Source organism: Leiobunum rupestre, chromosome 9 (genome assembly GCF_980474605.1).
Source record: "Leiobunum rupestre chromosome 9, qqLeiRupe1.1.hap1, whole genome shotgun sequence".
Taxonomy (NCBI): Eukaryota; Metazoa; Arthropoda; class Arachnida; order Opiliones; family Sclerosomatidae; genus Leiobunum; species Leiobunum rupestre.
The window spans coordinates 6,255,702-6,399,880 of NC_143392.1; the positions used below are offsets into that span (position 1 = coordinate 6,255,702).

A 144,179-nucleotide genomic window follows, 5' to 3' on the forward strand; every position below is an offset into this window, starting at 1 on the left:
TCCACAAAAGAACTCACTCTGGCGAAAAACCATTTAATTGCGACCAGTGTAGGTACGCGTCTGCACGTAAGACTGATTTGATTGTCCACAAAAGAACTCACTCCGGCGAAAAACCATTTTCGTGCGACCAGTGTAGGTATGCGTCTGCACAGAAGAGTCGTTTGATTGCTCACAAAAGAACTCACTCTGGCGAAAAACCATTTCGTTGCGACCAGTGTAGGTACGCGTCTGCACGTAAGACTGATTTGATTGTCCACAAAAGAACTCACTCCGGCGAAAAACCATTTCAGTGTGAACAGTGTAGGTATGCGTCTGCTCGTAAGACTAATTTGATTGTCCACGAAAGAACTCACTCTGGCGAAAAACCATTTCATTGCGACCAGTGTAGGTACGCGTCTGCACGTAAGATTGATTTGATTGTCCACAAAAGAACTCACTCCGGCGAAAAACCATTTTCGTGCGACCAGTGTAGGTATGCGTCTGCACAGAAGAGTCGTTTGATTGCTCACAAAAGAACTCACTCTGGCGAAAAACCATTTCATTGCGACCAGTGTAGGTACGCGTCTGCACGTAAGACTGATTTGATTGCTCACAAAAGAACTCACTCCGGTGAAAAACCATTTACGTTCGACCAGTGTAGGTACGCGTCTGCACAGAAGGTTAATTTGATCAGCCACAAAAGTAGACACTCGAACGAGAAACCCCTTTGGATGTTCAAAGTGCCTATATCGGGCCAAACATAAGAACCTTGTACTTCGCCACGAAAAAGCACGTCACCCTGAAGGGGTAAGGGTCCACAAGTGCCCCAGTTGCAACTGGATCTTCGCTACCAGCAAAACCCTTGAAGGTCACCTTCGAAGTCATGGCACTTCTGGAAAACAAATTGTTACTTCGCACAGTCACCGGTATTGTTTGGTGCAACTGCGGCGTTTGACGAAGGAGCAGTTGGAATCTCTATCTGAAAAGCACCACCACATCCAGTTGGCGAACCTGTCACAGTCCCCACAACCATAAAGAGAGAAATGGTTTCCGGCTCTGAATGTTCCAACATCGAGGCCAGCAGTGTTAAACGAGAGCCTTTCTGTGACTTCATCGACCACTTTCCGATTTCGTCAGTCTTTAAGAGAGAAGAGTTGGAATGTCGCCCAGTTGGGGACAATAACTAGGGTGTCTTTACGAACCCATACACCCCGATCAAGGTAAAGGCTCCTCCCCATGAAGAAAACTTGTGAATTTTTTGGACGAAACCAACAAAAGCCACTATTCATTTTAATTTCCTGTTTTTATTTCTTTCCAATTAATTTACTTTTCAAAATATATTTCATAAACTTCAAAACAACTCATTTGATTGACGTATTCTTAGTGTTATTTTGCATTTGTAAACTCTTTCAGATATGGTTCTTAAATTGATGGATATTGTTTGGGTTTTTCATGTTCAGTGTCAGTTTAAAGTAGTCTCAATAAAGGTTTTTTCCTGTAGATTTGTTCTATTCAACGCGTTTACTTTCCAAGCCGGAGTTATTATGTAGTTACTCATCAGTAGCGGCGCCAGAATTTTTGGGGAGGTAGGCCAACCATTTGGAGGCCCCACCAAAATTATGGAGCCCCCCCCCCCCCCCCACCCCAATTTTTTCAAATCCGTCCACGGGGATTATTTAATTTTTTTGAAGCAAGTGGTGAAATCTTTGGGTAAAATGGGTACGTGACGAAAAAATTGAAGTTAATTATGAATTTATACATGACTAAAAACTGAGTGTGTGTTGATCCTTTTTTTTTGTACTGATAACACTTAACAAATGAGTGGCTATTTACTTATTTCTACCACTGAATTTCAGTCTATCAATTTACATTCATTCCTTCGGTACTTCGCATGTACATCCCTTACATCAGAAAAGTGACTAGTACCTTTGAAAGGAATAAAAACACCAGTGTCGTTAAGCAATTCACTCGCATTGAATATTGGAAAATTAATAAATAAATAAATTATTTCGCAAACAAATTACAGATTTTTTTTATATTAAATAATTTGGAAGCCCATATATTAAATTTGGGAGGCCCCTTAAGACGACTTTTGGAGGCTCCTACCAAAATTTCAAGTAGGCCCAGGCCTACCCCGGCCTATTGCTGGCGCCGCTACTGGGGATGCCTATTAAAAACTTCATTGTGTTGTGATGTTTGTAAGTTGAAAAAGATTTATTTTGAACGTCTAATGATGTTGACCGTTCCACAAATATTTCAGTACTATTGGGGTATTTTTTAAAACACGGTGGCATAAATTTGTCAACCAGAGCTCTGCTAGGAAAGGGAAACATTTCTCGTAGTTCTAGTTCCATAAGTTTTATCCATGCATTAAATATGTCTGAGAACGTCGATGGTGATATATCAAAGCGACCTGCAATGTCTTGGTTAAAAAGTCCAACTTTGAGACATATCAACAACGCAAAGAACTGTTCGAGAACAGATACCTTGAATGCACGCTTTCTTTTTGGGTCTTTACCTTCCTTTTTCTTTCCTCTCCAAAAATGCATTCTTTCAGCTTTTGGTTGTAAAAAACTAAATAACCACATAAAAACAGCGAAGGTGGGCTATCCCGTATAAAATCTCGTCGCCTCATCATTGTCTTTAATTTTATGGACACCCCAAGTCTTCTGTGCTATACGCTCCTCCAGGTCTTTCACTTTTGCCTTTAACACGCGATTTTCTACTTCCAAATCGAAATACTCATTTTGTGTACGTTGGGAATACGCTTGTTTACAATCAGAATGCTCCTTCGTTGATGTTGACAAACTAATATTTCCTGCAGCTGATGAAGTTAATGAAGGAAATTATCCTGAGCTGGTAATCAGAACCGTCCCTTAAGTAGGGCGAGTGGGGCAGTGGCCCAGAGCGCCAAAGGTTTAGGGGCGCAAAATTAAAGATTTTCATTTAAATTGGAAATTGAAAAATTAAAAATTTCTCCGAAGGTTCTGAGGGCGCCATTTGTTTTTTTTGCCCAGGGTGCCATTTGGGCTTGGTACGGCTGTGCTGGTAATGGCGAGGTAATAGGATCTGTTTCATCAATATTAGCCATTGTTTCCAACAATGAATTAGTGGCAGTCATTGATGTTTCTGAAAAGGTGTCTGTCGTAGATAAATAATAATCAGCTAGGCTAATACCCAAGGCACCACCTTAGGCCTAAGTCACCAAGCGACTTTTGAAGCCTTTAATTAAGGTGGCCGGGCAGGGCTGGACTAGCCATTAAACAAGATAAGCAGCTGCTTAGGGCAACAAGAGAATAGGGGGGAGCTACTAAAAGGCCAACTAGCCAACTAGCCAACTTGGCCAACTTGGCCCACTAAATAGCTAAGGTATGTGGGAACTTGGCCAACTTTGGAAACTTTGTTTCTACATGATTTTCACGCGACATTTAAATGTTTTTCATTATAAATTATATTTTATTATAATTTCATTTAAATTATCCATATTTCAAAAACATTTTTGTACCTCTTGGGGAAAAGACTACCTTCCAGTTGGCCTTTTAGTAGAGAAATGACCCACCCGAGGTTTACGTCTCTTTCGGACGTTATAGGAAAAAGCCAACCGAGTTAATACAACGATATTAAGATAATTAATTTAATACTAATTATATTTCACGCCGGTCAAATACGTTTTTAATTCTTTTTCGACAATTGAAGATATGGCCAACGCGGTGTTTACGAGTCTTTCCGACGTATCAGGAAAAAGCCAACGACGTCCATTCGCTGAAATGGTTTACAACAGAAACATCTCTGAGATCCGGTATAACTCGCGACGGAGGAAATAAGTTTAAAGTGTTGGACATAACTATCCTATATTATATAGTTATAAATTGCAATAAAAACGTATTTAGCACAATGTTTTAGTAAAATTATACGTTTAAATTAAATTAATATTATAAATATTGTTGATTCACATTGACTTTTATATAAGAAATGTTATTGATGAATATTGTTTTAGCCAACCGCGTTTTGACATTTCAAGAAATGGCCAACCCGGCGTTTACGTCTCTTTCGGACGTTTTAGGAAAAAGCCAACCGCGACATACCAAGTTAATATCGCGAAATTTAAGTAATTTTTTATTACTTAATATATTTCACGCCAGTGAGATACGTTTTTACTCCTTTTTGGACGTTTCAAGAAATAGCCAACCCGGCGTTAACGTCTCTTTCGGACGTTTTAGTAAAAAGCCAACCGCGCCATACCGAGTTAATATCGCGAAATTAAAGTAATTTTTTATTACTTATTATATTTCACGCCAGTCAGATACGTTTTTACTCCTTTTTGGACGTTTCAAGAAATGGCCAACCCGGCGTTAACGTCTCTTTCGGACGTTTTAGGAAAAAGCCAACCGCGACATACCAAGTTAATATCGCGAAATTAAAGTAATTTTTTATTACTTATTATATTTCACGCCAGTCAGATACGTTTTTACTCCTTTTTGGACGTTTCAAGAAATGGCCAACCCGGCGTTAACGTCTCTTTCGGACGTTTTAGGAAAAAGCCAACCGCGCTATACCCAGTTAATAACTTCAAAATCTGGTTAAGTTGTTTTTTGACGTTTCAAGAAATGGCCAACCCGGCGTTTACGTCTCTTTCGGACGTTTTAGCAAAAAGCCAACCGCGCTATACCGAGTTAATATCGCGAAATTAAAGTAATTTTTTATTACTTATTATATTTCACGACGATCAAATACGTTTTTAATCCTTTTTGGACGTTTCAAGAAATGGCCAACCAGATGTTTACGTCTCTTTCGGACGTTTAAGGAAAAAGCCAACCGCGCATTACCGAGTTAATATCACGAAATTAAGTTAATTAATTTAATACTAATTATATTTCACGCCGGTCTAATACGTTTTTAATTCTTTTTCGACATTTGAAGATATGGCCAACGCGGTGTTTACGAGTCTTTCCGACGTATTAGGAAAAAGCCAACGACGTCCATTCGCCGAAATGGTTTACAACAGAAACATCTCTGAGATACGGTAGAACTCGCGACGGAGGAAATAAGTTTAAAGTGTTGGACATAACTATCCTATATTATATAGTTATAAATTGCAATAAAAACGTATTTAGCACAATGTTTTAGTAAAATTATACATTTAATTTATAATTAATATTATAAATATTGTTGATTCACATTGAATTTTATATAAGAAATGTTATTGATGAATATTGTTTTAGCCAACCGCGTTTTGACATTTCAAGAAATGGCCAACCCGGCGTTTACGTCTCTTTCGGACGTTTTAGGAAAAAGCCAACCGCGCCATACCGAATTAATATCGCGAAATTAAAGTAATTTTTTATTACTTATTATATTTTACGACGGTCAAATACGTTTTTAATTTTTTTGGACGTTTCAAGAAATGGCCAACCCGGCGTTTACGTCTCTTTCGGACGTTTTAGGAAAAATCCAACCGCGCCATACCGAATAAATATCGCGAAATTAAAGTAATTTTTTATTACTTATTATATTTTACGCCGGTCAAATACGTTTTTAATTTTTTTGGACGTTTCAAGAAATGGCCAACCCGGCGTTTACGTCTCTTTCGGACGTTTTAGGAAAAAGCCAACCGCGCCATACCGAATTAATATCGCGAAATTAAAGTAATTTTTTATTACTTATTATATTTTACGCCGGTCAAATACGTTTTTAATTTTTTTGGACGTTTCAAGAAATGGCCAACCCGGCGTTTACGTCTCTTTCGGACGTTTTAGGAAAAAGGAAACCGCGCCATACCGAATTAATATCGCGAAATTAAAGTAATTTTTTATTACTTATTATATTTTACGCCGGTCAAATACGTTTTTAATTTTTTTGGACGTTTCAAGAGATGGCCAACCCGGTGTTAACGTCCCTTTCGGACGTTTTTGGAAAAAGCCAACCGCGCCATACCGAGTTAATATTACTTGCAAGTCCTTTTTCGACGATTCAAGAAACGTGTGTTTACGAATGTATAGGCCTTTGGACCTATTGCGAAAAAGCCAACCCGGCTTACCATGGTAGCATAAAAAACTTAATATCTAGTGGTAGGCCTTTACCTTGAAATTCATTATTGAAGTTCTTTTCGGTTGTTTTTTGAATTGGCTAGTATACCGTTTCCTAACGAATTAAACTTATTACAAGAAAGTTTTAATTCACTATCTAAAAGCGACATATAACCCAAAAGGTTTCCAGAATACGTTTTTGAAACCTGCTATCTTAAAACCTTTATCCAACGAGTTAGCCTTTTTGGAGCGATTCCTATGCCTTCTCTCCTTGTATTGTTGCTTGTATCTCCAAGCCACTAGACGGCCTAAAAATATGATACCATGGTCGTAATGATTCTTTTTACAGGCTCGAACGTACCATTGACACATAAAATCAAGTATCAACCTACTGGTTATGTATATATTGTACAGCTCTATTGTTTAATTAATATTAGCTATTTTTACGATTTACTGTTAATAAAATAAAGCAAAATACAAATCAACGAAAACTTTAATTCTTAAAAAAGGTTGCTTTATAATGTTGTAATATTTAAATAATTTTTTAAATACGTGTTTGAGCGGGAATTTCTACCTTTAATTATTGAGTTTAAATTATCTGCAGTTTATACCCTGAAATGGCGACGTGCTTCACGTGAAAAATTAGTTTTTATCCCTCAATAGCTCTTTTATTAATGGGAATATTACGTCTAGTCGATTTTAGTGCAATTGCTATCAATAATATAAATTCGCAAAAAATAAAAATAAATAATGATAAATGAACACGTTAAAAATATATGTTGCTAACACAAAAAATAAACTAGTGATTGATACCGAGGTATCAATAATGTAAGACGCAATTTGATACTTCAATAAAAAATTCAAACAATGTTTAGACTTCATAAGCGACCTGGTTCAAGCCATGCTTCCACGAAACCAGTTTCCAATTGTACGTTAATATATCTGCGATGCAGTAGATTACTAGCATCGTACGCCACCAAAAGCTAGTAGTTTCTCTACTTGGTCGATTTCAGCTTCCACTTAAAACTGGAAGCGTCGTATAGTTTGTAAATCACTTTAATGCTGCCAGGCTTCACCACAATCGAAAAAGGAAAGGTACAGTTGCCAATAACTAGAATCATTAGTCAACCGAAAGCTAGTTATTTTTCATCTTGGACGAATGTAGTTTCTGCTTGAAACGTAATATTGTACAGGTGTCGGTAACTAGAATCGAAGGCACCCGAAAGCTAGTTAAATGCGATAAGTAGTTGATCTTCACACTTTGAAGACGATCTCGTAGGCAGGAATCACTTTACAGCCGCGAGGCTTCGCTACAATCGAAGACTGCCGAAAGGTAGCGACGTGGTTGCGTTAACTAGAATCGAAGGCACCCGAAAGCTAGTTATTTCTTCTTGGACGATTTGCTTCATTTTGGCCCTTTATGACGTTGAGATGTTTGCATTTTTCGCAAATGAAGTATTTTTTGTTTTTTTTTTGCTGATTTACACATGTTACGTGATACCAGTGATGTTTCGCAACGCAAAGGACTTGTTTATCTTTTCTTTTTCCTTTACATTCATCCTGTAGTGTACATATTGTATAGTTAAGTTCTAAGTTTGCAAACCATTGGCTAGTTATGACTTCAGTGGCTTCTGCGGCGTGTTTAATTTCTTCAATATTTAATGCTTCGTACATTTGTATGACTTCGGTAGGGTTTATTACTTCTGTTCTAAAAAATGGTTTTCTTTGAGGGTGATCTCTAAGCGAAACGAAAAGCATCCATTTTCGTCCTTTTTCACTAGACATGACTTCGGTTTTTTTACCATTTAATATTGAATGCAAATAGTATGTATCATAAACGCCGCAGTCAATGCCATTCGGTTGTTTAGGGCAATCATTACTGGTAATACAGCGCCATTCTTTTAAATCGCATTTTAAATTTGCCAAGTCGTAAGCCATCCATGCCAAGGTTAAAAGCAACTTAAAGTGAATTTTTACATACTGGAACGTTTGGTTGAATCCGTCTAAAATGTAAACCGTTTTATTTTTAAAATGAATTATTCCCAATAACCATTGGTTTCCGGAGAACGGTTTTGGCCCCGGTAGTAACACCGCTACGATATCTTTATTGAGAGCTTCGTATGTCTGAAGACCTCTTCCAATAGTGGAAATACATTCCGGGGATTTAGTTTTATTTTCTAATGCATTATACAAATTGGAATATAAATTGGCGCTCACAAAATGAACGTGTTTAGACAATTTCTTTTCCGAAATCAAAATGTTCATACAATCTTCGATAATAAAATTACTTAGATAAGTATTTGGAACTCGGCTTTCGGTTCGTTCCCCAAATATTTTGAAGTGATGAGGTTCAATTTGTTTGTATGGAACATCATTAAATTCACAACCTACAGTATTAGTCAATGTACTTTTCTCCTCAGTTCTGAATTTGTTTTTGGTACTTAACCGACCACCGAAACGGAAGCTTTTAGATTTTTCGTTTGATGTAACTGTTTTGTGGGGTGGTTCTTGCACCTCGACGCCGGGGCATACCTGATCGATAAGCGCCACAATGTCTGCGATCTCCGCGTCTTGAGCTGTCAATTTTGGGTCTTCTAATGTTGCGACTTTTGCGTCTTTATCTGGCAAAAATGGGTCGACTAATTTTGGGTCTTCTAATGTTGCAACTTTTGCGTCTTGATCTGGCGGAAATGGGTCGACTAATTTTGCGACTTTCACGTCTCGATCTGGCGAATTTGTATTAGTTCCCTTACGTCGAAATTTACTTAAATGCTTTTGGCGAATAGCTGACTAGCTTATATTTCCAAAAACCACATTTTTACCTTGTTTCGGTGTCGATTGAAGAGCGTTTATCGAGTCGGGGGCGTCAGTGTACGTATAGTCATAATCGCCACGTTTTGGGGTTTTCCTTCCGGTTCGATGTTTGTTTTTTCGAAGTTCGGAAAGATGATACTCTGGAATCTTCAGTTTCGCTGGAGGCCGGTTGTCTAATAATATTTCCACGGCCTGAATGTGGTCACAATTTTGTCCACCATTACATCCGCACCAAGCGATAGACTTAGTCATCGTAACTGAGTAGGTATCAGATTTTTTAAACGGATTTCTAACGATGTAACACTGCGCGTCCGCCGAATAGAAAACATCTCCGTTATTGAAACAGATTGATGCTATAGCGCGGTCAGATAGCCTTTCATTTGGTTTGTCATTTTCTTCTTGCTCCAACATGCATTAAATTCTTAAGAGAAGTATATTTTGGACTGCCAACTTGTTGAGTTATAAGGTGAATTCATGCACGTTTTGTTTAAAAAGTGTAATGACTGCTCGCTCACGGTTGACAATTTCATTTATTGTTGTTTTGCATTTTGGCAATCGGTTTTACGGTAAAAACGTTTAATGTTTACGGTCAAACCGTTAATTTAAATGTCAGGTTACAGTTAACAAGTTGGCAAGCCAAAATATACCTCTCCTCGGAAGAATTGTCCCTAGTGGTATTAATTTATCGAGAAGACTCTTAAAGATATATCTCCGCAATTCAGAGTTATTTACTAAACGTCATCCCGGTTCAATCCCGCCCGGTATAAAATATTTATTTTAATTAAAACAATTGAGACGAAACAACCAAGTTTAGTGTATTCAGAATATTATAACTTAAGTGGTTACAACAGTGAGTTAGACGTACTAAACAACAACAAAAATAACCAATAGAAAAATATAAAAGAATTTTCAACCAAGAAACAAGTTAATCGAAATGCTTTGAAATCAAGAATAAATAAAATCAAATACCGAAAGTAGAATAAAATAATGTGAAAGGAAAAACGAAAAACACCTTACCGTTAGCAATACACGTCTTACAACGTGCAATAAATGACCGTAGACGGAATAGTTAGAGCTCTTTATAAATAAAAACAAACAAACAAATTTCAAGATTTTTTCCGTTAATTTGAAGGTCATAAGGAGCAAAATACTAATTTAACCGGTACGTTCATATAACAGTAAAATTTACGGTGAAATGCCGGTTCTGTTACGGTAATTTCTTAGTGTTAGCGTGTAAGGAAAGACTTGGGAGCCACGGGTCCTGGTAATTTGTACTGCCTTTCCCCTCTTACTTGGAGCCTGAATAATTCGGTGCTTCTAAATAAAACGTATTTAGATTATGTTTCACCACATTTCATTTATCAGCAGTAACTATCTTTCAAGCCATTTTAAAAAAAATGGTTTTACACTGTTTCCTAATTAGAAACGAAAGTCGTAGGCGTAGACCAGAGTTGACCAAATTTGTGATCTCAAAGATCACCATTTTGATGACCGAGATCGCCTTTTCCAAGGTCGAAATCACCATAACATTTTTTTTATCAAAATATTGTATTATTTTCGAGATAAACATTTTGAAGGTCGAGATCGCCATTTTGAAAAAGTCGAAAAATTTCCGGCAACAAACGATAAATTTTCGAAGCACAACAAAAGTCCAACGCATCTTTATAACTTTAGCGTAACAACTATATAAAAATAAAATATATATTACTTTCAGAGTTCCGGAGGGGTGGGGGAAAACTCCCCATAACAAAGTTTCGGAATATGGTTGGAAACTTTTAAGGGAAGATATTTCCAAAGTTTTATATTGGGATGCGGAAAAAGTAATCATATTTAAAATCCCTTAATTGCATTTCGTTTCCGAAACTATAATTCTAATTTATATTTCAGATGGAATAGTTCAAAACCAATATAAAAAATAAATATATACTTTTATCTTTAAAATAAAATTACATAATTTTAATGTTTGTTTACTTTAAAACTTCAGACTAATCGTTTCGATAAATTCGGTGGTGGCAGAATATGTGGTTCAGTAGGGGTAGAATGTAAGCTTTTGTATCCCTCCAAATTTTCCTCCCACAACCTTTATAGATCACATTTCATACTGTAATTTTCCAAATAAGTAATAATCATGAACCAATTTGGTTGGAAGAGGGAACACGGGACACCATAAGAGTTGGTTATTTGTGGTTAAGCAAAACTGGAAAACGACGTTTAGTTTCTAATTTTTTTTATAATTCTTAAAAAAACAAAATTCACTTTTCATCAAGTTGTCTTAGTGAATTAGGAATATTTCATCTTTTCCCCAGACCTTAGTATCGGTGTCCTATGACCAACAGTGGAAGCTGGCACCATCTGTGGTTTCTCCGCTCTTGATAAAGGGTCAGTCGCATTGTCGCAAACAGATGATGAAGTATAAAATTAGAGTTGTACAAGTCCGGGCCGGCCATAAGGGCGATCAGGTGAGCGCATGGTGCTCCCCAACAGTTCTTAATCGGTAATTTACCTAGGAAATTTACGCGGTAATTTAGCCTGGTAACTGTAATTTACAATTTTATCGGGTAAATTACGTAAATGGTATATTTACTGTTTACCAATTTCTTTTCTCTATCGTGCGAAAATAATAATAATAATAATAATAATAATAATAATAATAATAATAATAATCTTAAAAATTCCAAAATTAACGTTATTCGCGTTTTACATGGTTTAATTATATTTGGATGATCTAATTATAAAAGAAACGTCTCTTCTGCAACTGCATAGAATTTCGACATGTTTCAAGTACGAGCACTCCGGATGAAAAATTAATTTTTCCAAAGCCAAGCATCGGGCAAACTTTACATAGTACGTAGGGCAAGACTGCCGGGTACTAAATGTCATGTAATCGCAAAGATTGAATGTCGCTGACCTGGTCAATTTCAAGAGTGTGATCACATCACAAACGTCTCTAAGAACCGTAAGTGGTAATAGACGAATGTCAGCTAGTCGTTAACAGTACGAGACATATCCAGGTAAGTTCGCCCGCGGAGACTTCAGGTAAAATTGAACGAACGTCCGTTCAAGAAGTTCCAGAGAAGCAATGTCCTTCGAAGACGAAGTATGCCACGAGTATGCACGAAGTATGTCACAAATATCCATGAAGTATGTCACGACTATGCACGAAGTATGCAGTAGGTATGTCACGAAGTATGCAGTAGGTATGTCACGAAGTATGCAATAGGTATGCCACGAGTATGCACGAAGTACAAATATAAGGAAATCATTGTCAAATTCCCAAAATAATTTCGCGATATTAACTCGGTAATGCGCGGTTGGCTTTTTGCTAAAACGTCCGAAAGAGACGTAAACGCCGGGTTGTCCATTTCTTGAAACGTCAAAAAACAACTTAACCAGATTTTGAAGTTATTAACTGGGTATAGCGCGGTTGGCTTTTTCCTAAAACGTCCGAAAGAGACGTTAACGCCGGGTTGTCCATTTCTGGAAACGTCAAAAAACAACTTAACCAGATTTTGAAGTTATTAACTGGGTACAGCGCGGTTGGCTTTTTTCTAAAACGTCCGAAAGAGACGTTAACGCCGGGTTGGCCATTTCTTGAAACGTCCAAAAAGGAGTAAAAACGTATCTGACTGGCCTGAAATATAATAAGTAATAAAAAATTACTTTAATTTCGCGATATTAACTTGGTATGTCGCGGTTGGCTTTTTCCTAAAACGTCCGAAAGAGACGTAAACGCCGGGTTGGCCATTTCTTGAAATGTCAAAACGCGGTTGGCTAAAACAATATTCATCAATAACATTTCTTATATAAAATTCAATGTGAATCAACAATATTTATAATATTAATTATAATTTAAACGTATAATTTTACTAAAACATTGTGCTAAATACGTTTTTATTGCAATTTATAACTATATAATATAGGATAGTTATGTCCAACACTTTAAACTTATTTCCTCCGTCGCGAGTTCTACCGTATCTCAGAGATGTTTCTGTTGTAAATCATTTCGGCGAATGGACGTCGTTGGCTTTTTCCTAATACGTCGGAAAGACTCGTAAACACCGCGTTGGCCATATCTTCAATTGTCGAAAAAGAATTAAAAACGTATTTGACCGGCGTGAAATATAATTAGTATTAAATTAATTATCTTAATATCGTTGTATTAACTCGGTTGGCTTTTTCCTTAAACGTCCGAAAGAGACGTAAACCTCGGGTGGGTCATGTCTCTACTAAAAGGCCAACTGGAAGGTAGTCTTTTCCCCAAGAGGTACAAAAATGTTTTTGAAATATGGATAATTTAAATGAAATTATAATAAAATTTAATTTATAATGAAAAACATTTAAATGTCGCGTGAAAATCATGTAGAAACAAAGTTTCCAAAGTTGACCAAGTTCCCACATACCTTAGCTATTTAGTGGGCCAAGTTGGCCAAGTTGGCTAGTTGGCCTTTTAGTATTTGCCGAATAGGGGGCAACACAATACTTTCTATGAAACACAATTCCCAAACGTTATAGCAAGATGGGATAATTTCGCGACTGCTGATACTTGCTCAATATACAACTCTTCATCTCGTGTTTGCTGCAATTTATAATTGTAAAAGGTATGTCTTTAATTAATATTATTATATTTTATTTCATTGTAAAACATTTTCTTAAAATACTAGCCAGCTAATCTGAAGTGTAAAATAGTGTTCCATAAGGGTATTTACAAGTCGTAGAAAATGTAAAAACAGCATTTAGTCATACCGATCTTTATAAAGTAATTGTAGAAGACAATATCGATAGTACCTTTCCAAATTTAGATATTTGCTTTCGTATATTTTTAACATTGATGGTTACAAATTGCTCAACAGAGCGTTCATTTTCTAAGTTGAAATATATAAAAAATAACAACAGGTCGACTATGCAACAAGACAGACTGGATGCGTTATCTATACTTAGCATTGAAGCTGATGTTTTACGTAAAATTAATGTCGAAACTGTGATAAAAGAATTTGCAAACAGAAAATGTCGTAAAAGAGTTTTCAAATCCAACTGAATTTACTGAAGTTAAACTAGAAGTTTTTTTATTACAACTTTCTGCGGGGTGTACGGCAATTAATTAGTTCCTAGTTTTCTAATGTTCCTATATTCAAGTGTGATTTAGTCTTTTCGATAATTAAAATATAATTTTACTGTTTATTGTATTTATTTTTTCCATAGCGGTCCGAGGGCATAGTTGCACGGACTCGTGAGCCTCGCGAGCTCACGTGTTAATTTCCCATAGGAAGGGCTTGTCTCTGGCTCGCGGTACTATACTTTCTATGGATAGGGCTCACGAGTCCGTGAAACTATGCCCAGAGGGCAACAAAATGTTGGAAGTGCTTAGGGCAACAAAAGGGTTAATCCGCCCCTGTGGCCGGGTTACAATGCGTAGGAGGGTGGTGGCAAGCCCTGCATGCCACGCGTTCGAGCCAACAGCTCCCTACACTAGCTATTACCGTTAACCTCAACAAGTTTTTCTCTTGTACAGCTCTGTATAGCTGAATAGACTTGACTTCTGGTTAAAGGGGCTCCAAAGTTCGGTGGCAAAAAAAAATAAAATTGAGCATGCTTTTCACCCCCCCCCCCTCCAACCCCTCAGAGTCAACCGTAAATTTCGCCCTTTACTGACTTTACACACATTTTGCCACCGAACTTTGGAGCCCCTTTAATAACTTGGTATTTTTCGGAATATTTAAAGTAGCAATCCAATCCGGATCACTTTTCTCCCATCATGGATAACCCGACACAAAGTGTTTGCTACATACCCGGGAATCTACTGTGGCTTTGAAATTTACTCTGTTTATAATTTTAGCCCATAACCTAAGTCGGGCTTTAGGAATTCGGTGGAATTTTACGAGGGGCTAACCACTCTTAGAAAGTCTGTACACCGGATTACGCTTAGATTACCACTGCCAAAGGCAGGGACTTCAAAGATTACGCGTAATCCCATTAGTACAGTTAAAGGTACGGCTCTGTACACCGATTACGCGGAGTGATCAGCCCCTCGGAATTTTATATTTGGGTCTCTGCTTTTGCCTTTACACCAAACAAAACGACATCAAACCATTACTAAATTAAAAAAAACTACTTGTAAGTGTTACCCAGGTCACTCGTCCATAATTCCATTGATTTAACAGGGCAGAATAACAAATATGGCCGCCCGTATGATCCAAACATTAGGTCTGCGCAAGCGCTGAATTTCCCTCTTTTACCCTCCCAATTTTCCGTCGAAAGGGAGTATAGTCTTCCAGCAGATCTTATTGATTTGCTTACCAAAAAGCATTTCGTACTACAGTCAGAGGCGTAGCGAGGGGAGGGGAGGGCAGGCGGGGCATCCGCCCCGGGCGCCACTCAATAAGGGGCGCCAAAAACTGTTTGATGACCTTTTTGTCAACGGAAAACGTTGCATTTTGGGGATTTTTAATGCTAAAAGGGCGCCATTTAAGAGATTCGCCCAGGGCACCACAAAGTACCCTCGCTACACCACTGACATTTCATTTATATCCAGAAAAATTCGTAACTTAAACCCCTTTAGCACCCGAGATAGAAGCGTTTTACCATTTAATTGGCGATGAGTTGTCGAGATGCAGGGGTATCGTAAGACGTTTCTTTTGAAATCGCCAATAAATCTCATACTGACACGATCTCGGTACCAACTGGTTAAATTGCTCATAAAACCGAAACACTATTAATTTTGTAAAATATTTTTCACTATTTTATAGTAAGGTTCAGGGTACGTGTGTATAAAATTTACGAGCTATATGGCAATTCTGAACAATTAGAGTGTATTTAACTATAAGGTTAAGTTAATAAAAACCACTAATGGACTAAAAGTCCATAATAAAAAGGTGGCAATAAAGCTAAACCCTAACAAATATAAATTCATTATATGTATACATTTCGATTAATTAATCAATTAATCTTGAGGTGGCGGTTGATTAACTACATAATATCTCCTACTTTGAAAGTAAACCTTTATTGAGACAAGTTTAAACTTAAACTAAACATGAAAAACTTTAAGAATCTCCATCAATTTAAGAACAATATCTGAAAAAATTTACAAATGCGAAATGCGTCCATGAATACCTCCATCAAATGAATTGTTTTGAAGACAGTTTGTAAAATATACTTTCGAAATTAAATAAATCGGAAAGAATTAAAACCAAAATTGACGTGGTTGAAAGAAAGGCTGGTTCTTGCTCGTGACTGTTCGATGCGCCCATTTGGTTTCCAGATGGAACATAAACTCGAAGGTGACCTTGGAGGGTTTTATTGGTAGTGAAGTTCCGGCCGAAACAGGGGCGTTTGTGGGCCTTTTCCACTTGAGAGTGAAGTGCTCTTTTGTGGCGAATTAAATAACGCTTTGTTGCAGACGCGTACCCACAGTGGTCACAATGAAATGGCTTTTCGCCGGAGTGAGTTTTTCTGTGCTGAATCAAATCACCCTTCTTTGCAGACGCGTAGCTACACTGGTCACACTGAAATGGTTTATCACCCGAATAAGTTCTTTTGTGGGCAATCAAATCAGTCTTACGTACAGACGCGTACCTACACTGGTCGCATTGAAATGGTTTTTCGCCGGAGTGAGTTCTTTTGTGGGCAATCAAATCACCCTTCTTTGCAGACGCGTAGCTACACTGGTCACACTGAAATGGTTTATCACCCGAATAAGTTCTTTTGTGGGCAATCAAATCAGTCTTACGTACAGACGCGTACCTACACTGGTCGCATTGAAATGGTTTTTCGCCGGAGTGAGTTCTTTTGTGGGCAATCAAATCACCCTTCTTTGCAGACGCGTAGCTACACTGGTCACACTGAAATGGTTTATCACCCGAATAAGTTCTTTTGTGGGCAATCAAATCAGTCTTACGTACAGACGCGTACCTACACTGGTCACACTGAAATGGTTTTTCGCCGGAGTGAGTTCTTTTGTGGGCAATCAAATTTTTTTGAACTTTTAGTTTTTTTTTTCATATTTACTTATTATAAGAAATATTTAAATGCCATTGTGAGGGAGATAAATAAGATTTCGTTTAAGTTCGCTTTGAAAATATTTAAGCCTAGGCCTGACATAGGCCCAACTTTTAAAATAACAGGCAATGTCAATGGCAGTTTTGGGAGAAGCAGTGACTGAAGGTCCTTAGTATTAACCTTTGTATTTAAAGGTTATTTCACATTTAAAGTAGGTAATATTATATTTATTATTATGTTTGTAGAAACGTAGATAAACAAAAACCTTATGAAGATTAATTATATCCCAGAAAAAATACATTACACTAAAGAATGGCACGAATTGACGACAATCATTGAATTAAACAGCAGCAATCATACTGATAATTGTCTTATTTTTCAAAACTTTACCTTCTATTTAATAATATGCTTTTACTCTTAGAAGCTTAACCAAGATAAATGTCTCGCACTCTGCCTAAATTCAACATTCCACTGCTAAACAACATAAGAGATAGTACTCAACGAAGACCGATATTTACAATGTTAAATGAAGTGTTTAAAAAAAAACGGATATTGCAGTAATTATAGTCCTGGGTTGTTGTTCCACTAGGCTCACTAAACTTCCTGAAGTAACTTTTACCAAATCATCAATTTGAAAGCCCGCCGTTTGTTAACATTTCAAATTGCCCCGAGGCTTAAGAAAACCCGAACTTTATCGTCCATCGCAAATGTGTCAAAGAAGCATCGAGGAGCCATAACAACAAACAACGCAAATAGTTATCCAAAACGTTTGCATATAAGATAAAAATCTTTACAAGAAACGGTCTACCACGTTTAAAAACTACATTAAACTCGATTGACGTGGGCCAATAATCAAATGCTGGTTCTTAAGGTGACGTAATTTAAAATCGAATTATTATTTTCAGTAACTTAAACTAGATGGCGACGAGTCGTTGCGGTAATCACTCTTTGAATCGTGATTGGCTGATAATGACGAAACCTCCGAAAATGTAATTGGCCCATTTTGTATTTATACGGAATCATTCTATATTATAAGATTTCTATGGTTCAGCCGAAGTGATCTGAAACGCTGGGACGCGCAACGGTCACTGTTCAATGTTCACACGACGGCATCCAAACGTTTCGGGCGCGCTCGCATCGTTTTAGAGGGTAGGTGTGAACGCGGCTATTAAGGGTTGAATTTTTTTTTCTTCTGTTTCGGTACTTCGTAGTACCGGCGACATCTCCATACAAAGCGGTAAGGCGCCGAGTCATCTGGGTATAATTACATTTTTTATTCCATTTCACACAATCGATGCTCTTCGCCAAAAGATTTTATTTTGCAACCATTCGATCATTAGCAAAACTTTTAAATTAAATTAAAAAAATTAACACGTGACAAGGTCTACCAGACGCAAGACAAAGAAAAATTAGAAAGCTTCACCCAAAATCGGCAAAACCTAACCTAATCTACACTAACCAATTAAATTAAACAATTAAATCTTCATTTGTGGCAAAAACATACCCACGTGACAAGGTGTACCAGACGCAAGCCAAAAAAATAAAAAGGAATAAGGCCGCTGTAGTTTACTTCACCCAAATTTAATCTCAGGGCTTACAGGGTTTTGTAGTCAAAATCAGGGGCAATATCATTGCTAGCCAACTATTCCTCAAGCGTTTGTTTTGTTGGTAGACACTATACTGATTGAAGAGGAATATATTAGTCTATTCTTTTTTAATCATAAAATAATTGTCAGTAAAATGTTTAGCACATATAGCGTGTAGGTATTCTGTTGATTTATTTATTTATTAGTTGGTCCTCGAGTTTTAAAGCCACAAAATGGAACTGAAATTTTTCAGTAAAAATATTACGAACGCGTTGCCACGGGTATTTTTCCTTAGGAAATTTGAAAAAAGATAAAAGATAATTTCTTGTTTTCTCTGATCAAACTGGCCCTGGCATATTTAAAACTTCAATAAACTTGTCGAAATATTGAAAAAATAACGCAATTAATGTTTGCGTCGTCAAAAATGCTTTAATATCAATGAAATAAGCCGTTTCATTTTTGCGTAGTCAAAAACACATCTTCAAAACACGCGCGAGAAGTGCGGCAGTGCTGGTGGCGCCCTCTGTCAACGGGGATCTGTGATCACTCACGCACTTTTTTCTTTACTATACACTCTCTGCTAGTAGCGCCATCTAGTAGCATTTGGTGGTGGCGTGACATCTAGCGGAAAAGTATGGAGAGTTTTTAAATAAAATAATATTTTCGTCTGCTTGTTGTTGAAGGCGTTACTTGGCGGCTTATACGAATGTAAATATTATGAAAATGTTTTTTAGCTTTAGAAATAAGTAAAATAAGTAAATTTGAAACTTTTCAATTATAAAAAAATCTTGAAATCTTCCTTGATTTATATGGCAATGATATATTTTATCTTTTCGCAGTAATTTGAATGAAAATAATGGAAATAAAAATTAAGAATATAATAATATAAAAAAATATAAAAATTAAGAACAGATAAAATTAATTAAATGGCAATGATATATTTTATCATATAAAGGAATTTGGGAAATGTTTGAAGATGCAAAACACTAACACTTTCCAAAGATTCAAAGAGTGCCACAACAAGTTTTAAAATAACATCCATTACATGAAAATGACGAAAGTAATTTTATATTAAAGTTTCAAGATTAATTGCTTCTATCCATTTTTGACATGGACACACTTACATTTTTCCATGAATATATCTAGCTATGAATATACAATAGCAATAGCCTCTCTAACCTTCCGCTAAAATTTGGGTTGGGCTTATCTAGTCACGTGATCCATCACATCTGCTCCGACCGAGTGAGGAGCATGCCGTCATTTCCTTCAGTCTCCTGATTGGCTGAAAACGCTTCACTGGTCTCGAAAGTTGCCACCCAAATCAAATCGACATGATAGAAGGGCTATATCGTAGGGTTGGATATTCATAGCTAGATATATTCATGAGTTTTCATATTCCTTCCAGGTTTTGAGGATTGAAATTCTTGTGAAACCTGTAGTAACCAATGTGAGAACTGAAAAGTTTTTAACTGTTTTATAATAGCAAATTGTCTGCTTAGTAGACAATTCAGCAGCTTATGAAATTCTCTTGTTGGCTTCGCTCTATGTAAATTATAAAGGCAAATTTTAAATTTTCATTAAATTCATCGTTAAATTAAATCTTTCTGGTAAGTCATAGATAACTAGGGCAATTTCCAATTACTTTTATAATGTATTTATTTTATACATTTTAATTTTTGGTTATATTTTCTTTAAATATTTTTCAATAACTTGGATTTCTCTCTTAAAAATATTCCACCAAATCATTCAATGTTTTAAATTTCAGTTTCGTATTTGGAATGTATATTTTATCAATAACGCATAGAGGTACCTCTATGCATTCTTGATTTTATGTATGATATTTGAATTGATTTTGCAAAAAGTCGTATTTGCATACCCCATAGGCCTACTTATAATAATTATTTATAAAATATATTTTTTACAAAAACACTGGCAAAGCCTTTTTGGGGTGATTACTGAGTCATACACAAATTTACAAATTAAAGAAAATTGATAATAACCATTTTAAATATTCAATAAAATTAAAATAAATAAAATAAAATGTAACATAAAACTTTTTAAGAATCTTAATAACTTTGAGCAAGCCAATTATTAAAAGAAACTCCATTTCAGCTCGTCAACTATTTCATGTCCGAGCACTTGGTATTGGTAAGGAAAACAAATCCTTCAATGCCACCAAAGATAATTTAAACTCGTACCCTAGATTCGAATACTGAGAGCTTTCCCATTGACGGTTTTGTTACGAAGCGTTTACCCTTTTCCGGCACGTGACCTCAGAAAAATCGGGCTCCATCGGTTGTGGCACGGCCAAATTCGATCACGCGCTATATAGCGTGGCAGCGCGTGATCGAAGTTGGCCGTGGTTGCGGTAAGGCGCAAACCATGGAGCGAATTGTTTTGTGAGTTCCGGGTAAACGCTATCGGCAACGCGCGAGCTAGGAGTAGTAAAGGGGGGTTGTTTTTACTACTCCTAGGCGCGAGAGAGTGATTTCGAATTTAGGGTACGAGTTTAAATTATCTTTGATGCCACACATTCGGCAAATTTAATCTAGTAAGGCAGGCCAGACCTCCTGGTGTCTACAGTCATAAAGTCACCAATATCAAAGATCTGACGAACCTCACGAGGGTTAGTAAGTCGCAAACTGATAAGGGCCAAAGGTGAAGCGTCTCACGAGTCACGACGTCTGCAATATGGAATGTGTATTTAACCAAGATTAAAGGGCACATGACCAACTAGCAAACATTATTTCAAAAGGTTTGCCACTCTTCACAAAAAATAGATAATTTAAAAATGGGCCTAAAACGTCAGGGAAAATTCAGGGAAAAGTCAGGGAATTAAATTTTATCTTGACACTTCTTTAAGGTAATTTTACTCTAGATCTATAACCAATTCTATGATGATCATTTATTTCTTTGAAAGTTTGACCGATTTTTTCAACATTGCAATAACCTTTTTACTGAAATAGAAGTCCATTTACATTAAATCCTGATAAAAGTCAGGGAAAATCTATTAAAATGGTCAGGGAATTTGAATTAGAAAATTTTGTGGCAACCCTGTTCAACTTGATTTCACCATTTTCGGAGAATTTTCATAGAGTAAATTAACATTAGTTTGAAGTTTTTTTTTAAGAGAAACTTGTATCAATTTCGATTCTTGTACATAAGCCTACAATAATATATTTTTTAATTTTAGTATGATTTTATAAAAAAAAAAGAAGCCAAAATCATTAATTCAAAAATGATTACCACTGAATATTAAATTGATTTTTAAGTTGTTTTGGGGCTATTTCATAGCCTCATTTCTTTTGTGAATAGTTTTCATAGATAAAATATTAATATTTAAATTATAGTTTATTTGATTTTAAAATAAAAGAACATGTCACAAAAAATTTTATATTTATTAAATGGTATATAACATCACAAAATTTCTTGGTAGTAAAAACAAGTAGGAGTTACTATTTACAGAAATACAATGAAATTTGCACCAAATGTGTGATTTGCCTCTATAAAAAAGCACCCGTTTGATTAGCCAGATCTCCAAACTACGTGGTTATGTTTATCAGTCTCACACTCCTCGGAGTTATGTTACCACAGAACATTAAAAACATCTTGTTCTTGAAAATTAAGACGCAAGATGGGAAGTACATTAATTAACAACTCCTTAAAACATCTAGGAAAGACAAACAGCAAATTTCTCTAAATTTTATTCGGGACGGAGGTTTTTCTCCTCAACCAATTTTAACCACTGGCTTCGATTAGACAGGACACCGGTCAAAAGAGGAGTCAGCTTTTCTGATATTTTAGAGAAAGCCTAAAAAGAGTTTCAACGCAAAAATGTCAATAAAATAGATAAAGCAGTCAAAGTTATTTGCGAATACTTTTCATACTGACATCGTAAACTGGAACACAGATTGCATCTATAAACCGAACTTGCATTATCGGAAGTTCATCTTTCTTCTCACGATTCATCATATCCTAAAGAAGATTGTACGTGACAGAAATTAAATTACTGTTATTAATCGCCAATAAAAAATATTTTATTACTATTGGCTCAAGGTTCAATTCTTGCTTCTCTATATCACCTTGCTGAAAAAACTCACTCGCAACGAGTTCAGCGACAACCCGTTGAATTTCCCACGGTTTAGTAATAGCAGCTACATCACAGGCAGTCATTAGCATTGATCTAAATGTAAAAAAACCTCTAAAGGGCAAATACAAGGTAGAAAACATTCAAGTCTGTAATTTTACCTTAAAAGTTGCCGATGTTCTTCATTTTTCCAATTGAAATCTTCAGAATCAACAAGTTTAAAAAAATTACCCCTTCTCCTAAAATAAACTGCCAAGTCTGTCGCTAAGATGGCTTCTTCTAACAGATGAACAACTTTAGCAAATTCTTCGGTTGTTAAATGGCTTAGAATTTGGTTTCCCTATAGTGCGTGAAAACCATTAGAAAGCTTGCTTGGTAAAACCAACAATATAAATTACCTGACTATTGAGAATCATGATACTTTGGTCAAAATGATGATGTTCCATAGTGGAAGTTGAGTAAAGCTGAGCCAACGGAGAACAAGACCTGATGTGGGACACCCATTAGGACTCTGGTAATCAGGCCAAAAAAAATCACCGACACCTAAACAAGCACCGTCACACAACACCAATCAAAATTTTCAAACGTAGTTAAAAATCACAAAAGGGCTTGTACAATTTGATAAAAAAGAATTCAAGCTTTTCGACATGCTAGAGAGAATTTTGATTGGTGCAAACGGCCAAAGATAATATAGATCTTGTACCAAAGATTCGAAGAAAGAACTTGCAAATTGACAGTTTCGTAACCAAGCAATTACCCTAGGGCTGTGCGAGAAGTGGTTTTAGGCAATCAAGTCGGGTACCCTGTACTGAAATACTTTTCATCGAGTATCGAGTCTGGTAGTATTTTTGTTGAGTACTCGTTTAAGCTAAAATATCCTTATTCAAGTAGTCGAGTTGTTAAGAAAAACTTTCAGGAAATATTCTTTAATTATTGATAACGGTATACTTGATTATTCGTAGCTTTATTAAACTTGTTATAAGATAATTCATAGCAAATTAAGGATTTAAAACTAAATATTTCATAACCTAAGCCTAACGGCACCGAAACCGCCATACAAACTCAAGCAGAAGAAAAGCCGAAGTGTCAAAATGTTGTTGCGGCGGAGACACAAAATAGTAGAGTACCCGAGTACAATAGGAAAAATAATAACCCAACGAATTCAGCAAAGGCGGCTTATTCGAGTACCTGAATGTTAATTTTTGATACTCTATAATCAACGAGTATTGCATTTTTCTTAATCGAGTTACGAGTTCGCGTACCCGACCTAAAAAATTGTCTGCTACTCGATGATGATCAAGTACTCGCACCAGTGGCATAGACAAGGGGGGGGGTTTCTGTGTCACTTTGGCTGAACTAAATTTTAACCCCCTTCTTTCTTAAGTATTTTACATAGTTTAAACCCCTCCCTCAAAGCACAGCCCTAGATTACCCACTTCTGGAACAATAACTCCGAAAAATTGGGCTCCGTTGGTTGCTGTAATGTGTTATCTATAGCTGGTTACCATGGTAACTATGGAGCTAATTTTTACTGAGTTTGGGCAGGAAATGGGTAAACGCTTTTGACTATGAGCGAGGCAGCAACTTCGAATCTATGGTACAAGGTTTATATTATCTTTGATACGGCTGTGTTTTCCATAGATGTTACAAAAATATACTCACTTAATTTGGAAGGAGTTATTTGTGCCTCGATGGTCCAGGTCGTGGCAGAGACAAGCAACTAATAAGGCTAACGTTTCTAATTCACCCAAAACCCTCCACAACTGCGTATTCTTTAATAAAAAGTATTAATCAGACTTAATTGAAAATTGGATATTTAAAGAGCTTTATTCATACCGTAAGAATTCCAAACATCATTTGTCCAACATTAAATGCATGCCTCCAATTGTGGTAAGTAACATTGCGGTAATTTTTCCTAACACTATGCAACCACCGACATAATACCTAAATAAAACCAGTTATTAGAATAAGAGTTATCAACGTACTGCATAAATAAAAATAAGAAAAACGCCTACCAAATAGTCAATATGAAATCTTTCCACCAAATCTAAATCTAAAAACATTCGTATACAGGCTTTTAACATATCATCATCTTCTAAACTAAAATCATTAAACTTCAGATCGTGCAAATTGAGAGCTTGTGTAGAAGGAATCGTGAGTGCCTGCTTAGAAAGAAAAATTACCATTTATCAGATTCACTTCAACAAGGCAAACGTTTAAGATAAAATAATTACTCTCAGTCTCTCAGCGTCTTCTATTGGCGCAGCTGCGTGATACGACAATACTTCTAGCGTCACCCTCTGTTTAGCCATTGCTCGGACGGCTTTTTCGTACATTTGTGTGTTGTGAAGCCCCATACCACAAAAAATGGCAAAAGCCTAAGAAAAACCAAACAGGACAACGCACGTTACATAAGAAAAAACCAATAGTGTTGTCTTCTGATACGATTTTGAAACTTTGTAACGTCACAGCTGTAGTGTTAATAGTGGCTGCCATGACAGTTAGTTTTTTATCAATAGGCAAATTACAATGGTGACGTCGCAGGGTTTCAGACGACAACACTATATAATAATAAACAGTTTTTACCTCAAATAGGTTTTCATCATTTTTGTTGAAAGGGGTATGATTCATTTTATTAATTAGTTGACTAACTCCTATAATTTTCCTATCGGCATTCCTAATTGGCATGCAAAGAATACTGGAATGGTGAAAATTGCTTCCTTCATCTACCTGAAGAGAATAATTTAAATGAAGTTTGGTAAACTATGCGCAAAATTTACAGCTAACTAAGAAAAAATTAAGATACTCACACTTGGATCAAATCGATCATCTTCATAGGCATCCGTTATATTTACAGTCTTGAAATATATTTTAAATTTCTTGTAATTAAGGCAAAGGTTAATTTTCATATTATACGTACCTCTCCCGTAGTTGCTACATAACCGGTTATACCAATATTTATTGGAAACCTCCCTTCAAATGGACTAGATAAGCATAATTTTATTAATATATATCAAGCGTTTCATTAATTTTATTTAAAAAAATTAATGCTTTATAACTGTACCTCGTCCTCGAATTTGAATCTTCTTCCTCTTTATCATGAGCTTCCAAGTCAAATACTCTTGAAAATGTTCCCTTCAGAAGTGAAAACTTTAAATTAATCATTGAATAGAACCATGTCTATACATTATTATTATTATTATTATTATTATTATACAGGTCTAAAAATTATCATTACAAAATAATAAGTTATTTATATCGATTCCAGAAAATAATTATCGCACGCCTGCAAATTGGCGGTAAATTTGAATGTTGGGGGAACATAGACGTTAAATTTGAGAAATAATTTTTTTTTGATAAGGCTTTAAATGAGTTCGAACGATTGAAATAAAAAGTCTAACTTTTAAAAGTAAGAGTTTTAATCGGTTTTCAGCCAATTGAAAAATTATCGTAAGCAGAATTATCGAAAAATGACGGCCCAAAAATTAGTTAAAAATTATCGACGTATACGATAATTATCGTACGTCATTTAGAAATAATTCTATGACACTTTAAATAAGAATTTTATTAAAAAAAATAGGTTGAAAATTTTAAAATTATATTTTATTTGTTTTAAAATTCACAAAGCGTTGATTTGCATAAAATGCGGAATAAGCTAAAATCCACCATTGGCAATCCGTTTTGCGTCTAGTTCAGTAGCTAAACAAAAGACTAAATGAAAATGAGAAAACTCACCTTTGTCGACTCCGCAACCAGTAAAACCTGACATCTTTCACACTGAAGAAGAGACTGCGTGTGCGTCATGATTCGGTACACTACGTGTTCAATTGTGCTTTGCTCTTCAAACACCATTCGGGCCAAGTCCAAAAGAACCTAAATAAAAACAGAAATAACGTCAATATTGGCGATTGTAAATGTGAGGGCTGCAATTTCATTTCACAACAAGTCCTAATGGTTAAAACATGAAATTCGCTGTTTTAAAAGGGAAATTTCTAAACTTTGCACTAGCTGAAATAACATTCCAAGTACTAACAAAATAAACATTTGTAGAAGAGAGGGTGTCAGCCGATAATTTTCATAAATGAAAAGGATAAATTAAGATAAAACCAGTTGAATCTATTTTATTATTATTCAATTTTAATTGTCCTTTTATTGGGACGATCATTAGCTTAAGTATCATTCAGAAACTAGCGGTGTGATAAAATATTCTAGCCTTTTTTCTTTTGTAAAATAACGCAGAATGAACCTTCGTTAAAATGGGGTTTAATGTTATTACAAATCTTTCTTTTTGTCCAAGTACCGGATCTCGCCCTTAGGGATATATATAAAACAAGATGTCTTGACACCATAATTCATACCATCCCCCTTGATAGGTTAAGTAAATTTTGCGCGTCAAAGGAAAATCCAGACTTATCTCGATAAAATAATAAACGCTTCAAAAATATCAGCGTCAAAGCTCAATTTAGGGAGATACGGGGATTTGTACGATGTCACAAAGACATTTCTTAAATTTAAAAGATTTAACTAGAGACCTAAATAATATGGGCCAAGAGCCAACCAGAAAATATGATTTCCAATTAAATAAATTCACCTTGCTAACCAAAGGAAGCCAACTGCGATCCATACTCGAGTCAAACAAAGTCAGCTAGGTTCGACATTAACTTTGGTTTAATTTTTCAAAATGCAAAAACGGCGAGCATCTACGCAAAAAATCTCCATTAGGCCTAACACATTTTTTTAAGCGTCGATGCAAAAAAATCTCCGTTTGGCCTAACACATTTTTTTATGCATCTATGCAAAAATCTCCGTTAGGCCTAACACATTTTTTTGCGTCGATGCAAAAAAATCTCCGTTAAGCCTAACACATTTTTTAAGCGTGTGTTTTGAAAATTAGCCCTTACAATGACCATATAAAGAGTATCTTGCACGTCCAGGCTGGATGTATTAATTCTTTCTAACGAGTCGCTTAATTTTTATTGAAGCGTCTATTTAAAAACCAATATCTGGTTACCAATTTAAAAAATGGAGTAAAAATTTAAAATGGGCAATAGCCCAAATTCGTAATTTATTAGTAAGGGCGTAATATTTCCTATCGTTTGATCTATTATTGACCGTTCTAGACTTAACTAATGGAGAGTTATTTAGAATTCCGCGGCGGCGTCGGCATCGACTACACCATACGTGAAACTAATACGTACAAATCCCCTGGGGATTGGATGTAAAAAAACGTTCCTCCTCTCACTGTTTAAAAACCTGGACTGGAAAAAAAGAAAACTAGTTCATCACAATTTACTCTAGGCTGTATAATTAAACCTTATAATCCTACACCATTTAATTTGGCAAAGAATCCGTAATTCTTTTGAGCGAAATCTGTCACTCTACGCCGAGCGAAAAAAGGAATGATAGATGTCGCAACGAGTAGCCCCTATTATTTATTCAGGGCAAAAGCGAACTTTATAAAGTCATTGAATTTTTCGCTCTTTAAAGGGATTTAAACGCCGCTTATTATATTTTACTCTGTCCCTCTTTTTCGCGCTCAATGATAACGACGCCTAAAAATTTACCTTTTTTTTCATTCTACCTTAATTTTCGCCCCAACGACCAACTCAAAATGGGTAACACGTACTCTGGTTAAATAGCAAAATAATTGCGGTTCTTACATTTCATTTAAAAAAGCGCCCCTTCTTCCCAGAGAGCCCTCGCCGAAAATGCCCTTATCAGGCCATTGTTCAAAATGTTCTCCAAAAAGAGTAATTTTACTTTCTGACAGAATTAAAACACTATTTTTCTGTACGCTCTACGGTCTCTGCTTTCCAAACAATGGGATATAATGGGAATCAGAATAATAACTCTTATTAAAAGTTAGGTATTTATTTTATTTCTACTAGGGGAGCATGACTATGTTGACACGATGTTTGGCGTTGCTCCTAACACAATTTTTTGGCGTCGATGCAAAAAAGCTCCGTTAGGCCTAACACAATTTTTTTGCGTCGATGCAACAAATATCCGTTAGGCCTAACACAATTTTTTTGCGTCGATGCAATAAATATCCGTTAGGCCTAACACAAGTTTGCTATTTATTTATTTATTTCTACTAGGGGAGCATGACAATGTTGACACGATGTTTGGCGTTGCTCCTAACACAATTTTTTTTGCGTCAATGCCACTAATTTCCGTTAAGCCTAACACAAGTTTGAGATATATTTATTTATTTCTACTAGGGGAGCATGACAATTTTTACACGATTTTCAAATTTGGCGTTGCTCCTAACACAATTTTTTTGCGTCGATTCAAAAAATCTCCGTTAAGCCCAACATAAGTTTGGTATTTATTTATTTATTTCTACTAGGGGAGCATGACAATGTTGACATGGTTTTTGGCAGTAAGCCTGCACTCAAATCTTCAAATTTGTACAAGAAAAATAGCATTATATTTCTAAAAATATAAAATTATTGGATTTTATAGGACTATATGTCATTTCATTTACTAACTTATTTAGTTAAATAAATATTGGATTTTCACTTAAAAAATAGAAACTATTTAACCACTTTATCCCAAAAATATACTAGTAGCTAACTATGTTAACAATAACAACCGTATAGACTAGAATGACTTTGTATAGGAATTTATCCTAAAGCTAAATCTATCAATTTAACTGACAAGTGAGTGGCGTGATTTGAAATGGGCAAAATATCAAAATGGACAATAAAATAAAATATATTTTCGAATGAAATAATTACCTGATTCCTTTTGTTTTCCAATTGGGACCGTTCGTACAACTGAGCATTCCGTAGGCCGATGCCACAGAATTGAAGATACTGAGAAAATACCTGTGAAGTAGATTAGAATTACGTCAGTAGAGTTGAAGAAAATAATATTTACCGTAGTAAATCAGATTTGAATGGATTATTTAAACAATTTATGGCTCTTTTACTGACAAATTGTTTCATAAATTTCGTACAACGTTAATACAAACTAAAATTTTACTTATTCTTAAATTTAATTACTACTAGCAATTAAGCTTGATCTAAATTGGCATTTCTACAAAAACTACTGTTTTACATTTTAATAAATACATTGATTATACCAATGACCTTTTGAAAACAATTATTCCATCTAAATCATAAAATGTAAACAAAGATGGTTATAAATTACGGGAGGGTAGGGTTTAGAATCTCCGCAGTAAGATATTCTTAGATGCTTGAATTCTTTTTGCAAGTAGTACATTTAATTCAACAAGATTTAACTACACGAATATACACTTCAATAAAACCTCTCCAAGGAAATTGCCAAGAAGTAATATTTCAGAGAGTCAGGACCTGCAAGTTACTGTTTATATAGTGCTTGTCGAAATAATGGTAACTTTTCACTTGTACGGAATGCAATAAGTGTTTCATTTTAACCAGGTAGCTTTTTTTATGCAATAAGGCTTAGCAAAAACACGACGTTCTATTTGCAGGTGAAAAGTTTCCATTATTTCAACAAGCACTATATAAACAGAGACTTGCCGGTCCTGACTCACGGAAATATTACTTCTTGGCAATTTCCTTGAAGAGGTTTTATTGAAGCGTCTATTATCAGGGTTGCCACAAAATTTTCAGATTCAAATTCCCTGACTATTCCCTGTTTTCCCTGACCATTTTAACAGATTTTCCCTGACTTATTAAGGCCAAAAATTTTCTTTTATATTTTACTTTTATCAGAAGTTAATAAATTTAGATGAACTTATATTTCAGTAAAAAGGTTATTGCAATGTTGAAAAAATTAGCCAAACATTCAAGGAAATAAATGATAATCGTGGAATTTGTCATAGATCTAGAGTTAAATTACCTTCAAAAAGTGCCAAGATAAAATTGAATTCCCTGACTTTTCCCTGAATTTTTACCAATTCTTAAAATTCCCTGACATTTCCCTGACTTTTTAGGCCCATTTTTAAATTCCCTGACTTTTCCCTGATTTCCCTGTTTTCCCTGACGTGTGGCAACCCTGATTATGTTATACTTGCGCTATAGTTCGTGTAGTTAAATCTTATTTAATGTAATCCTACCCCCAAAACTGTAGGCCTTTGACAGATATTTGGATAGAATGTTCTACTGGTAGACCTTAATGTTTTAATGTGGCTCTTCGTCACAGTCTCTTACTTTTACAAGGCTATGAGCTCGCGCAAATCGCTCGTGCGAAGAATATACTAATAATAGGTGGTTTCTTTTCGCTTGTTCCGGGACTTCAGAATAGAGTAATAGCATTTTCCATTTGACTGCTCTCAAGCGCTCTAGATCGCTCTGATCAACATTTTATGTTCCATTTGCCGTTCTAGGGTGCTCCGAGGTCGCCCAAAACCGATCTGCCGATTTCGACAGATCAACGGGTCGAGATCGAGATCGGAGCAAATTTTTGCGTGTTCCTTTTAGATTTGGACCAAGACGCGAAAATTCAAATTACTAGAAGACGAAAAACAACAAAGCGTGGGGATATTTTAATGGGATGTTCTATTTGCGGTTTTACTCTACTCGATTGGGGCAAGATCTATGACGTCAGAGACAGATTCAGAGCGAATCTCGAGCAATCAAATAGAAAACGCTATAAGAAGAGCAAGGATATGATGTCATTTTAGTCCGATTCCGTGGTGGCGAATAGTTCGAATCGGAGTAAAAACGTTTTTCCAAAATAAATAAATGTTGGAGGCGTTTTCCTTATGAAGCTACATTTTGACCTCGAATTTGAAATTTTGCGCGCTCCTAGGCCGAAATAAAAACGTTTTTGTTTTTATGAAACCATTTTTTATACATAGAAATAGCTATACCCACAATTCCCAAGTGCAATTTATCGCGTCAAAAGCCAGGGATGGAAATTCGCTTTTATTTGACTCGATTTTCTTATCATTTTCATAAGGAAAATGTCCTCCGATTCTAAGCGCTAATTCGATAACTGCGGTTCATTTACTTCTGGTTTCACAGTTAGAGAGTGGGTGGATTGGATGCAAGATTAAAAATCGTTTCAATATAGTCATTATTCCTTAGTATAAATAAATTTATTCTTGAATTAGTAATTGGCCTTTCTATAACATTAACCTTCTTGTTTAGATGTATCGGGCGCGTCACTCGTGACGTTTCACTATGAAAGCCAATAGACGCTAGCATAAACTCTATTTACGTCTTATTCAACTTGTTAAAAAGTTCCACGCGCGTCTTGATATTTTAGCATAAATGGGCTCGAGCGATCTCGCGCGTGCTCCCTGAAATATAAAAAATGCGCGAGCCTTTCACGCTAAAATATGAAAGAGCGCGTGGAACATTTTAACAAGTTGAACAAGACACGAATTAAAATTCGACGAGTCGCCCTTTTTATAACCTTCAAAACTGAACTGAGCTTCTACGTATTTCGTGACGAAAGCGATACATTAAAACAAGTTCCGAGGGGCTAACCACTCTTAGAAAGACTGTACACCGGATTACGCTTAGATTAGCACTGCCAAAGGCAGGGACTTCAAAGATTACGCGTAGTCCCATTAGTACAGTCAAAGGTACGGCTCTGTACACCGATTACGCGGAGTGATCAGCCCCTCGACAAGTTCGGCAAGCGTTATGACTTTATAGAAAGGCTTATTAGGGTTAAAGAATATCAAAAGATGATAGTTTTAAGAAGTCACGGAGTGTACCTTTTCGTCGGTAAGATCGAAGGCTTCTCCTCTGTCCCCGTTTTTATTGATGACCTGCGCCACTCCCATGACCTCGCCTTCGATGTCGAAGATGGGCATGCACAGCATACTCTTGGTCGTGTAGCCGGTCTTGAGGTCCACGTCGGCGCTGAATCTACTGTCCTGCGGCCCGAAGGAAAAAGCTTGTCGTGAGAAAAGGAGACCAGTTTGACAAATTCATATTTGGTCCGTCGCGACAGGGTGCATTAGGTCCCGCAAATTGAGACACCGAAAGATGAGGGTTCAGTTTTTAATTAATGGAGACTGCTAATTTCGCGGTTAATTTTTTGTCTATTATCGCGGTTTCCGCGTTTTAATTAATACTCTAGATCAATAATTAAGTTGTCTAGTCTCGTGGATCTACTACGGTGACATTTCCCATGATTTATGGCCGTTTCATTAAATACCCCCCCGATTTAATAAATACAAAAGTTATGGTAATATTAACTCTATAATATAAATACCAGGTATAGGCGTGAAAATTAAATGTTAATATATACTCCGAGAAATATATTAATTTTTTAACGTATTTCAAGAAAAAAAACTCAGGTTAACCACCCCAAAAAAGTAACGAATATATATTTTTTAAAGACATCAAAAATGTTGAACAGTGCTCGATCATAAAGGTTACCATCTTTGTTTTTCTAAGCCTTAGGCTTTTTTTAATAAGACAACGACTCTTCCATTTTTCTCTTCTATCGCGGTAACTTATTTGCTAGAATAAATTAACAGGGGTATCTGGTTTCAATTCTTTATTTTTATCTTGTTTCTTACGTTACAAGATCTATCAACAATGTCTCGGAGATAATCCTTAGTTTTGAAAGAGGAAATAAAACTATCACAGACAGGAGCTCTGGTTTTTTTTCGTTGTATGTAAGTGACAGCTCCCCAAAAAAAAGGATGAAAAATAGCTCAGCGAAAAACTGAGGATCGACTGAAAGATACAGTCTTACGGAGAAGGAATTGAAATTGAACCCCACTGTTTCACTTTTTTCTTTTGGAAACTACTTTCCCAGGGGACTTCGCTTACCGACCAAATCCTATTAGAAAGTAATTGAAATCCCTTTTTTCCAATCATCTTAAGCGGATGAACGGGATATATTTATCGGGGGTTAGTATCAAATATGGCAGCTACACGGTAATTGAAAAATTGATTTTTAAAGAAAAACAAAAGATTTCGAAATAGATGCTCGGGAAGATAAAATTGTCCCATCAACTGATCTTGCGAGGATGGTTATAACGTCGGATGAATTGACAGTGGAAGCAGAAACGTTACCAATCTCCATTCCCATTCCCGACGAAACAATCTCCATTCCCATTCCCGACGAAACCATCTCCATTCCCATTCCCGACGAAACCATCTCCATTCCCATTCCCGACGAAACCATCTCCATTCCCATTCCCGACGAAACCATCTCCATTCCCATTCCCGACGAAACCATCTCCATTCCCATTCCCGACGAAACCATCTCCATTCCCATTCCCGACGAAACCATCTCCATTCCCATTCCCGACGAAACAATCTAAATTTCCATTCCCGACGAAACAATCTCCATTTCCATTCCCGACGAAACAATCTCCATTTCCATTCCCGACGAAACAATCTCCATTTCCATTCCCGACGAAACAATCTCCATTCCCATTCCCGATTAAATAATTTATGATCTCAATCTATTTGAAATACTTTTATCATTCCCGACCATTTCCGATTTCAAATATTGCGAAAATAAAAGATTAATCTGATTTACGCGGTTACCATTGTAAAAATCCGAGGGGTCGGACACTTGCAATTATTTTGTACGGGATTTCGGGATTTGGTAGCGATTTTGGCGATTTTATCATTACTTTTTGAAGTTATTTTGGGATTTCAATGTTAATTTACCATAGAGAGAGTTAAAAAATTTTGCTATTTTAGACAAAGTGTACGGGATTTTGGTAAATGTCCGTAAAAATCCGTTTCCAAGCAGATTCTCTTATTTCTAATAAATATGATTATTTTTAATCAAGGAATTCCAATGGCATCATTTGAAGGCCAATTCGAAAAAGCCAACATTTGGGAACAACTTTATTCGCAAAATTTTTAAGCTATATTTTAGTAAAGGTTTTCTATTTGCATCCGAAAATAAATTACCTGACAATTTCCTGATTTTAAGACTAATTTTCAAAATTCCATAAATTTTAGACCCATATTCCAATTTCCCTGTACTTTTAGACCCATATTCCAATTTCCCTGTACTTTTAGACCCATATTCAATTTCGCCGACGTTTAGACCCATATTCAATTTCGCCGACGTTTAGACCCATATTCAATTTCCCCGACGTTTAGACCCATATTCAATTTCCCCGACGTTTAGACCCATATTCAATTTCCCCGACGTTTAGACCCATATTCCAATTTCCCCGACTTTTAGACCCATATTCAATTTCCCCGACGTTTAGACCCATATTCCAATTTCCCCGACTTTTAGACCCATATTCCAATTTCCCCGACTTTTAGACCCATATTCAATTGCCCTATACTTTTAGACCCATATTCAATTGCCCTATACTTTTAGACCCATATTCAATTGCCCTGTACTTTTAGACCCATATTCCAATTTCCCGACGTTTAGACCCATATTCAATTTCCCCGACGTTTAGACCCATATTCAATTTCGCCGACGTTTAGACCCATATTCAATTTCGCCGACGTTTAGACCCATATTCAATTTCCCCGACGTTTAGACCCATATTCAATTTCCCCGACGTTTAGACTCATATTCCAATTTCCCGACGTTTAGACCCATATTCAATTTCCCTGTACTTTTAGACCCATATTCAATTGCCCTGACTTTTCTATGAATTCCATGTTTTCCAGGTACTGTGGCAACCCTGATAATGTGGGCTCATGTGAATTTTCCTTAAACGTTTAACAATTTCTCGATGACCCGTAAGTCATAACGTAGGAGAGTGGTTTTAATAATGCTTAACCAAATCTCTCCGTGGAATTTTCCAAGAGGCTAAACTAACTATCAACGAGGAAAAATAAATCATCAACCTACGCAACCCCAAAAGAGTAGATAATTTTCTCGATAATTTCTTAAAAATTGCGCCCCGATAAAGTCCATTAAAAATCCGAAATAATCATCAATATTAGATTAGCGACCATTATCCGGGTCTAATAAAACCATCAAGAAGCGTTCAATATTTATATGTTTCTCTCTTCAAAAGCGACCCTTTAAATTATTCGTCTCAGCCCAGGAAGCCAGTCAGGGCAAAATTCCCTTCTACGGTAGCGAAGAAGAGTCTTTTTTTGTCGATATGAAATATTGATTACAAAATTGGCCCTCTCACTAAGTCAGGTGTGTAAATTATAGAGTCATGTCGGGGAAAAAAACGCTCGGGACGAGTTATTTCGCGCGAAACCACGAATTTTAAATTAACAGTATAGATAATCTTCTTGGGGGGAACCATAGTTCGAAAGATTTAACGCGCGTAGGGCTAAATTTCCAATTTACGAACAAGAGCCTCGTAAGCATTAATCAAAACGGCGAAGAGAAATGAGTTGAGATTACAATCGCGCATAAAAAGGAGATTCTCCGGCAAAAAATATGGCCAAGAGCGAGCTAATCGACGTTGAAGAGCGCTAATGAAAAAATATTCCACTCAGGTACGAGAGATGGCAAAAGGTTCGTCTAAAGCTCTATTCACACGAGCGCGCATTTTCGAAGAACTTTGGACCCGAGATTTGGAGCTTTAAAAGGCCGCGGAATTGTTTGAATTGGGGGAAAATGGGCTTGAGAATGCCATCGCAAGCTACGAAAGGGGGCGGATCTATCTCAAATTCAGGCAGTTTTCACAAATGATTTCGTGCCCCTTTAACCGCCGAAAAAATATTACACGTAATTTTTAAAATAATCCTAATACTAATGTATTTTATATTAATATTATCATTTAATTATCCGGAAAATTTCCCGTATTTTAACGATTTTTTTTTCATTCCATGATTAGTCTAATATATTGTTTGCAAATTTAAATAAAGCGGCATTTTCGCCTAATTTTTTCAAATCTAAAAGTAAAACTAAACCTATAAACTAGTTTAAACTGATTAACAATGTAACACTATTAATGTTTTGTAGAATGTTTACTGACATTTTATATCAATAAAAAGTTAAAAACATTAAAAACCCTTAAGAAGTTTAATTTTTTATTTTTCCGAATTGCGAAAACATTTCTGAAAATTTTTCCGCATTTCATTTTTAAAAATTAACAACACTAATTTTAGGTAATCGAAAGGGTGCGTACGAAAAATAGATTAAGTTACCCTTCGAAAGCGTATAGGGAAACCTTTTTCAGAATAAAGCTAGGACTACAAGTTTGCGAGGAGTATCGTAACATTTCCATAATAAATTTCAATATTTGAAGCTAAGCCTCGGTTTCAAACTTGGCCCGAGCGTTTGCAGCCCGGGTTGTCCAACAACGCAGTGTCGTGCGAATAGGCCCTTCAGAAACGTTTCGAGGTATTCTTTCGCTTATTTTTAATAGTTCTCGGGCGTAAAAACGTCTTTCGGTGAATGGCTTTAATTTTTCATGCCTTGGTAATTATTACGAAGGGGGTCCCCCGATTTGGTTATGGGGTGTAAAAACGATTAACCTGGTATTTGCAGGGACGGCGCCAGGTGAGGTTGCGTTGGGGTGAGCCGGTGTGGGTTTAATAGTTGCGAATCGAACGCGCAGTCATAAACGTACACCCTTTTAAATAATTACAAGTCGAGCGCAATTTCCGAGCTATGCTTTGCACATACGAAGAGTTATCTCGGCGCACGTCCCAAGTAGGATCTTTCCCCGGCTGACGCCGACCTGACGCGCGCTCCGCATGAAACAAGTTGTCCCCTACCATGTTGATTAAAGGCCACAATCATTTTAAGAATGGTTCTTTCTATCTAGGAGCAACAAACACAAGGAGAACGCGGCTAGCCTTTAAACACGCTAACGCAGTGTTGGTACAAATTTCATTGGACGAGCCTTTACACTGCACGTTTTACGGGCAGGGGGGAAGACAATTTCAAAATTTTCCCCTTCCGACGGCAGCAGGCGCTAAAGCGTCTAACCAATGAAAATTGTACGCGAGAAAATCCACAACTTTTGACGGGTTGCGTTCTCCTTGTGTGGGGAGTTGTGTTTGTTGCTCCTAGTAACATGGCCCGCTCGTTTTAATGTAGCTCTCACGTCACTTAATTTAGCTATTTTCTAATGCTCGTTCAAATCGCGCGCGCTAAGATAATTCTACCTTGGATAAATAATTGTACCTGGATATATCACTCTAACGCGTGCATTTGCCAAGTGTTTGTTACGGGTTCAGCGGGTTCTGCCTTGTAGAAGGCTACGTGTTACGGGAGTTTCGGAAATTCTCCCCTAACTTCGCGGAAGCAGCGCTGCTGCCGCAAAATCTTTTCTGGTCAGATTTTTTCCAAGTGATATATCCAGGTAGGAACTACTATTATTAACATGTTATATTATTGACAAAAGGAGTAGTACGCCCTAACTAACGTAAGCATTCTTTATTCTAGAGTTGTTAATTTCCCGCCAATCGGAAAAATACAAAATTGAAACAAATTACTTTTTAAGGGTTTTTAACTTTTTATCGATATAAAATGTCTGTTACCAGTAAACATACTACAAAACATTAATAGTGTTACATTATTAATCAGTTTAAACTAGTCTAGAGGCTTAGTTTTACTTTTAGATTCGAAAAAATGAGGCGAAAATGCCGCTTTATTTAAAATTGCAAACAATATTAGACTAAACAAGGTGAGAAAACCTTAAAACCTTTTTGATTTTTTTCGGAAAAATACGGAAAATTTTCCGACTTACAACACTACTTTATTCTAAAAGAAGTTACCAATGCTACTGTTTGAGACTTCAATTTTTACCTCTCCGAGGGCACTATGTACCCTAGGAGGGGTTTTTAAATCACCGTGTTTGTAGGTGGGGTGTGTGTCTGTGGGTCTGTCTGTCTGTCTGTCTGTGAATGTGTACGCATTTTCGGGGCAAAGTGTAATCACCGCGTTCACAGTTTCTTGGAATTAGGGAAAGGTTTTGTCCAAAAGCGCCCTCTTTTGGTCAAGGGTGTAGTATTTTTTTTTTTTTTTCAAATTTCGGGTATCGGGTGCGATTCGAACCAGAGCCCTCCTGCACGACAGGCGGGCTTTCTACCACAGAATATCCGATACATGTTGGCTATTAAATTTACACTTTTAATTTTCTTACGCAATTAAAAAACGTTTTATAGAAATTTAAATTTGGTTTAATAACTTTAATAACCAATATTAGATTAAAAAATTCCCTGACTTTTCAGTCGGTAAACGTATTATCCGATATTTCCAGGTTTTCCAGGTCTCTATGAACCTCGTAAATTTACATAAACAATTAAAATTAAAAATTATAAAAATTATAAATTAAAATTATAAAAATTATAAATTAAAATTATAAAAATTATAAATTAAAATTATAAAAATTAAAACCTTTAGTAATGGATAGACAGCGAGAGCATAGCGTAAGTCATCCCAAAATTTTAATTTTGCCTGTTCTCCTATCACCTGCCACCATTACCAAAGTTTCAGATAGTGGTAGCAGGTAGCGGAAAATATTTCGTTTGCTGTCATCTCACTTTCTTTTTCCGGGACAGATGAATGGCTCAAATAACAGACGCGTGCAATTCCATACATTCAAAACTCATCTTCTCTCGAAGAGTCAACAAGTTGCCCAAGGGCCAAATATAGTTCGGTGCTGAAGTCGCCATCTACATTTTACTATTCATTTCTTATTTTTAATCTCATTATTACTTTTATTAATTTATAAATTAACTTAATTAATAATTTCATATCCATTTATTTAATTTCATATCCATTTATTTAATTTTAATTTCATGTCGATTTAATTAATTTTAATTAAATTAAATTAATACGAAATTGAAATTTCATATGAATATAATATAATTAGCTTTAATTTTAATTAACTTAAATTTCATATGAATATAATATAATTAGCTTTAATTTTAATAAACTTAAATTTAATTATCATTAGCTTTATTTTTAATTAAATTAAATTAATACGAAATTAACTTAAATTTTATCTGAATTTAATGTAATGAGCTTTAATTTCAAATTAATTTAATTTGCTTTAATTTCAAATTAATTTAATTTGCTTTAATTTAAAATTAATTTAATTTAATTTTGATATGCCTGGAACAGACACCGACGATACCCTGTGTATATTATCCATTTGGGCCAATTTGTAGAAACTTTTGTAAATGGTATCAACCAAAGCGAAATGTATAAAATGTTTCCCTTTATAGCGGCGGCGCTACCTACGATTTGGCGCACTAAAACCGGTGAATGCCTGGTCTCCCCCTCCCCCGGCCAAATCGAAGAAAAATATTTAGAAGTGTATCTTTGGAAAAGGAGATACTATTAAAATTTTGAAGAGAAAAAAAAACTAGATCTTCTCCCAAAATGATATCGTGAGAAAATTATACATTTTATTTTTTAAATATAATTTTTTCTGCAGGGGGGCGAAGCTGGTTGTGGCTAGCCCGAAAGGTTTACCAATGAGGTGCATTTCAACTAATTAAATGGGGGAAGATATTCTCGATATCCGAGAGATAAACTCGGTTTCAGGGGGACATTACTCGGGGATGAGCTATTAAAAAGAATTGCTGGCTATCGGTAGGGCGTAATTAAATTTGATTTGAATATAAATAGCACCCTTCCCTTATTCCACAAAAAGGTAGGAAAACGCAGTTTCTGAATTCCATCTAAATTAATTATTTTTTAGAGCTTTACTAAATCCAGTTATGATCCTCAAAGTTAGTCTATATGTTTATGAAAATAGTTACCAAAATTAACCAAAAAGTAACCAAAACGAAACTTTTTTATTCATTTGTTTTTGACATATTATAAATTAGATTACCTTTAGTGTTGTAAGTCGAAAACATTTTCCGTATTTTTCCGAAGAAAATAAAAAGTTTCCATTCCATGATTAGTCAAATATTTTTTAATTTTATATTTAAATTAAGCGGAATTTTCGCCTCATTTTTTCGAATCTAAAAGTAAAACTAAACCTCTAGACTAGTTTAAACTGATTAACAGTGTAACACTATTAATGTTTTGTAGCATGTTTACTGATATTAGATATTTTATATCGATAAAAAGTTTATGTTTCAATTTTTTTATTTTTCCGCATTTAATTTTTCCGGAAAATTAACAACACTATTATTATGTATTTTTTTAGTTTTCTAATTAAATTTCCAGATTTAAAGCATGGTTAACTTAATATATCAAAGTAGACCATATTTTTGAGTTAAAAAAAAAACATTTATTACAGAATATAATTGCCATTGAAATGGAAAAACTAAGAATTTTGTTTAGGCCAATTTCAAAATTTCCCGAATTTTAAAAACTAAATTTCCTTTAATAATTAGGCCTATTTCAAAATTTACCAAATTTTAAAAACTTAAAATTTCCAGATTTTTTATAACTTAAATTCCCTGAATAATTAGGCCTATTTTTAAATTTTCCGACTTTTTAAGAACTAAAATTCTCTGAATAATTAGGCCTTTTTATAAATTTCCAGAATTTTAAAAACTAAAATATACCGACTTTTTAAAAATTAAATTTCCCTTAATAATTAGGCCTATTTTAAAATTTCCCGAATTTTAAAAATAAAATTTACCGACTATTTAAAAACTTTAGTTCCCTTAATAATTGTACCTATTTAAAAAAAAATTCCCGACGTTTTACCAAATATAAAATTAATGAAATATTTAGGCCAATTTTCAAAACAGTCCGACTAGTCCATATCCTGTGGCAACCCTGCAGAATCGAAAATAATGAAAATGTATATTTTGGGTCGTCCCAACTTCCAAGAAGCGAGTGAAGCGACTATTTTGAGCGGAAGCCACGAGAGATTGAAATGAGACGCGGATACGCAATTTTCTATTTATAAATGATCCCAAAAGGTCAAAGGTCGTAAGATTGAGGCCTTTAAAACGCTTCCGCCGCCATCCCCGGGGACGCGCCGCTTAAAAATCGAATTCATCATTTCGGTCATTTCTGGCGGTTTCCTCCGATTTCATCATTTCGATCCCCTTCCGAGTCTTCCAAGCGTCCCCCTCGACAAGCCGTACTTCCCTCTTTATTGAAGTCTTTCAATGAAAAGAAATATTTTTTTGGGCCGGTGTTGGATTTTCGATCAGCCGAACTGGCTTTTGGGAGGCAAACAACTAGAAGCCGAGTTCACACTTTGCCTTGATATTGATTCAAATCAGGAATCCCAGGGTGACCACAGAATATTTTAAATTCCTTTAAAGGAATGGACGTTTCAATAAAAGATACTCGCTTTCTACTCCCCTCTCCAAATTCATCTGGGAAGGAGCTATTTCCGGTCGGTCGGTTAAACGGTTAGAATGGCTAGCCAAAAAGTCAGATTTAAGCCAATCAGAGACGCGTTTTTGCCCTCATGAGAATTTTGCGTCAGATAAGAAACGCGTCGGCTCACGTGTATAAGGAACATACCTACTAATGTTAATTTTCGATAATATATTTTAAGGTAAAATATATTAGGTTACTAAAACTAAGTATAAGAAGATAATATTATTATTATTATCATCCTCTTATGGTATAAATAATTAAAATTATATGTAATATTTTTATAATACCGGGCAATTTTAAAGCTTCTCATGGAGGCAGAGTTAATCCATTTCGTATAAAATTATCTTTCGGAAAAAGATGAAAACTAATTCCTTTCGAACTAAACGTATTACTTTTGTAGTACGGTATGCAACAAGTGTTTCCTTTTAACCAGGTAACTTTTTTTGGCATGTTAAGGCTTAGCAAAAAAACGATGTTACGTTCGAGAAAGTTTCCAGCTTTCTAATATTTCAACAAGCACTATATAAATAGTAACTTATGAGTCCTGGCTGTCGGAAATATTACTTCTTGGCAATTTCTGGGAAGATGTTTTATTTAAGCGCCTATTATAGGAAATTTATCAGTGAAGTATAGGAAAATATATAGGAAGAAAATTGGGGGGAAAGGAAAATATAGGAAGAAAATTGGGGGGGGGAGGAAGAAATAGGAGGAAATTAATTATACAATAAGAGAAAACGGTTGTCAAAATTATTTAAAGGGGGAATAACATTAAAAATTAAGTTGATAACCGATAGAAATAGTCAGAATATTTTAAATTCCTTTAATGGAATTATAGGAAATTTATCAGTGAAATATAGGAAAATATATAGAAAGAAAAATGGGGGGAAAGGAAAATATAGGAAGAAAATTAGGGAAAAAATAGGAAGAAATAGGAGAAAATTAGGGAAAAAATAGGAAGAAATAGGAAGAAAATTAGGGAAAAAATAGGAAGAAATAGGAGAAAATTAGGGAAAAAATAGGAAGAAATAGGAGAAAATTAGGGAAAAAATAGGAAGAAATAGGAGAAAATTAATTATACAATAAGATAAAACGGTTGTTTATAATAATATTCAAAATAAAGTTGATAACCGATAGAAATAGTCAGAATATTTTAAATTCCTTTAATGGAATTATAGGAAATTTATCAGTGAAATATAGGAAAATATATAGAAAGAAAAATGGGGGGAAAGGAAGAAATAGGAAGAAAATTAGGGAAAAAATAGGAAGAAATAGGAGAAAATTAGGGAAAAAATAGGAAGAAATAGGAGAAAATTAGGGAAAAAATAGGAAGAAATAGGAGAAAATTAGGGAAAAAATAGGAAGAAATAGGAGAAAATTAGGGAAAAAATAGGAAGAAATAGGAGAAAATTAGGGAAAAAATAGGAAGAAATAGGAGAAAATTAGGGAAAAAATAGGAAGAAATAGGAGAAAATTAGGGAAAAAATAGGAAGAAATAGGAGAAAATTAGGGAAAAAATAGGAAGAAATAGGAGAAAATTAGGGAAAAAATAGGAAGAAATAGGAGAAAATTAGGGAAAAAATAGGAAGAAATAGGAGAAAATTAGGGAAAAAATAGGAAGAAATAGGAGAAAATTAGGGAAAAAATAGGAAGAAATAGGAGAAAATTAGGGAAAAAATAGGAAGAAATAGGAGAAAATTAGGGAAAAAATAGGAAGAAATAGGAGAAAATTAGGGAAAAAATAGGAAGAAATAGGAAGAAAATTAGGGAAAAAATAGGAAGAAATAGGAGAAAATTAGGGAAAAAATAGGAAGAAATAGGAGAAAATTAGGGAAAAAATAGGAAGAAATAGGAGAAAATTAATTATACAATAAGATAAAACGGTTGTTTATAATAATATTCAAAATAAAGTTGATAACCGATAGAAATAGTCAGAATATTTTAAATTCCTTTAATGGAATTATAGGAAATTTATCAGTGAAATATAGGAAAATATATAGAAAGAAAAATGGGGGGAAAGGAAGAAATAGGAAGAAAATTAGGGAAAAAATAGGAAGAAATAGGAGAAAATTAGGGAAAAAATAGGAAGAAATAGGAGAAAATTAGGGAAAAAATAGGAAGAAATAGGAGAAAATTAGGGAAAAAATAGGAAGAAATAGGAGAAAATTAGGGAAAAAATAGGAAGAAATAGGAGAAAATTAGGGAAAAAATAGGAAGAAATAGGAGAAAATTAGGGAAAAAATAGGAAGAAATAGGAGAAAATTAGGGAAAAAATAGGAAGAAATAGGAGAAAATTAGGGAAAAAATAGGAAGAAATAGGAGAAAATTAGGGAAAAAATAGGAAGAAATAGGAGAAAATTAGGGAAAAAATAGGAAGAAATAGGAGAAAATTAGGGAAAAAATAGGAAGAAATAGGAGAAAATTAGGGAAAAAATAGGAAGAAATAGGAGAAAATTAGGGAAAAAATAGGAAGAAATAGGAGAAAATTAGGGAAAAAATAGGAAGAAATAGGAGAAAATTAGGGAAAAAATAGGAAGAAATAGGAGAAAATTAGGGAAAAAATAGGAAGAAATAGGAGAAAATTAGGGAAAAAATAGGAAGAAATAGGAGAAAATTAGGGAAAAAATAGGAAGAAATAGGAGAAAATTAGGGAAAAAATAGGAAGAAATAGGAAGAAAATTAGGGAAAAAATAGGAAGAAATAGGAGAAAATTAGGGAAAAAATAGGAAGAAATAGGAGAAAATTAGGGAAAAAATAGGAAGAAATAGGAGAAAATTAATTATACAATAAGATAAAACGGTTGTTTATAATAATATTCAAAATAAAGTTGATAACCGATAGAAATAGTCAGAATATTTTAAATTCCTTTAATGGAATTATAGGAAATTTATCAGTGAAATATAGGAAAATATATAGAAAGAAAAATGGGGGGAAAGGAAGAAATAGGAAGAAAATTAGGGAAAAAATAGGAAGAAATAGGAGAAAATTAGGGAAAAAATAGGAAGAAATAGGAGAAAATTAGGGAAAAAATAGGAAGAAATAGGAGAAAATTAGGGAAAAAATAGGAAGAAATAGGAGAAAATTAGGGAAAAAATAGGAAGAAATAGGAGAAAATTAGGGAAAAAATAGGAAGAAATAGGAGAAAATTAGGGAAAAAATAGGAAGAAATAGGAGAAAATTAGGGAAAAAATAGGAAGAAATAGGAGAAAATTAGGGAAAAAATAGGAAGAAATAGGAGAAAATTAGGGAAAAAATAGGAAGAAATAGGAGAAAATTAGGGAAAAAATAGGAAGAAATAGGAGAAAATTAGGGAAAAAATAGGAAGAAATAGGAGAAAATTAGGGAAAAAATAGGAAGAAATAGGAGAAAATTAGGGAAAAAATAGGAAGAAATAGGAGAAAATTAGGGAAAAAATAGGAAGAAATAGGAGAAAATTAGGGAAAAAATAGGAAGAAATAGGAGAAAATTAGGGAAAAAATAGGAAGAAATAGGAGAAAATTAGGGAAAAAATAGGAAGAAATAGGAGAAAATTAGGGAAAAAATAGGAAGAAATAGGAGAAAATTAGGGAAAAAATAGGAAGAAATAGGAAGAAAATTAGGGAAAAAATAGGAAGAAATAGGAGAAAATTAGGGAAAAAATAGGAAGAAATAGGAGAAAATTAGGGAAAAAATAGGAAGAAATAGGAGAAAATTAATTATACAATAAGATAAAACGGTTGTTTATAATAATATTCAAAATAAAGTTGATAACCGATAGAAATAGTCAGAATATTTTAAATTCCTTTAATGGAATTATAGGAAATTTATCAGTGAAATATAGGAAAATATATAGAAAGAAAAATGGGGGGAAAGGAAGAAATAGGAAGAAAATTAGGGAAAAAATAGGAAGAAATAGGAGAAAATTAGGGAAAAAATAGGAAGAAATAGGAGAAAATTAGGGAAAAAATAGGAAGAAATAGGAGAAAATTAGGGAAAAAATAGGAAGAAATAGGAGAAAATTAGGGAAAAAATAGGAAGAAATAGGAGAAAATTAGGGAAAAAATAGGAAGAAATAGGAGAAAATTAGGGAAAAAATAGGAAGAAATAGGAGAAAATTAGGGAAAAAATAGGAAGAAATAGGAGAAAATTAGGGAAAAAATAGGAAGAAATAGGAGAAAATTAGGGAAAAAATAGGAAGAAATAGGAGAAAATTAGGGAAAAAATAGGAAGAAATAGGAGAAAATTAGGGAAAAAATAGGAAGAAATAGGAAGAAAATTAGGGAAAAAATAGGAAGAAATAGGAGAAAATTAGGGAAAAAATAGGAAGAAATAGGAGAAAATTAGGGAAAAAATAGGAAGAAATAGGAGAAAATTAATTATACAATAAGATAAAACGGTTGTTTATAATAATATTCAAAATAAAGTTGATAACCGATAGAAATAGTCAGAATATTTTAAATTCCTTTAATGGAATTATAGGAAATTTATCAGTGAAATATAGGAAAATATATAGAAAGAAAAATGGGGGGAAAGGAAGAAATAGGAAGAAAATTAGGGAAAAAATAGGAAGAAATAGGAGAAAATTAGGGAAAAAATAGGAAGAAATAGGAGAAAATTAGGGAAAAAATAGGAAGAAATAGGAGAAAATTAGGGAAAAAATAGGAAGAAATAGGAGAAAATTAGGGAAAAAATAGGAAGAAATAGGAGAAAATTAGGGAAAAAATAGGAAGAAATAGGAGAAAATTAGGGAAAAAATAGGAAGAAATAGGAGAAAATTAGGGAAAAAATAGGAAGAAATAGGAGAAAATTAGGGAAAAAATAGGAAGAAATAGGAGAAAATTAGGGAAAAAATAGGAAGAAATAGGAGAAAATTAGGGAAAAAATAGGAAGAAATAGGAGAAAATTAGGGAAAAAATAGGAAGAAATAGGAAGAAAATTAGGGAAAAAATAGGAAGAAATAGGAGAAAATTAGGGAAAAAATAGGAAGAAATAGGAGAAAATTAGGGAAAAAATAGGAAGAAATAGGAGAAAATTAATTATACAATAAGATAAAACGGTTGTTTATAATAATATTCAAAATAAAGTTGATAACCGATAGAAATAATCGAAAACGATCGGCGAACAGTGTTGGAAATAAGCATCTTTAAAAACTAGGACAATATGAAGACTTCTAAGGGTAAAATATCAACTATTTTAATAGGCGAAACTATAAAGTAAATCTGGTCTTAACCAACTTGTTAAAATGGGAAAACAAAATCACGTGACTACCATTTCACAGCCAACTTCGATTCGGTAACTTGTGCTCATAGTTGGCCGTGCGATGGTGAAGAAATATTTATTCCTTTCAGATGCTTACACCTTTCTTTTACCAAATGTTTTAAATAATAATTAGATAATTTAGATGAATCGATTAAAATTTAAACCGCCATTAGCAAAATAAAATGAATTCGTATTTCTTAGGATAGATGGCGCTGCAGTTCTGCAAAAAGTCACGTGACTAACATCTTTTCAGCCCCCCCTGGACTTTATAGTTTCGCCTATTTATTCAGATGTTTGAGTTAAAATATAGGGTTTTATAAGAAATTTAATGAAATTATAGAAGCAAAAAGGAAAGACGTTAAATTATAAGGAAAAAATAGGAAATGTGATAACCCTGGAATGCATACCTCTACTTGGAATGCTTATCCTGCCCAGGCCCGTAGCCAGAAAAATTTCGTTAAGGATGCAGTAGCTTTTTGTGAGGTGGCACATTTTTTTCGTTACCTTATTTCGAAAATAAACATAAGTGGCGCCATGAAATATTTTTGGTATTCAACAAAAAAAACTTTATTTAGAAATAGTTACCTATAAAAAACGATCTAAACCTTAGACAAAGACAAGTGCTCCAAAAGGAACAATTCAACGAATAGAAGTTTAAAAAACTAATAAAGATGAAGGGGCAGAGAATATTCTTTGAGGGGGAATGGATTAAATTGAGGGGGCAGGTAGGGGTTAATAAAAATTTCATTTGAGGGGGCATCTGATCCTTCCGTATAGCGTATGGTAAGATCACTCTGACGGCTTTGGCCCCGCCTACGAGAGAAAAAATCCCCTCTGCGCACGCTCCCCTCTCACGTTGTTGTTTGTTCAGTTAACATAGTGACGTCAAAAAACCCGTCAGCCACATCGAGACGAAAATCTGCCGCGATAAGCATTCCAAGTAGAGGTATGGATTCCTGTTCAAATCGATTAAAAACGTTTCGAAGGAGTTGTGTGAACCGAACTAAATCGTTTGAAGCCGCGCTTTCTGCCGCTTACGTGTGAAGAACAATTGTCGATGGAAAATATCGACTAAAAGACAAAGATTTAACTGCCATAAGTCGATGGATTTTGGGAGACTGGTTTTCTTCAAATTTATCTTTTATCTGGTGGGTACTTTTGGTAATTTTTCATTACAGAGATGACGAATTTAAATGTGTGTGTGTAAAAATCGCTACCCGAGAGCGAGAGTCACTAAGTCGAGATACGTGACTTTTGAAAGAAATAATTCGATTTTTATTGAATTTTCTATTTTATATTTAACATCTTTTTCGTGCATTTTTAATTTAAGTTTACTCACATGGTCATAATTGATAACAAAAACCCGTTTATTTCAAACATGGGCCAAATAATGATAAATCTAGGACATGACTCTATGGGAAAAAAACGTCCAACAGCGCTAACACTCGATCACAAGGACTGAAGATGCCATGCTAGGCACGACGAAACTAGTCGGACTTTCATTGTAAATATCATAAATATTTTATTAAATATGCAAATATAACGAAGTCGTTTTTAATTTCATTAATCATCATATACTTCCCTAGAATCGTTAAAATTTATCAAAAAATGAGGGGCCAAATATGGCAGGATTTTCGAATTACAAGCGCCACTTATTTCCGAATTGCGACTCAGTCATCACTAGATGGCGTTCGGGAAACCGGAAACTTGCTTGATTTTGCCCCCAATTTTTTTTTCCTCCTTTTCCCCCTTACTAAAATGGCCGCCTGTGTCTTTTAGTGGACGGCCGATTTAGTACGCGTGAAGGTACCAGAGTCATGTCCTGGATTTATCATTATTTGGCCCATGTTTCAAATACGGGTTTTTAGACTCGCGATTTTGTACGTAAATGTCGTATGTTTACTCAAAAGTTCTTTTTCGATGAGAGACTGATTGGGGAGTATTTGAAAGGGTTCGAACTGGTATTGGGTAGGAAGCCACACCCTTCGAAAGATTCCCGACTCGCTACTGGTAGCTTGAGAAAATGGCTACGGAAATGACTCGACTTCGAAGATATTTCAATTGACGGAATCATCGAGGGGGTAGTCACTTGGAAATATTTGTCACACCTGATGTCTGATTTTCGTTAAATATTCGGTGATTACCAGTGATTTCTCAACAATTTTTCGTTGAATTCCCGTGATTACCTATGACACGGTTGCAACAATAATTTAATATTCAAATTCCCTGACTATTCCCTGTTTTTCTGACTTTTCAAACAAAAAATAGACAATTTTTATATTTATATTTTACTTTATCAGAAGTGTATAAATTAAAATCAAGTGTAAAAATCTAAATCAAGTGTAAAAATCTAAATCAAGTGTAAAAATCTAAATCAAGTGTAAAAATCTAAATCAAGTGTAAAAATCTAAATCAAGTGTAAAAATTAAAATCAAGTGTAAAAATTAAAATCAAGTGTAAAAATTAAAATCAAGTGTAAAAATTAAAATCAAGTGTAAAAATTAAAATCAAGTGTAAAAATTAAAATCAAGTGTAAAAATTAAAATCAAGTGTAAAAATTAAAATCAAGTGTAAAAATTAAAATCAAGTGTAAAAATTAAAATCAACTGTATAAATTGAAATCAAGTGTATAAATTGAAATCAACCTACATTTCAGTACAAAAGTATTATTGCAACGTTTAAAAAATTAGCAAAACTTTAAAGGAACATAGAATTTGTCAGATAACTATTACTTTCAAAAAGTGTGAAGATAAAATTGAATTCCCTGACTTTTTACAAATTCTTAAAATTCTTTGACCTTTCCCTGACTTTTTATGCCCATTTTAAATTCCCTGACTTTTCCCTGATTTATATACCCATATTAAAATTTCCTGACTTTTCCAGGAATTCCAGGTACCGTGGCAGCCCTATTAAGTGACTACCACTCGGGAATCATCACATTTGAAGAGAAAACGCTTCGGCGAAGAGGAAATGAAACTGACCTTGTAGCAGTCGCTGATGTTGACGGACTTTCCGAATTTGGCGACGTATCCGAGGATGCCAGTCCCCCAGGGAATGCGAATCTCTTCCTTCTCGACCATCTGCTCCATGGTGGAGTTGACGGAGACGTCGAAGAGCTGACTGACCAGGCAGCGGTTGGTGGCGCCCTTGTCCCCTTGAACGAGGAAGAGCGAACAGCGGTCGGCGTTCGTCAAAATGCTGACGTTCTGGAGGATTTTGTGACACAGACTCCGCACGTCCAAGTCGTTACAGATGTCCTTAACCAACTCGAAGATCAACTCGAGTTCGTTGAGGGCCTTCAGCTCCTGACGGCTCTTTCGCGTCGGCCGGAAGCCGGACGAGGCGGAAGACAGTCCTTCCGAGGGCAACAGGGGCAGCGACAAGAACGTCGGCGTCCCGTCCACCGTGGTCACGATGGGCCTCAGCAGCCCGCCGCGCTCGAACTCGTGGGCGGAGATCTTGCGCACGGGCGTCGTGGCGCCGGAGCCGGAGCCCGGGCTGGTCGGCGAGGACACGGACTCGCGCACGACGCTCTGAGGAACCGAGTGCGCCAACAGCCAGGAGTCCACCACTTGCCTCGGCGCTTTGCGGACGAAGTAGTCGTGGACGAAGTAAGGGTGGTCGTCCAGCCACGACTCAATCCGCTCGTACTCTTCGCGCTCGGCGGGGTCCGGCGCCTCCAGCAGTTGCACCCCGCCGCTGAACGTGCCGAAGCCCGCGTTGGGCTGGTGGCGCGCCAGTTCCCGCGACTCGGCGGCGTTGTCCATGTGGGCGGCCGCTTCAAAGATGGAAGAGCCTCCTCGGGGATGCCACCCCGGTTGCCACAAAGGTCGCCAGAGCACCGACGAGGAAGACCCCGATTCTCGCTGAGCTTCCAGCTTGGCGGCGCCTCCTCGACGGAAACCTACACGAACAACGTCTCATTATTGACACTTCGATAAACCTTTCTAGAAATTCCTAGCTAAAGAATATAAAGCCCCAGGAATGGAAGGATTGAAATTATGGGCCGCGTGTTTTGGCTGCGCTAGAAACTTCCGGCAACGGTTAACGCAACCCGGTCTCTCTTTAAAAACGAGAGGCGCAAAAGTTCCACTAGACGGAGCTACACCTTCCATTCCTGGGGCTTTATATTCTTTGGCAAAACAGGCCATCACTTTCGCAAAGACAACATAGCGCTACTTCAGTAAGACTTGCAAACTTATTTATCCTTTGTTTTTAAAAATTCTGCTTACGGTCATTCCTATTTGATTGGTTTTTTCTGAAGCGTCACTCATAAAGTCGATTTTAAAAATATAGCTAAGGTAGCCTTGAAGATAGTATATTTCAAAATATAGTAATTCATTTAATGAATTATTTACAAAATCAGTGATATATAGTTAATTAACTATTTATAATGGTTTGTATAAAACTATATAACCGTTAAATGAGTAGGATTTTGATCAAAAATCCACTATTTATCCAGACAACTAGGTTGGCAGGTTTGCCAGATAATCCTTTTTTGAGCTTCCCTGGTTCATGAAAAATCGGGCCCAACCTTCTGCCTCTCTAATCTCTATACACAAAATCAAATAACCACATAAGTAGTATTCTATAAAATACTACTTTTCTCTTTTACCCTTTATTCGGAAAAAAGTCCTCGATAATAAATAGCTGGTAATTATTTACCAAGAATGTATTTATTTACAGTTAGAGAAAATGAGAAAGGAGATGAGCGCCGGTCTTACCGCTCAAAACAGGGCGAAAGGAGATGAGCGCCGGTCTTACCGCTCAAAACAGGGCGAAAGGAGATGAGCGCCGGTCTTACCGCTCAAAACAGGGCGAAAGGAGATGAGCGCCGGTCTTACCGCTCAAAACAGGGCGAAAGGAGATGAGCGCCGGTCTTACCGCTCAAAACAGGGCGAAAGGAGATGAGCGCCGATCTTGCCGCTCAAAACAGGGCGAAAGGAGATGAGCGCCGATCTTGCCGCTCAAAACAGGGCGAAAGGAGATGAGCGCCGATCTTGCCGCTCAAAACAGGGCGAAAGGAGATGAGCGCCGATCTTGCCGCTCAAAACAGGGCGAAAGGAGATGAGCGCCGGTCTTACCGCTCAAAACAGGGCGAAAGGAGATGAGCGCCGGTCTTACCGCTCAAAACAGGGCGAAAGGAGATGAGCGCCGATCTTGCCGCTCAAAACAGGGCGAAAGGAGATGAGCGCCGGTCTTACCGCTCAAAACAGGGCGAAAGGAGATGAGCGCCGGTCTTACCGCTCAAAACAGGGCGAAAGGAGATGAGCGCCGGTCTTACCGCTCAAAACAGGGCGAAAGGAGATGAGCGCCGATCTTGCCGCTCAAAACAGGGCGAAAGGAGATGAGCGCCGATCTTACCGCTCAAAACAGGGCGAAAGGAGATGAGCGCCGATCTTACCGCTCAAAACAGGGCGAAAGGAGATGAGCGCCGATCTTACCGCTCAAAACAGGGCGAAAGGAGATGAGCGCCGATCTTACCGCTCAAAACAGGGCGAAAGGAGATGAGCGCCGATCTTACCGCTCAAAACAGGGCGAAAGGAGATGAGCGCCGATCTTACCGCTCAAAACAGGGCGAAAGGAGATGAGCGCCGATCTTACCGCTCAAAACAGGGCGAAAGGAGATGAGCGCCGATCTTACCGCTCAAAACAGGGCGAAAGGAGATGAGCGCCGATCTTACCGCTCAAAACAGGGCGAAAGGAGATGAGCGCCGATCTTACCGCTCAAAACAGGGCGAAAGGAGATGAGCGCCGATCTTACCGCTCAAAACAGGGCGAAAGGAGATGAGCGCCGATCTTACCGCTCAAAACAGGGCGAAAGGAGATGAGCGCCGATCTTACCGCTCAAAACAGGGCGAAAGGAGATGAGCGCCGATCTTACCGCTCAAAACAGGGCGAAAGGAGATGAGCGCCGATCTTACCGCTCAAAACAGGGCGAAAGGAGATGAGCGCCGATCTTACCGCTCAAAACAGGGCGAAAGGAGATGAGCTCCGATCTTACCGCTCAAAACAGGGCGAAAGGAGATGAGCGCCGATCTTACCGCTCAAAACAGGGCGAAAGGAGATGAGCGCCGATCTTACCGCTCAAAACAGGGCGAAAGGAGATGAGCGCCGATCTTACCGCTCAAAACAGGGCGAAAGGAGATGAGCGCCGATCTTACCGCTCAAAACAGGGCGAAAGGAGATGAGCGCCGATCTTACCGCTCAAAACAGGGCGAAAGGAGATGAGCGCCGATCTTACCGCTCAAAACAGGGCGAAAGGAGATGAGCGCCGATCTTACCGCTCAAAACAGGGCGAAAGGAGATGAGCGCCGATCTTACCGCTCAAAACAGGGCGAAAGGAGATGAGCGCCGATCTTACCGCTCAAAACAGGGCGAAAGGAGATGAGCGCCGATCTTACCGCTCAAAACAGGGCGAAAGGAGATGAGCGCCGATCTTACCGCTCAAAACAGGGCGAAAGGAGATGAGCGCCGATCTTACCGCTCAAAACAGGGCGAAAGGAGATGAGCGCCGATCTTACCGCTCAAAACAGGGCGAAAGGAGATGAGCGCCGATCTTACCGCTCAAAACAGGGCGAAAGGAGATGAGCGCCGATCTTACCGCTCAAAACAGGGCGAAAGGAGATGAGCGCCGATCTTACCGCTCAAAACAGGGCGAAAGGAGATGAGCGCCGATCTTACCGCTCAAAACAGGGCGAAAGGAGATGAGCGCCGATCTTACCGCTCAAAACAGGGCGAAAGGAGATGAGCGCCGATCTTACCGCTCAAAACAGGGCGAAAGGAGATGAGCGCCGATCTTACCGCTCAAAACAGGGCGAAAGGAGATGAGCGCCGATCTTACCGCTCAAAACAGGGCGAAAGGAGATGAGCGCCGATCTTACCGCTCAAAACAGGGCGAAAGGAGATGAGCGCCGATCTTACCGCTCAAAACAGGGCGAAAGGAGATGAGCGCCGATCTTACCGCTCAAAACAGGGCGAAAGGAGATGAGCGCCGATCTTACCGCTCAAAACAGGGCGAAAGGAGATGAGCGCCGATCTTACCGCTCAAAACAGGGCGAAAGGAGATGAGCGCCGATCAAATTCCCTGATTATTCCCTGTTTTCCCTGACCATTTTAAGAGATTTTCCCTGACTTTTTAAGGCCAAATTTTTATTTTATATTTTACTTTTATCAGAAGTTAATTTTAATGAACTTATATTTCAGTAAAAAGGTTATTGCAATGTTGAAAAAATTAGCCAAACTTTTAAGGAAATAAATGATAATCATAGAATTTGTCATAGATCTGGTCTAAAAAATAACCTTAAGAAAGTGCCAAGATAAAATTGATTCCCTGACTTTTCCCTGACTTTTTACAAATTCTAAAAATTCCCTGACATTTCCTTGACTTTTTAGGTCCATTCTTCAATTCCCTGACTTTTCCCTGATTTCCCTGACGTGTGGCAACCCTGTCAGAGTAAGAATCTAGCAAGTCGACCTACGTCAATTTGAAAGAATCCTTTAGAGTATTTTTACATTGGGCTGACTTTTATTTTATAGTTTTACTATTTCAATTATTAAAGGGTTGCCACAATATTTTCAGATTCAAATTCTCCGACTATTCCATATTTTGTTTTCCCGACCATTTTAAGGGATTTCCCAGATTTTTAAGGCCAAAACAATTCACTTCATATTTGACTTTTCTTAGAAGTTAATAAATTTAAGTTAATATATAACCAAAGATATTGCAACGTTATAAAATTAGCAAATTTTTCAAGGAACTAAATAAAAATAAAAGAATTTGTCATAGATCTAGAATAAAATTACCTTCAACAGTGTCAAGATGAAATTAAATTCCCCGACTTTTAACAAATTCTTAAAAATGCCTAACCTTTCCCTGGCCTTTTAAGTCCATTTTTAAATTCCCTGACTTTTCCCTGGCGTGAGGCAATCCTGTATTAGTGGTTTTTAGAAAAGCTATATTTTCGCTTTCGGGTAGCGTAATGTACAACTCCATTTCAGAAGTCAAGGAAATAAATTAACGAAATATTACCTCATTTTAACAAACAATTAAACATTGAAATTCGGCTCTTAAATTCGATAATTCTAAATTCATTCCCATTAAATCAAACCTATATATTATTAAATCGAACCTCTATATTATTAATATATGTAAAAAGTGAAGCGGCGAAGTTCAAACAACAACAAAAAAATTAAGATGATATACCGCGAGTTAAAAAATTGAGGTCAAAACAAAAAAAAGTCCAACGAATTTTTTTCTTTCCTCTTATAAAAAAAACCCTTCGAAAGGCTGACAAAAGGTAATTACTACTTTGGAAAAGCAAAAGAAATATTTAGGAGTCTCGGAGACACTCCCAACTCATTACAGCATCCCCGGGGCCAGTATCGTCTTCGCGGGTCGTGCGATATGCGAGGCGAAACCCTCGGCCTGATATATCGGGGTTAAATTCGCCGAGTTGAAATTAAACCCCGGGGTTTCCATGGCAACTGAGTACCGTGACAATTCGTCCGCGCTTAGCTTTAAACCGCGGACCACCAACGTCCGTTGAAGGACTCGTAATGTCCTATTGAGATTCTTCTCGGAGTCAGTTTCTGTAAGCTTTGAAGGTGCGTCGTAAATTAATATTTACTTATTCGTAATAATTCCTAAATTTATTATTATTATTTTAAGAGTTTTAGATGGCCTAAGGTGATGTCTATCTGATTTTTATTCCACAAGTTTAGATGAAATATTTTACTATTTATTATATTTGAAAGGCACCTTAAAATTTTACATCTGAGACGAATAAACTAAAGGATCCGACTCTAGAATAACGGCTATTTTCTTGTAGCGCCACAGTGCCCGATATTGGAAAGATTTCCACCCAAATATTGAACAAAAATTGGAATAACTAGTTTTTTCCCGGGAATTCTAGTTTTATTCCGGTTATTCTGCCCCCCCCCCCCGGGAATTCTAGTTTTTCCCCCGGGTAATTCTAGTTTTTCCCCCGGGTAATTCTAGTTTTTTTCCCGGGTTATTCTAGTTTTTTTCCCGGGTTATTCTAGTTTTTTTCCCGGGTTATTCTAGTTTTCCCCCCGGGTTATTCTAGTTTTTTCCCCCGGGTTATTCTAGTTTTTCCCCCCGGGTTATTCTAGTTTTTCCCCCCGGGTTATTCTAGTTTTTTTCCCCGGGTTATTCTAGTTTTTTTCCCCGGGTTATTCTAGTTTTTTTCCCCGGGTTATTCTAGTTTTTTTCCCCGGGTTATTCTAGTTTTTTTCCCCGGGTTATTCTAGTTTTTCCCCCCGGGTTATCCTAGTTTTTTCCCCCGGGTATTCTAGTTTTTTCCCCCGGGTATTCTAGTTTTTTTCCCCGGGTATTCTAGTTTTTTTCCCCGGGTATTCTAGTTTTTTTCGATTATTCTAGTCCCCCCCTCCCGGTTATTCCAGTTTTCCCAGATTCCCTCCTCCCGGTTATTATAATTTACCCTCGGTTATCCAGCATCGTAAAGTGACGAATATTAGAAAGAGTGCCGTTACGAGTCCCGTTGGGCTTAAGTGGTCCGAGAATTTAGCGTGTCAACCAGCTCGGCTCGTTGCCCTGCAAAATGACGGTGGACTCGAATCTGAGCGTAGTCACCAGTGACGCTTTAATTCGCTCGAGGGGCCTAATTCGCCGTAAACCGAGGAAGACAATGACGAAGGTTTTTCTCCTTTACTAACGAGGGAGTTAAATAAGAGCATTACTAATTAGCGGGCAACGCCAGTATTTTCAATTCGAGAAGGTGCCTCTTCTTTAGCCACGCCGGAGGGATTCTCTTTGTCTTACGCTCTAAAAATGGTTGAGGATAAATCGAGGGGCCACCCGATTCAATACGCCACATTTTGTGGTTGCCAAATATTTACTTCGATCTCTAAAAATTGCTTTTGATCTTTTGTGATTTTATGATTTCGAAAATAAGATTTAAATTTTAATATTTCTTCAAAAATTTACCGATATTTTAGTAAGATTTCTTTTGAGTCATTGATTTTATGAATTCCAAAAAAAAAGGTGGATTTTAGATTTCCATTAAGATTTCCTGATTTTTTTTGTCGAATTCAATATTTATATTTTCCGGATTAGCAAAGATTTTTCCGATTTCTAAAGATTTCTTTCGATTTCCAGAATTTAAAATTTCCCTTAAAGATTTCCGGAATTTTGGACAAAACCATAATTTCCAGGATTTTTTTATTGATAACCAAACATTTTCCCCATTTTTAAAGATTTATTTTGATTCTCAATGATTCTACAATTTCAAAAATTTTCATGGATTTTTAAGATTCCCCGATTTCTATGTTTTTGTTCTGTTTATTTTTTTTTTGTAAGATTATTGTCCTTAATTTCTTTAATTTCACGGATTTCTTAAGAATTAAAAATATTTTCGGGTTACCTTTTCAAATTCCCTGAGTTTTGGGAACCCTTTTCAAATTCCCTGACTTCACCAGGTTTTCAGGTCGTGTACGAACCCTGCCTGGGGAGTTATTTCACTTTCGGCTTATTAGCGACGGTTAAACTCTGACAATTCTTAAACGAGTAAAATGCGTGTTGACTTACGCAAACTCATTATAAAATTAATACATTCGGTCAATAAACGGTACCGCTATACGACGACGTGAAATTATCAGGGTACCGAGATAAATGTGAAGTAATTGCCAGGTTTATTGTAAACATTTTCAAAGGAACGAAAATATTAATATTCAGACCCTCATGGAGACTAATATATACCACCATTGCCTAAGTAGTATTCGTTACGAATTTCAACAATATGACAGCTATGGTTCTAAGGTAAGCTATACAACTATACTTGAAGGCGCAATTGTTTTAACAATTTCGTAATAAACTAATATTTTATATAACTTTAACCGATGACGCCCATTATTTCGGCCGATGACGCCCATTATTTCGGCCGATGACGCCCATTATTTCGGCCGATGACGCCCATTATTTCGGCCGATGACGCCCAATATTTCGGCCGATGACGCCCAATATTTCGGCCGATGACGCCCAATATTTCGGCCGATGACGCCCAATATTTCGGCCGATGACGCCCAATATTTCGGCCGATGACGCCCAATATTTCGGCCGATGACGCCCAATATTTCGGCCGATGACGCCCAATATTTCGGCCGATGACGCCCAATATTTCGGCCGATGACGCCCAATATTTCGGCCGATGACGCCCAATATTTCGGCCGATGACGCCCAATATTTCGGCCGATGACGCCCAATATTTCGGCCGATGACGCCCAATATTTCGGCCGATGACGCCCAATATTTCGGCCGATGACGCCCAATATTTCGGCCGATGACGCCCAATATTTCGGCCGATGACGCCCAATATTTCGGCCGATGACGCCCAATATTTCGGCCGATGACGCCCAATATTTCGGCCGATGACGCCCAATATTTCGGCCGATGACGCCCAATATTTCGGCCGATGACGCCCAATATTTCGGCCGATGACGCCCAATATTTCGGCCGATGACGCCCAATATTTCGGCCGATGACGCCCAATATTTCGGCCGATGACGCCCAATATTTCGGCCGATGACGCCCAATATTTCGGCCGATGACGCCCAATATTTCGGCCGATGACGCCCAATATTTCGGCCGATGACGCCCAATATTTCGGCCGATGACGCCCAATATTTCGGCCGATGACGCCCAATATTTCGGCCGATGACGCCCAATATTTCGGCCGATGACGCCCAATATTTCGGCCGATGACGCCCAATATTTCGGCCGATGACGCCCAATATTTCGGCCGATGACGCCCAATATTTCGGCCGATGACGCCCAATATTTCGGCCGATGACGCCCAATATTTCGGCCGATGACGCCCAATATTTCGGCCGATGACGCCCAAAGTATGAATAAATGCATATTCTTAAAAACATTCTACCGCATGCGCGATATATAAAGGATTCTCGTCGGCATGGCAACGTCGAATGGGCCCTCCCAGAACTCCCGCGTTGATTTCAGGGCGTTTTAAATAAAAGTGATGTCCTTTCTGTCTCAGTAGGCAATTTACAATTTCGGAGGCGCCAAGCTGCCGATCCAATAATCAAGAGATTGAACTCGGGCCATAAAACGCGTAAGGGGAACGCGCAAATTTCCCTACGATATCGATTTATATCAATATCGGTCTAACACCAGAAGTGTATCAATATCCATCTAGGACGTAATATATCGGCGGTAATAGTGGTCGATATGAACAAAGTTATCTATCATAACAGTAGTGTATAAGATAAAATCATTGCAAAAGACGGTTCAGCGCACTGTCATACCATTTTATTCTAATTTTAAATTAAAAAAAGTTTGCAAGAGCATATCCGAATATGTTTCTTTTCGTTTTACGTGATACATATTTTCGACCACAAATCGAATATCGTTGTTTTTTATTTGTTTACACTCTTAACCCCCTTTCTACAAAAAAGGTATGATCTAGCTTCAGAAGTCTTGTTTTTCAAGTTACCGCATATTTTTCCCCAATAAAGCTTAGTTTTCTCCCCCACTTCTTGGTCTCTTTACTTGTTCGCGTTTTTACTCCCCAAGTTACATAAAGGTCTACCAAACCCCCGAGTTTCAACAAAATCGGTGCGTTACACCCCGGGTCGTCTCCTTGTAAGTTTATATCATATACTTCTGTTAACACTCATCAGCCAATGTCTACTTAACATTGAAAAGAATTTGAGACGGAGCGCAAAAGCGTTTCCTTCAACGAGATTAACCTCCGTAATGTAGTTTTATAACTCTTCGCGGATCCATCAGGCAACAGCGGAGGTTGACGGTTTTGGACAATGGACTTCATTCTCTACTTGATGAGTGTGTGTATCTGCGGGACTACCCCCTTGTCCGAAACTGCCCCCTTGTCTGTCACGGCGGCGCGGGGAAGAGGAAATAAAATAAAAGAGGTTCCCACTTTTTTTGTTTCTTAAGCGAAGAAAGATTAGATCCAGTGGGGTCAAGGAGACGGCTCTAGGCTTTCACGAAAAACAGACAACATTTATTTATTCCGGGGAGACAGTCCTGTTGGCGGCGGTAGCTTCTCTGTCTTACAAAAAAAGGTTTATTATCTTGGTGGTATTACTTTTAGGGGGAGGGGGAGGTTGCAAATAATGTAAGTGGTCCCTTTGGCCCCACGATCCACTTGCATTCGCGAAAGTACGATTTAATGTTCCGATAATCCACATTTTTCCGTTATAAATTTACGAAAACTCGAGAGGCAGCTCACTTCCATTTTGGGTGCGTCTTAATCATAGTAAAATGATTAAATCAGGGTAATCAAGATTAAAAAATCTAATCACGATTTAAACGAGATTTAATCATTCTAATCATGATCTAATCTTTTTAATTAGGATTTAATCATTTTAATTAGGATTTAATCATTTTAATTAGGATTTAATCATTTTAATTAGGATTTAATCATTATAATCGGTCGAATCGAGAATTTATCATGAAAATCAAAACTAAAATAAGATTTAATCATTTTAACCAGATTTAATCATTTTAACCAGATTTAATCATTTTAACCAGATTTAATCATTTTAACCAGATTTAATAATTTTAAAAAGATTTAATCATTCTAATCATGATCTAATCATTTAAACCAGATTTAATCATTTAAACCAGATTTAATCATTTAAACCAGATTTAATCATTCAAACCAGATTTAATCATTCAAACCAGATTTAATCATTCAAACCAGATTTAATCATTCTAATCATGATCTAATCTTTTTAATTAGATTTAATCATTATAATCGGTCGATTCGAGAATTTATCATGAAAATCAAAACTAAAATACGATTTAATCATACTAATCACGATTTAGTTTTTTTAATCACGATTTAATCATTTTAATTACGATTTAATCATTTTAATCACGATTTTATCATTTTAAACAGATTTACTCATTTAATCATGATTAAATTAGATTTAAACATTCTAATCATGATTAAACGTGATTTAATCAACTTAATCGTGATTAACTTGAATTTAATAAAAATAATCACGATTAAATCGGATTTAATCTTTTGAGGGGTGCGTCGTTAATCAAGGAAGTGACATGCCCCTCGCGAGAACTACGAGTAACTAACTCTCCTGCAAAATTAAATAGCAACTTCACTATCACGGCCATATTGTACAGAGTTCGTACAAAATTTCCGGAATAAATTTCCCTGACTTTTCCAGGCCAATTTTCCCTAACCATTAAAGGGAATATAACCTCAGTTTTTTTTTGGTGTGGAACACCAACACTTCGACCATTTCCCGCTCCCTCCTATGGCTTTAGATATTTTTGGCGCGGGTTAGTTATTTCCCGCCTAAATTGTTAACATAAAAAAACCTTAAAAAAGACTTGAGGTTATATTCCCTTTAATGAATAATAAAATAATGTTTTGAGATCAAATATTTGTTATGTATTTAGATTAGTGTTGTAACTTGTAAGTCGGAAATTTTTCGGCGGGAAAACAGCATTTTCGCCTCATTTTTTCGAATCTAAAAGTGAAACTAAACCTCTAAACTAGCTTTAAACTAACACTATTAATGTTTTGTAGTATGTTTACTGATATTAGACATTTTATACCGATAAAAAGTTAACATTATAAACCTTTAAAAAGTAATTTATGTTTCAATTCAAATTCCCTGACTTTTTCAGGTTTCTCAGACCGTGTACGAACCCTGTTGTATAGCTATAAAGTTATTTTTTTAAATAATATATTAGCAGTTTCAATTCAGGGTATCTCAATTAAATTAATTTTTAATTAACATTTACATTTAATGAAGATTAAATTACATTTTGATTTACATTTCCGCTTGATTTCAATCATTAATGAATTTGTCAACCTTAAAAAATTAATAAAATTAAAAAATTAATTTAAAGTCCATAAAAATCAGATTTAAATAAAAAATCAATGAATATCAAAAAAATCAATAAAAATCCGATTTAAATAAGAAATCAATGAATATCAAAAAAATCAATAAAAATCCGATTTAAATAAAAAATCAATGAATATCAAAAAAATCAATAAAAATCCGATTTAAATAAGAAATCAATGAATATCAAAAAAATCAATAAAAATCCGATTTAAATCAAATAAAACAACAAGGCTGGTTTATAGTTATAGAAGTGAATATGATCCATCGATGGACTGTAATTCAATGAAATTTAAAAAACGCGAAAAGGTATTGCGTTTGAGATTTTTTAATTTAGGCTCAACTTTTTAATTCGGTTTGTTTAATCACACGCCTGATATCCTACACAGTACTTATGCGCTCCAATCAGGCAAAACAGGTCTACTGTTGAAAATTCTGGCTAATTTTCATCATTTTTATTTCGATTACGACTCGAAGGTAGTGTTCGGAATTGTTTATTCATTATCCACAAATATTCCCATTTATTTAAAAAAACGTTGGTAAAACGAATATCATTTTAACTTATTTAATTATGTTTTTTACGCAACCAAGCATTAATTTGAATAAAAGTTGTATTTATTTAAATAATGGTTTGTTTTATTTAAATAATGGTTTGTTTTATTTAAATAATGGTTTGTTTTATTTAAATAATGGTTTGTTTTATTTAAATAATGGTTTGTTTTATTTAAATAATAGGTTTATTCACCTTCGATTATTTAAACATTTTACAATTTTTATTCAACTAATGGTTATTTAAATAAATATTATTTAAATATAGCCGAGCTTATTTTATTCATGGATAAAAATTAATCGACTGCCGAACACTACTCGAAGGTCTATTGGTCCGTTATTCGTTTTGTAAACTTTCCAGATTTATCCTGGTTTTAACTTTTTTTCCCCGTTTACTGATGGTTTTTTCAACCTTTTCGTGTTTTTAAAATTTCATTTGTTTATAAGTAGGCTTCAAGATATAGCAAGTGAAGTACCATTTCATTGGGAATTTTCAAAATGGCCAAACAGAAGGCCGGTTTTGTAACCTACGTGCGCAGGTAGTTTTTCCAAAATATATAAAAAATTTAATTCCTTATCTTTTTATAGGATTATACAATAGGTTACAATTTTATTATATAGGACTAACAATTTTCAAATATAGGATTTTAAGGGCCAATTTCAGATTTATAAGAAAAAACAGTCTAGTTGCAAAGGCACCACCTTAGGCCCTAGTCATCGAGCGACGTTTAATGCCATTAATTCTGATGACCGGGTTACAATGCGTAGGAGGGTGGTGGCAAGCTATTCAAGCCACGCCAGCCAACAGCTCCGTACACTCACTAACGTTAAACTCAAACTTATGGAAAGGAACAACCGAAGAACTCGGATAAAACCCCTTTAAACCGTGACGAGCGTTGTCCCGAGTTTTCACCCATTGCCACAAGCTGGGATTGAACCCGGCTCCTCTCGCTGCGAGGCGAAAGAGCTATCCACTCCGCCACCCCAAGATAAATTATTTTATTATTTTAAAATATTTTTTGTTTATTTTCAATGGCACAAAAGAGCCTATTCATAGAGATGTTAAAAGTTTCTTTAGTTCCAAAGGAAAAATGTGCTAATGACCAAAAACGTGTTTTCGAGAAAAACATCGTACAACTTTATTACCATTAAATCTTTTGAAAAATTCTGCCCCCTACCGTACCCCATGATAAAAAATCAAATAAATGATAATTTGGCATTTCCAAAAGTAAATGAACTGAAGTTAGCACTCCCCATGTTGGAGGCGTTTTCCTTATGATGTTACATTTCGACTTCGAATTTGAAATTTTGCGCGCTCCTAGGCCAAAAAAGTTTGTTTTTATGAAACCATTTTTTATACGTAGAAAGAGCTATACCCACAATTCCAAAGTTCCATTTATCGCGTCAAAAGACGGTGATGGAAATTAGCTTTTATTTGGCTCTATTTTCTCATAATTTCATAAGGAAAACGCCCTCGTATACTTAGAGCTATTCCGATAACTTCGGTTCATTTACTTCTGGCATTTCTAAATCCCTATTTTTTAATTTTCAAAGGATTCTGTATCCCTTTAAGATATATCAGACTTTGAACTTGGGAATCTACATTCCAAAAATTTAAGAATTGATTATTTTGTAATTAGTAAATCTATACGTCAATGGTCACCTAACACTGAATCCAAAGGCTACGGTACCCTTGAAAAGTTGTATACGGAAATACTAGCTAAGAAATAAGGGGAGGTATCAACAGAGCTAAGATTTCCACCTCCTACAACTCCCAATTTATACTAAGATGAAGGGCTAATAATACAGACATTAATCAATGCAGCAAATAAATCGCGTTAGCCGCTTTATTGAAACGGAGTGGGTTAAGCTCGACTAAATTAAAACCACATTTAAAAAATATGAAAATTCATTTAAATTAATGTCTTTTCATACTTCTAAATATATATTTATTATATATTACTGAAATATTTTCTGTTCTAATGAAAATTCGGTGTGAAATAATTACAAGTACTAATTAAATTTAATTGAGATTAGTTTAATTTTGAATTTCATTACCAATGCCTAAAAATTATCAAAATAGTGAACAAAATAGGCGTGAAATGTTAAAACAATAAACGAAAACCAATAACAAATCAATAAAAACGAATTGAAGTCCATAAAAATAAACAAAAACAAATCAATAATAGTCGGTGAAAACGAACTTAAGTCGATAAAAACGAATTAAAATCAAAAAAAATTAATAAAAATTAATTAATTCCAAAAAAATGAATAACAAATCCTTAGGATTGTGTGTAAAAAGGAATTAAAAAAATGAATAAAAACGAATCAAAAAATGAATAAAAACGAATCAAAAAATGAATAAAAACGAATCATAATCAATAAAAACGAATCATAATCAATAAAAACCGAATCATAATCAATAAAAACCGAATCATAATCAATAAAAACCGAATCATAATCAATAAAAACCGAATCATAATCAATAAAAACCGAATCATAATCAATAAAAACCGAATCATAATCAATAAAAACCGAATCATAATCAATAAAAACCGAATCATAATCAATAAAAACCGAATCATAATCAATAAAAACCGAATCATAATCAATAAAAACCGAATCATAATCAATAAAAACCGAATCATAATCAATAAAAACCGAATCATAATCAATAAAAACCGAATCATAATCAATAAAAACCGAATCATAATCAATAAAAACCGAATCATAATCAATAAAAACCGAATCATAATCAATAAAAACCGAATCATAATCAATAAAAACCGAATCATAATCAATAAAAACCGAATTATAATCAATAAAAACCGAATTATAATCAATAAAAACCGAATTATAATCAATAAAAACCGAATTATAATCAATAAAAACCGAATTATAATCAATAAAAACCGAATTATAATCAATAAAAACCGAATTATAATCAATAAAAACCGAATTATAATCAATAAAAACCGAATTATAATCAATAAAAACCGAATTATAATCAATAAAAACCGAATTATAATCAATAAAAACCGAATTATAATCAATAAAAACCGAATTATAATCAATAAAAACCGAATTATAATCAATAAAAACCGAATTATAATCAATAAAAACCGAATTATAATCAATAAAAACCGAATTATAATCAATAAAAACCGAATTATAATCAATAAAAACCAATTGTAATCAATAAAAACCAATTATCAATAAAAACCAATTATCAATAAATCAATTAAAATCTAAGAACTAATTAAAATGGAAAAAAACGTTCTGAAGTCTAATAGATTTTAGGACGAAAAAATGAATATATCGAAAAGGGGGGGGGGAGGGAGCGGGTTGGTGTCGAATCAATTCTAACGAAACAAGAGATAAAGATGCGAAAATCAGCATGTACGAGATCCTCCCATCTGCCGCGCGCCACGGTAATCACGATCCACGAGTGGAAATTAGAAGGATCTTTATCGAGGGAAGGGGTTATTTGCCGAGTGCGCTTTACGAGTTATTAAAACTTGAATAAGTGGGGCCGCTATCACGTCCTGATAAGGCTCGAAACCGAAGTCTACAAATCCTCTATTACACACCCTCCCTCGCACGAACTTCGAGGATTATATTGACTTTCATCAACGGCTAATAGACGGAAAGTTGAACCCGCTATCCTCGCGTGAAATTTCCGGTGGCTGGCTAACTTTAGATCAACTTACAAAAACACGGTTGACGATTTCAAATCTCCCAAAGATAAATATGGCGTGTTTAGATAGATAGGGAGCTATCAATTCATTGGAGATTAAGCTAACGCACCCGTACACGTTAGGAAGACAACTTTTGAAAAGTTTTAAAACGTCGGCGAAGTGTTCCCACATTTTCAATATCAGATAGACATCTGACTTTTTGATAATTTAATTTAAAGAACTTTATTATTTATCTTCAGAACCGTTTTACATTTAGAAATAAAATTATATTACGGCATTTGATGAAATCAACGTCGCGGCATTAATGAAATCAACGTCGCGGCATTAATGAAATCAACGTCGCGGCATTAATGAAATCAACGTCGCGGCATTAATGAAATCAACGTCGCGGCATTAATGAAATCAACGTCGCGGCATTAATGAAATCAACGTCGCGGCATTAATGAAATCAACGTTACGGCATTAATTAAATCAAAGTTACGGCATTAATTAAATCAAAGTTACGGCATTAATTAAATCAACGTCGCGGCATTAATTAAATCAACGTCGCGGCATTAATTAAATCAACGTCGCGGCATTAATTAAATCAACGTCGCGGCATTAATTAAATCAAAGTTACGGCATTAATTAAATCAAAGTTACGGCATTAATTAAATCAAAGTTACGGCATTAATTAAATCAAAGTTACGGCATTCATTAAATCAAAGTTACGGCATTCATTAAATCAAAGTTACGGCATTAATGAAATCAAAGTTACGGCATTAATTAAATCAACGTTACGGCATTAATTAAATCAAAGTTACGGCATTAATTAAATCAAAGTTACGGCATTAATTAAATCAAAGTTACGGCATTAATTAAATCAAAGTTACGGCATTAATTAAATCAAAGTTACGGCATTAATTAAATCAAAGTTACGGCATTCATGAAATCAAAGTTACGGCATTAATTAAATCAAAGTTACGGCATTCATGAAATCAAAGTTACGGCATTAATTAAATCAATATTCAATTAGAAATTTATATCTTAATTATTGAAATATCGGTATTTTCTATAAAAGTCACAGAATCCGAGGCAAAGTAGACAATACAATAACTGCGACATAATTCCATTAGGTAAACATACCCATTACGAGGATCCAACTACAATAATTCTTGAACTGTTCAATTAATTGAACGTGCATAGCTCCGTTAGGCGAGACATTAAGCGGAAACTGAACTCTGCGAAATCCCGTTGGTATTTGTTTCGTCTTATCAATTGCGCAAATTGGCAAATCTTCAAAATTCGACAATCTTCGAAATTCGACGATGGGAAGGTCGCGCGTTTTATCAAATAGGATTGCGGAAAATCGTGGCATGCCCACATTTTGATCCCGGATAAAAACGCGATGACGTAGTTTATCAATTTTGTATGTAAATGTACAGAAAGCAACGTTCGACATTTGATATTTCTACATACAAAAAAAGAGCGAGTGAAGCTTCAAAACCCAATTGAGAAACTCGAGTCTACGTCATTGGATAGGGAACAGAGATTTAAGTTATGAAATTCAAAAACGAAAATAAAATTGACAGTAGTGGCAGTCATTTTGTTTACATTTCCTCTCTATTTCTCATTTCGCTAGTTCCACTACACTTCCTAATTAATAGCACCAGAAGTATAATAGCTGTTCACGGAAGAAGTTCATAAACTACTGGATTTTCGTCTAAGTATGCGATAAATCACAAAGCGTCTTCTGAGCAGACGATATATCACAAAAATGTCCTATAGTATCCTATATTTTCAAAAATGTCCTATAATTCCAATAAAATCCTATATTTTCAAAAAATGTCCTATAACATCCTATATTTTTAGTCAAATTCCCAAAAAGTCCTATAAAAACCTATTTTTAAATGGACAAAATATCAAAATTATAGGATTTTATGGGACTTTTTTTAAATTTTGCTAAAAATATAGGATGTTATAGGACAATTTTGAAAATATAGGATTTTATTGGAATTGTAGGCCATTTTGTAAAATATAGGATTTTATTGGAATTGTAGGCCATTTTGTAAAATATAGGATTTTATTGGAATTATACGAAATGTTTGAAAATATAGGATTTTTTGGAATTAAAGGAAATGTTAGAAAATATAGGATTTTATTGGAATTAAAGGAAATGTTAGAAAATATAGGATTTTATTGGAATTAAAGGAAATTTTTGAAAATATAGAATTTTATAGGAATTACACGACATTTTTGAAAATATAGGACTTAATAGTAATAATAGGACCTCTGGTATTTTCATAATCAGCGTGAATATAATCTTTTTGGCAATAAAATGCGATGTTTACTACTCCCCAAGAAATATATAATATACTTTTGATAGCGCTTATAAAAACCAACGAAACGCCTACCAACTTAGCGAGGAATTTTAAATGCAAAAGGCATATCCCATATATTCCAAGCATAAAACCGAAACGTTAAATTTATACGTATACATAAAAAATACTTGGGTTTCCTCCATCAGTCGGCAGAGAGTGAGAGAATGATGTGAACTTGGAATCGCGCGTGTGACAAATTGAAAAGCGTTCCCCAGCGCCGTGTAAGGGCTGATGACCCGTGACGCGTGCGTTACCGAATGAACTAACTGTCGCGAAAGCAAGCCGTCTTTTTTCACGGTGACACTGGTATGGAGAGAGAAAAAAAAGAATTTTTCTCTCCCTTTGACTAGACGCGGTGCCGCTCAAAACATCACCAAATGGAAATAATAAAAAAGTCGAACGTTTGATACGTTACGTCATTCAGATATAATTTAACCATAAGTATGCAATATAAATAAGTATGACACCGATCGAGCGTTTGATATTTTACATAATTATTATTTAATTTTACCGTAAGTAACGTAATAAAGGTAAGTGTGACACTGATCGAACATGAGATATTTTACTTAATTATTATTTTATTTTACCATAAGTAACGCGATATTGATAAGAATAACACCGATCGAACGTTTGATATTTTACATATTTACTATTTAATTTTACCATAAGTAAAGTAATAAACGTAAGTATGACACTGATCGAACGTTTAATATTTTAGTTAATTCTTATTTAATTTTACCATAAGTAACGTAATAAAGGTAAGTGTGACCGTTTGATATTTTACATAATTATTATTTAATTTTACCATAAGTAACGTAATAAAGGTAAGTGTGACCGTTTGATATTTTACATATTTAATATTTAATTTTACCATAAGTAACGTAATATCAATAAGTATGACATGGATCGAACGTTTGATTATTATACGTAATTTTGATTTAATTTTACCATAAGTAGGGTAATATCAAGAAGTATCACACTTATGTACGTTTGATATGTTACGTCATTCAGATTTAATTTTACCATAACTAACGTAATAAACGTAAGTATGACCGTTTGATATTTTACATAATTATTATTTAATTTACCATAAGTAAAGTAATATCAATAAGTATGACCGTTTGATATTTTACATAATTATTATTTAATTTACCATAAGTAAAGTAATATCAATAAGTATGACACGGATCAAACGTTTGATTATTAAACTTAATTTTGATTCAATTTTACAATAAGTATCGTAATATAAATAAGTATGACACTGATCGTACGTTTGATATGTTAAGTCATTCAGATTTAATTTTACCATAAGTAACGATTATGTTCCAATTAAATAACCCATCGTTATTTTGCCAAAGTAAACGTGATATATACTGCTGAAAGCATTTAAATTTTTTAATATTCTCTTGGCGATTTCTCCGATTACTATTGAATAATTTACATGGTGATTGGCGAAACAGACTATCATTAAAAAATTAAAAGTCGTGAGGATAGGAAGTGTCTTACTTAATTATTTATGGTTACTTATGATTTTACCCAATATCAAAATTAAACTTTTTTCCTTCTCTAATCATTATCGGCGAATTTAAAAAATGCCCAGTCTTAATTTATTGGTCTGGGCATTATTTTTCATATTTCGAAATTTCAATTAAAACAGCCTAATTTAAATGTACGTAACGTACTTCGATGCTTATTTAGAGCTCGTGTAAAGGCATCTCGCTATTACTAAGCTCAACAATAAACCGTAGCTTTTATGTTTGGCCAGAGTAGATTAAAAAAAAAACACACAAAAAACCATATAAAAATATATTAAAAGAGATATTAATCGTAGCCGAAAAAAGATGAATAATGCATACCCTCTAAAATTGCCTTCTTAAAGACAATTTGAAATACTGTCACGGCGTCGAAACTGGTAAGGAATTGGTCGTAAAAAAATGCCAGGGCCTAATACACGAGAATTAGGTAAATTTTTAGGAAGAGAGGTATTTAAAAATTACCCTTATGAACTTTAAACTAACTCCTAAAATAATTACTTAATTAACTTCGACGAAAACTAGCCCTGCCCTTTCTATTACAAATGCGAGTTTGCAAAAGGACGGTTGAGGAAACTATGTAGGTAGGTAATTATACCTTAGGTCTACTACTTTAGTTCTTTCGAGAAAGTTAAATATATTATTAAAATGTGTTTAGCAGGGCCCCCAAACTTGCCTACGTATAACAGCGCGTGTAGTCAAGTTGGCCGAGTGGAGAGGGAGACGCGAAATCTAAAAGTTTGAAAGCTTTTTTCTTTATAAACACTTAAGTTCTTAACCCACCCGACAAAACATTTCCCCTTAAAAACAAAAGAAAAAATAAGTAAAAGATAACGTACATAAATACACACAATCCGGATCTTCTACAAAATACGTTTCCAATCTAAAACAAAGAGTACGCGCGAAGAGTCGTACCTCACTGCACTTGTCTTGGATGTTTTTCGCGTTAAGACTTGGTGTTCGCTCGAGTCGCGGCCAACATTGGGAATAACTTTTGCGAAAGCGACATCGCGTTACTTTTCACTCGTCGTTCTTGACGGAAACGGAAGGAAACGTAATTAGCCGCTAGCTTTAACACACCGTGAGCATTTCCACGACTAACTTGACCGCAAAAACAGAATCATAATCCCACATGCGCGACGCTGCATTTGCCGACTAGCTGGCATTTCCCCCCCGAAAATTATGGATTTTTACGGCGCGCCTACTGCCATCTACAGATGAACTCGCGAACTACTCGCGAATATATTATTTTTAACTCGATTGCCGCGAAAATTAATTTAAATTTATTCAAAAAAAGTACGTTTTCAACATTTTCAACCAGGCATTCACGATATAATGATAAACTTGATAAAAAACCGTTGAAGATAATATTACTTTCTAAACTGGAGCGAAATTTAATATACGAAATTCTGGATCCGGAAACAAAGGTAAATTACGCCCGAGATCCTTTTTTTTGTTTTCTAAAAATATCAACTACGAGATAACTAGGACCGTTTTAAAATAGAAAATAGAGTTGTATTATCTCTCATATAAAAGAGGGGAGAACTACTTTTCTGTAACCGTGGCAACACCCGCTTCGCTCTCTTAAAATTAGATACGCGATATTAGGCGGGTTTGATCGAAGCTTCGCGTCTTCCCTCCGCTAGTTCCTGTTTATTTTTATCCCCGCGATACATAAAGGCGTCACGGAGAAGCTCGTTTACAGGGGACTATTAAAAAACGCTAGATTTTAAAATCGAGTCAAGCAGCGTTTTACGTTGAATATTAATTATATATCGTGGTCGGCGATAAACGAGTTTTTTTGTTAACCAGACTAGACATATTTTGTACAAAAATCTAGTTAAGATATTTATTTTTTTCTTCGTATTCGGGGTTCGAAAAAAATATTAAAATAATTCCTCCCAACTAATATTTTTAAAGCCATTATTTTAAAAATTAATAATAAAAAGGGGTAAAAATACCTTGAATAATTTCTCCATTATTTATTTCACGTTTTTACGGGAGGTTTTCGTGAGAAGGCCAAAAAAGGGAAGGAAAATTCGTAAGCGATAAAATATTTTATCCCTTAATGAGTTAAAGACAATGTTCGTGCATTAATAATAATCATTAGCTAAAGCAATAGTAGGAGTAATTAAACCCGATCACTAATTGTAGTTTATAGCACGCTCGATAACCTCCCTTTGAATTTGATAATAGCTTCTATTAGGCTTAGAATAATAAACGTTGATTTGAGTTTGTCGAGTCCTCCCTGTACGCAGCCCGTACCTTTCCGGCGACTTGGAGCGCGATGTCAGTTAGCCGATGGCAAAACGTAGCTAAATGGTACGCGATCGAAACCCCATATTCTAGAAATCTTATTAAAATAAACATTAGGATAATAGCATTGACGAAACGAGAGATTCAATGACCCCTTTCAAAATATTTACATTGCTAAAATTTACGCAACGAAGTTACGTAAAGATGTTAATAAAGCTACTCTAATAATTACGGATTCCTCCATAATATTATAAGATTACCAAACTAATTAAAAATTACGCTATTAACCCGTAAGAAATAGCTCGTTACGTCGGCATACCATTGCGCCAAAAAAAAATATTTTTCAAGTAGGATGCTTAAATCAATTAACATGGCCCCACGTTTTCTCAAATTTAGGTGTGCCCTGTTTAATTCAGCGTTACATTTTTTCGGTCCGTAATTCGAAATACCTCCGCGAGAATATGAAATATTTTCCTAACGCTGTTATCCTTATCAGGCCTTCGAGAGTAATTTGTACAGAAATCCGATGAACGAGGCGGTAGCGGCCGAACAGGCTCGATTTGACGTGACCAATTGATAATAGTGGAAATAAAACTTTGTCCATTTTTGACAAGAGATCTCTCCCTCTCTCTCCAGTTCGCCCCGCCTAACAATTTTCTATTACAGGGAACATATTGAGGAACCCCCCCTGCCTGGACTCACTATCTCATCTTTTCCATCGTTAATAGTTTGTTGGCCAGAATTTATTACTTCTATCGTTCAAGGAATGGACAATTAATAGGATCAGGAACAGGTCTCTCAAAATGATCCACCGCGTTATTATTATATACTTTTAAAAATCTCGGGAAGACCGAACTTTTGATCGGCCCACCTTAAAATTCTCCTTATATTCAAGCCGACGCGTTTTTTTATCTCTCGATATAAAATTGAATTAAACCATTTACAGACAACTGATAGACCTATTCTTATAGGCGTAATTAAATGAAAAAAATAGCTTTATTTTTTTTGTAATTGATCACTTACCAAAGAGGCCTTTCAATAAAACCCTATCCTTAATAGCTTCACCCCACCGTATTCAAAGAAGTATCACTGGATAAAATATTTTCGACTGCTCGATTACCAGATTAGCATGAGTGCTCCAAAATGAATACTCAAGCCAAAACCAAATCAATAAGATTTCACAATCACTTAATATGTGAAATTGTTTATCCGAAAAAGCAAAAACGCAGAGAAGGAGATCGCCGACGCAAAATCATTCCGTTAGGCCTAACACAATTTTTTTGCTTGCTTTTTTGGCCTTATTTCTGGCGCCGCTTTAAACCCAAGCGCCAAGGACTATATATAACGACTATGTTGTACGTCCAGACTCTCGAGTGTCAATACTTCCCAGAGAATTACTGAATCACTTTTATTCAAGCACCCATTTGGTTTATTACAAATGACCTTTTAAATAACGCGTTTAAAATATTATACAACTAAAAAAAAACCAAATTCTGTCAGACTAATTCTACACGCGTAAGAAGGGCTATCGACCCATGAACTTACGCAACACCATTATGTAATCGTGATCAAGGGGCCAATGTAGGTTTTTTTGACAGGTCCGCAGTTACCTGGCAGCGCTAACGAGCGTTGGGGCTATCTTAAAACCGTCTCTTCCCGCTTCAGGCGTCGCTACAGGGTGACTCCTATAAACCCTTTCCTACAGGTCTATTATTTATTGCATTTTTATTCTCGAGATATCATTTAAAACGGCTTTGCTTGTATTTCTGGCGAGGTTGTCCCAATTTTATCGCTAAAAGGGTTTACATTCCGTTTTATCTAAATAGTCGGCTGTATATTTTGAGTCCCCATCCCAGAATATTTTTTATCCTAAGAAGCGAGCTGATATAAAAAGTCTATCGCAATTTTTTCCCTCTACCCTACTAACTTTCCCAAGTTCCTATAGTCACGAAATAAAATATTATTTAGGTTTAAATTCTCGTTTCGAAGCTTGTCACTGTCAATCGTTTTTCTCTTATTGAAAAGTACAAATTAAGCTCGTCAAGTGCTGGGGTTACGACTTCATTTTCTATCGAGTAAATGGACACGTTACGAATTTTTTGCCGTATAATTATTATTTCACATGTGGTTAATTAAACGTTTGGGAACGAACTAGTAACGTGAAACGACGCGTACTCCGTAAATGTAAAAACAGTAAAACATTATAAAGCATCGCCTAGAGTTTTTTTTAAATAGGACAAATACGTCTATTTCGGATACGTTTATCAATTTTTGTTATTAATATCCAAATTGGATATTTTGTTACTCGAGTTACTACGAAGTTTTAGAAAACTACCATTTTCAATAGCCATTGACACCTGTTGATTCAACAACTAGGCAACTTCGTATTTGATGGAGGGTGATTTACGCCTATGTTTATTTCATTGGACATAGATGAAATTGTACTTTTAATTAATCTAACTTCAATAATGTAATAATCCGTGGTAATTGGAACCCATGTTTGGAATACAAGACCGACTTCCACTTTCAATTAAGTTTTAAATTAACTTAGAGCTAATCATGACACCCTAATATTTATCATACTTAATAAAAATTAAGCTTACGTCTCATCTTGGAGAATACAGAAGTGGTCGACCTCTTGCTTTGAGTAACTAGGCTTCAATGTGCTCTTGCAGCGGTGAGGCAGACACTGCTCCACAGCCAGCTGCCGAGCTGTGCGCCTGTGACAAAACTAAGAGAGCTTGTGTTTTCATTCCCCTGTTCTCCCCATCCATCCTTTTGAGGAGTGAGGCGAGGGGGGGGGGGCGAAATAAGTTCCAGTGTGGGCTGACGGGAGAAAAACGTCTGAAATATCGAATACACTACAGTTTCTCTTCATAGAAATACTTCACTCTTATTTTCAGTAACAAAAATATCTTCCATAACTTTCATTTCCCAATAACCGCTATTTCTCTATCTTTTCATTCTTCATTGCACCGTTTACACGAGGCTTTTACATTATTTTTATCGCGGCTGTCATTTACTTCTTTAAAGTTCAACGTCCTGAAGATAATTTCAATTTTACATATTCGATAATTATATTTATCTAATGACATGGCAAGATACCACCGAAGGTTAGTAGAGAAATTTGCTATATACGATACCACCACTAAATTAATTTTAAAAGTGAAATATTTTGGGCGCTATTTTAAACCAAATTTTAGGCGCCATCTAGTGATACCGTATTTTAAGCTTGGAGGGGTCGGAATCAGGGTTGGACATAAGGCACTAGTCAATGGATTTGACTGCTAAAATAAACGCTCTAACTATTAGTCAATTTTACTTGTAAAAAATTTACCTAAATATTCATAAATAATGGCGAATATAGTGTATCATAAATTCATTCATCAATCCCATTTTATTAAACAAAAATTGTGATCGGCCAAAGTCATGTACCTCAAGTTACATTCCTATTTTAATTCTGATGGGTAAAGCAAAATGTTGGCTGTCCTTCTTGTTTTTATACCCCCATTTTTACCTCCACTAAGTAAGTGACTACTAAAATAAATTAAGATAGGAGGCTCACTTGCCAGGCTGACTACTAAAAAATTATCCTTATGTCCAGCCCTGGGCGGAATATTTAAAATTAAAAAGTAGGCGATGTAAATACTGAGTCTTCTGTTCGTAGCCCATAAAACACGCTTGTTTACAAGGCTGATAAGGTGTTGAACAGTTTTGGCGCCGTATCTAAGTTAGATAAGGATCAGTGTTTGTCTAAGGCGGGAGATCAAAGACTTGAGTCGAATGGTAAGATGGAGAGCAAAGTTTTATTCGTTTTGTAAAAATCAAATGCTTTACCGCCTGCCCCACAAAATTTCACACCCAGCAGCGAGGATGTAAAAATATAAAATGAATTTTTTCACCACAACAAACAACGAATATCTTTGTAAAACATTATCGAGACAAGAAGCCCATTTTTAAATATATAGTTTCATAACCTTATTTACAATGAAAAAAAAAGAGTCTTAAGGGACGAATGGAACCATTCATATGTGAAAAATATCAAATAAGTTAAAACTTAATCTTTAAAATAATTAAATGTACATGTGTCATTTTCAAGTCGCTCTACGCCTTATGATGACTTTCCCTCTTTGCAATTGATTCAAATAAACTCGAACCTTGCAATTATCTGATATTTTTTTTATCCAAATCTATTTAAAAAAAAACATTATAAATTTTCCGTACTATAAGAATACAATTATTTTAGTACCTCAGCATTTCCAATGTTGGAGATTATGGCCTGGCACTTTCCAAACTCTTTAGATTCGACAAATACGGGTTGTCCTCTATGAAACCTAGTTGATTGTAAGTTTGTTAATCGCTCAAAAATGTAATTGAAATAATCAAAAGTACCATTTTTTATCAAAATACAATTTTCCTTCCTCCACTTTGGCTTCAACGGGTAAAGAGTTGCTATCTCTAGTGGCTTCCACTTAAATTATAAAAACATTCGAAGTTAGTATAAAATCTTAAATTTTCTACAAAGAGAAATCTTACATTCTAATTTTCTGTTGTTAACGAGAATTTTTCCCTTATTAATTGCTTTCAAATCGTCTCCAATTTCATTTTCATCCAATAAATAGTTTAACTGAGGTGAAATCATTAGTTAAAAAAAACTTCCAGTCACAGTCATATTATTTACAATTGTAAAAGGATATCAGGAGATGTTTTTCTTCTTTTCTCAGGCAATGGAACTGGATCATTGGGTCTTCTTCGTAGTTTCCTGGTGGTAACGGGTTTAACTTCCATTGGGTCTAAAAACATTGTAATTTATGTAAAAGATTATAGATAATTTTATTCTGTATCGTCGCAAGCCCTTTAGTACCAAAATAATAAATACATGGCAAATTTTTGAAATGAACAATTGGCTCAAAACTTAAAAGCTCTGCATCAAACCTAAAAATATTGGCAATTTGGGTGTCCAAATTAAGTAATTGAGAAAACAGGGTAATCTCATTAGAAAGCATAAGAATATTGTTAATAAATCTATTGATTCCAGGAATCTATTCAAATGAATAACAGATGTTGATCTAGTTTTTAGACTATTCTAGTTCATCTGCTTGTTTATCGTGATAAATAAAACTGCTAATTGACATTTGTTATTTTGTTTATAACTAATTGCATTTCATTTTCGTAAAAGTTCAAGTATATTAAATCTGGGGAGTTTTTGATTAAAGAAAAATCTGTGTGCTAGGTGTCATCCCCACCCACACTGCAGATTTTTGTTTAGCTAGTAAACGGTTCTGCAAGAAATACTTTTGGGGGCCACTGAATTACGGCATAATATAAAATACTTACCTCCAGTTAATTCTAAGGATGTTCTTTCCCCTTCAACAATCCTCCGTTTATCTTCTAAATCAGATAGGAGACTCTCTTTAAGTTCTACTTTTTTCTCTTCAAATTCTCTCACAGCTGCTTTCTTTTCCAAAATATATTCCCGTTCAACTCTTTCAATCTAAATAAAATTAGGGTCATAAGCATTTACAGATGAGGCAATTATCTTAATTAACTTGTACCTCGTAAGCTTGAAAAACTTCATTTATTATTAGACGATCTTGATATATTTGTTCCAGTCTTTTAAGGCGTCTAACATAGTCTGGGTGTATTTCATCTTTCAGCTGTTGAAGTTGCTTTTTCAAGGATGCAAGCTTGTCTTGATACATTCTGGTAGCAAAACGGTTGAAATTTATATACAATAACATGACATGGTTTTAGTCATGGTAACAATGCTTACTGCTCTTTAATTTCAGTATATTCTTCTTCCTGCCTGACCATGTCAGTTTCACTGGCATCTTCAGTGTCTAAAACACATATTACATTAAGTTAAGGTAAAAAACAAGAAAACACAAAATGAGTGAAAATATTTAAGCCTTTGCTAAAATTACCTTCATCGGAATCTCGCTCGTCGTGATCATCCAGATCGTTACTGTTATCTTCGTCGAAATCAAACTCGTTCATTGTTGAAAGTTTCTTTTACACTGTATATCACATATTTTATATCAATATATTAAAGAAAAGAACTCTTCACAAAAGAGCCCTAAACATATGCCCTAAGTTACTTCCAAATCGTTCTTCAAATATTTGTACAATTTCTGGCAGACAAAATAGCAGACAGTAGGTGTAATACTGTGCTGCCATCTACACGTGCGTTATTTCGGCGGTTCGTTTAAAAAGGACTAAACCAAAAACTTATAAACCTTTATTTCGACCCCCCGACTATATACTATTTCAATAAGTGACGACCAAATGAGATTATTTTAATTAAACGCTTGAACTGGCATTAAAGGATGCTCAACAAGTATTTAAAAATTAATTTAATAACTAAAAATTTGATAAATAGACTTCAAAGTCAGTTTTTCAAATAGTGCAAATATATTATAACAAATAAATGAAATAACATTGGTGGCGCATTAGCCTGTCTCATCTCAAACACCATATTCCTTAAATATTTTAGCAATCTTCTTTGTTTAACTCGCAAACTCTATGATACATGCTCAGAGACTTTAATTCAAGCCATAGAAATCCAAAAATATTTCTGGAAAACACAATCCAATGGCCTTTGGAAAAAGATGGATTTCTGAATCCATAACTAGCAATTTGGCCCCAGCCATGGTACCTAAAAGATAAAGCTACATTAAAAAATATTTTAAACAAAAAATATCCAACCTCTACACTAACCTTTCTGTATAAGTACTGGGAACGCTAGTTCTTACAATACAACCTGATGGTAAATAAAAATTTTCTGCTTTAGAAACCTTAGCACTTTCAAAGTAATTCATTTCAACGAGTTGTAAACTATTTAAAGAAGCCAGCGATGCTTGGTCCTCTTGGGGTAAATTTAAAATTGGGAAGTTCAAATTAACGCAAAAAGTGACTTCATTCGCTGGAACATTTGGATCACCCTAAGGTAACAAATAAAATATATTAAATTATTAACTAAAAAAACTTCTTATACAACTATTAATAATAACTGTAATTTTCTGGGCTTTCACTCTAGTTCCACACTCTTCGTAGCTTAACATGATCAGTTCCAATCCATGGGGGCCATATGTGCCTTTGAATAAACCAGGACTTATTGGAAAATCTCTCATATTACAAGAAGGCCAGCAAAGGCGGTTGTATTCAACGTATTCATAGGACAAACTAAAGATTACATAAAAGTTCTATTATAATTTAAAAAATAATTTATATAACAATTTTTTAGTTATACCAACGAGGTTCAAGAAGTTTCATAAGTAGAAATTCGTGGTTGAAAAATTCGTTTTGCTCTTCTTCTTCAAGCCACAACCCAAATTCCTTGTTGGATGGATTAAAAAATTAATTACAATTAAATGCAATTTAAATTTATACAATAATTACTTTAGCCCTTGAAGCATCAGTCCTGTGCAAAGATATATTACCACAACGATATGTGAAATAATCTTTGTCTTTCTAAAAAGTAACAAGATTACAAAAACTGGCATTAGATTAAGAAGCTTAAAGAGTTGTACAGCTAGCCTAATATTGAGTAGAAGACTAGGTTAAACTAGCACATTAAAGAAATTTTTACAATAAAAGTAAATGAAATAATAGCCTTCTTAGATTCGTATTATAATTACAATTGAAATGAAAGCTTCATGAACATGAGCAATAGCAGTCACTGTGTAGCACAGTTTTATCAAGCAGCCATTAACCAGACCTATCTCAAAAAGTTTCTCGACTTTTAGTTTTTCACTGATATCTTTCACTTTGGGAGGTTTAAGTTGAAAAGCATACAAAAATCCTCCTTCATACTACAATAATAAAACATGTGTATATTTTGCACTGTTTACAAGATAAAATAAATTCAAAAATTACCTTTATGTGTAAAAGCCCGCTATAAGATGGAATTGAAGCTTGCCATAAACCAAGCAAACATCCGTAAGAGTGCAATACTGCAAATTATTGTACATTTCTTACTAACAAATTGTATTACATAAAGTTAAATTTTCATAAACTACATTTAAGATAAATTTCTTTTGAAGTGTGGGTGAAAGCCTGTGATGTAGAACATGATGGCAATTTTGATGTTAAATTAACTCTGTAATCTAAATAAAAATAATATTAGTAATCAACTGCGATCTTTAAGCTACCTTAAAAAAGGACTACTTAAAATAAGAAATGTGTTCGATTAACTCTTCACTGAATGTTGATTGCTTGCATATCAAATGTGCTATGCAGCCAGTCAAATTCCAGTGTAAAGAGTCAAGAGACAGTGTAAAATATCTAGCAAATGTATTTTAAAGAAATAAACAAGTAATTCCCTCAATCCACATCTGTTGAAATAGAAACTATTCCCTATCAAAACATTGCGGAAACAGGAAAGTACCTTTGAAAGCACGATTTGTCCACACTTCACTGATGTCCGTAACATCTTTAAATTTTTTACTGACGAGAGAAACATTCAAAATATCAGTAAATGATAAATAATGGATAATTTTTTGAATAATTTCATTTGGAAAATCTTCGAAACGCATTTCAAAAAATTTCCTCAATTCCATACACTAGTAATAGTAAAATAAGTGAAGCTCATTCTTTAGTCAGTGTGGTTTTTGCTGCAAAACTGCGGCAAGAGCCGCAACCCTTTTAGTTCGGCGATTGGCATCGTTCTGTCTATACAAGAAAAATTTTCAGAAAACTCTGGCAACACCGCAAAAGCAGAAAAAATGGCGACATCCACTACGGGAGGTCCCGGTAATCATTTCTATAATTTACATTTTATCTCGATAATTAAACTAATGTTTAATTATTTTCCAATATGTTAATTGACTAATTGTTTAATTACAAAATAGCATTAATTTAAGTAGCTTTATATTTTTAAAAATGATGAATTTACAAGGTTTCCGAAACTAAGGCTTAAGAGCGACACTCATTTTTTTTTTCGTGATATGCAAATGCAGTCACTAGAAAATTTCCCAATTTAAGAACGCCGCTTACTAATATTAGAGTGTTATGAAACACTAAAGTTTAAGAAATTATAGTAAAGATCATTTTACTTTAATTTTGTAACGCGCAGCATGCTTTTCTTTGCTATGCGTGACTAATTATTTTTTTGTCCTTCATTCTATTTGAGGGTTTGCTATCAAATGCCACATGGTTGATATTAAAGTGTCAAAATAAATTAAAAATTACTAAATATTTATAACCATAATTTAAGATTGTTTAATCACTCTTTTTAGGTGTTGTGATCCCTCGAAATTTCCGCTTACTAGAAGAACTAGAACAAGGGCAGAAAGGGGTGGGTGATGGAACAATTAGTTGGGGACTTGAAGACGACAGTGACATGACATTGACACATTGGACAGGAATGATAATTGGCCCTCCAAGGGTATGACCGTGATCCCTTAAAGTAGTTTTTTCCCACTTGCTCTTATCATTTATTCTTATACGCAGAGTCCCTATGAAAATAGAATTTATAGTTTGAAAGTTGAATGCGGTTCTCAGTATCCTGAAGAACCGCCGAATGTTAGGTTTATTTCAAAAATCAAGATGACTGGAGTGAATGAAAATACCGGCGGGGTAAGGGTGTGGTTAAGTTTGGTTTTAAAGTTCACCCTTATGATTCTTGTAAATCTCATACAGGTTGATAAACGAAGCCTTCCTGTCCTTTGTCGCTGGCAACGTAATTACTCAATCAAGACAGTGTTGCAAGAGCTACGTAGAGCAATGACCCTAAAAGAAAACCAGAGACTCACTCAGCCTCCTGAAGGCTCCGCATTTTAGCCTTTATAATTATTATTATAAAATCCCCCTTTCCTTTAACTCCATCCCTGCCTGGTGCTTAAATCACCAATAAAATTTGCGAGAGTTGATTTAAGGGGGAACAACCATTGCGAAATCGTTAGCAGCCGCCACTTAAATGAAAATTTTGCAATGCATATTCTTCGCAGCACTGGTCAGTGCCTGTGTTACTTTGCCCAAATGGACACATGCTACAATTATAATCAGCTTAAATGTAAATTGTAGAATAAAATAAGCTTAATTTTTGACCCTTTGAAGTTAAAAGAAAAATTTTGGGCTTCTTTGATATGTTACCTATGATAAGTTTTTTTATTTATTGAAATTTCTTGCATTGAATTTTGTGGTAAAAAAAACCTTTTCAAAACTGTAAAACTTACTCCCCAATTCATTTGATTTAAAAATAATGTGAATTTTTTTGTTTCTAAATAAATTAATAAAAAAAATTTGGGTTTTAAATTACGTCTTCATTTGGGCAAGGTTTCCATTTTACGTGTATAAGATTAACATTTCGCGAAACGTAACTTTTAAGTTTGTTACAATTTAAAGATAAAAGGCTGCTCTTAAAAATTTAACATAGGATATTTTTTCATTGATGTTATTGAGAATAGCTTTCAATTTTAGTCAGTACCATGGTATTATTGACTTCCTAATATTTGTAATATTTAGTATCCCCTTTTTTCATGCTTATCTAATAATTTTATCAGTTTTAATAATAAAAATAAACTTTGTTCAAATATTAATGTTAAAAAAAGGGCAGAATATCATTCCATTCGTTTCTTTAAACTGCCATTTTCAGTTATCTTGCCCAGATTAACTTTACGCGTGGTTTTTAATTTATTTCTCTTATAAAAAGTCCCATTTTTCTTTAAAACTGATTAAAAAAAATTTAGGAAGCTGAACTATAAAATAAAGCAGGGGATTAAAAGAAATAAGAGTACTTGAAACTGTCAAGATTCAAAGTGTTTGAGGTTTTTTTTTGTGAGTGAAGATTTAATGAAAGGGGAAAAAAATACTAATTGACAAAGAAATGATTAATGGGGAAGTGGGATTCAAAAATGTACCTGTCTTTAGCAGCATCAATCGAAGCGAGATTCAGGAAATTTCTGGTTCAATTATTGAAAGCTTCAAATTTGTAAGTCATTAAAAACATTTTGAAAAAATAAAAAATACCAGCAAAAAAAACTAGTACGTGTCATATTATGAAAAGTAAGGTAGATACCAAAATTAATTAGGAAAAACTAATTTTTATTTTTCAAAATTCGTAATACTGTTATTCAAACTTTTTTTCACACAAAGGCAGTGACAGTAACACCACAATTATTAAACAAAAGATCATTCAATAGTTCAAAAAAATTGACTAGAGATTGACCTGTTATTTTAAAGCTAGTGGTTTTCAGAAGTTGGGGTAGGGAAACATTCCTGAGAATTAAAAACAATGATAAAAAAACCCACACCAAATAATGGTGTTGTAAAAAATATGTAAATGACTTAAATAAATACACCACAATAAAATTAACCAGATGATTAAATAGGTAATCGAAATCAACCATTTCATTTTTATATCTATATTTGAATCAACCAAATATGGGTATACCATGAAATGTTTGGCACAATGCTTACTTTCAAAGTAAGAAAATTTCTACACACAAATAATTGAGATAATTTACATTTACAGACATTATTAATACGGGAGGCTATTTACTCTATATTACAAAAATTGAGCAATAAATTCATTGCATTTCATAAATAGGAGATTGAATTGTCACATTAGTTTGCTTTAAGGTGTCATTGGCAATTTTCTTTTGGATTTTTTTTTCCCGGGACCACCTTTATCGCTACTATTTCTTATCATGTCTGAGACTTTCCGTACCAAGTTATTTAATTCGGACTGAAATTACAAAAAGGATAATATCAAAATGTTGAAAAATAGGCTTAAATATTTCAAAGTAAATACCACAATATGCGTTTCAATGAATGCTGCTCTCATTCCCCCCGCCCCCTTTAAGCATGCTATTTAATATTTTAATTGTAATTTCAATATAAATCTGTTTTTTTTCTAAATGTTGGTTGAGCTCCCCCTAGCGGAGCCGCGCTGTTGTAAAAGGGTTCGTTTTTAACCCAATAAAACCATTCATTCATGCACATGAGTCACTAAATAAAATAGTAGCGTGTTTATGTTAGTTTATCTGTAAGGCTTAAGTTGATAGCAAGCGCTTTGTTTCCTTTCAGGAGGCTCGTGCTAAATTGAACGAGCCCTTCTATATTGAAATATTAAGCAGCTTGAGCTTTGAAATATAACGCTTTTACAAGTATGTCCTCGGTCCTGACTCACTGTATTACTATTTCTAGGGAAATCGCTGAACAGGTTCTATATAAGCATCTATTCTTTCTTTACAGTCTTGACTAAGGTAGAAAGAAGGAAAGAGTAGTTTTACTCACTTGGTCATAAGTGTAGAGTAGCTTGTGTGATTTTCCATCTTTCTTTCGAATGCTCTGATAGCCATGCTCCAAACAGAAAACTGTTTCATCTTGAGTATTTAGAACCTGTAGGGAATGATACAAAGTTAAAGAACCCCTTTCCACAAAAATTAAACTGAAGCATACCATGGAAATGTAGCAGTGAGTTCGGCAAACCTCACATTCCCTTTCATTATCTTCGTCTATTCCCTTATTCCTCTTTTTACCTTTGCTAGTTTCATTCAACATTAGCCTTTCTGATACGTTAAGCCCAATATCATGCAATTGTTTTCTACAGCATAATTCGCGGTCTCTGTAAAAACAAGATTTATAATATAAAAACCAAACCTAATATTATTAAAAGCTACAATTAATACCTGATATGTTTTACAAGCGGCAAAAGCTTGGTTAGCGTTTCACTCGGAGTTCTACTGTCATTTGCAATTGCAATGAGTAGCCTTTCCAAAGAGAAAACTGGAGGTTCAGAGCTGTTTTGGATATCCTTTAACAAACATAAACACAATTACAAAACCTTAAGTTTAGAAAAGATAATCAATATACCAACTTGAAATGAACTTTGAGCTGTTTCGAGCCAGTTAGGAGGAGCGAAATATACAGATTCTGAAACAGCGTAGCCAGTACAGATGTTCGACGTAAATGCGCTGGGGAAAATAACTACATACTGACCACTCTCTTGTACTGTCCGACATAAAGATGATCCATGCTCAATTAAAAGGGATGGGGGAACCTGCCAATAATTAGTTTTACTAAATGACGCACATAATTACACGCAATTTGGAATGGCTGTATCGTACCATGGCAGTGTCTGATGGAAGCCAAATTGGATTGTTTGCGCATACATCGGGCATTATTTCTGTGGTTGCTTTCCTAAACCTATCACTGGCTGAACTAGGAACGCCGTACCATATTTTATCAGCTCCAGTGTGAAGATACTCTAGCCACGGAAGAGTGTGAGGGTCTCTGTACCAACAGCCAGTTGTGAAAAGCATACCAACATGTAAAGTCGGAATTGTTACACCTGACACTGGCCCCATTGATCTGAGAATGCTGCCCGCATTATTAGTCAATACTTTGAGATTCCACGGATGCCTTCAGAGGAACAAAAATTAAAAAAAAGACCCATTATAGAATAACGAAATTAAAAGAAAGCCTACTTTGAAACAGGACTATTCCTATTTATTGGGAATCCACTACCATAAACACTGCTATCTATGTTACCAGCATGAACGACAACATGCTTCTCTCTCTCCATTACCAGTTTCCAGTAATCTCTCTGTAAAGAAATGCAATTTTATACACAATGACGTCGTTATCACTAGCAGTTGTTGCAACTGACCTCAACTTCTTCGGTAACAGGTTCATTTTTATACCACTACAATATTATAGAAAAATATTATTAAATTAATATTTAAAACATCTTATAAGTTAATAATTATATTATTAACAATTGGGTCAATATTTAATACAAGATTAAATTAAATGTGAAATTTACCATGGACATTGTGTTGCGAGCAACCCGATAAAATGCACTCAAGGACATGGAACGGCCCTTTGTAACGCAATCACTGGATTCATCTTCTTCCTCTTCAAAGTCATCCTCATCTTCATCTGGCCTATTCCCATTCTCTAACTTCTTCTTCAACTTTAGGGATTTTTTAAGAAGTATTTGTTCCCTTTGGGCTATAACATCTTTCTCTAATTTATCCTTCTCCTCTTTAGGTAAAGTTGCGTACGATACTAAGTACTTGCAATAGGTATCGTAGAGTTTGTTTACTCTATCCTGTGCCTATAATAAGAAATATTAATTAAGAGAATAGTAAAAAAAACTTAAGTACTAAAGGACATTTACCGCTTTTGGTATGTGTAATGTATCCGCAATTTTTTGCCACTTTTTCTTTTCCATAACTTGTTTCAAACCACCAAAACTTTGGACAGTGTGGTATAAACGAGACAGATCCATTTCAATTCCCCCAATCTGGAAGGAAGCGCATTAAAATTACCCTTTCTTAAACCAAGAATGCTTTCAGGTACCAAGAACCTCTTTAAAAAGCGGATGCACTTTTGCTATGAAGTATTCCCCTAATGCTATTTTGAATTTCCCCATATTCTTGGGTACCTGAATGCATTCTTGATTAAACAGGATTTAAAATAATCGAATACCCACCAATGGTGCATGATCCATTTTAATGCCCTGCGTTGAGAGATGATTTCTAATAGCAGCTAGGTGTTGTCTATTAGGACCCCATCTGAAATATTGTCACTATTATTATAATACTCGTAATATACGCTTTTAAATTTCAGTTTTTACCGATAAAGCATTTTGTGAATAAACTGGTTATGGGCCGTAAACCGCATATCATCGTTGACTTTGCATTCTGGCTTGAAGCTTGAAGGTGGAATGATTCTACAAATACCATATTTCTCCGCTTCTGGTCTAATTTTTTGTATAAATTCTAATGGATCTTGGAACTCTTCTATAGTAGGAGCGTACACTGGTGCTTCAACAAGTTTGGCTGGATCTTTGGCTCCAGGGAAATTTTCAATATTTTTGGCAATGTTTGGAACGTTGGCAGTAGATTGCTTATTGGGAGTTGACTTTTCTACAAATGTTTTATTATTTTTAGAAGCACTATTTGTTGGAGTAGATGGAGTAGTTTTAAATGTTTTAGTGTTTTCACTCGCTATTTTTCTTAGATTTGGAGGCGAAATAATTTCAGGGGAAGTTGAAGACGAAGAAGAGGAGGAGGATGATGACGACGAAGTAGATGACAAAATTAATTGAACGGATGAAGCGTCCATGTTTTCATCTTTAGTGTATGAGCTATCACTTGAACATAATAAAATGTCATCTTCACACGTGTTGGTTGACGCATCAACGACAGTCTTGGTTGGAGTTATATTATCCTGGATGAAATGAAGAGGCGCCTGTGTTAAACTATCACGGGCTGTTAATAAGATAGCCCCTGCTGGAAAATTTTCATCAAAAACACCAGAAAATTCACTTGTCATGAGACCTTGGATTTCTTCAGCACTTCCAAACATTAATTCTCCAGGCAAAGTAGCAGCAGCCATTTCATTTGAAATACTGTCGAATCCACTTGCCCCTTGTGTCATACTTTCAATTATGTAAGAGGTTGAACTGTTTTGTTCATTTTCTTCAGTCGACGTAGCAGCTTGAGGAGTTGGTTTTGATGGAGATTCTTTGCTAGTTGCAGATATTGAAGAAGATGCAGGAGGGCGTGGAAGAATTACGGAAACTGAGGAATCAGATGATAGCAACTCTTCTTCTGAAGAGCTATCTGAAGGGAATTTAATTTTTTTAACCAAGTACTCACTCAAGGGCAAAGATAAAGCATCACCGCTACTATCAGATTTACCAGAGCCTTTAGTTTTCTCATCTTTGGACTTTTTTTTCAATTTTCTTTTCTTATTTAATTTCTTTCTTCCAGATTTGAATGAAGAACTATCATTGGACTTTTTCGGCTTCTTGGGGCTGCTTTGATTAGAACTACTTTTATTTTTCACATCAAGCACTTTAGACAGACTTTTCTTGTCAGATTTCTTGTACTTGCTCCTTTTGGACTCTGATTTTCTCTTCACAGATTTTATCACTTTCGCTTCTTCATCATTTTGAGTTTTAGCGGGTGGCACCTTAGCAATAGTGGACTTTACAAACGAAGACAGTAGGAATGAATCATCGCTACTACGATTATCATCCTCACTCTCTTCGTCACTCTCCTCTTCCGTGGTGGATTCAATTGAAATAACTTTTGGCTTAGTGGGAACAACGTCTTTAGTAGTTGATTTGACAACAGGCTTGGGTTTATCCTTGGTAATCACTTTCTCAATCTTTGAACTACTACTTGGAATGACTTTCTTGTCAGGGCTCTTGATAGCGCTCTTGTCTACTTTTGATTTTTTAGGAAGCGTAGCCGAGTGTTTAACTAGCAGTTGGTTTCGTTTAGCCATCTCAACCTCATCTACTTTGAGACTTTTAGAAGAGTGCGTTTCTTGTTTAAGTTCTTTATCACTTTTAGAAGCTGGCAGGTCTGGCTTTGAGTCTTTTACAGTTTTAGTGGAGCTGAGTTCTGGTTTAGATTCCTTGACACTTTTTGGGGCTGGTGCCTCTAGCTTCCGTTCTTTTGCAGTTTTTGCTACAGGTGTTTCAGGTTTTGATTCTTTACTACTTTTTGACAAGTTTGTTTCAGTCTTCTTAGAGGAGCTGGGTTCTACGTTCGCTTCTTTAACATTTTTAACTTGGCTCATTTCCGATTTAGTTTCCTTAGAGGTTTTTGAAGAGCATAGTGCCAGATTTGTTTTTGAAGAGCTTGGTTCTGGTTTAGACTCTTTTCCTTCTAGCCTAACTTCTTTATGCTTTTGACTACGAGTGCACCTTTTGCTCTCTTCTACAACTACGTTACAAGGTGGTTTATAATCTGAGCTACTGTTGTAGCTTGACTTCGGTTTAAGGGCAACATATTTCCCCGTTTTAACGTTAGACCCTATAGGCCTGGTGATAATTTTGGGTTTGGGTATAACTATAGAAGGTGATGCAGGAGCTTTCCCGTAAGAATGATCCACGCACAACAAACGCGAATTTTTCTGAAGGGCGATATTGGATAGTTTCACGACTGGTTTTTGATTGAGAACCATTTGATGCTTAATGTTATCGGAGATGGAAAGAGATTCAATCTTTTTACACTTTGTCGGTTCCACCAGTTTCGGTTTTTGCTTCACTGGACTTGGTTTCTCTTCAAACTCGCTGTCATCCGAATCAATTTCTACAATAGGCGGTACAAGCTTGGCTCGTCTAATTCTTGTAGAACTTTGATTTTTTAAAGAAACTTCCAAATAAGTTGGTGTCATTTCATTTATTTTACGAGCAGATCTGAGAGACTTTCTTTTTTCCAATGACTTTTTCATTTCTTCCCTTTTTTTGGCGTTTAACTTTGCTACTTTCTGCTTTGGTTTGTTCAGGATATTAGGATTAGTCTTAAGTTTTACATTATTTTCCTTCTCATATTCAATCTTCTTGGATAATGAAAGATTATTGCTTTGGGACGGTCTACCTTTGCTAAGTTTGTTAGGATTAGCTTTCTTTTCAAGCAACTGTTTCTTATATTTTTCCTTTAAAGCATTCATAGCTGATACTCCATTCAAACACTTCATTTCCATCTCTGATTTGATATCAATTTTAACGCAATCAACGCCAGTTGCATTATTAGTATTAACGTTGGAGTTAGATATTGTGGAAATTTTCTTGGATAGATGAACAGATTCATCAATGGAAGATTTTCTTTTTTTGAGACCAATATCATTGGATTGAGAACTGGCAGTGTTAGTTTTGTGGTTTTCAGATTCTTGAAAATCAGCGTGCCTTAGGTTAAGCTTTTGTTTAACAGCTGACAGTTTGGCACTCGCTTGGCGATGAAATGTAGACATATCAGTGGAAGATTTGAAGTTAAATTTTCCACCCCCTTCTCCGTCTTTCATCCCCAAATCATTATCTTTTCCATTTGTTTCATCTTGGAAGTTATCAGGTTCTGAAAAATAACTCTTCTCGGAACAAGAATCATCTCTCGACCAATTGTTAAAGAAATCAAGAGATGGAGGAAGAATCGGGGTACCTAGAATAAAAACGATAAAACTATATTATCATTTTTTTCATAATTTAACATATAATAAAAAAAGTAATTGCCTCTTAAGCACAGGAAAGTCAGAAAATCTTCAGTTTTAGGTCTCCGACATGGAAAAACATCCACTGCTGTGATGTTTGAGGAGGAACACATTTTGAGCGGAGTAGGAATAGGGCTATTAGGTGTTGAGCCCTGAGCAAATTTTCTTTGAGCATGAACTTTTGCTCTAATTGAAACAATCCATTAGAAATTTCTTTTAATTCAAATGAATTGGCGTTATTTTCGTTTACTTTTTTTGGTTAGTTTCCGAATTCCCATTAATCTCCTTTGATTTATGTTTAGTACATTTAGCATTGTTGACCGGAGGTTCACCCATTTCTGAAGAGCGACTTCTTTTGTTTGTTTCATTTAGTGAAGCGTAAAGTGCTTTTTTCAATTCCTTTTCTTCTCTCCACAATAGCCCGTAATTTGTGTAATCCTAATTAAAAGTTGACAGTAGTTTAAGATTTGACTTAAAGGTTAAATAATTATAATGTATACAATTTGTTTTTGATGAATGTTTCTTCTTGGTCTTTGAGACGGTGATTTTGCATCAGTTACGGGCAAAGGGCTAGGTGGTTCACAACCATTAGATTCATCTTCTTGTAGCATTGTTTTCCTAAATTATAACATTATTTTAGGAAAGCCCTTCTTAATACGAAAAAATAAGTAACCCTTTTCCAAAATAACAAAAACCCATAGCTACATTTTGGTAGAAATGATAGAGAAATTTCATTCGCAGTGACGTACCATAGCAAATTATGAGAATAGAGATGTCAAAAGTTATGTCAAGCTCATTTAGAAAGATCCTTACAGGCTATGTATGCCTTAATTAAGAGAAAACAAAGGATTTTTTTAGAACAATGAAAGGATTTTAACACATCTTAGTAATACTTTTCTGGCAATATACTAGTACACTAATATAAACATCACTAAAATTTGGAACCCATTCGCTATGCTTAGATAAATGTACTTAAACGAAACTGAAATGTTAAAGAAAAGGACCAAGGCTTTGTAAACATAGAAAATGAAAGTGACAGATTAGGGTACCAATACCACGAGGGTTCTTTCGAAATGAAGTCTAATTAGCCGACAAGATACTTCAAATATTGTTTTAAAAGCTTTTAAAAAAATATGCCTATACATACCAATTAAATTAAAAACTAGTATTAGAATATCGATAAACTTCGTTAATCTCTACATCAAAAACGGGAGCCATCATTTCTAATGCCAGAGTTGGCAGCTTGCAATCGAACATTCGTCGATGGTTAGCCGTGCAGCCAGCTTTCAAGTTTCAACCGACCGACAATGCTGAACCAACGACGATGATTATTTTACTACTTAAAGCTTCGATAGAGCTGGGCACACGACGTCGGGAATATATTTCGTGTGATTATAGGGAAATGTTTTTTTTTGGAAAATTCAAGCAATGGTGTCAACACCAAAATAAAGAATCAAAACTAATGGCCATAGACACTACATAATATGGAGTGGTACCTTGGCAGAGGACAGAAGCATTTGCACCACACGTACGTCTCCTACATGTTATCTTTTAATTATTCATCAAATGGTATTGCGTCAAAATTTAACGTAACCTTCGAACTTAGTTGCAGACGTTGAATATAATATCTACAGGCTACATTCTTCTACTTTATTTTGGCCTGGGGCGCGAGTGCATCATATGGTGTCCATCAAAAAGCATTTTAAGGGGAGTTTAAAGCTACGATGGTCGATGGTGTGTCAACGCTGCGAGCGCTGTTTGTTGACTTTTAGGGTGAAAGGTTTGTAGGAGCATCTATTTCTACTGCCTTATCCAAAATTGGGCTGTGTGGGCATATCCCGGAGCGTTATGACTAGTCACTGGTCTATTAACTATTACCAGGGCCCCTAGTCTTGAACTTTATTCGGGAATTCTGGCGTATCTCCCTTTAGACTCGTCTCCGACCAATCTACCTTTTGTCGAGTACCAAGATCGGAATGCAGATTTGGCGCAGTTTGAAATGAGAATTGAAAATTAATTACTCCAGTCAATTTTCAAAACACTTCATGTTCCGTTTAAGCTACAGGATTCGGACACTTAAATACGCCGTTGAAGCTAATGCCACTTACTCGATTTTGGCTTTAAAGAGTGATTTAAAATCTGGAATAAATTCTGATACCAGGGCCGAAATTCAACCTTGACCAAAACCACTTTTCGGTTCCAAATAGCAAAACCTCGGGTCTTACCATAAGTAACATAATAACAATAAATATTACAATAGAGTGTCAGCAGCTTGAAACCCTGCGACGTCACTAATGTTAAACGTCTATTGAGAAAAAACGCGAGTTTTCATGACAACCATTACGGAAGCTACGGCTGTGACGTCACTTACTTTTAAAAACGCATCAACTGCTAGCACTCTATTAACGAGATTTACAACCAAACTGATTTCCATAGTTATAGCGTAATCAAGATGTTTTCTCAGCACAGAGCCCTCTAGTGTCTAAAATATGCGAGACTTCCGCTAAGCCGAAATATCTGGTTTTCGATAGATAGGCTAAATTGATAAAAATTAAAAATGTTTTACTCGGCGTCATGAGCTCATGTTTTTTTTATCACGCATGATTCGCACGCGGGCTTCAAAACAAAGCCAAAGCCCCTCGCGACTCCAGCACGTGCTCGCCGATATTAGGCTTCAATTTTTATCAATAAGTAGTCATCCAAAACGGTAAGTCGCGAGTCCAAGTCACAGCTTGAAGAGCATCAGACTCTCTATCAGTGCCGAAAAATGGTTCGGTTAGAAAATTAGCATTAAAGCAATAGGAAGTGTCATACTTAATGTTATTATGTTACTTATGGTCTTACTAAAGATATCATCATGTTTTAAATATAAAGTTGGAAATATTTAATTGTACCATTTCCAAGCCATCCAAACCTGTGTATTATTGTTTTTTACTAATAAAATCTTTGGAATAGACAAAGAAAATGAAAATAATATTTCAGTCCGTTTTGAGATTTTTTGTTGCGTATGCAAGAATCTGAAGCATTTAGTTTTCTTTAGGAGGTTGGATTACGGATGCGGAAGCTTTGGGTTTTTCGCCGAAAAATAATATGTGCTTTCCACAAATTTCCCCTCTTTCACCTATTCATTTACTTCGTAAATTACATTCAGTAAAGCTATGTATAATTTCATAAATATTTCCTAAAAATATTTTTTTATTTTCTAAGTTATCTTTCTTTCACGGGCTTCTGTTTATCTGTAAAAGAGGACACTGTTAACAAATCAACATAAAATTAATCTTATTGCGTCGTAATCTAACCTCCTAAAACTTGAATAGCCCAGGTTATATAATACCATTACCGAAAAACCATTACAAATCTCAAACTAAAATGATTGATTTGAACCAGTAACGTTATCATTCCGACCATAAGTCTATAATATTGTTCCATAAGTTTGGGGAATATTTTACTGAGAGCTAGTAACGGAGTAACGTCATCACAAGAAGAAAATCTCCACTTAGCGAGAGGCGCTGTCAAAGACTACGTGTGACGTAAAACGGCGACCAAGCCCGTAATGCAGTAGTGAATAGCTCTCAGTAAAACTTTTGCATGTGAAGAATAGGAAGGGTCACACTTATGTAAAAATATTATACACTTATGTTCCAACTTATTCCTTTTGAAACAATATCCATTCTCCTTGTTAATATTATTATTCTCACCATTCCCGACCCATTTCCGAATTTCGTATTCCCTATTCACGGTACTGCAAGCAGATGGAAAATCCAATCCCGACCATATCCCAAATTTCCATTCCTGATTCATGGTACTGCGACCAGAGTGCACAGGGAAAATCCATTTCCAAAATTACCTTTTCCATCCATTCCCTAACTAAAGCCTATTTCGGAAATTCTAAATTTTATAATCTTTAAACACGCTCGCGCCTGCCGATATAATTTTTTTAACTCTTAAAACCTATTAAGCCGAAATTCTTAAATATTTTTAACCAACGCAAAATTTAAAAGTACATTTCGTTTTAAAAATTGCAGTAAGTAAGTAATTAAGTGATAGTATAAAACTAGTTTTACGCTATACAAAATTAAGACAATGGCTAGTAAGTATTTTATATAATCTTAGGACAATATACCATCTAAAAAAGCAACTGTGGACCAGTAACTTCAAGAAAACTAACAAAAGCTATCAGGAAACGGGCATATGTTGTGAGGGCGTGTGGTAATGTTATTTTAATCGTAGGGCCAGTTTATAAAAGATTGGTTGATGACGATGTGAAAGTTAATGAGTGCCACAGATGCCTCATGCTCTGGAGAGAAAAATATGTAATGTAATGCACTAAATGAAGCAAAATTTTAAAGATATTATCCCCTTTAAGAGTACCAATAGTAGATCCCAGAACCATTTACAGTTATTTATTTATTTATTTATTTACTAGCTATATAAACAATAATAAAACAAAAAATAAATAATGAAATAACTAACTCGTGAGTAAAATGCTCAGTAAGAAGAGCTTGGAATTTAATATAATCGTTTTCAGAAACAAATGATTGGGGAAGGGAAGAAGGGAATTACAATAATTGATAACGGAATTAGATAAATAATTTAGTATAACAGTTGAATTTGCCCTGGGTTTAATTAATTTATAAGTAAGCCCCCCCCCCCCCTCTTGCCATTTAAAAAAAATAAAAATTTTGGGCAAAATCTATAAATACGAAGGTAAAGTTTAAACTTGAGTTGTGAAGAACATTTTTGATTGCCATGGCAAAACGAGTGGCCATTGAATCTTTTCGATATAGGGGCTTTCAAGGTGCATATGAAGGTCGACTCAACCCCCGAGTTTGAAAACAATCGGGGAGACACACCTTGGGATGTCTCCTTTGTAAGTTAGAGAGCTTAGTAGTATTTGCAGGTACTTTCCTTCGAAAATTGAGTTTATTACCTGACCCGCTATTGAGAAGAGGTCAGGTTAGCATGAACAGCTTGTGAGCACAGATTATATTATAAAAATGCCCATCGCTCATCCTTTCATTGTTTCATTTTGACTATTTGAATACCATAAGTAACATATTATATTAAGAATTACACTTCCTAGTGTTTTGATGCTAATTTTCTTTGCGAAATTGTTTTCGACACTTACTCCCTCACCTGAGCTGTATGTTATCGCCCTATGTAATTTCGCCTTGGGCATATTTAGAGACTAGAGGGCTCAGCTAAACTATATATGCTTTAGCTCTTAAAATCAGTTTGAAAATACGTTTTGCAAATATGTCTTTTCATAAAGTAACGTGGCCCTCTTGTTTCAATGTGGCTCTTACGTCACAGTATCTTACTTTTACAAGTCTACGAGCGCGCGCTACAGTCCCCAGAGTAACTTAAATCAGGGGTACGTCAAATGTAGAAGATATTTTCCTTATAGAGTAGTAGCATTCTGTAGCTTTGGCCATGGCCGCCATTGAGGGCGCGAATTTTTTATGAATAGGAAAAAGCATGGGTGACGTCGTGTGACGTAGCACTGCCTTTACTCTATTCTAAGAAACAAGATTTCCCGATTTTTGCGTCAATTAAGTTGCAAAGATTGCGAAGTCTCAAACAAAATGGCGGCTGTGTCAGAGAATGCAAATCAACGAAAACGTAAAGAGTTGTTTGATTCTTGAAATACTTTTTATTTCAATAGTATCGAAATTTTTTACGAATTTATTCGTAAAAATTTAAGTCAAACAAGAGTGGTTTTAATGTGCTACTGCAGCTCAAAATAAGGTCAAGGCTTAAGAATTCTAATGACACTAGAGCACTAATATAAATATCATTAAGCCTTATCATCAAATGCTATTTCATAAATAGTACGCCGAAATGTTGCTTTAATATTAAAAAAGGCTCGAAGAATAATAAAGATATATTTAAAATTCTAAATTCGCTGAAATTCTTCGTCTGGAACTTCAAATTTATAAATTATTCCCGTATCATCATCTTTAAGGTCTGTTAAATAACTCACCGCCATTCGACGCCATCTTTATTTCTTATTTAAAACTACCTCTAATGTTGCAAGAGCTCTGACGTCAATCGCTCGTACTTCCGGTTTTAAAAATCGTCAAGTTCACGAGATCACAAGAAATCTTACATTTCTTTCAAGAAATCTTATCAACTTAATTGATGTACCCCGGTTGGAAATCGGTATTTGCTTGGTTTTTTGATTCATGAGGTCGTGGGGTCACAGGTTGTTGAACGGGTTTCTATTTCAGTCACCGGTGTCTTAAAACATGGCGGCGAAATCTAGTAACAACGCGTGTGACTTCAGATGGGCATCATGATATGTCCCAGCCGGAAACGAAAAAGTCGTGCAGTAAGAAAATGATGGCATCGATTACTTGAAACCGATGTTTTTGATGAGAGTTATTGAACGTACCCTATATAATATAATATACTAATAAAGCTAATTGCCATACTTATTTATAAGTTACTTATGGAGTACTTATAAAGGAAAATCTAATCACGCGCCAGAACTTAAAATGCGCTCGTCTCGCGACATATATTACATCGCTTTCAAAACCTCTTAAGCCTAACGACGCATATATTTTTGTACACAACCTAAAATTCAACGCTATCGCATTTTATTCAGCAATATTTCCTTGGATAAATTAAAATAAGTAAACTATTCAAACGAGTTTTACACTATTCAAAATTAATAATACTTTTTATATAATCTTAGTACAATATACCATCTGAAAAGCAACGCTGAATCAGGAACTTCAAGAAAACTAGCAATAGTTGACAGGTAAAGAGGAATCGGGTCTACCTTGTGAGGGCGTGTGGTAACGTTATTTTATATATAATCGTAGGACCAAAATGTCATCTAAAGAGCACCACCACACTGAACCAAGAACTACAAGAAAACAAAAAAGGTTCCAGAAAGAGTCCCCGGGACTGAAAAAGGTGGACAGGCTGGCAGGAATCGGCAAAGTGTTGGGAGGACGTTTGGCGGCTAAAGGATATGACACAGTACGTTCTGACACGAATAGAGGCATTCGCAAATTGAATATAAAGGGTTTCCACATATTTAAACGCGAACTATCTGGTTTCAGGCAGCGCAAGTACTGGTCCAGTTCCTGTTCTTCGGCAAAGACAAAGTCTTGCTCAAAGATTGGTTGAAGACGATGTGCAAGGCGAACATTCGGCAAGTTAATTGGTGCCACAGATGCCTCATGCTCTGGACCGAAAAATACCTCCACTAACATCGCATCTAACAAACCAAAATTGTGATAAATAAAACTTCACACTAACATATTTACATTTATTCTTCTGTCGATTTAATTAAGTATTTTAACTAAATAATAGTAAAATAAACGGTTTGAGTCTATTTAATCGATTCCCAAATGATCGAACGGGTCCCATTTGATCGAATTTCCATTTGATCGAATTGCATTTGATCGAATGGCATTTGATCGAACGAAATTTGATCGAAAGCTACTGTAGGGTAAAACTACTAGTTTTTGGGAGTAAATCGAAAAGGCAACTGTGCATACGCGCCTACGGCGCGCGTCCATCAACCTAACCTAACCTACCCTGACCCTATTTATATATATAAAAAACAACGGGCCGTTATCGTCGATGTCATAAAAAATTCCATCATATAGTGTATAAAGTAAAAATCTCTTCATCTTTGTGGCTTAATACAGTTAAAGCAATTAATTATTCCATCATTATTCCTTCTGCACTTAAGCAATGAATGATTCCATCATTATTCCTTCTGCACTTCATATTGACATTCGGTAAAATAAAAACATGCCAACTGGTACTATGCCTATAAATACTTTTGAATTCGATCAAATAGTATTCGATCATTTGAAGGTTCGATCTTATGAAACAAATGACAAATGGGATTCGATCAAATGGAATTTCGATCAATTGCAACGTATAATGATCGACTGTCGATCACATATTTTTCGATCAAATTGACCAACACCAAATAAACACGACGTGAAAAGGGGTTGACAACATTTTGAAAAAAAAAAGCCCCCTTTTGAAAGGATTTCGAGGATTTGCATGATTTGCATCCCGGAGAGATAATTTCGAAATGGCGTAGAATATAGTAGTAGTTACGTACATAAGAAAAATTGAAATGCGTCAAAATTTGTTAATTCCCTAGCTCCATCTATGGAATTTTTGCTGCCCTTGACGCAAAAATTATTTGATTTAATCCGCCATTTTGGTAGACCAGCGCCCTTTTTGAAAAGGGAATTTGTTTGACGGCGTGATGGCTACGACTAAACGGACAAAATTAAGTTATTTTGAAAGTTTAAATGAAGTAATTAAAGTTTCAAGTTTTTATGGTAAATTTGCAATATGTGGTTTAGGGCCAAGTCATGAGTGACTTATAGCCTTTAAAGTAAGGTATAAATTAAAAAAGATTAGTCTTATCAATAATACAAATCCTTATCTTCTAAAAAAAGTGATTTTAAATATTTTAATGCCTAAGATAATGGGGAAAGTAGTAACTCATTTGACCTGTTACCACCACTTGGCTTTCCTGATCTTTATACCGCCGTCTTCTAGGAACACTTCTGTGTCTGATATAATGAAAAATATCGTTTATTCCCATTCGACCGAAATCCCATTCGACCGAAAGAATTTTAAAATGTAGCCCAATTGGCGGGGTGATTTGGTATTTTATTTATAAGGTATGTACTATCGAAGATCCATGTTTAGGTTAGGTTAGGTTAGGTTAGGTTAGAGTTGGTTAAGTTTACTATTTCAGTTTTGGTTCAGTTACTTTTCTTGACTAGGTGAAGATAAAAATATAATTCATGCTCATTCCATTTTATTTTCCGCTCCATTGCAAACGACTTCAGTAACTAAATTGAAAACATAGCAAAAGCCAATTTATATAGCAGCGTTCGGTCGAATGGGACACATAAAAGCGTTCGGTCGAATGAGACACATAAAAGCGTTCGGTCGAATGGGACACATAAAAACCGCACGTTTCGGCGGAATTCGGTCGAATGGGACAACTCAAAAACCGCCTTCGGTCGAATGGGATTTCGGTCGAATGGGACTAAAGCAAAAATATACTTCATTATTTCTGTTTTGTGATATAAATACATGATTTTTATTAACAGGCCCAGAATCGTTTAAATTTTGAGGAAGGGGCAACTTAATCACTTTGTTCTTGGATGCGATAATTAACGCCTCGTGACGGAAGGTGAGAAACTACTTGAAAGTCGGCCCGAATTTTTCAATCAATTCGGTGAACCTTTAACTATTCTTAGAGCTCGGCGTTTGGATAAGAATTAATCACTTTATTTATTTTTATCCAAAACACATATTTATCCACAAATTACCCGAAAAAATCTATTATTTTTACATGTTAAATTGCTTTTTAGTCTGGATAATACCCATGAATAAACAGTTAATCGAAATTTTAGCGGTTAATTTATCTGTTTCGCCGAGCTCTAACTATTCTCGAAATCGACGAGACAACTAAAGCGGTCGGCATTTAACATTAATAAACATCCGTGTAACTTCATTATCTGATCAATAGATGGCCTTAGCCGGCTTCCGTTCTTTAAAGGAGTAATTTTAAAATAAGAGCACCCACAGAAAAAAAATTATCTCGCAACTTACAGACTTTGCACCTAAGCTCGCGCGGAAAAATCATCGTGTTAATTTACGTAGAAAAATTAGCAGTTTTCTGTCCAATCGTTAGTCCCTAGCATAGATATAAGAAATGTATATAAAGGTCTAGATAAATTTCGGGGCGTCTAAAATACGGAATTGACACCTAGCAGACACCGAAGAAGGCACGTGACCAAGAGCGCGAGCGCTCTTAGCATTTTAGTACTAAGTGCTTGACCTTTCCGCAGGCCGTAGTCTTTAGACACCATCTGTTGGTGACTTTTAGTATAATTTTTAAGCAGGAGACAATGGCTCTCGCGACGATAGCACGAGCTTTCTTACCGATAGATAGCGCCTTATAAGGATAGCCTGCAGAAATTACTCGTTTCTGCTATCTGTCACATCCGCATTCACTCCCTTTGAAATATTTTATCTAGACCTTTATATACGTTACCTTTATATACGTTACCTTTATATACGTTTCCTATATCTACGGTCCCTAGTTGTAGAATCGTTTAAAACAGGGTTGCCATGATCTTTTTAATGTAGAAGCGGATGTTATTACGAATGACGGTGGTAGGCCCTTAAATAAAACATCCTTCAAGGAAATTGCCCTAGAAGTAATATTTCCGAGAGCCAGGACCTGCAAGTCTCTGTTTATATAGTGCTTGTTGAAATAATGGATACTTTTCACTTGTAAACAGAACGGCGTGTTTTTGCTAAGCCTTATTATGTCAAACAAAGCTACCTGGTTAAAAGGGAACACTTATTGCATACCGTATGGGTGAAAACATTCCATTATTTTTAAAAGCACTAAATAAACAGTGACTTGCTACAGGAATCCATACCTCAACTTGGAATGCTTATCCTGCCGTATAGCGCATGGTAAGATCACTCTGACGGCTTTGACCCCGCCTACGAGAGAAAAAATCCCCTTTGCGCGCGCTCCCCTCTCCCGTTGTTGTTTTTTAAGTTAACATAAGCCACGTTCACACTAGAGCCTAAAACCCAGTTTAGGTCGGTTTGCATGCCAGTATTGACCGCCGACGATAATTCTTAGTTCACACGTGCGAAATCGCATCACCCCGGTTCGCTTATAGCCAAGGCTTAATGCCATTTCAAATTATGACTAGAATTTTGAAAATACTAAAATGTATCCCAAAACAATTAGTTAATCATGTTTACTATACATATAGTATTATTATTTGACATTATTTCGAATTTTATCCCCATTATTTGGGAAAATAAGAGCAATTTTACTTCCCCGCCTTGTCGTTTTGAAAGCGATTCTAAGCGAACCGACTTGGACGAGTTACTTCCCGAACCAACACGAAGCGATTTCTCACGTTGGTTTTAAAAACCAGTTATCTAAACGAAGCGAATTTAGGGGTAAGTGTGAACGTAGCTTAAGTGACGTCAAAGAAACCGTCAGCCACATCGAGACGATAAGCATTCCAAGTAGAGGTATGGATTCCTGGTGGCAGACAATAAATTTAACCGAACTCGAATCTAATAATATTCCACATAGATCCCTCTAATTAACGGACTATATTTCTGGCGGAGGCCGAAATATCTCCACATTTGGTAGTGGTCGAAGGTAACTGTGATTTGCAGTATAGACAGAATTTGGGCCGACAATCTTGAAAAGTGGAAAATTCTAATTGATGTATTGCTTTTGAATAATGCATAAACTTGACTTTATTAATCGGAACTGATACATCACGGGAAAGTACACTGATTATCAGAAACTTCAGTAATCATATCACACTCAAAAATGTAGATTCCTAAATAAAGCAGTCCGTCCCTTAAAATTATTAGTTTCCAAAGATTTCAAATAAAGTCTTTTTTTAAAGTATTTACCACAAGTTTATTTAAAATGTGTTAAATGCAATAGGCGATTCAATAAAACATATTCGAGGAAATCACCAATAGGTAATATATCTGAGAGCCAGGACCTGCAAGTTACTGTTTATATAGTGCTTGTTGAAATAATGGAAACTTTTCACCTGTAAATAGGACGTCGTGCTAAGCCTCAATATGTATAAAAAAGCTACCGCAAAAGGAAACAGGTTTACAGGTTTACAGGTTTATTAGTTGCCGTAGTTACACACCCTTTTATAACAGGGCGGCTCCGACACAGGGCCGGAGCTCAGCCTACAATTTTAGCGTTTTAAAGTTATGAAAAGTTACGAAAATTATAACATTTAAACTATTAAGTCCTCATACAATAAACACTCTACAAACGCAAAACAATAAAAATAAAAAATAAAAAACGCTCAAAAATATTAAGTCCACAAAAATATAAGTCGTATTAAAAGTCTTATTAGGTGGCTCAACTTCTTTTCCTTTACACATCTCAGCCATTCTTACTTCAAGTTGACCAATGTTCTTTATAACTTCATTCCTATCACCCCTAGCAACACTTGTTGCGTTATGGTTGCATACCGTACCTTATGATAGATTTATGGTACAAGTGAAAAGTTTCCATTATTTCAACAAGCAGTCAAGCACTATATAAAAAGTATCTTGCAGGTCCTGACTCTCGGAAATATTACTGCTAGGCCAATTCCTTGGAGAGGTTTTATTGAAGTGTCTATTCGAGTGTGGATCACTAAAGTCTTTATCACAAGAGTAGTTTTTAAATAGGCTGTTTTTATGATTCCCGAAAGATAGTCTTCGCCTACTTGGAGAGAAAGAGCCTGCGATCGTAGCGGAGTCTTCCCCCTAACCTTGAATAACCTTGAGAGGAGCGGAGATATTATACTAGGACAGGCGGAGGGGCGTGGTTTTTCTTCTGGGAATCCCGAGGCTAACACAATTTCTCAGTTCAAATGCATTCATAAGCCTGTAATTGGTGAAAAGATTTTTATGAATGTTTGCTAGCAAATTTATCAGCGATTTTCTGGTTTGTCATAGCCTGTAGATAAGACCTGCTATTTTCGGTTTAAATGCCATGGCATCTTAGAAAATATCGTGCATTATAAATGATATCTGCACGAATAGGTTTTTTCATAAAATCTCTATCAAAGAACTGCCTAGGAGGTGGTATACTCTAGGAAGAGACATGTAACTCTCTGTAGTCTTTGGTTTTTCTTGATTTTTCGGGAAACATGTTTGCCAGCTTGTTGACGTACATTTATTCGAGTCGCGCCGACGGTTTTAGAACTGGAACGTACTGAACTGAACTCCCATCCAAGACTGAGGGGGCAATTTTGGTCGAGGGGAAAACAAAATAGCCGGATTTTATGAAAACACCTATTTCAGGTACTTTAAGGATAGTTTATTTCACCGACTTTTTCAATCGAAAATTTTATAATATATGTTTCGATATATGTCTTAAATTTTCAGTTCCATGGAAACTTATCTTCAAAGCCTAAGAAAAGTATTACATTTTTTGGATGTGAAACGGCTTATTATTTAAGTGCCCCTAACCGTAAGACGCTGACGACGTCACTGGTCCAACGGCATCCAAGAATAACAAAACCGAATTTAATTTTATTTAAATTGAAAAAAAATTATACACATAAAAACATTGAACTGATTTCAAAAGATGACTTTAAAATGAGTAAAGGCTACAGACCACTGAGACCAGTAATGTGATTCTTGCTCCTCCAATACCAAATAGGTTATCGCAGATTCAACTAATCCTAGATATCACGAATCACTTTGCATAATTTATGCTCGGTGCAGTAGAAAGGTAGTTCAGACTTAGGTAAAATTACAGAGGGGGTCGAAAGGGACTAATAATGTGTACCGTCAAAGCTACACATTTTTTCAAATGAAAATTTTAAATACAATATTTGTTGTAAAACTTATTTATGTTACTATAAATTATTTTCATAGAAGAAACAATGCTCATAGTGTTGCCTACGTTATTATAAAGGCCTATGCACGTCTCCTGACGGGGGTAAATATTTACGACTATTTTTGTTTCTGCTTCACGAAATATGGATCTGTGATCTGGATCTAATGAAGGGTTATTTTTCTTAAAATCTGGGAATAGAGCGTTCTATAAAATCGGCCCAAATCGGGCCAAACTTTTCATACAGACTATAGAGCTAGTTCAGCAGGACTAACAACTTTTGTTATTCTTTGGTTTAAGAGAATTCGACTTATGTCCTGTCTTTATATGAATATTTTAGAGACGTACCTTTTAGGAGTTGTAGGAGCATGGAACTAATTAGTTCCATGGTAGGAGGGACCATTGGTTTTTAAATATATTCGGGGTTAAGAATATTTTCATGATCTAAGTTTCTTTTTAAACCCGGGGATTTGGGACTAGTATTTTGCTTGTTTGACATCATACATTTATTACAAAAATCATTTAAAATAAGAAAAACGGCTTGAAAAGCTGGAACTAGTGAAGCTTAGGCTAGCAACTACGCTACTCCTAAAAATCGACTGCTCTCAATTTCTTACGGGTTTGCTAGATAAATATTTTTCTCTTGCACGAAAAACCGGCCAAACCTTCACCTCCTCCGAACTCAAAAGGAGGAAAGCACACCACACCGATTTTATAGAACGGTCTATTAATTAAACGTCTTGATAAAAGCTAAGAAAAAGTTCACTACATCCCAAATTTGTTATAATGTAACAGTTTGCGCTTTGCAACGCCATATTACTTTGTGGAACGTAATTTTTGGAAGTTGAAACCTTCAGATACTAATAGACCATAGTGGATAGAATTATCCAACTAAAATCACTTGTATTGAATCAGGAATTATAAGCTTCTTATTTAGAGGAATTATAAATAATTTTTGGAGACAGAAAAATTGATATTCTCAAGATATTTAATTATAAATCATTAATGGTTTTCTCCCTCCATATGTACAAAAAACAACATTAAAACAAAAAATTTACATCATTTTTTCTCATGAGCTTATAGGAACAAACAGAAACACCGATTTCCACGCGAACAATTATTTAAAAAAACAAAGTTTCCGCAAAGGCTTCTTTCCCATATTATACAGCGAAAAATATTATTTCATTAAAATATATATATAAACTACTGTCGGTCCCGTAAGCTAAGACATAAACACTCCAAAAAATCGGAGTAAATCCTACCTTACCAGGACCAACCGAAAGACTGGTGAACAAAATTAACCCGTTAAAAATTATAGCCTACTTGCTTCCAACACAGTGTGACATTGGCTAAGCGAAGTTTACCGTTTTCAAGAACTAATCAGTAATTGATTAAAGCTGCCCAAAGAGGGACGTACGCGTCCAGTACGGCTGGCGTATCAAACAAATAATACTGACAATTAATAAAATGGACATTTTCGTTGTTACAAGCTTGATAATTCAGTCTAGAGAATGAAGGTAAAGAAAGGATTTAGAAAGGACGGGTTTGGGTTTTGGGGTAGGAAGGGTATAGTTGCAAAAACCGTTGCTTCCAAAATAAATCTAGAAACAGGCTAAAATGAAAGCAAAAGTTGATGTGTCGGGGATCCAACGGTGGGGATTGGGGTTTCTAAAACCAACTATCAAATTGACTAAGAAGCGCGCTATACTTGCGTATGAGTTCAAGCGAGATGATTAAAGTTCGATTCCTTTGAGATTAAGGCGGTCCTAGGGGGTACAAATCGGATACGGGTGGTCGGGTTTAACCTCTGGAGGGCACTCCTCGGTTAGCGGCCAAAAGCGGGGCTGCCCTCTGGATGTCCCCCTCATCGTGGAACAAGGCGTTCTCGACTCCGAGTTTGCCGTTCAAGTAGAAGAAGTCCGGAGCGTTCTGGCATGGGATGGCCTCCTCGGGGTACGCGCAGGTGAAGGTGAGTTGGTTGAAGACGGTCTGGTTACCGCAGAAGAAGCTGTAGTGTTGGACTTCTTGGGTTCCGTCGGCGTGGTTGGCGGTGTTGCAGATGTGGAAGATCTGACAGTTATTGTCTACATCGGCGAAGTAGCCGTCTTGGCGACACTGGAAGGTGGTGCGGACTGGGCCCAAAAGGAATTGGGATCCGTCAGGGAGGTCGTACGCTTGACGCTTTTGCTATACGAGAAATTATACAATACGGGACGCGTTCAAACGTTATAACCATCACCGTAAAATTTTAAAGTTTGTCACTTACCCTGTTGTTGGGCTTGGCGTATACGGCTACGATGGCGACGAAAGCTGCGCGGAATGACGCGAAAAGTTAATTTAATTAAAGAATCGAATACTCTATCTACGTAACCTAAAGGATACCTACCAATAACTACGAGGACCTTCATTCTGCTTTATATTAGATATCTGCAAAAACAATCTTTATTTAAGCTAAGCTAATCATCAAACCGATTTCTTTCGACCAATAATGGTTCTTTCAGATTATCCCGGACTGCGGTAACTTCGTAACATATCCGTTAAGTCTTCGGAAGACGAAACGAATACTTTACGAGTTGTCCAACGGGGAACTAGGAAGACAACCGGTCAACCGTCATAGTTTGTCCCGTTTGTAACGACGCACAATTCGATTCCACGGTAGCGAAATGTAATCCAGACGGATAATCCAAAAGAAGACGCGTTAAGACTGTTCCAAACGGAAGAGAAACCCAAGTCCCTATACCTACCAAAGAGCTTCTCTCGGAGGCGCTTAAGGACAGGTGTTTTTACCGTTAACTGGGAATCGAATCTGATGTCTTCCTGGCCAAAGTTCCGTCTTTTTATACCGGGTGGCCACCGAGCCCAAATAGTACCGTGACTCGTCCTTCCAACTTTCCCCCGTCGACGTTGGCCCGAAAGATCCCCCCCTTCCCCGGTCTAATACCGTTGTAAAAGCGAAATTTCCCCAAAACCCCTTCTTCATTTTGATCGGCTTAGAGAAAGGACGCCCAAAGACCCGACACCCCTCCTACAAATCGTTGGAAGACTCGCCGCTTTTAAGGTCAAAAGTTGCGCCCGCAAAACTCAAGGAAGAAGATCGAGTTATATTTATTTGTGGCCCTCCGTCTTTTTTCTCCCCTTTTTGCCAGAGTTGAAACTTTCGTTTTTATTGCGTAAAAATCAAGCTCCAGCCGGGTGGGTGGCTGCCGAAATTCACCTTTTTCCGTTTCAGCAGAACTGGAAAACACGCAAGTGTGTCAGATGAGAGCCGCTTTCCCCTCCCCCGCGTAAAACTCCGCTAGGATGTCTTTCAAGGGGTCACAATTCATAAAGAATTTAATTAGACACTATTTGATTTATATTACCAGTTTATACAATCGAGATTTAATCGTTCATCGACGAAAAATTATCCCCGTTTATCGGATATTAACCACGTACTATTGTTAAGGCTTAAAAAGGCGGTGAAGTCCGCTTTAAGACGTATTTAAATTAACTATCCGGTAATGGTAGGATCGGATAATGATCGAAATTTTATTGCTTGCAAAAAACGGGTGTTCAAACGCATTTTTTTAACGACTTTAGACTATAAGAAAAAAGTGTGAGAAAGACTTGATTTAAACTTAATAATAAATCTAACGTGCCAGGTGTCAAAGTTGGGGTCAAAATTTACGCTAAAATGATGTAATCAGGTAACGTTTCCTTATTTTTCGAAATTTTATGTAATTGAATAAATTTGATAAAATTTTACAACGCTTAATATTTAAAAAGAATGTTGATATTCGAGTCACATATTTTTAATTCAGTCGAACAGACGGATAAATTTTTTTTGATACCAGAAAACGTTATATTTATAAAATAAAATCGTGACCGTATACTTAACCGTGAAGGTAATAAAATATACTGAAATGATGTATAAAAACACACCATTTACTATCTTTAACGTTATTTAAGAGTGAATATTAAAATAAACATTATGGTTTCATAATTTCTTATTCGGGTTTATTTGTCGCGTTTTCTAGCTAAATATTTCAACCTTGAATCGAAATATTTGTCATTCTTAACTTTGTAAATCTGTCGACAAGGTAAAGCTTGACACTTCGTATTTCAGCATTTACATCAAGGGAACTTGTCATCTAACGCGTTTTCCGTTGTTCCAACCACAGATAAAAATGTAGACAAAATTTCCATGGGCTACTAAGGCTATAACCTAGCATACTAGAAAAGTTTTCTACTTTTTTCAAGTGGGTAGTAAAAACTAGGGTCCTCAAAGTTCCATCGTCTCTCACCAGGGAACCGAAACGTCCACCGTATAGCTCAACCATAGACTGACTCTACCTGTACCCCAACTTGAAACTTAACTGTAATGTTACCATTAAATTTAAATAATAAAAAATTGGCTTATACCGTCAGCTACGATAAATCTGGTCTAAATTCAGTATGTCGATATGCCAAATCCAAAGCGGTATTTTCTTTATAGTACGATATACGACAACCAGACAACCCGGTTTTAGACCATTTCGAAAAACCCCGCCAGCGCCCTGGACAAAAATAGGTTGAAATTAAAGTTGAAAAAGAGGTCAACCTCGTGTCATGTCACAACCGCGTACATCGGGCTAGAGGGTCTTAGCGGAAACCAGCAAAACACTTCGAACGGAAATCATATTTGTACTGTCGAGTTAAGTTGATAAATGCGTTAAGAAAACCATTGATTTTAACAGCTTAAAACGGAAGAGAATTGGAAAGGTAGGACACGTCTTGCAGACTGGTTTCAATCGGGAGGGCAACCCATAAAAAGTAAAAGCGAACTATAAAAAAAGGCAGATGCTCTTAAAGTGCCTCTTCCAGTTCTTCCCAATTCGGCAAATGAGGATTGGCTTCTTTTTCTCTTCGAAATCTTTATTCGCATTCTCCAAACCTGACTGTTATTTTCTTTCGCGCCGTTTATTTGGAATGATTTACATTTTGGGCAGATGATGTAAATAAAGAAGAAAGCAACGCCGGTGATTAGTGTCGAAAGGGGAGAGGATTTGTAAATTGGGGACTTCATTCTCTTTTAATTGTTCGATTCAGACCTGTTTCTAAACTTGAAATACAAACTCGAAAGATATGTTCGAACGGAAACTGCCTGGGACCAACTCTAGCCAGACCTATTCACACTTGCCAATATTTTAGGACAACTTTGTTAGTTGGCCCATTTTTCGACCAGGGGCCAGAGCCGTATTATCCCTAAGGCTGACTAGGCTGGTGTCTAGGGGCTTACCAATAGCAGGTGCCAATATTTAGGACAACTTTGTTAGTTAGCCCAGTTTTCGACCAGGGGCCAGAACCGTATTATCCATAAGGCTGACTATGCTGGTGTCTAGGGGCTTACAAATAGCAGGTGCCAATATTTAGGACAACTTTGTTAGTTAGCCCAGTTTTCGACCAAGGGCCAGAACCGTATTATCCATAAGGCTGACTAGGCTGGTGTCTAGGGGCTTACAAAGAGCAGGTGCCAATATTTTAGGACAACTTTGTTAGTTAGCCCAGTTTTCGACCAGGGGCCAGAGCCGTATTATCCCTAAGGCTGACTAGGCTGGTGTCTAGGGGCTTACAAAGAGCAGGTGCCAATATTTTAGGACAACTTTGTTAGTTAGCCCAGTTTTCGACCAGGGGCCAGAACCGTATTATCCATAAGGCTGACTAGGCTGGTGTCTAGGGGCTTACAAAGAGCAGGTGCCAATATTTTAGGACAACTTTGTTAGTTAGCCCAGTTTTCGACCAGGGGCCAGAGCCGTATTATCCCTAAGGCTGACTAGGCTGGTGTCTAGGGGCTTACCAATAGCAGGTGCCAATATTTAGGACAACTTTGTTAGTTAGCCCAGTTTTCGACCAAGGGCCAGAACCGTATTATCCATAAGGCTGACTAGGCTGGTGTCTAGGGGCTTACCAAGAGCAGGTGCCAATATTTTAGGACAACTTTGTTAGTTAGCCCAGTTTTCGACCAAGGGCCAGAACCGTTTTATCCATAAGGATGACTAGGCTGGTGTCTATTGGCTTACCAATAGCAGGTGCCAATATTTTAGTCCAACTTGGTTAGTTAGCCCATTTTTCGAACAGGGGCCACAACCGTATTACCCATAAGGCTGAGTAGGCTGGTGTCTAGGTACTTACCAAGAACAGGGGCTAAGCAGGGGCCCATGAAACACAAAGGGGAAAACGAGGTTGAGGGGTTGAGGTGTCTAATTTGGAGGCTTTCCCATCCGCAAAGGAAGGTCCCTGTTTCCAACTCGAGTTTGCAAAACACGTTGCATTTTCGTGCACAAGCTCTAAGAAACGTTGACGTTATTTTGCACCTTAATTCTTTAAAAATAAACCCCCAATATTACAAAATATGTCAATTTGCATTAATAAAGGTAGTTCTATTTACTTGATCGAAGGGATTTACACTAAATTTATTAGATTTAAATATTTGTGTCTAAGCCATAAAAACCGGCAATAACGTGGTCAACAAAAACGTTGCGCGGCTATTTATAAAAATCTTTTATTTATCTATTGTTTGGGCAACACATTGTAGAAAGTTTTGTCCATTCAAACGGATCAATTTGGTTTTTTGGTCGTGTGAATAGGCTCAATTTAGGCTCCTGAATAAAATAAGAAAACGTTGCTAATTTTTGATGTATATTAGTTTATATTTTGGGGTCAAAATATTTCAATGAATTAACCTAAGATGTTATAGTAAATTTCTCTTATATTAATAGAAATGTTTTCGGATGTGGAGAAAAATTATCAGTGAACAAAATTTCTTGCTAAACAAAGAAAACTTGTTTTGATGGGCAACTACTATGTCTGGAGAGGAGAAAATTTACTCGCCGAGTTAAGTTATGCGCGCGCTTCAAAAATAAATTTCGAGATGTAACATTTCCTTTTACATAAATTCGATGCTTTTAAATTTTTTAAAAATGCCTTACAATAAATGTTACGGAATAATTGGATTTTCCCCACATTGGTTAATTCAATTTCGCAAGCGTCCAATTTGAATAAAACAATATTTTATTATTTCAACTGACTTTTATTTCGAAAAAATAATTACTTCTATAGAATTTAACATCCTTCTAAACCTCTCCTTAAAAATTATAAATGAAATAATTAGGATTTATTTCCATTAGTGGTTTGTCGCGTTTACGAGTTGGAATCAGCAACACCAAAACATCTGCCCGTACATATTTTACAAATTAAAATCTACCTAGAATTATTATTTGCGAAGGTATGTTTACCAATTTTTGTTTGGCTGGTTAGCAATTTACCGAACTAATGAAGCACGAAGTGAAAAACAAATTTGCATAATTGAAAACAAAAAAATTCTTCCTGAAATTGAATAATGATTCGTGGTATATGGGCGCCATGTCGCAATCCCAGATATTACCTTCAATTAACACTATTGTTTCGTTTGGAAGCTAGGCGTTATACTCCATATCCTGGTCGATTTTCGATAATTACCAAATTGTCGATTTAGGCCTAATTCACCCTGACATGATATTCCAAATTTCGAATTAATTATAGATATAGTTTTCTAAGCTAACTCTTGACAACAATGTATGAAATATTGAGGTCATCCGAATTACCGAGATACCAGGTTAGATCTTCACGGATGGGAATCGAAAAGCATTTATTTTAAAACCTTTTGTTGGAAGTGTTAATGGCTAAATAATCGGCGAACTCGAAGACTAGACTGCTGAGCCGATTCAATTGGATTCGGTGGGCCAATGTGGATATTTAGGCGAACAATTACCGGAAAAAGATAAACCACTCTATCTAAAAAACTAATATTAAATACATTAAAAAGCCTTTTGCCAAATTAACCGGTTCAATTAAAATTCGAATACCAAGCGTGATAAAATTAGAGTTAATATTATCATTTCTTCATCTTAAATTCCTTTAGGATTTTTTCCTGAATCCTATATTTGTTGGTGTTTATAATCTCGAATGTATTTAGGTGAAAAAATAAGGTGGCAACTTTAGCCTCAGTTTCACATGATTTGGGAAACAAAAACTAATGCATGACCAGAAATTCGTCACGAATGTTTGAAACGATTCTGTCAATCTTTAAATATACTGCTTAATAATAATAATAATAATCAGCTAGGCTAATACCCAAGGCACCACCTTAGGCCTAAGTCATCGAGTGACTTGCAAGAATTAATTCAGGTACCTAAGAATATCTTACTAAACTCTCGCATACTTCGTCTCCTTCCGATTTCCTTACACACCCAACAAGTGTAGGTTTATGTTTAGCGATTAAAAAGTTTACCAACTTTTGTGATGAAATATTCTACGGTTCTACCAGGTGCTACCGCTACTGAACATATCCTTAGGCACCTGGATGCATTATCTTAGAGCACTGTGCTGCCTGTTAACCTGAATCGAAAGTATATGAATTATCTCAGAGCAATGTGCTGCCTGTTAACCTGAATCGAAAGTATATGAATTATCTCAGAGCACTGTGCTGCCTGTTAACCTGAATCGAAAGTATATGAATTATCTCAGAGCACTGTGCTGCCTGTTAACCTGAATCAAAAGTATATGAATTATCTCAGGGCACTGTGCTGCCTGTTAACCTGAATCGAAAGTATATGAATTATCTCAGAGCACTGTGCTGCCTGTTAACTTGAATCGAAAGTATATGTATTATCTCAGAGCACTGTGCTGCCTGTTAACTTGAATCGAAAGTATATGTATTATCTCAGAGCAATGAGTTGCCTGTTAACCTGAATCGAAAGTATATGAATTATCTCAGAGCACTGTGTTGCCTGTTAACCTGAATCAAAAGCTTATGAATTATCTCAGAGCACTGTGCTGCCTGTTAACTTGAATCGAAAGTATATGTATTATCTCAGAGCACTGTGCTGCCTGTTAACTTGAATCGAAAGTATATGTATTATCTCAGAGCAATGAGCTGCCTGTTAACCTGAATCGAAAGTATATGAATTATCTCAGAGCACTGTGCTGCCTGTTAACCTGAATCAAAAGTATATGAATTATCTCAGGGCACTGTGCTGCCTGTTAACCTGAATCGAAAGTATATGAATTATCTCAGAGCACTGTGCTGCCTGTTAACTTGAATCGAAAGTATATGTATTATCTCAGAGCACTGTGCTGCCTGTTAACTTGAATCGAAAGTATATGTATTATCTCAGAGCAATGAGCTGCCTGTTAACCTGAATCGAAAGTATATGAATTATCTCAGAGCACTGTGCTGCCTGTTAACCTGAATCAAAAGTATATGAATTATCTCAGGGCACTGTGCTGCCTGTTAACCTGAATCGAAAGTATATGAATTATCTCAGAGCACTGTGCTGCCTGTTAACTTGAATCGAAAGTATATGTATTATCTCAGAGCACTGTGCTGCCTGTTAACTTGAATCGAAAGTATATGTATTATCTCAGAGCACTGTGCTGCCTGTTAACTTGAATCGAAAGTATATGTATTATCTCAGAGCAATGAGTTGCCTGTTAACCTGAATCGAAAGTATATGAATTATCTCAGAGCACTGTGTTGCCTGTTAACCTGAATCAAAAGTTTATGAATTATCTCAGAGCACTGTGCTGCCTGTTAACTTGAATCGAAAGTATATGTATTATCTCAGAGCACTGTGCTGCCTGTTAACTTGAATCGAAAGTATATGTATTATCTCAGAGCAATGAGCTGCCTGTTAACCTGAATCGAAAGTATATGAATTATCTCAGAGCACTGTGCTGCCTGTTAACCTGAATCGAAAGTATATGAATTATCTCAGAGCACTCTGCTGCCTGTTAACCGGAATCGAAAGCATATATATGAATTATCTCAGAGCACTGTGCTGCCTGTTAACCGGAATTTATTCTGATCGAAAGTATATGACTAGATTTAAGTCATTTTTATTGTCTTTTTCAAAACTGTATGAAATGAAGGAACGCGTAATTTCACAGCAAGAAGTGGTGGTTTCGAAAAGATAGACTAAAATGAAAACCAAGATAATAATTTTAATCGCATTTCGTGCATCGAAAATGAGTGCAGGGGTTGAAAGGGGTGAAGAAGTAAATAGGTTGGCCCTTCCCTTTCGTCAGTCTGCTGCGGGGAACGCTCTCTTTGACCTCAACTCAACCCGCAGACGGAACAATTTTCTCATCATCAGCTCCTCTTTATAGAAAGGGAAGTCATCTTTTCCTCAAAATTCCAGGGTACACCGGAAGAAAGGCGGTATTTGTCACGACTGACACGTCAGCTACAATTTCTTCCACCGCGCGTACGCCTTTTGACGCAAATTGAAAACTATCTTCGCCGCCTTCGCAATAAGAACGATAAACATTCATACTTTCCTTGGATAACTTGGCGAAAACTGAGAAGTTTGTATTTTTTTAAAAATGTGAAAAGTTGGATCAATGCGATCTTTACGAAAGACCCGAGCAATTTAGAAACTATTACACTAAGCAACGCAATATTAAAATTCTTAGGTGCCGACAGAAATACAAGAGGTTATACTACCTTTAAGGACCCATGCTTTCTTTTAATTTTATGTCCTGTATAAAATGCTTTTAGTTTGGTATTTTCATTCGTAAATCTATAATCTAGTGCCTAAAATAATTTTGACAATTTTAAACTCAATAATTAATATCCGAGTTCAGAAGCAGGATTCGCGCAGAAGTGGCGTACAAGTTGAGGTACTTTTTCAAAATATTAAAGGTAATTTTCTTCACTAATCAACTTAATCAAGATTGTATATTTTTTGCATTGCTCGTAATCCACCTCACGCTCTAACCGTAAACCCCTGCCCCCTAAATAAAAATAAATCAGCCAGGCATCTCATTGGTTCTTTAAAACTGACGACATCCAACCATGATGGCCGAGAATCATGTCAAAATAGTTATTATTATTGTAAAAGTTAAGGTGAGACAACTAACGAAAATGCAACATGTTTGAAAACTGTGATAAAACTATTCTATTCACTTGTTTAATCAGTGGCGTAGCTAGCATGGGTGGCACCCGGTGTTGATATCATGGTGTGCTACTTACTAATCAAAATGTAAAAAAGTTTTTTTTTAAATTTCTCTAGTTTGTGTTAGTTTTTATTTTTTTCACGGATGGTGTCACCGAGGGGCAGGTCACTTCCTTGATTAACGACGCACCCCTCGAAAGATTAAATCCGATTTAATCGTGATTATTTTGATTAAATTCAATTTAATCACGATTATGTTGATTAAATAACTTTTAATTCCTAATTAAAATGTTTAAATCTGATTTAATCATTTTAAACGATTAAATCTGATTAAATTGATTAAATCCTAATTGAAACGATTAAATCGTGATTAGAATGAGCTGATTAGAATAGTTTAATATGTGATTAGAATTATTATTTCGTATTAACCACTCTCGATAAAATCTCGATTCGACCGATTCTATTGATTAAATCGTGATTAAAATGATTAAATCTAATTAAAATGATTAAATCTAATTAAAATGATTAAATCTAATTAAAATGATTAAATCTAATTAAAATGATTAAATCTAATTAAAATGATTAAATCTAATTAAAATGATTAAATCTAATTAAAATGATTAAATCTAATTAAAATGATTAAATCTAATTAAAATGATTAAATCTAATTAAAATGATTAAATATAATTAAAATGATTAAATATAATTAAAATGATTAAATCTAATTAAAATGATTAAATATAATTAAAATGATTAAATCTAATTAAAATGATTATATATTTAATTAAAATGATTATATATTTAATTAAAATGATTAAATCTGATTAAAATGATTAAATCCTGATTAAAAAGATTAGATCATGATTAAAATAATTAAATCTCATTTAAATCGTGATTAGATTGATTGAATCGTGATTAGATTTTTTATTCTTGATTACCCTGATTTAATCACGATTACCCTGATTTAATCATATTACTATGATTAAGACGCACCCAAAATTTAAATGACCTGCCCCTCGGGTGTCACCACCAAAACGGATCCAAACGGGTGGCACCCGGGGCGGCCACAACCTCCCCTAGCTACGCCACTGAGTGCAATATTATCTTTACACGGGAAAATAGATATTTGATGAAATGTTAAATCAACCTGTTCGGCCATAGTGGAAACGAATTGAGGATATAGAACCACAAGTTTGAAGCGGGTCTGAGTACAGTTTGTGGGCCAAGGGCGTTAATTTAGCGTCGCTTTTATAACGTTAATTTAGCGTCGCTTTTATAACGTTAATTTGTGGATACATTGATTAAATAGGTGAGGAGCCACCGGTGACAATAAACCACTCTCCTCAGCAGACTGGCTAAGGATGCCACTTTTTATGCCGTATTTTTTTGATGATTTCCCATCGCGGGGGAATTTAGTGAGTCAAGGAAATTCAACGTCTTTTTTTCTTTGATACTGTCTGTCTCTTTTTGTTGATTATGAATGACATTTTCTGTGGGGTAGCGTTTTGGAACTATTAAAAACCGCTTGAGCTTCCCCCCTCTAACAACTTTTAGTTTTTACGCGATTTCAACAGATTTCTTTTCACCGCGTTAAAAGTAACAAGAGGTGACGCAAATTATTGTCGTAAATGACCCTTTCGTCCTGGGCTGGATATTATAACCAATTATATTAATTGCGGACCCTCCTAATGGACGCTTAATAGTGGTAATGATTCCCAATCTACGACTCTCTTTGAAACTATCTGCGAACGAGAGTGCCCAAATTCCCACATCGTTTCGTTTAACGGAGTGTTTTCCTTTTGATTTCTTAAATACATATATTAAAATTTCGCTTTGATCAAGGTATAAAGTCAGGGACGTTCCTTGAGTGGTGGAACATAGAAGGGTTCCCACAATAATTTCGGTCACTTTTTTATGATCTTTTTTGATGACGATTGGTTTCATCTTAGACCAAGAAACACAGGGACGTCGCACGGTAGATATTTCGCGTCCGAAGCTTCGTTTCTGCTGCCTATTTCCTATTTATCTCGCGCTGTGTCGCTAGTAGCGAAGGTGAGTCAATTTTTATTGGCTATTTGAGTCACGTGCACAGCCCTACAATCTGTCAGCACGTGGCCTGCAACAGCGTGGCTCCAAAAAACAAAATTTCTGGTATGTTTTTTAATATTTGTGTCCCTAAAATATTAAAAAAATATAAAATAATTTAAAAATATGTAACTCTTAGCTGATTATATTTTTTCAAGTTCTTTAAAAAACGTTATTTTTATCTCTCATGGATGGCGCCTATTGACTACCACAGCCGCAACAAAGCCCCGCCGAAAAATAAAGCGTTGGGTATGATATGAGCGAGACGTCCCTGTGTTTCCTGGTCTAAGGTTTCATATTAATAATCCGGCGAAAAATCTCGCTAAATTCCTCGAAACAATAGGCCATTCTATAAAATACTACTTATGTGATTATTTACTTTTGTGTATAGAGAGGCCGAAGGTTTGGACCAATTTTTCATGAACGAGAGCGGATCATAAAAGGTTTATCTGGTAATCCTGCCAACCTAGTTGTCTGGATAAATAGTAGATTTTTGATCAAAATCATACTCATTTAACAGTTATAGTTTTATACAAACCATTATTAATAGTTAATTAACTATATCTCATTGATTTTGTAAATAGTTAATTTATAAACGTACTATATTTTGAAATATACTATCTTCACGTAGGCTACCTTAGCTATATTTTGAAAATCGACTTTATGGGTGACGCTTCAGAAAATACCATTCAAATGAAAATTTTTAAGTCCAAAGAATAAATGCGTTTGTAAGTCCTTCTGAAGTAGCGCTATGTGGTCTTTGTGAAAGTATTTGGCCTGGTTGGCTAGGTATTTATAGAATGGTCTATTAGGATATATTTGGTAAAATCGAAGGTCCCGCTGAATTCTACCCCCTTCGGTACACCCCTGTATAAACTTTATAATTTGTTGTTTTGTAGGAAGTAAATTTTAAAACATTTTAAGCGTTTTATTTTTAAGGACATTTTTTAACTAATATCATTAGGCTTATTAGCTTCCGTACAGGCTGCGGAGACAGGGACTGGACCCCGGGAAACCAATACATTCGGGCCCATAGAAGGATTTTGGGGTTCCTTTCATAAAGCTGGCAAAATAATTCTAAAATTTTTAAATTCTATGCACTCTGTTCAAAATTTGAGTAGAAATTTAATGAATTTAAAGTTAATTCCCAAACTTAGAATTTTTAAGTTTTCAAGTTAGGCCATGCTATTACTTGTCTAGGCCACTGGCCCCGCCCCTATTTGGGCCTTTATTACTGGAAATAACTAAAGAAACTTGCGAAAAGGGTCGAAAACCCGGGCCCACAAGCTGCATGGGCCACATAATTTGTACCGGCTTCCCCTTAAAGACAATTATTGTCTAGGTTAACGGTAATAGTTAGTGTAGGGAGCTGTTGGCTCGCGTGGCTTGAAGGGATTGCCACCAACCTCGAACGCATTGTAACCCGGCCACCTGAATTAAGGGCTTCAAAAGTCGCTTGATGACTTAGGCCTAAGGTGGTGCCTTGGGTATTAGCCTAGCTGATTATTATTATTATTATTATTATTATTATTATTATGTAATATAGAGAACGGGTTCCTACAAACTAACCAATTTGTTTAAGAACTAGCATTTAGTTCTGTACAGACAGACTAAATCACGAACAAAATAAGCTAGTACATTGAAATAAGAATATAAGACGCGACTGACCTAAACTGAATAGCGGTCAGATGTAAGAAATGACGCGTAGGGATAGCAAACCAGATGTGGCGCAATTAAAAACCAAAGAACCAAGAGTTTCTTCTTAATCCACGAGCCGAATAAATTATCAATATTTCATTAATCTCGCTCCACGCTCGACAATATAGGTTGCAAATTGAATACGAGATGGGTCTCAACATTAAGGTCAGGGGTCAGCGGGTTAAAAGCCACAGACGCGCCTGTTTCCGCTTTCAAGTTTCTTCCTTTATTTATAAGATACCTTTTTTATTAATACGTTATTAGTCTTTCTAGCGCGCCATCAAGCGGAAATTTGAGACAGATCGAGGTACGCGTGAAAAACATGCAAATTTCCGAGAGACAGATGGAGTATAATCACTTCATTCATTCGTATTTAACGTGAAAAGACGCGAATAAGCAAACCTGTATTCTACAATTTCTTGGCCCCAGGGGATGAGGAAATAAAACTCTTTTAAAAAATGCGTTTCAAAAAGAATGCATACGGGTTAACGGAGAATACGTAGTCGCAACTTTCGCCACGGTTTGCATGATACCCCGGATTTATTCCCCGCCTACAAGGTGAGAGAGCGCGCGACTGTACTGCAGTGTCTTCCCCCGTTTACAGGAGGAAAGTGGAAAAGATTGCACACCCAAAGACGGACGGGCGTGGTTTGATTTCCCGGGAATCACGAGGAGCCATATTCTCCGTTAACCTCAAAATATTCTTGTTTTCAATTGGAACTCTAATGGGTTATTAATATAAAAAAAGGGAAAATGAAAAAGCCAGTGTTTTCAAATGGATATTTTGGAATACAAATAATAATAGACAATACCTGATGCGTCTTTATATTAATAATAAACTCGAGGGTTAAAGAAATACTCCCGATCGACTAAGACGAATAATAAAGTAAATATATATTATTGAAAACAATATTATTAAAATAACGGGTTCGGATGGAGATTATAAACAAAACCTAACAACAATTGAGTGAGATTTAGAAGGATGCAAAGTATAGGAATTACAGAATTTGCTGTCTTTGATTGCCTTCGAAAATATCGTTGCCTTAGTTTAAAAATGTCGTAACTTGGCAAGCTAAAGTTACGACATTTTTAAACTAAGGAAATTAATTACAGGAATTACAGAATTTTATATCTTTGATTTCCTTCGAAAATAGCGGCAACTTAGTTTAAAAAGTTGTAATTTGGGAAAAATTAAAGCTAGAGTTACGACATTTTTAAACTAAGGAAAGGAATTACAGAATTTGCTGTGTTTGAAGGCGTTCGAAAATATCGTTACCTCAGTTTAAAAAAGTCGTAACTTGGCCGACTTGTAAAAACGTCGAAAGGAATTAACTTTTAAGGAGTATTTAATATTAATTATCCGATCTTAGCGACAAGCCGAGGGGGGCCGGATTGGAAGAGGATAATCCGTTGACGTTATCTCTTTAAGGTGCCGATGCCGCCAGTTTTTTCAATCCCAGTGACATACTTCGGCACGAAAAAGGGATCGGCTTAGAAAACTTTCACTCGGAAAAATGTGATTTATAGTTTAGACATTTCAAAGAGGAGGACCGGCCATATTCCAGCGATCAGGAGGTTCCAGTTTGGGAAGAACCAAAAATCTCAAATTTGTGTATGGTGCTTATTATTTTTAGATCTGTGTACAAACTTGTAGCTTTGACTGTACTATACTGATTACGTAACTGATTACAGAATTAGCATATCCAAAGGCTGTACTCAATTCGTATGCCTGTAATCTGTTTACAAAATTTTAGAAAGTTGCTAACCACTCGTTTTTAGAATATTTGTAGATTTAAACTAATATTTTAATAAATATTATTTTTTTCTTAAATGGCATGTTGAAATTCAAATTATTATAAGAACTTAACTTATTTGTTTAATTATCGGTATATAGGAATTATTTATTTTGAATTATTATTTGTGGATTTAAATTAATATTTGATTAAATATTATGTTTTCCTTAAATAAATGTATATGAGGAATAAATTTGCATATTTAATAAATAAATAAATTTATTAAAAATGCAAATATAACGAAGTCGTTTTTATTCCTCATAATCATCAACGCATATTGCACTTGCAACATCTTAAGCCTTAAATAAATGTTGAAATTGATATTATTATAAGGACTTAGCTTATTTTTTAAATTATCCGTAGATAAGGGTTAATTATTTTGGATTATTATTTGTGGATTTAAATTAATATTTGATTAAATATTATTTTTTTTCTTAAATAAATGTTAAATTCAAATTATTATAACGATTTAGCTTATTTTTTATTATCGGTAGATAAGGATTATTTATTTCGGATTAATATTTGTGCATTTAAATTAATATTTGATTAAATATTTTTTTCTTAAATGAAATGTTAAAATTGAAATTATTAAATGTGTACCTTATTTTTTTTGGATAATAATTTCGGGTCTATTAATTATTTCAGATCAATATTTATGAATTTCAATTAATTTATTAATATATTTTTTTATGATATTGTTAAATTGAAATTATAAGCATAATTTTTTTTACTATAAGTGGATAATATTTTCAGATTTAATATTTATTTTGGACTAATATCTCAATTAGTATTTCATTCAATATTATACTATTATTAAATGAAATTGTTAAACCGAAATTACTATGAGAATTAAATTATGAGCTTAATTTAAGTTTTTATTAGGGATGCACCGATATGGTTACAGTCGATATATCGGCTATTCGTGGCCGATAATATCACACGATATATCGGCCGATATTAAAAAAGTTATCAATCATAACAGTACGTACATATTTTATATCACAAATCGAATATCGTAGTTTTTTATTTGTTTAAACTCGTAACCTCCTGTCTAAGAAAAGGTATGATCTGGCGTCTGAAGTTTGTCGTACGTGGCGCGCGGCCAATCAAATCAAATATTCTCATTAGTTAGTTCATCGAGAATTTTCTTATTATTTAATGTTTTTCTGAAAATATTTTTCTAATACCGTTATCAGCCAATATCGGCTTCGTTTAAAGGCCTAGAATTTCTTCTGCCTGTTTTCCTTTAAATTTGCTTTCCTCCCAAACAAATACCCTGGTGGTAGGCCAACGTGTTCTGCGGTTGGCCCACCACCAGGATATTTGCGCGGCGGGAAGAAAACCTAAAGGAAAACAGGCAGAAGAAATCCTAGGCCTTTAAGCCGATATTGGCCGATACCGATATTATAAAAATAGGCTGATATATCGGTGTATCACTAGTTTTTATTATGTAAAGAATTTTAACCCCAGGAAGAATCCAATATTTTCCGCTGTAACCTGTGGCGCTGCTTAGTGATTTGTTACGGAATCAATCCGTCAAAGTGTTGGAATCTACCGTAAAGAATGCGCTGATGATACTCCCTTTAAGTGGATTTGAAAGATTAAAATTACATTAAAGTACGATTATTTTATAGAAATGAATAACCTCATTAGATTTAACCTAAAAAGAAATGAAATAAGCTTAACTGAAATCAAAAACACAGATGCAAACAGCTCGAGACAGATGTCGAGAGAAAGAAAGGTTTCGCGTTAATTGTGAGAACACAACCAGAATTCGGTTGATTCCGGGACGCTACCTAGTGGCCATTACGCGCGCCGGGGGTTATCTTTAAAGGCATCACGATTTGTATGGAGATTCCGTGACAACGTTTGAATTGCCCGGAATTAATGCAGCTTCAGAATTGAAACTTATACACGCTTTGCTCGCTTTACACGTACCAGAAGTAAATAATATATCTATTACCATAGAAGTATCCATTTAGGCAGGAATTCATACCTCTAACTTGGAATGGTTATCCGGCCGTATTCCCTATGGTAAGATCTCGGGGACCGTTTTCAGTGACGTCTATGTGAAAAAAAAATCGCCCCCTCGCACGCGTCTCCCCTCTTTAGGAGTTTTTACCCCTTGCAACCTCCCGTTTTTAAAACTGTAGTTTTTTGTCGTTCGACTCCCCGGCCATTTCGAAATTTAGGGGTTGAAACCCCACCATTGATAGCGACGGGTTAGCTCGCTCTCCCGACCTCTCCATGTGGAAGGATTAAGTCCGGTATTGTTAGCGCTGTCAAAATTGTCAGCAGTTACAATGCCGTTGAGAACCGCGAAGTCCGAATGACGAGGTGACCGTCGCTATCAATAGAGCGATAGCGAAGGGAAAAGCCAAAAGATGTTTGAACCCTTTTTCGACACTGGGGGATGAAATTATCTGAAACTAGGATTTAATACCATTGAAAATCGTATGAGAAAACACGTATGCTCTGACGTCAAAATGATGGAAAAAAAAAACGGTCCCCTAGATAGAGACGGAAATCGGGCGAGATAACCATTCCAAGTTAGAGGTATGAATTCCTGATTTAGGTTATAGACATCTGCTCCGATGTGAATGCCAAATGGGTTACATTGGACAAACTAAACGATGTCTAGCAGCTCAAATTAAAGAACACGAATCAGACTTAAGACTCAAAAGGCCCAAGGCGATTGTAGAACATGTATTGGGGGGTCCTTTACATTCCATTAATACGGAGCAAGTAAAATTAATCATGAGGGAACATAACCCTTTCAAACTAAATATTTGGGAATCGGTGGAAATCATCAAATTGAAATTAGAAAACAAACTCATTAATAACATAGATGGCCCTGCGCACGAATTGGGTGTCACAATATATTATGTTGTTCAATTCCAAACGCTAATATATTCCGTGTGGTGGTTCCTCGTTCTACATCGGTTTTTGTGGTTTTATCCTGACGGTTAACTCACTGCGAGGTTTACTCAAATAGTATTTACTCTGTCTATCGCCTCAGACGAGATCTTGTTATTGTTTCAATTGTTAATAGGTGATTATGAAAAATAATTGCGCGCAGAGGCTCACGGGAGTTGGTTATTTTTTGACAAAGCGTCGGCTGCTTAAATTCGTCTGCACCTACCGAGGCCCGCGGTCGTCCGCGTTTAGTAAAAAGCACCAACCATGGATTGATTGTTTGAAAAGTTAGTATTTTTCTAAAATTATTAAAAATACATAAAGTTAACAAATTTATTATATATTTTTTTTATTTCTTATAGTTCTAGACCAAGTATTGATAAAGAAACAAGAAGAAATAGAAGACTCAAGGTTATATAAAAACTTGTCTAGGTTAACGGTAATAGTTAGTGTAGGGAGCTGTTGGCTCGATCTCGTGGCATGCAGGGCTTGCCACCACCCTCCTACGCATTGTAACCCGGCCACCTGAATTAAGGGCTTCAAAAGTCGCATGATGACTTAGGCCTAAGGTGGTGCCTTGGGTATTAGCCTAGCCTAGCTGATATTTACATACATGTTTCCATTATTCCTGAAAAAGAATTAAAATCAATTTGTATAGAATTTAAAAATATTTCATTTAATAAATCAATTACCGTAATTTAACGACTTTGCGTACTTCTCTCAAAACGAAAAACGAAAAATCCTTTCGATTGAACAATGAAATAATAGAAATCTCGCTAACGAATTTACAAAAAGGGCTAATTTTGATACTTTCAACTTGGTAGTACTTAACCAAATCACGTGACCACCGATATTTTTCATAATCACCTATTAGCCTGACGACGACACTGGTGTTTGGCGTCGAAACGGCCGTAGCTGTTTTTATAATAAAACCTTTTAACTTGTACAACAGTGGTTTTTTCTTATTTTTAATTTCTAAATTATGTACAAGATTTGTCCTTCATTGAGTTAATTGACATCGAAACTATAAAGTCTAGGGGGGCTGAAAAGATGGTAGTCACGTGACTTTGTGGAGAACGCCATCTATCCTAAGAAATACGAACTATTATTTATTTTATTTTGCTAATGGCGGTTTAAATTTTGATCGATTCATCTAAATTATTTAATTATTATTATTGTTTAGAGCATTTTGTAATAGAAAAGTGGAAGTTAATTAGCTGTCTGCAGTGTCTGGAAGGAATAATTTTTTCTTTACCGCCGCACGGCCAGCTATGAACACGAGTTACCGAATCGAAGTTGGCTGTGAAATGGTAGTCACGTGATTTTGTTTTACCATTTTAGCAAGTTGGTGAAGACCAAATATATTTTATAGTTTCACCTATTCAGTGATTTCAGTCTCACGTGACACGACGTCATAATCGCTTTTTCCCATAGAGAAAAAAACCGCACAAAATGGCGGCCATAGCCAAAACTACGAGGTGAAATGACTCTATTGGTTTCCAATGGAACTGGCTTAAAACTCGGTACAGTTTTTAGGTTTTTTTTGTAAGTTTAATATGCTGATAATAGTTATAAATAATGAGAAAGACTTTATTAAATTTGCATAAAATCAATCATTGATTCTAACTAATTAAATATGCAAATCTAACGACGTCTCTCTCCTTTTTAATAACCAAATAGTGAGTGTAGGGAGCTGTTGGCTCGCGTGGCATGAAGGGCTTGCCACCACCATCCTACGCATTGTAACTCGGCCACCTGAATTAATGGCATTAAAAGTCACTCGATGACTTAGGGCTAAGGCGGTGCCTTGGGTATTAGCTAACTTGGGCATAAGTTGGTACCTAGCTGTTTATGGTGGCGATTGGTATTTTCACATTCTCACGGTTGAGCATTCACCGTCTATAAGAAACATATTACCATAAGTCTATAATATTGTTTCAAAGTTTGTCACTTTGGAGAATTTTTACCGAGACCTAGTGACGTCATCACAAGAATAAAATCTCCCTCTAGCGAGACGCTGTCAAAGGCTTCGTGTGACCCGTTAGCGAGCGGACGCAAAACGGCGACGAAACCCGTAATGCAGATCGTCTTGTGAATAGCACTCAAGAAAACTTTTGCATGTGAAGAATAGGTAGTGTCACACTTATGTTAGAATACTATACACTTATGATATTACCAATAACTATGAATATTAGCAAACATAATAATCAAACTGATTTTTAGAGCTATTGCTCAAACAAGGTTTAGTTCAGTACAGAGCTTCCTAGTGTTTAAATATTCCCCAAGTGAAATAAACTACTACCAAGGATGACAATATACTACTCAGTTCGGTTGCAAGTCCAAGTTGGAGCTGCGTGGATAGTGCATGGACCAATAATCTAAGGGGACTTAATGTTCCCGATATTTTGACACGGTAGGCGTGGCCTAAATCGGAAGGTTTACGGAGGTACACTAGCCGCTTTGAAGCGCCTTAAGAATTCTGTTCAACTATCACTACGAGTGGCTTAGTCGGGGCGACAGTACGGGCGAGAAAGTTAGTTAGTTCATTAAATTTTTTAAGTTTAGAAATTAAATGGATTCCAGAGAATGTGATTAAAAAACCTCAGCCATACGTGGCTTACTGGTTATTTTTACTTAACACAATGGTTAATTATCATTACTTAAACTTTAAAAACCCAATTTCAAAAACAAAAGGTCTGAAACTTACTAAGCCTAATCATTTAACCGACAACAACGGCGCCATTTTGTGAAAATTGAACGCGAACGCTCTAGCTTCTCTACGAAACTACGCCGGAAATCGACTTCAGCGATGCCAAGTTTGTCCACATTGAACTAAAGTTATCCGTGATTTTCCTATTCCCAGTATTATTCACGCGTGCCTTTTAAAGCCTGAACAATGAGTCCCCTTTACTTAGATTCTTGGTCCATGGATAGTGTCAGTGTCGAAAAAAGGTTCAGTAGGAAGAAAATTAAAGATATTACTTATTTTTATTACGTTACGTATGCTTCTACTAACGTTGTAAAATGTGGAAATTAAACAACGTAGTGATCCCTATATGGTGTATTTTTGGTTTTTTTATCAGCTAGCCTTATACCCAAGACACCACCTTAGGCCAAAGCGAGGGGTAAGACACTCTGCGAACTCGGTGTACACAGTACTAAATGGAACTCACGAACTCTTGAAAATATGTACCTTTAACAGTACTAAATGCACGAACTCGGTGTACAGATTATCTGAGACTGTCTTACCCCTCGGGCCTAAGTCATCAAGCGACTTTTGAAGGTGGTCGGGTTACAAAACTTACAATGCGTATAGGAGGGCGGTGGCAACGCACTATGCATGCTATTTTTCTTCTCAAACGCATTTTGAACAAGTTGGCAAGCCAAAATATACCTCTCCTCGGAAGAGTTTTTAATTTTCAGTGAAGCGTAATTGTATCCGTGTTCCTGCGGTAGAACGCTCACCTGTCGTGCAAGAGGGCTCAGGTTCGAGTCCCGGCCGATTAAAAAATTATACTACACCCAATGACAAAAAGAGGGTGCTTTTGGAAAAACCTTTTCCCTGATTCTAAGAAACTGGGTACGCAGTGATTACCCTTTGCCCCGAAAATGTGAACGCGTTCACAGGCCTGACAGACAGACCCACAGACAGACAGACAGACCCACCCACCCACAGACAGACAGACAGACAGACATGGTGGTTGTATAACCCCTCCTAGGAAACAAAGTCCCCTCGGAGAGGTAAAAATTAGCGATAACCTGCGAAAGTACGTGTTTCAAGGGAAAAGCATTAGCAGACTAGAGAGAAGAACACTTATCTTGAAAGTGATATTTATATACTACTGCGTGTAGCAATGTTAGCGTATAATCGCGTGTCTGGGATGAAAATCGTAAAAAGTGGGGCCTTGATAAGGTAAACTTTTGATGTTTTCGCCGAAATCGAGGGTAAAAGATGTAACGATCTAGAGCCGGTCGTTGAGGAGAACTTACTCCTTAAAAGGGACCCCCGCCGTTAAATTTATTTGCCAACTTCTTCGACGAGTATCTCCCGCAACATCCACTAAATCTGCACCCTTCTCTGAATTGAAACCGGATGTCGGCTTTTGTATACACTTACATGTAAGCGGATTTCAAAATAGATATTTACACTCGCGAAATATTTGGGCTTTCCAAATTTTGGAAAGTTATTAAACTGGGAAATTCTGAAAGTTATTAGATTGGGAAATCTCGAAAGTTATAAGATTGGGAAATTTCAAAGGTTATTGGATTGGGAAATTTCAAAAGTTATTTGATGGGGAAATTTCGAAAGTTATTAGATTGGGAAATCTCGAAAGTTATTGAATTGGGAAATCTCGAAAGTTATTGAATTGGGAAATCTCAAAAAGTTATTAGATTGTGAAATCTCGAAAGTTATTGAATTGGGAAATCTCGAAAGTTATTGAATAGGGAAATCTCGAAAGTTATTGGATTGGGAAATTTCAAAAGTTATTAAACTGGGTAATTTCAAAAGTTATTAAACTGGGAAATTTCAAATGTTATTAAACTGGGAAATTTCAAAAGTTATTAAACTGGGAAATTTCAAAAGTTACTAGACTGGCAAATTTCAAAAGGAAATTAAACTGGGAAATTTCAAAAGTTACTAGACTGGCAAATTTCAAAAGGAATTTAAACTGGCAAATTTCAAATGTTACTAGACTGGGAAATTTCAAAAGGAAATTAAACTGGGAAATTTCAAGTGATTAAACTGGGAAATTTCGAAAAGTTACTCAAACGAAATTTTAAAAATTATCAGACAAAAAGGTTTAAAATTTATCAGACAAAAATTTTAAAAATTATCAGACCAAATTTTTCTAAATTATCAGATAAAAATTTTGAAAGGTAAAAAAGACCAACAACGTTTGGGGAAAGTAAAAAATATTTAATTATTTAAAACCGATACGCGGTACATTGGGAAATATTCGGGGATGGCAGAACACCCAATTGAAAATGTTTAAAAACCATTTCATGGAAGTTCTTTTTCCCTACTTAATCCTAATTATATTGACTCTTGAATTCAACCGGAAATGACGTACGCGATTCTATCAATTTCATTCAACAAAAAAACTTAATATCTTTAGATGAGGTTGACGACTTTGAAAAGGGTCCTAAAAAGTTTATCAGTCCTTTAAATCTGCAGCCACACACCATTTTCTTTCTTGGGAAGTTTTTATCGGCATCCTATCCACTTTCACTTTACGACGACCTCCAAAAGTGTATTAAACCTTTCACTAAAAACCAACAACACGTAGACCCATAAAAACTCAACTCTTAACTCGATGGAATTTTTTACGAATTTCATTTTACCCGAGCAAACTGATAAAACTGTATCAGCATTTATCAACTCTAAACGCATTGACGCGTTAAATTAATTTGACCAAATGTGATAGTTAAACAAATTTAAAAAATAAAATTTATCAAATAAACTCAAGTCTCCTGGCCTTATCAAACTTTAATAATAATAATAATCAGCTAGGCTAATCACCCAAGGCACCACCTTAGGCCTAAGTCATCAATCGACATTTAAAGCCATTAATTCAAGTGGCCGGGTTGCGATGCGTAGCCGGGTGGTGGCTTGGACGAATATTAATAATTAATATTCGTCCAAGGTGGTGGCAAGCCCTTCATGCAACGCGAGCCAACAACTCCCTACACTCACTATTACCGTTAACTTCAGCAAGTATTTATGGAAGGGGAAACTGAAGAGTTCATAGTAAAACCCCTTTTAACAGAGGGCAGAGATCTTGTAAAGTCAAAGTAGAAGGAGTGGTTCCGAGTTTTTCAACCATCGCCACAAGCTGGGCTCCCGAGTCCTCTTGTTGCGAGGTGAAAGTACTAACCACTCCGCCACACCACTCTGTTTATACGGTACTGTGGTGCGTCAATAACTCGATCCTGAAAAAATACATGTTTCAGTTTAATTCCCTAAATATCCTCACTTCTATGGTAAGAGATATATTATTAATTTCGAATAAAAGTAATTGAAAATGCGTACCAATTAGCGTACCATCTACAACTACATACAATTGAGTCAGAGTTAATTACAAACGCGCATTACACCCATTAAAAACCAAGTTTTTTTAAAACCGGGTGTTATTTATCACAAAATAAAATGAAAAATGGTTTTCTTCGGCGTTTAATATTAATAGCACGGGTATCCTTCGAAAATATCTTAGGTGCCTGCGCAACTCGTTAAGAACGAATCTCCTCACTGACCAGTTCGGAAAATTTAAACTAAACTATCATTAATTCTGGCACAGCTCCCCATATTTGGTTTGACTTCTAAGTAACCAAGAATGCATTTAGGATAACGGATAATGTGTATCTCCAACTATAGCCTCTGTGTTTCATGATCTTGGTTAGATATTCCCCGCCTACAGGGAGATAGAGCTCGCGATGGTACCAGAGTGTCTTCCCCCCTTACCTGGAGGAATGCGAAACGATTACGTCAGAAAAGGCAGAGGGGGCGTGGTTTAAAACGAGGGAATCACAAATTCCATGTTAACCCGAATCAATTCTCGAAATAACGCATCGAGGTTTTCTGGAAGCGGAAAAAAATTCACGTTCGAATCATATATGAGAAAAATGCAGGTGCCTTATCAATGGGAGTCAGCGAAAACGGAGGCCTCTCGCGGCAGCCACAGATTGACCTCTCTCTCGCCGGGGTCAGGCCAGCCAGCAACATCCATCACTTTCGTGGGATCGTCCTAGACACATTTCCCTTCGAGTCGATTTTTTTGGGGTAGAGCGTAATAGGATTTGGACATTTCGTAAGCTCCTCTTCGGTGACGTTTCAATAAATTCCACGCGAGGATTTCAAACGCCTAACGTGGATTTACAATTTCCATCTAACCCGTGTCATCGGGTCGTGACAACCCAAAAACCAAACCCCAAAAAACTTAAAAGTCTCGATTCAAAATAAAAATAAAGTGTTGGTGGCGTGAAAATGGGAAGTATAATAACAAAGTGTTTATAACCATATGTCTATAACCTTATTCTATAAGTTTGTCACTTTGGGGATTATTTTACTGAGAGCTAGTAACGAAGTGACGTCATCACAAGAAGAAAATCTCCCCCTAGTGAGGCGCTGTCAAAGGCTACGTGTGACGCGGGAGCAAGTGGACGCAAAACGGCGACGAAGACCGTAATGCAATCTGTCTTGTGAATAGCTCTCAGTAAAACTTTTGCATGTGAAGAATAGGAAGTGTCACACTTGTGTTAGAATATTATACACTTATGATATAAGGTATCTCTTAAGAGATTTCTCTACTTGATACTTGCCCCATACAGAATATATTTCTTTATACTTGGAGATAATTACTATGCATTTTGAAAATTCATTTCGCATTTTGAGTTTCTAGGAAACTATTTTGCATTTTACATTTTGCATTTTATGGGTTTGATATGTGGAAAAATATTTTCAAAATGCTTTTTCAAAATGTTTTTACTCTGGTACCATCATCGCGGCTCTTGTAGAGTAAGTTCGTCCGCTATTTTCTCCCAAGTAATCATAGATGGCAATACTTAGTTACTAACTTACTCAGAAGCAGACAAACATTCGTACAGTACAGCCGATTTATTTTCCACGCTGGCTGCGAGGGTGCCCATAATTATTATTAATTACTAACTAATAATAATAATTATTAATTACTAATTAATAAATGAAACTGTAGTATCTTAAACAAAAAGGAGCTTTATTGAAAATTAACAAAGTAAACAACAACGTACGCAGCAGTGCTTTTGTTATTATTAGAAATATTGATGGGCAAAATGTTCTTTAAAAGAACGCGAAACGAAAATGAGAGGAGCGCCAATTTCAGCGCTCTAAAAAGAGTGAAAAGAGTAGAGCGCTTATTTTACCGCTTAAAAATGTGTGAGCGTAATCGGATATTAGGCCAGCGAGTACGAGCGGTGAATGAGCTGAGTGACTCTTTGACGAAAATGCCCAACACTGGCTAACGAGCAAAGACTATATATACGCTTCGCTTACTAGACAGGCGTGTTCCTAGAAAAAACCTGTTAATACGATTGTTCCCTAGTTTTTCCAAAACCCCAAGAACTAGTAGATCAATTGGTTAAATTTTTTTTATTGGCCTTCAGAAAGTGATATTGAATACATAGCACCTTTTACGTAACCCATGCTAAGTCCATCGAAAATATTAAGCTTTCTTGCTAAGATTACTCTCTATTAGTATTTTCTTCACACTAAATCAATTGTTTTAAATATTGTGATTATTTAGATTAGTATCTTCACTTTAAAATCACCCTACGTCGAATTTCCTGGATTTCACCTAGGGGTTAAAATTTCCCTAGATCTGGGAAATTTCCCTCAACTTGGCATCACTGCAGCTGCTCTAGTGGAAGATTTAGTTTAGTGGGAAGGAAGTCAGGAACTCACTCTTCGAGAACGAGCTGGATTGAAGCAAGGCAAAAAATTGAATCAACACAGCATTTATTTGTTAGAACAATACGTTTATCTATCTTTTCTACCTCTGGCTTAAACTGTTTATTTTTAATTACTTCCAGAACTTTTATTTACAATTTCATTAAACTAGAAAAGGCAACGGAAAAGATTTTTCTTGAAATGAAACTCATCCCTTCAGCGTTGAAATATAATTAACCCGGTGGCAGCAATATTTTTTCATCAAAACCAATGATAATAAAAGTGTAAGGCGCAGGCTTTGGGCATCGATCAAGCGCGCGTTGGCTGATATCAAAAGAAAAATTGAGAATTCCGGTACAACTTAAAATGAATCGAACATTAATATGACGAGCTACAAACATTCGTATTTTTCTACAGATTTCGATTTCGTTATTTATTGTTCCCACATCGCAACACCGGATGGATAAACAAGAGCGTCTTGGAATGGCCATTACACCAAAGAGTATCTACAGGCTGACCAAGGAAAGGATTTGAACATTTTATAGGAAAAATGGAATTTTAGAGGCGAATTATAGGAAAATATAGGAAAACAATTGGCGAATTATAGGAAATAAAATAGGCAATTTATAGGAAATAAAATAGGCAATTTATAGGAAATAAAATAGGCAATTTATAGGAAAATTTCGGAAATAGTCGAATTTTAGGAAATAAAATAGGCGATTTATAGGAAAATATAAGAAATAGGCTAATTATAGGAAATAAAATAGGCAATTTATAGGAAAATATAGGAAATAGGCGCATTATAGGAAATAAAAAAGGCGAATTATAGGAAATAAAAAAGGCGAGTTATAGAAAATAAAATAGGCGAATTATAGGAAAATATAGGAACCTAAACAGGAAAATATAGGACACTAATCAGGAAAATGTAGGACACTAAACAGGAAATTATAGGACACTAATCAGGAAAATATAGGACACTAAACAGGAAAATATAGGACACTAAACAGGAAAATATAGGACACTAAACAGGAAAATATAGGAAAAATAATACGGTAATTATTGCATATCGGTATACTTGGACTTGAATCACCTAGAATATTGATAATTTCTTGTATCGATCGAATGACATAAAATGCAATGGCAGCCTTACCAACGTATCGTCCCCTACCAAATGCGGCACTTCACTGGTAAGTTCATGGGTCCACTTTTGCATAACTACGCAAATGACTTACTCGGAGTAAGAAAAAGCGCGAGTTAACAAATAACAGGCCCTTTTCATTTCTCGAATCCTTTTGGAGAGGTCAAAGTTCGCCAATGATACCGCTAGCTTCATAACGAAGAATCTATCCAATAAATTCTTCTATAAAACAAGACGATCAAGAATCGATAAATATTGCGCGGCAAAATCCCGTCATATAATCCCAATCTAAACCGAAACATGATTGCAAAGACGACATCGCCTTCTCAATTCCAACATCTTCGCCGCGAAAAGCAAGGCGGGCAAAAAACAGATTCCAGGGTATTCATCATCATCTTGGTAAGTTCTCTCCCTCGGGGGTAAAGATGGCCCATTTTTCAGCGTCTGGATGAACCTATAGTCTGCCGAATCGAAATCACTCTCACGCAAAACGAGTTATTCCAATTCTGGACGAAAATTCCCGTCGCTAAGATCCATCTTCGAATTTCCGATGAGATAATATTCCCTTTTTACCCCCGGCATCCACCCTGGCGTCATGAACAAATACGAAATTATAACTTTATAGATATAAAATATCGCGATTCAAGTAACCCAGAAATCGAGTTTTTTTTTAAAGGATTTCGACTCGGGTTTCATCTGAAACATTTTAAATTCTCAGTTGATGAGGTCGACGGAGAAAACGGAACGGGTTACGGAGTTTCTTATCTTTAAACACCTTTTTATAATCGCGTGACAGAATTTAGGCACGAAATTTTAGGTTCTAATATATTATAAAATGGACGAGAATAGCTACATTGTTACGACGGGGTGTATTATACCCTTCCGTTTGAGTAGTCTTTAATAACAGTGTTTGACAGGGACCGTTAAGAAGCCAGCTAACAGACAAAAGCTTCGAAAGGAGAGCGGTCATACTGCTTTTCGACCGAACACGCTTAAATTCGTATTTTTAGATTTTACTCGTATTTCTTCGAAACAAAAGCTCGATCATTAAGAAACTTTAATTTCTGGAAAACTCGTTCGGGATATTTTTATGTATTTTTTTTAAATTTACCGGTTAGCTAAATTGCACCGATTAGGACGAATGAACTAGTTATAATGGAATCGGTGTTTACCCTGGCTACGAATTTATCCGGTTTATCGTTGAGGTAATTTTCAAATTATTGACGACCAAACGATATTTTTAACAATTTGTAATAAATTAGGGAAGTATTTATCAATGGTTAAGTACAACCGGAAACTAAATTATTTAAATTACTTCATTAAAAATTAAGATGAGCGATGGTAATTACCGTATAACGGTTTTTATTTAAATACCTCCAGCCAACAAATAATTTTCTAGACAAGAATACAATTTACTAAAATAGCCAAACGTTTTTTATTGTCAACTAATTTCATAGAAGAAAAATGACATCCAATATAGGTCACATTTTAGAATTATTTCAAAAGGTGTGAAAATAAAATATTCTAAAAATAAGAAATAAATATTGGGATAATACGCGTATTGGATTATAATCGTATTCGCGCGTCAAAAGTATTCTATGGTCTGTTTGGTCGCTTAAATACAAGTTAGACTATATCAAATAAGAACGTGTCGAAGAATAGTAATAATGAGACACCTTTACAATACCGGCCGGACCAGTTGGGAAGATTTGGGATTATGGATCTGGGCAAACTTCTTTTTAGCGATGTTCGATTTTATATAACGCCCTGTCAAGCGTTATTGTTTTCTTAGAAAACAGACGCCGAGTCAGCGTACATCACGATACCAATAAATCAAAGTAAACTACACCTAAACCGTGTCGTTGTATTTACCACCCACGAAATCAAAACGAAAAACCCCTTTTTGTTTATTTATAGATGGATGGAAGTGTGTGAGACTATTTCCTAAGATACTGTCAACCCGGGGAGAAAGAATGCTTCAAGTCCATCCCACGCCGAGGACATGAGCACCTTTTTCTTTAATTATAGGTTTTCCGCGTTTTGGGTGGGTTCCAGAAATTACCCCGTAATGAAACTTTGTCATATATATCAGGAATACACTTCTTCTGCAAATACGAATAACTGACAAAGACACGGTTTTTACCTCTCCGAGGGGACTTGGTACCCTAGGAGGGGTTATACAACCACCGTGTCTATCTGTCTGTCTGTCTGTGGGTGGGTCTGTCTGTCAGGCCTGCGAACGCGTTCGCATTTTCGGGGCAAAGGGTAATCACTGCGTACCCAGTTTCTTAGAATCAGGGAAAAGGTTTTTCCAAAAGCGCCCTCTTTTTGTCATTGGGTGTAGTATAATTTTTTAATCGGCCGGGATACGAACCCGAGCCCTCTTGCACGACAGGTGAGCGTTCTACCGCAGAACCACGGATACAGTTACGCTCCACTGAAAATTAAAAACTCTTCCGAGGAGAGGTATATTTTGGCTTGCCAACTTGTTAGTTAATGTATTAAAAATACTTTGTCGTTAATATTCCAAGCGCATCTCTTTGATCTGGCTTCTATACCATGGGTCTATGGGTTAAGAAAAAGGACTATAGTATTAATTCTAAACTAACGCCCTTCAACAATTTATGGGACTAGTATTTAAAAAAGGGAAGATGTATCAAATCAAAATTGTATGTAATGATGATGATACGTTCATTTAAACTCCCAAATAATTGCAGGATGTATTTGCTAGTTTTCTTACTTTTATAATGTTATAATTTTAAAATTTTCACTTCAACTCTCAGACGAAATTTGGACCGCAACCCACGTGAAACAGGTGCACCACTCGATTTAAATATTTTGTAGGTGAGGTCGACAAATATATGATAAATTATTCAATATAAAGATAATATTTTTAATACTTAAAAAGTCTGATATTAGAATAAATTATTAAATATAAAAATATTATTTTTAATAGTCAAAAATTCGGATTAACGATAAATTGCCAAATATAAAAATAATATTTTTAATAGTTCAAAATATGGACATTAGAATAAATTGTTATACATAAAGATGTTATTTATAATAGTTAAAAATTCGGATTACAGGATAAATTACAAATAATAATAATACTTTTAATAGTTAAAAATGTGTATTACAGGATAAATGATTAAATATAAAGATATTATTTTTAATAGCCAAAAATGGCGATTACAGGATAAATGATGACGTATGAATATTATTTTTAATAGATGATGATTATAGGATAAAATACTAAGTATAAAAGGCCAAGATTTCTAAATCAAATACGCCTTATTCAAACAAAATATAAAATATAGAGTATTGCCCAATAATCTGGTTCCCAGTAACTAGACAACCCACACACGCGCATTTGCGCAGTTGCCAACAGCTAAAAATTGTCTTTTTAAAAATAGCCCAAATTATCGGCCGTTTGTTCAAAGTTGGGAGCCCATTTCATAGCCTAATATTAGAAAATAATGTTATTAATATTAACAATAACCAATATCAAGAGTGAATTTATATATACTTGGATAGAACAAGGATTCTATATTCTAAAATATAGTATCCTTGGATAGAATGACTATATTGAGACGACGTTCCTCGCAATCCACCTCTCGCACTAACAGCAAGCTTCACCCCCCGAATCAAATCCTGAACTCTGACGTCTTGAGTCGCGATTGAAGCGGGGATTTTCATTCCCCCTCCTAAAAATTGTATCAATCTCTTGAAGTTGAAATAAATGCATTATTGGTTACTGTTATTATTTATCAAAAATAAAATATTATTATTATTTATTTAAAAATAAAATATTATTATTATTTATTTAAAAATAAAATATTATTATTATTTATTTAAAAATAAAATATTATTATTATTTATCCAAAAATAAAATATTATTATTATTTATCCAAAAAAAATATTATTATTATTTATCAAAAAATAAAATATTATTATAATTTATCCAAACATAAAATATTATTATTATTTATCATTAAATAAAATATTATTATTATTTATCATAAAATAAAATATTATTATTATTTATTTAAAAATAAAATATTATTATTATTTATCATTAAATAAAATATTATTATTATTTATCATAAAATAAAATATTATTATTATTTATTTAAAAATAAAATATTATTATTATTTATCATTAAATAAAATATTATTATTATTTATCATAAAATAAAATATTATTATTATTTATCATAAAATAAAATATTATTATTATTTATCAAAAATAAAATATTATTATTATTTATTTAAAAATAAAATATTATTATTATTTATTTAAAAATAAAATATTATTATTATTTATTTAAAAATAAAATATTATTATTATTTATCATTAAATAAAATATTATTATTATTTATCCAAAAATAAAATATTATTATTATTTATCCAAAAAAAATATTATTATTATTTATCAAAAAATAAAATATTATTATTATTTATCCAAAAATAAAATATTATTATTATTTATCCAAAAATAAAATATTATTATTATTTATCCAAAAATAAAATATTATTATTATTTATCCAAAAATAAAATATTATTATTATTTATCATTAAATAAAATATTATTATTATTTATCATAAAATAAAATATTATTATTTATCCAAAAATAAAATATTATTATTATTTATCATAAAATGAAATATTATTATTTATCCAAAAATAAAATATTATTATTATTTATCATAAAATAAAATATTATTATTTATTTAAAAATAAAATATTATTATTATTTATCAAAAAATAAAATATTTTTATTATTTATCCAAAAAAATATTATTATTATTTATCCAAAAATAAAATATTATTATTATTTATCCAAAAATAAAATATTATTATTATTTATCCAAAAATAAAATATTGTTATTATTTATCCAAAAATAAAATATTATTATTATTTATCCAAAAATAAAATATTATTATTATTTATCCAAAAATAAAATATTAATATTATTTATCCAAAAATAAAATATTATTATTATTTATCAAAAATTAAAATATATAGATGACAATTATGGCATAGTTATTAACCAAAACCTTAATCCTCTAAACAAGCAGGGAAAAATCTACTCCCACCCAATTGGACAGGAAAAGCGCCCAACTGGCAACACTGATGCGGAATTACAAATACCACTCCCGAGAAATAAAACTGTAACTGCTGCAAATACTATAAATAAAACGGTCAATCTGATAAGAAACGATTAAACGTGAAGTGAAGACGCCATTTCACCCAGATAAAACATCAGAATGAAAAATACCGCAAACGTGGGTTACCCAGCACGATTCCCAACGAAAAAAAAAACTAAAGAAGATTAGAATGCATGCGGGTCAACTGAGAATAGCTGCAGGCTCTGTTTTCATGATATCCGAAAGATATTCCACGCCCACACGCAGAGAGAGCCCGCGATTGCAGCGGAGTGTCTTCCCCCCCCCCTCACCGGCAGAAAGGGGGAAAGATTGAGCTAGGGAAGGCAGAGGGGCGTGGCTATTATCTCGGGAATCACGAGACGAGACCGCGTATTCTTAGTTAACCCTAATAACTTCTTGTTAATAAGGGGTTAAAAGATTACAACACGGTAAAGTTCATTTTTCTGTTTAAAAGAACTGTATCTTTTGAAAATGTGTTCGATTTCCAGAAGGTGGGTTACGTTATCATATAAAAAGCACAGTGTAATAATTGAGGAAAAATTTATCTTCCTTTTAAAAATTATTTCCGTTTTCCGCAACTTCTTATTATCTCTCCGAGGGGACTATGTACCCTAGGAGAGGTTTTATAATCACCGTGTCTGTTTGTCGGTCTGTCTGTCTGGGCTGCGAACGCGTACGCATTTTCGGGGAAAACGTTTTCCAAAAAATATCCTCTTTTTGTCATTGGGTGTAATTTAAATAATTTTCAATATGCGTGAGTATCAGGCGGGATTCGAACCAAAGCCCTCCTGCACGACAGGTGAGCGTTCTACTACAGAGCCACAGGTACATATTACACTTCACTGAAAATTAGAAACTCTTCCGAGGACAGGTATATTTCGGCTTGCCAACTTGTTTTTAATTTATATTTTTCTTCGACGGTAGCTAAGTATTGTGGAATTCGACTAAAAGTGGAATTGTGGAATTGCGATAAACGCCAGGATTGAAACCGGAATAAAATTTACCGGTAACCGGTTAGGGTGCCTTCTTAATAATGCGGTGTTATTATTTCTACCGTTATTAATATTTAAGGGTTCACCCGCAAAAGAGAAAATTACCGATAGAAGGATCGTGAAATCGTTTATATGGAAAATATAATTGATCATTATCTTCGAGGGAAGTTGATTTGATGGAAAATAAATTATAATAAACCGCTGTTGGTGCCGGATACATTTGCTCAAACGGAAATTACTATTCCGATTGATCTCGCCTCGTACGGAACTAATGTTCTTCTAAACGATTTTAGAAAAACAAAGTTTTAATATTTAAATGTTGTGCTTAACCGTTATATTCGTAAATAATATAAATCGAATTAGTGCTAATAAGTGATATTAAATTAATTTCGATTTGTTTTTAATTGCTAATTTAAAATATATTAAGTATAAATTACTTTAAATGTAATCTATATATCGTGTTTTGTAGTATGTTCAACTCTTTTAAACTAAATGAAAATCTTTGGCCTAATGATTTTTCTAACCACGAGGTTAAATCTATTTTATTACAATAACTCGAGAGTCGCCAGGGACACTTAATTTCTAAAAAACCTTCCTTCCAAGCACAAATGGTCGAGTAGATACTCGACCATTTGTGCTTGGAATCGATAGAACTATTTGCTGAAAAACAATAATTATTATTTCTTAAAAAAACCATTTGTAACTCTAACAATACCGATGTAACTTAAAATGTTCGTTGCACGAAAAATCGATAGTAATAAAAACGAATGAATGCGGGCTTGTTTTGAAGCCCAGGACGTTCTCTTTCCAAAAATTTCCAAGCCTAAGTGTATCAACTTTGAGTCCGAAACTGACCTTTTTCGCTCCCCAAAATCCTGAAATTTTCGTCGAATTTCTCTCCTCCGTAGCACGAGCAATTTGGGGCAAATCAAAGCTGTAGTTTTATTCCTAAAATAGAAGGAACTGAAGTGGAAGGATTCTGTTTACTTGTAGAAGTTTAGACTTATTATCGAAATTGTGGCGCGCGCGACCCGACGTTTTAAGAAGAACTTACAAGGAGCCTTCTATTTCATATCGTTTTTCTACTACGTAGGCTTGTGTATGCCTATTTCAATTACTACCACGTAGGACTTTTTCCTGGATGTTAAATCAACCCGCTTTTAATCCCAGATGTAAAGAAATGTATTACAGACAATTAGCCAATGATACGCTTCTCATTTTCTGACGTCATGGGTGCCGAGAAGATTTTTAGAAGTCTGGAAATTCGCCGAAAAACTCGATTTCCACCATTTCGACTTATTTTTGTAATATTTCAAAGACCACTTAACCTATAGGGACAAGGCACTTGACGCCATTTTGAGGGAGGGAAACGTCACGACATCGTACCGTTATAGCTAATTTCGCGCGCTTTTCCCCCAGTGGGTGGATTTTCAGGAGTGTGAGATCAGTAGCGGCGCTAAGGGTGGGCTGAAGTGGGCTATAGCCCCCCTGCATTTCTGAAAGGGGCCACATATTTTTATTAAAAGGGCCACATATTTGAATTTATGAATTTTCTTTACCTCTAGAAATTGGTTTTCTTGCCAAGAAAGGTTTTTTTGGAAAAAAACTTTCAAAATCAATTTGTTTACTCAATAAGATAGTAGACCATAAACAGATAGATTCGGGAGGAAGGGAGCAGAAATTGAAAGAAAGTTGAATGGACAATAGAAAGAAAAGAAAGGGAATTTAGGGAAATACCCCGGGCATGCAAGTGTCCCCTCCAAGTCGGATACAAGGTCATAGGGGGTCCAGTAAACGCGACGAGAGCCGCAACAATAAAACGACCTTGCTCTTCTCACTTCCTGAAAAATTTATAAGGGGTCACTAAAGTTGTAAGGGCCACAAAATTGTTAGGGGCCACAAAATAATTAGCCCACCTGTGAAAAAACCTTAGCGCCGCTACTGTGTGAGATAGAGCGTAGTGACGTTCTACCTCCCCCAACTGCCTTGTCCCTATTTTGATGATATTTTCTGTACTTGCTATAAAATGTTTGCTCTTTCTAATGAATCATTAATTAGCCATAGCTAAAATTTCGTGCAACCAACACTTAAATCTCTAAAATTTCACGTATCCTCCACAAAACTATTCGAAATTACCAAGAGTAACATTTCATTTCCTTTGACGAGATTCCAAATCACTTGTAATGATTTGAGTGATCAAATTGGTATTTTATCGTGTAAATACCAAGATATCTTAAAACTGAAAAATGTATTTATTAAATTGTATATATATAACCAAGTTTAATTTTTGATTATTTATGAATATTTAAATATTGTGCTATTTAATTATGTAAATGAACCGAAATTATCAGACTGCTATACTCCCCATGTTGGAGGCGTTTTCCTTATGAAGTTACACTTTTACCCCGAGTTTGAAATTTTGCGCGCTTCTAGGCCGAAAAAAAAACGTTTTTGTTTTCATGAAACCATTTTTTATACATAGAAATAGCTATACCCACAATTCCCAAGTGCAATTTATCACATCAAAAGACGGGGTTGGAAATTTGCTTTTATTTGACTCGATTTTCACATCATTTTCATAAGGAAAACGCCTTCCGTTTCTGAGCGCTATTTCAATAATATTCGGTTCATTTACTTTTGGTATTTCTTTATACTTAGAAGAACCTTGGGATTTCCCTAAAACTGACTTAAAATATTTGGACCGTAATCCCAAGATGCTCCATTAAAGTTATCTTTAGTAATAACCGGCTTTCTTGGGGCCCGAATTATTGTTATTAGCAGGGCCACCCCTGCAGTAAAATATAAGTTCCGGGCCCCAAGAGTGTCGTTACTACTGGAGATAACTATACTTTTTCAGAGATAAACCCGCGATAAGTATATCTCGTTTGTCCAAACACGGGCCCCCGTAGACTGCACGGGCTCGGTCATTTGTACCAGCTTCCCCCCTCTCTTGTCGGGCCTGGTTAGTACCGGGGCCCACTCTTGTCGTCCTTGCATCCGCGCATCCAAAAGAAGAGCCAAACATTCCCATCTAGCTTGAAAGTAAAACCACATCTTTTAATAGATCTATCATAAAAATAAAATACCCTTCACAACAATTCATCACTAATTCCAGATTCTATCAAGGCTAAATTGAACAACAAAACAAGACTTCAGAGACTGTTACGACCGTTAATTGGTAAAAAAAAATGATTGCCTTTTAAAACTAATAGTTAACGAAACCCATACTGGACTTTTGAAAAAATACCCGATCTATTAAAATAATTATTAAAATAAATTCCCCGCCACTAAGCTAAAACGTTGCTGATAATCATACACGGCTAAGTCGTCTTCCCTGCCCCTCCTTCGAGTGAACTATCAGGTAAGATGAACGGAGGAGAGGCGTTGTAAACAGCCCCATCTAGGGGGAGTGGACCAAGCTATAAACCCCGAAAACTTATTTCTCCAACCTTCTACCGTACCTACACGAATTATGTCAAGGCTTTCATCTTGGACGAATCTTTGTGTTTGAGGATGATCCTGGCGCGTGAGAAAGCAGCCAAAAATTTTTATTAGCGGTTTTAACAATAAATTAAAAACAAAAAAACCTAATTGAATGGCATATAAAGATACGAAAAACCTGTCTAAAATATTTAAGTAACGGTTTTCGGACAGAACGGATTAATATCAACGGTTCAAGCTGCTTAAAAATATGTCGAAAAACCGGACCGTTGGTTGTGTTTTAAAGAAAAATAGGTGCCGTCCAAAAATTTCCCTCCAAAAATTAATTATATCTCAAAGGTTGTAACCTTTTGTCTAGCGCCCCCAAATTTTGATACGGTATATTTTAAATGTATGTGAAAGGTAGATTTAATTTACTTTGTTCGCCGACGGAGGAAAAAGGGTCATCTACGAAACAGATAAACAAATTAACGTATTGTTTTAACACATTGTTCTAATGGGCGGTTTTGCATTATTACTGGAATTAAACATCAAACAGAGTGGAACTGGTTTTAATTCTTAACACTTTTTGTTTTTAAAACTTTTAATCGTTGCGTTCTTGTAACAAGTTGAGATAATTTATGAGCGTTAAATATTTAACCCCACTTACTCTACAGGGAAAAAAGTCAAATAATTGAAATATGAAGTGGCGTAAATCAGTGGCGTAGTTGTGGTTTCGTTTTGGGGGGATAAAGTATAAATCCTCGTAAAATTAAAATTATTATTTGCTATGGGAAAACAGGTGGATATTTTGGGTTAAACAAAATTCGGAAAAATATTAAGTTTTTATTTATTTCATTTGCATACAATCAGTGGCAAAGTTGCAGTTTCGTTAAAATAAAAATTAATATTTGCAATGTAAAAACTACAAGTAGTTGAAATTTTACAAATTGTATTAAAAATACCAATTCCAAAAAATTTATAAAAATATTAAACTTATGTAGTTAAAGTAAAATTAAGATTAATATTTGAAATTCTGTTAGAAAATTTCTAACTAAATATATAAATAAATATTATACAATTTCATAGTGTCCTTGTAGTTTTGGGCTATATAGAATTAAAATGGGAATGTGTTACTAGAAACATCACTTAAGTGATAAAATTGTTGTTAAAAATACCGATGACAAAAAAATCGAGAAAAAATATTAAATTTATGTTAGGGCCATAAAAAGTCAAAGAATTGCGCAAGGCAGTAATTTCCATGTCCAATATTGGTCTTTTCCCGCCCACAAAGCTAAAGAACACCCAGATTTGAAACAAGAAACCCTGTACGCACGCGAACCTTTAAATAGTTTCCCAAAAAATCGACCGATGGCGCCACCGTTCTCAAAAATAAAACCGTAAAGATTTGCTTTTCGATTTCCCTTAGACGCAAAACAGACAGACACGTATACGATCCAAATAAGACACCCATTCTTAAAACATAACGAATTCATTGTGGTGAGACGCCAGTCTAAACCCTCCTACGCTAAGTGAACAAAAAACCGAAATTTTATTCGCTTTCACCCTGCATGCCAAGAAACGCCTAATTAACCTCCCAAATTAAAGCGTAATGAGTGTTTCAGTTGATTTTTAAATATTCCGCCATTGTGAGGGAAATTTCGCGAAGCTGAAATGTGTGACTATCGAGTTTATAAGGCCCATCTTAATGGGGACAAGGACGAATACCAAATTGGGTGAATCTTCCGTTGACATAAAGATTGGCACCTCATCTTTTATTTTTCGACGCTTGACGTTATAATTGAGACGGGTTTACATCGAAGCGCCTCCGAAGGCGGGGTTGACGGTGAAGTTTACGTCGTAACCTTCACCGAGTCCATATTAAAGCGACATGCCCTACTGGCCTTAGTATTTTTGGGCGCCATGAAAGAAGATATTCAACACCCCTGTTAATCCCCTCTGGAAATTCGTAAAAAATTCCCTTTATAATGAACGACGAGTGGAGCCACAAAACATCGTCTTTGTTTGGTTGGACGTCCGTTTTAAATTCCTCAAGGGTTGAATATTTTTGTTGTTGTTGAGATTTGACCTCAATGTTGATGGCATGTGTCGACAGAAAACACAATT

At 35.5% G+C, this 144,179-nt stretch overlaps 8 protein-coding genes across 11 annotated transcripts; 2 read left to right on the forward strand and 6 right to left on the reverse strand.

The window, feature by feature from the left end:
• Positions 1-21,781: 21,781 nt before the first annotated feature.
• Positions 21,782-74,738, reverse strand: LOC149926369 (dual 3',5'-cyclic-AMP and -GMP phosphodiesterase 11-like). Of its 3 annotated transcripts, none has more exons than XM_090158048.1 (18): positions 74,717-74,738; positions 49,808-50,730; positions 32,143-32,304; positions 29,225-29,314; positions 26,220-26,357; positions 25,549-25,619; positions 25,405-25,468; positions 25,295-25,342; positions 25,071-25,214; positions 24,719-24,862; positions 24,500-24,649; positions 24,321-24,428; positions 24,147-24,256; positions 22,883-22,970; positions 22,646-22,824; positions 22,442-22,580; positions 22,289-22,372; positions 21,782-22,208 (listed from the first exon to the last, which is right to left on the reverse strand). In XM_090158048.1, the coding sequence occupies exons 1-18, from the start codon at positions 74,721-74,723 to the stop codon at positions 22,101-22,103; spliced, it is 2,757 nt and encodes a 918-aa protein (XP_090014174.1). In that variant the 5' UTR covers positions 74,724-74,738; the 3' UTR covers positions 21,782-22,100. The 3 variants fall into 3 exon arrangements, with proteins under 3 accessions (XP_090014174.1, XP_090014172.1, XP_090014173.1); XM_090158046.1 differs by lacking the exon at positions 74,717-74,738 and adding an exon at positions 67,091-67,174; XM_090158047.1 differs by lacking the exon at positions 74,717-74,738 and adding an exon at positions 67,091-67,173 and having other exon boundaries at positions 24,500-24,646.
• Positions 74,739-75,900: 1,162 nt separating this feature from the next.
• Positions 75,901-78,301, reverse strand: LOC149926370 (sin3 histone deacetylase corepressor complex component SDS3). Its single transcript, XM_090158351.1, has 9 exons — positions 78,038-78,301; positions 77,887-77,953; positions 77,669-77,816; positions 77,451-77,607; positions 76,811-76,906; positions 76,650-76,745; positions 76,506-76,584; positions 76,363-76,447; positions 75,901-76,303 (listed from the first exon to the last, which is right to left on the reverse strand). Exons 1-9 carry the CDS (start codon positions 78,108-78,110, stop codon positions 76,208-76,210), a joined length of 897 nt encoding a protein of 298 aa, XP_090014477.1. The 5' UTR covers positions 78,111-78,301; the 3' UTR covers positions 75,901-76,207.
• Positions 78,302-78,453: 152 nt separating this feature from the next.
• Positions 78,454-80,675, reverse strand: LOC149926371 (F-box only protein 31-B-like). Its single transcript, XM_090159240.1, has 9 exons — positions 80,500-80,675; positions 80,132-80,218; positions 79,989-80,065; positions 79,751-79,924; positions 79,512-79,583; positions 79,363-79,448; positions 79,124-79,295; positions 78,831-79,054; positions 78,454-78,768 (listed from the first exon to the last, which is right to left on the reverse strand). Exons 1-9 carry the CDS (start codon positions 80,669-80,671, stop codon positions 78,603-78,605), a joined length of 1,230 nt encoding a protein of 409 aa, XP_090015366.1. The 5' UTR covers positions 80,672-80,675; the 3' UTR covers positions 78,454-78,602.
• Positions 80,676-80,721: 46 nt separating this feature from the next.
• On the forward strand, positions 80,722-82,367 carry Uev1A (Ubiquitin-conjugating enzyme variant 1A). The gene is made up of 4 exons (XM_090159243.1): positions 80,722-80,864; positions 81,350-81,498; positions 81,564-81,689; positions 81,753-82,367. Exons 1-4 carry the CDS (start codon positions 80,837-80,839, stop codon positions 81,891-81,893), a joined length of 444 nt encoding a protein of 147 aa, XP_090015369.1. The 5' UTR covers positions 80,722-80,836; the 3' UTR covers positions 81,894-82,367.
• A 797-nt stretch (positions 82,368-83,164) lies between these two features.
• Positions 83,165-90,012, reverse strand: LOC149926373 (uncharacterized). The gene is made up of 13 exons (XM_090159239.1): positions 87,767-90,012; positions 86,698-87,688; positions 86,554-86,635; positions 86,239-86,364; positions 85,882-86,175; positions 85,726-85,761; positions 85,544-85,662; positions 85,184-85,478; positions 84,934-85,116; positions 84,746-84,870; positions 84,516-84,681; positions 84,351-84,455; positions 83,165-83,799 (listed from the first exon to the last, which is right to left on the reverse strand). The coding sequence occupies exons 1-13, from the start codon at positions 89,880-89,882 to the stop codon at positions 83,689-83,691; spliced, it is 4,749 nt and encodes a 1,582-aa protein (XP_090015365.1). The 5' UTR covers positions 89,883-90,012; the 3' UTR covers positions 83,165-83,688.
• A 3-nt stretch (positions 90,013-90,015) lies between these two features.
• LOC149926374 (protein Jumonji-like) lies at positions 90,016-91,349 on the reverse strand. Of its 2 annotated transcripts, XM_090159242.1 has the most exons (5): positions 91,213-91,349; positions 90,815-90,891; positions 90,566-90,683; positions 90,316-90,503; positions 90,016-90,251 (listed from the first exon to the last, which is right to left on the reverse strand). In XM_090159242.1, exons 3-5 carry the CDS (start codon positions 90,674-90,676, stop codon positions 90,017-90,019), a joined length of 534 nt encoding a protein of 177 aa, XP_090015368.1. In that variant the 5' UTR covers positions 90,677-90,683; positions 90,815-90,891; positions 91,213-91,349; the 3' UTR covers position 90,016. The 2 variants fall into 2 exon arrangements, with proteins under 2 accessions (XP_090015368.1, XP_090015367.1); XM_090159241.1 differs by lacking the exon at positions 90,815-90,891.
• A 5,233-nt stretch (positions 91,350-96,582) lies between these two features.
• LOC149926375 (barrier-to-autointegration factor-like) lies at positions 96,583-97,341 on the forward strand. The gene is made up of 4 exons (XM_090159166.1): positions 96,583-96,700; positions 96,763-96,828; positions 96,893-97,052; positions 97,136-97,341. Exons 3-4 carry the CDS (start codon positions 96,900-96,902, stop codon positions 97,283-97,285), a joined length of 303 nt encoding a protein of 100 aa, XP_090015292.1. The 5' UTR covers positions 96,583-96,700; positions 96,763-96,828; positions 96,893-96,899; the 3' UTR covers positions 97,286-97,341.
• Positions 97,342-104,485: 7,144 nt separating this feature from the next.
• On the reverse strand, positions 104,486-106,265 carry LOC149926376 (U-scoloptoxin(01)-Er1a-like). Its single transcript, XM_090158192.1, has 4 exons — positions 106,212-106,265; positions 105,854-105,894; positions 105,734-105,777; positions 104,486-105,654 (listed from the first exon to the last, which is right to left on the reverse strand). The coding sequence occupies exons 2-4, from the start codon at positions 105,873-105,875 to the stop codon at positions 105,268-105,270; spliced, it is 453 nt and encodes a 150-aa protein (XP_090014318.1). The 5' UTR covers positions 105,876-105,894; positions 106,212-106,265; the 3' UTR covers positions 104,486-105,267.
• Between the last annotated feature and the right edge of the window lie 37,914 nt (positions 106,266-144,179).

What these genes read in the sequence shown, in the direction of transcription:
- LOC149926376 (XM_090158192.1), bottom strand. Translation starts at nt 105,875, where the DNA reads ATGAAGGTCCTCGTAGTTATTG. An exon ending in GAAGGTCCTCGTAGTTATTG is followed by an intron (nt 105,778 to 105,853) that starts GTAGGTATCCTT and finishes CATTCCGCGCAG; the next exon opens with CTTTCGTCGCCATCGTAGCC. An exon ending in ACGCCAAGCCCAACAACAGG is followed by an intron (nt 105,655 to 105,733) that starts GTAAGTGACAAA and finishes TTTCTCGTATAG; the next exon opens with CAAAAGCGTCAAGCGTACGA.
- LOC149926371 (XM_090159240.1), bottom strand. Translation starts at nt 80,671, where the DNA reads ATGGAATTGAGGAAATTTTTTGAAATGCGTTTCGAAGATTTTCCAAAT. An exon ending in AAACTTCTTGAACCTCGTTG is followed by an intron (nt 79,296 to 79,362) that starts GTATAACTAAAA and finishes TGTAATCTTTAG; the next exon opens with TTTGTCCTATGAATACGTTG. An exon ending in CCCAGTACTTATACAGAAAG is followed by an intron (nt 78,769 to 78,830) that starts GTTAGTGTAGAG and finishes TTTATCTTTTAG; the next exon opens with GTACCATGGCTGGGGCCAAA.
- LOC149926369 (XM_090158046.1), bottom strand. Translation starts at nt 67,148, where the DNA reads ATGCACGTTCAATTAATTGAACAGTTCAAGAATTATTGTAGTTGGATC. An exon ending in ATGATGAAAACCTATTTGAG is followed by an intron (nt 24,863 to 25,070) that starts GTAAAAACTGTT and finishes GGTTTTTCTTAG; the next exon opens with GCTTTTGCCATTTTTTGTGG. An exon ending in GATTTCATATTGACTATTTG is followed by an intron (nt 24,429 to 24,499) that starts GTAGGCGTTTTT and finishes GGTTTTATTTAG; the next exon opens with GTATTATGTCGGTGGTTGCA.
- LOC149926374 (XM_090159241.1), bottom strand. Translation starts at nt 90,676, where the DNA reads ATGCTACAAGAAGATGAATCTAATGGTTGTGAACCACCTAGCCCTTTG. An exon ending in ACATTCATCAAAAACAAATT is followed by an intron (nt 90,504 to 90,565) that starts GTATACATTATA and finishes ACTTTTAATTAG; the next exon opens with GATTACACAAATTACGGGCT. An exon ending in TCGGAAACTAACCAAAAAAA is followed by an intron (nt 90,252 to 90,315) that starts GTAAACGAAAAT and finishes TGTTTCAATTAG; the next exon opens with AGCAAAAGTTCATGCTCAAA.
- LOC149926373 (XM_090159239.1), bottom strand. Translation starts at nt 89,882, where the DNA reads ATGAAAGACGGAGAAGGGGGTGGAAAATTTAACTTCAAATCTTCCACT. An exon ending in ATTCACAAAATGCTTTATCG is followed by an intron (nt 86,636 to 86,697) that starts GTAAAAACTGAA and finishes ACAATATTTCAG; the next exon opens with ATGGGGTCCTAATAGACAAC. An exon ending in AGGAATAGTCCTGTTTCAAA is followed by an intron (nt 85,479 to 85,543) that starts GTAGGCTTTCTT and finishes GTTCCTCTGAAG; the next exon opens with GCATCCGTGGAATCTCAAAG.
- LOC149926370 (XM_090158351.1), bottom strand. Translation starts at nt 78,110, where the DNA reads ATGAACGAGTTTGATTTCGACGAAGATAACAGTAACGATCTGGATGAT. An exon ending in TTGTATTTTGATAAAAAATG is followed by an intron (nt 76,448 to 76,505) that starts GTACTTTTGATT and finishes ACAATCAACTAG; the next exon opens with GTTTCATAGAGGACAACCCG. An exon ending in CCAACATTGGAAATGCTGAG is followed by an intron (nt 76,304 to 76,362) that starts GTACTAAAATAA and finishes TTTTTTAAATAG; the next exon opens with ATTTGGATAAAAAAAATATC.
- LOC149926375 (XM_090159166.1), top strand. Translation starts at nt 96,900, where the DNA reads ATGTCATCTAAAGAGCACCACCACACTGAACCAAGAACTACAAGAAAA. An exon ending in CGGCTAAAGGATATGACACA is followed by an intron (nt 97,053 to 97,135) that starts GTACGTTCTGAC and finishes ATCTGGTTTCAG; the next exon opens with GCAGCGCAAGTACTGGTCCA.
- Uev1A (XM_090159243.1), top strand. Translation starts at nt 80,837, where the DNA reads ATGGCGACATCCACTACGGGAGGTCCCG. An exon ending in ATCCACTACGGGAGGTCCCG is followed by an intron (nt 80,865 to 81,349) that starts GTAATCATTTCT and finishes CACTCTTTTTAG; the next exon opens with GTGTTGTGATCCCTCGAAAT. An exon ending in TGAATGAAAATACCGGCGGG is followed by an intron (nt 81,690 to 81,752) that starts GTAAGGGTGTGG and finishes AATCTCATACAG; the next exon opens with GTTGATAAACGAAGCCTTCC.